At 34.9% G+C, this 144,179-nt stretch overlaps 1 protein-coding gene across 1 annotated transcript; it reads right to left on the bottom strand.

Moving 5' to 3' along the window:
* Positions 1-15,012: 15,012 nt before the first annotated feature.
* Positions 15,013-94,889, bottom strand: SCN3A (sodium voltage-gated channel alpha subunit 3). Its single transcript, XM_087861126.1, has 26 exons — positions 94,610-94,889; positions 89,023-89,141; positions 85,575-85,664; positions 81,270-81,398; positions 80,511-80,602; positions 79,404-79,676; positions 79,134-79,197; positions 74,327-74,468; positions 73,004-73,210; positions 64,933-65,223; positions 58,978-59,325; positions 57,829-57,961; positions 56,045-56,283; positions 48,549-48,722; positions 47,236-47,592; positions 45,303-45,773; positions 34,696-34,816; positions 33,164-33,318; positions 32,239-32,412; positions 26,168-26,290; positions 23,600-23,872; positions 22,681-22,734; positions 21,724-21,861; positions 20,343-20,447; positions 18,774-19,044; positions 15,013-18,260 (listed from the first exon to the last, which is right to left on the bottom strand). Exons 1-26 carry the CDS (start codon positions 94,871-94,873, stop codon positions 17,065-17,067), a joined length of 6,003 nt encoding a protein of 2,000 aa, XP_087717252.1. The 5' UTR covers positions 94,874-94,889; the 3' UTR covers positions 15,013-17,064.
* Positions 94,890-144,179: the final 49,290 nt, after the last annotated feature.

Below are 144,179 nucleotides of genomic sequence, written 5' to 3' on the forward strand. Positions count from 1 at the left end.
TTATAAACAAAAATGCCCGCATCACAAGGATTTTTCTAGCATTTGGTATGTAGTTCCACATTCCCCCACTCCTTTTGGGTTAACTTTAACTTTGTTTCTAGTTCTCCAATTCCCTGAAATGATTTAAATGTTAATGATCTTTGGAAAGCCAAACACTGCCTTAACCTGGGAATACTGTTGTTATACATTATGAATATTTGAAAGGGAAACAATGTTTTTTTCTTTTCCCTTGAACAGCCTTATCAGCATAATTGTAAATTGTAGCCCCCCACAGAAAACCTGTTTTCCCATTAGACAATATAGATGTATGCCCTATACATTATACACACCTAAATTTATCAAGTTAATTCATTAGAGGTGTGTATTTGGTTTACATTTGCTGCAAATTCTCAGCAACATTTTACATATATCCTTATTCCTTTAAATAAGGTCTGTTCCTAGAAAATAAGATTTTTGGTTTTTGTAGGTTGTTTTTTCCCCCTGCGGCTATAGCTGGTAATGGTAGTGGGCTGCTACCATAATCTTCCCTCTGCCCCCCGCCCCCGTTCTTTATACTTTGTCTCTAAAGGGTCTCTTATAGTTTCGTGGTTTCAAACCAGCGTCCTGAAATCAAATGAATTACAATTGTATCATAATTGTTCCGGACCCTTCCTTAGCTGGGCACGGCGGCTTTATGTAGAATGAATTTCGATAAGCTAGAACTACGTTTCCCAGAATGCCCTTTCCAGTAAGCCTTTGGCTCAGCGTTGCGCACGCGCAAAAGGAAGGCTGCCATGTTTTGCTCTGAGGGCGCTGTATGGCCTGGAGCAATGGGCCGAATTGTGTGTGTTGCTGCTCGTCTTGTGGGCGCAGAATATTCCTGGCGCCTGTGACACCTCCAGCCCCCGGCAGGTCTCCTTTTTCACCTTCTTTGGGTTGTGGACCAGGCTGATTATGCATCTCCGTGTCGAGGGTCTCGCTTTTCCCTCATCTCACCCACCATCTGGAGCCTCTCTTCTGGCTTTTCTGAATCCTGGGTCAGGTGCGTGTGACCAGATTTAAAAGAGAAATAGACAAATCCATAATTGCATAGGAATTTTTAACTTGTTTTTCTCTGTAACTAATAGAATAAGCAGACAAAAACAAAGTGAAAACAGCGATGATTAAATGCTAAATATGTGATCACTACCTCACCAGAACAGAGTACACAATAGCGGAAGAGACATTGTTTTCAAGTATATGTAGATCATTTGCTGAGAAAGACTACAGTTGACCCTTGAAGAGCTCTGGACTTAGAGTTCCGGACACCCCCCCCCCCGTCATGTCTGTGTGTAACTTTGACACCCCCAAAACTTAACTACTGATAACCTCCTGTTTACTGGAAGCCTTACTGATAACATAAAACCGCCCCTTATAGGTATTATATACTGTATTCTTAAAATAAGGTAAGCTAGAGAAAAGAAAATGGAATTAAGAAAGTCATAAGGAAGAGAAAATGCATTTTATATATAGTACTATACTGTATTTAACAAGAAAACAATGCATATAAGTGGACTCAACGCAGTTCAAACCTGTGTTGTTGAAGGGTCAACTGTGTATATCATAAAGTCTCAACAAGCTTTATTTATTTTTACATTTTTATTTTATTGTGGTAAGAGCACTTAACATGAGATTTGTGTGCTTAACGAATTTTGAAGTGTGTGATGCATTATTGTTAACTATAGGTACAGTGTTGTACAGCAGATTTCTAGAGCTTATTCGTCTTGTTTAAATGAAACTATGCCTGTTGATTAGTAACTCCCCATTTCCCCCCTCCCTCAGACCCTGGCAACCACCATTCCAATTTTTGAATCTATGAATTTGATTATTTTTAGATACCTCATATGAGTAGAATTATGCAGTGTTTGTCTTTCTGTGACTGCCTCTATTTCACTTAGCGTGATGTCCTCAGGGTTCATCCATGTTGTCTCATATTGCAGAACTTCATTCTTGAATAGTATTACATTGTATGTGTATACCACATTTTCTCTAGCCATTCATCTGTCATTGGACATTTGGGTTGTTTGTACATCTTGGCTATATTGAATAGTGCTTCAGTGAAAATGGGAGTGCTAATATCTTTAAGATCCTGATTTAAATTCTTTTGGGTAAATAGAAGTGGGACTGATGGATCATATGGTCGTTCTGTTTTTAATATTCTGAGGAATCTTCATACCGTTTTCCATAGCAGCTGCACCAGTTTGCATTCCCACCAGTATTGTGCAGGAGTTCCCATTTCTCTGTGTGCTCACCAGTACTTGTCTTCTTGGATGTGTAGATTAATGTTTTTCATCAGATTTGGGGAGTTTGCAGCCATCATTTCTTCAAATACTTTTTCTTTTTCTCTTCTCTCCTTTTGGCACTGCCATTACACATATGTTGGTGTGCTCACATTTCTCTGAGGCTGTTTATGTTTCTTCATCTCTCTCTCTCTCTCTCTCTCTCTCTCTGTTCTTCACTTTGTATAATTCCTATTCATCTTTAATCAACTTTGCTGACTTTTTTGTTCTACCAGCTCAGATTTACTCTTGAACCCCTTGAGTAAATTTTTCACTGTAGTTATTGTGCCTTTCAACTCTAGAATATCTGATCCCTCCTACCGTAGTCTGAGCTTGTTGTTATTATTTGTTTGGGTGCTTGTTTTTTAATTTTTAAAATTTGGCTGAACAAGTTTTGTAAAGTCTATTTCCTCTATGGTGTGCAGCCTCTGATTTTCCTGCTCAGATTGTTTTCCCTTATTTTTCTGTCTTAGTCTGGATACCTTGGTGTTGCCCTTGGGTCCACATTAACTACTTATTATTAGTCAAAGGTTGTAGTTAAGCCCCCTTATCCAGTTAGATTTTTACTCTTTGCTATTGGATGTATATGTGGCTTGGAGACTGTTGTCCCCGTTCAGGGAGTTTGGGGTTTTGGCTTCATGTTCAGACAGGGACTCGTAACTTGGAATTCTCCTCCGTGCTCCTGAGGGAGTACAACCTTAAACATGCACACAGTCTTAGACTGCCGGGCATGATTCTGAATTTATTTTTAGTGAATAAGAGTCACCCTTGGTTAGAATAGTTTATTGTTCAGTATTTGGTCAGAGATTGTATTTAAAACCCTTATGTAGGTGAGCAAACTGTCCTGTGTTAATGAGTTTGTGTGCAGTTTGGGGGCTTTAATGTGTGCTTGTTCTGATTTCTCCTGAACGGCTCAAGCCTAGTGCGTGCATATAGGCTTCTTGACCCACAGAATTGGCTGTGACCTCAAGAGGGTTTGTTTCAGCTTTCTGTTCCTTGGTTCACTCTATTAAATGTCTGGCTGTTCTACTGTTTTGCTTGTAACATTGTTGCAGGCACACGAAGAGTGGTGGGCAGCAAAGCAAAGTTTCTTGAGTGATAGTATAAAGCTCCTGGAAAGGGAGGGGGGCCGGAGAGGGTTGCTCTTGGAGTTTCTAAGTGTAGGGGTTTTTATGAGCTCTTTTGCAGAACTATCTTAAGCAATCAGGGTGTGCTGAGTCATGCTAACCAGGGTTTTGGTCACATATCTCTCTACCTATTAGGTTAATGTCAATGTGCTGATGGTCTTTTTGGCTGTCATCTGGGGGCTTATGTCCTAGCTGCCCCTTGCCCGTGATAGGGACAAATGCCTTGTGGTTAATTGTCATATTTTAGGATGTTTTGCATAAGTCATTTATGCAGAGGCTGCAAAACAGAACACTAGTGTGGTCCTGTTTTAGCTGCAAAACAGGATGTTAGTGCTGTTTTATCTCAGCTGTCCTGACTCCATATTTTCTTGCTGGGGACCCTAGCCCTGACTACCTAGTTGTCCAACTAACTCCAAATAACACAGAGCTACTAGCATTCTCTTAATAAATGTCCATCAAGATATCGATTGTTTTTTATAACACTCTTAGACATGGAATTCTGCACTTTATGTTCCAAATAGTCAGTCCTCTCAGGAATGTTCTGGAACTCTTTGTCTCCTGTGGCCTGCCTTCTCCTCTGGACAGAACTCCCATACCACTACAACTGAATTGGAGTCAGAGTCCTGCTTAAGGAGTGGGCACTCTATGGTGAGTGGCAGCCCCTTGTATAGATTTACCCCTCCTGGAGAGGAAACAGTGCCCTGTGAATAAGCTGTTGTGGGGCAGTTGGGATGCCAGTATTTTGGGCCGGCCAACCATGTAGTAGCACTTCTGCTCTGCAGATGGGACTGAGTTGGGGAAGAGTTATCCAGTTCTCTCAGTTATGCCTATTTGGAATAGAATTTCTGCAGTCTGTGGCTGGGGATGGGAATGGGGATGGGGATGAGAAATGAAGGCAGCTTGTTCCTCCTCTAACTGGGCACTGGAGCAGAGGGAGTCCTGCGTTCTTGGAGTGCCCAGGATAGAGCTTTCGTAACATGAAACTGGGAGCAGGGGAAGACAGTGAGTTATGGCTCAAATGCCACAGACGCTCACTGTTCTTAATGATATTTACTAGATTTTCTTGAAGAAATGTTTCTCTCTTCACTATACACTCTTAAGACGATTTCCAGAACTTAAATAATTGTTCTTAATACTTTTCACCACTTAAATAGTTGTTTTGCTAGTGAGAGAGCCCTCTGAGTCTCTTACTCTGCCATTCTAAAAGATGCATCTATTTTACATTTTTAATATATTGATGGATTTAGATTATATATATGTATATGTGTGTGTGTGTGTGTGTGTGTGTGTGTGTATTTATTTATTTATTTATTTATTTATTTATTTATTTATGTTAAGAGTAAAATTGGCCAGTAATTTTTCTTGCTGCTACTGTTCTTGTGTAGGTTTGGTATCAAGGTTTAGTTTAGCTTCTAAGATGGGTTTGGGCATGTTTTATTCTTTTTCTAATCTGTGGAAAGGTTTTTATATGATTATCTTTTACTTGAAATTTGCTTGCAATTTGAAACCATATGTGTCTAGTCTCTCCTTATATGTTGGAGGGGCAATGATTTTAACTATTAATTAGACTTCTTAAAAATTAAAAATTTTACAAAAATGTTTGTTACTATTTTACTTTCACTGTTGGTGTGCTAATTTTCTCAGAATGCATTTATTTTGCCTTTTTTCCAAAACTTTTGTGTAAAGCAGTCTATTGCATTCTATTCCATTATTATTATTATTTTTAATCTCAGCAATACCTATGATTTTGTGTTTTTTTAATTCCTCATATTGTTTACTTTTTTTGGTCAGTCTTATCAGAGGTTTAAAATATATTAATTTTATTTCCAAGAACCAACTTTATTTTTGTTCGTTTTGTCTTTGTTCATTCTAATACATATATGTTTTTTTGTATTTCATTAAGTTTCTATCTATCTGTCTATCTATCAGTCATCTTGCTTCTAAGTGCCTTGGAATTATTCTCTTGTTTTTAAATTATTCCTCAGTTCACTAAGTTTTAGCGATCTTTATTTTCTAACAAAAAGATTTCTGTTGATAAATTTATCTCTAAGTACCACTTTAGCTCCATTTCACAATTACTACAGTGTAGTGATTTTATATTGTCAAGCTCTATTTTCTAGTTTTCATTTTTAAAAATTTAAAAATTTTTTACTTAGATCTTTGTTTTCAGCAATGTTGTGTAAATTTTATTAACTAAGACTTGTGCTTTTTAAAAAAATTTCAGTATAATTAACGTATGGTGTTATGTAAGTTTCAGGTGTACAATATAGTGATTCAACAATTCTATACATTACCCAGTGCTCATCAAGATAATTGAACTCTTAATCCCTTTCACCTGTTTCACCCATCCTTTCACCCATTTCCCTTCTGGCAGCCATCAGTTTGTTCTCTATATTTAACAGTCTTTTGTTTGTCTCTTTTTCCCTTTCTTTGTTTGTTTTGTTTCTTAAATTCCACATACAAATGAAATCATATAGTATTCATCTTTCTTTGACTTATTTCACTTAGCTTATACCCTCTAGATCCATCCATATTGTTACAAATGACAAGATCTCTTTCTTTCTTATAGCTAAGTAATAGTCTATTGTATGCCACATCTTCTTTATCCATTTATTTATCAATGGACATTTGGGTTGCCTCCATATCTTGACTATTGTAAATAATGCTGCAGTAAATATAGGGGTCCATGTATGTCTTTGAATTTGTTTTTGGGTAAATACCCAGTAGTATAATTACTAAGCAGTTTTGAAAAAGAAGAACAAACTGGAGGTATCATAATCTTAGATTTCAAGATATACTACAAAGCTGTAGTACTCAAAACAGTCTGATACTGGCACAGAAATAGACACATAGATCAATAGAACAGAATAGAGAGCCCAGAAATAAACCCATGATTATATGGTCAATTAATATATGACAGTGGAGGCAAGAATATACAATGGGAAAAAGACAGTCTCTTCAACAAATGGTGTTGGGAAAATTGGACAGCTATATGCAAAAGACTGAAACTGGACCACCTTCTTACACCATACACAAAAATAAACTCAAAATGGATTAAAGACCTAAATATTATACCTGAAACCATAAAAATCCTAGAAGAGAACACAGGCAGTAATTTCTCTGACATTGGCCATAGCAAAATTTTTTTAGATATGTTTCCTAAGGCAAGGGAAACAAAAGCAAAAATGAACTATTGGGACAACATCAAAATAAAAAGCTTTTGCACAGCAAAGAAAACAACCAACAAAACTAAAAGACAATCTGCTGAATGAGAGAAGATATTTGTAAATGAAATATCCAATAAGGAGTTAATATCCAAAAGAACTTATACAACTCAACACCAAAAAAACAAATAATTCAATTAAAGATGGGCATAAGATATGAACAGATATTTCTGCAAAGAACATATATAGATGGCCAACAGACACATGGAAATGTGCTTAATATCACTAATCATTAGGGAGATGGAAATCAAAATTACAGTAAGATATCATCTCACACCTGTCAGAATGGCTAAAAACAATAACACAAGAAATAAGTACTGTCAAGGATGTGGAGAAAAAGAAACCTTCATTTTATTTTTTTTAATATTCTTAAGTTATAAAGAAGTGTATTTTCAGATTTGTTAATTTCTATTGATCTTTAAGTTCCTTATCTTCTAACATTTTTAATATTCTAGATTAGATTATATCAGATACTGTATTTTTCAATTCTCAAATTTTCTTTTGATTTATTTTATAGTTTGTATTTTTTCTTCTGATATTTCCATAATGTTCATTCATTACAAGCATATATTCCTTTACAATCCTTGATTATAATTGAAACACTTTGGAATTCCTGGCAGTTAAATCTAACATTTGGGCCTCCATTGTTTGCCTTTTCTTTTGAGTATTGTGAAAGAAATCTTGCAGATTTTCTGGCTTCTCTTCTTTACCTCCGAAGAATATTGGCCGAACTTAACTCTAGACTCTCTGTCTTCTTGTGGTGGACAACGACTGAAAACTCTGAATCTGTATGTCTTGGCAATGACTGCTTTAAATCTAGCCCACACATGCAAAGTTCAAGAATCAGCCAGAGAATTCAGTTAATATGCTGAATTTGGGGCTTCCCATCTGTGTTTCTGTAACTCTTCAGCTGCTGTGATTGTTTTAAACTCTGTCCTCTGAGTTCTCAATCAGTAAGACTGCAGATTTTTATCTGAATTTCAGCTCAGTACTGACTGGTCCTGAATTCAGACAAAAGCCATAATAAACAGGAAGCTCACCTAGTGCCATTTCCTCTGGCTTTTGGGGGTTACTCTCTAGTACCCACAGATAAGTGTATTTTGTTCAAGATTTATGGTTGTTATCAGAGCATTGGTCTGATATTAGCTCCCTCACCATTTCTAGGACTGGAAACTAGAAGTGCATTTTTCAGCCCCCAAATATTCCAAAAAGTTAGATTCCTAATTTAATTGCATTCCTTTTTGGTGGGGGGGGGCAGAGGCAGAGCGAGAGAGAATCTTAAGCAGACTCAATGCCCAGCATGGAGCCCCACTCAGGGCTTGATCTCACAACCCTGAGATCGTGACCTGAGCCGAAACCAAGAGTTGGGTGCTTACCAGCTGAGCCACCCAGGTGCTCCTATTGGATTCCAAATAGAGACCATAGTGTTCTCTGTTTGATATCAATTCTATGAAATTTTCTGACATTTGTATTTTGGTCTTTCATTTAATGCATTTTAATACATGTGACATGTACATTAAAAAAAATCCAGAGACTTTTTTGCAGAGTTGCAGATGTTGCAGAGTTCTTTGTATGTCTAATAGGTGAAACTATTAATTGTAACCATAATTTGCATATTCGTTTAGATTTTCTATCCGCTTGAGCCATCAGTTATTCAGGGAAGTTATCTTCTTTATGTGATAGATTTGTCTATTTCTCCTTGTAATTGAATAGATTTTTGTTTTGTGTATTTTAAAGATAAGCTTAATAGGTGCATCCAGTTTGAAATAGTTATATCTTGGAGTTTTAAACCTATTTTGACTCTAATAATAAAAATATGTAAGTATTTGTGTTTCCCTTATTTTTTAAAATTTAAATTCAATTAATTAACATATAATGTATTATTAGTTTCAGAGGTAGAGTTCACTGATTCATCAGTCTTTTATAACACCCAGTGCTCATTACATCCCATGCCGTCTTTAATGTCCATCGCCCAGTTACTCCATCTCCTCATCCCTCTTCCCCCCCGGAACCCTCAGTTTGTTTCCTATGATTAAGAGTCTCTTCTGGTTTGTCTCCCTCCCTGATTTCATCTTGTTTTATTTTTTCCTATCTTCCCCCATGATCCTCTATTTTCTTAAATTCCACATATGAGTGAAATCATATGATAATTGTCTTTCTCTCGTTGGAAACGGCAAGATTTCATTTTTTTTTTTTTTTGTTTTGATGGCTGAGTAGTATTGCATTGTGTATATATATATGCATCTTTATCCATTCATCTGTCAATGGACATTTGGGCTCTTTCCATAATTTGGCTATCGTGGACATTGCTGCTATAAACATTAGGGTGCAGGTGCCCCTTTGGATTACTGCATTTGTATCTTTGGGGTAAATACCCAGTAGTATAATTGCTGGGTCATAGGGTAGCTCTGTTTTCAACTTTTTGAGGAACCTCCATACTATTTTCCAGAGTGGCTGCAGCAGCTTGCATTCCCACCAAGAGTGTAAGAGGGTTTCCCTTTCTCTGCATCCTCGCCAACACCTGTCGTTTCCTGACTTGTTAATTTTAGCCATTCTGACTGGTGTGAGATGGTATCTCTTTGTGGTTTTGATTTGTATTTCCCTGATGCCGAGTGATGTTGAGCATTTTTTCATGTGTCTGTTGGCCATTTATATGTCCTCTTTGGAGAAATGTCTGTTTATGTCTTCTGCCCATTTCCTGAGTGGATTATTTGTTCTTTGGGTGTTGAGTTTGGTAAGTTCTTTACAGATTTTGGATACTAGCCCTTTATCTAATAAGACATTTGCAAATATCTTCTCCCATTCTGTCAGTTGTCTTTTGGTTTTGTTGACTGTTTCCTTTGCCGTGCGAAAGCTTTTCATCTTGATGAAGTCCCAGTAGTTCATTTTTGCCTTTGTTTTCCTTGCCTTTGGAGGTGTGTCTAGCAAGAAGTTGCTGTGGCCGAGGTCACAGACTTTACTACCTGTGTTCTTCTCTAGGATTTTGATGGATTCCTGTCTCAAATTCAGGTCTCTTGAGTCTATTTTTGTGTATAGTGTAAGAAAATGGATCTGTTTCATTCTTCTGCATGTGGCTGTCCAATTTTTCCAACATTGTTTGTTGAAGAGACTGTCTTTTTTCCATTGGATATTCTTTCCTGCTTTGTCGAAGATTAGTTGAACGGAGAGGTGAGGGTCCATTCTGGGTTCTCTATTCTGTTCCATTTATCTATGTGTCTGTTTTTGGGCCAGTACCATACTGTCTTGATGATTACAACTTTGTAATATAAGTCCAGAATTGTGATGCCACCAGCTTTTTCTTTTTCAGTATTCCTTTGGCTACATACAAATTTTAGGATTATTTGTTCCAGCTCTGTGAAAAATGTTGATGGTATTTTGATAGGGATTGCATTGAATGTATAGATTGCTCTAGGTAGCATAGACATTTTAACAATATTTGTTCTTCCAATCCATGAGCATGGAACATTTTTCCATTTCTTTGTGTCTTCCTCAATTTCTTTCATGAGTATTTATTTTTTTAGTATTTGTCTGATATTCTTCCAAAACTGTTACTTTTTCACTTTTCTGAATTTTTATGTTTTAGGTTCTTAAACTCCCAATAACAAATGTTTTCATTTCTTTTTTATTCTTAAAGATACTTTTTTCCTGGATATAAAATACTGGTTTTAACAGACATTTTCTATTTAGTTTTAAGATTTTCTCTTGTACTTTATTCTGAAATTTATTAAGAGTTGTCTGGTTATGGTTTTCATTTATTTTTATTAGGATTTTTGTGATTCCCGAATGTTAGAATTTGTGTCCATTATCAATAATAAAGAATTCTTAATCATTTTGTAATCAAATATTCACTAATTGTTAATATGTTAATTTTTCTTTTGGAATTCCAAGTGTTTTGTACCTTCTCACCTTTACCGAAATTCTCTTAAGAGTTTCATACATCTTAGCTTTTTGCCTCTGCTGTTTTTCTTGTAAGTTTTTCAGATTCTAATTCATGATTTCTCTCTTCAGTCCCATGTAACCCGATATTTAAGTCTTACAGATTGTTTTAATTTCAATTCATTTCTAGAAATGGCATAATATTCTTTTTCAAGTATGTCTCATAATGTTTATTTTTCACCATTATTCATACTTTTTAACCCCTCTTTTTAAAATGCTTTTAAATATGCTTATATCCTATATCTGAAGAATTTGTTGATATGTTCTCCGTTTCTCATCTGGCAGCTTTGTTTTCTCATTGTTTTGTTATTTTTCTTACTGTGATTTCATGTTTCTTGGACATTATTTGTGGGATATCTTTGAGGCCTGGGCTAAGATGTTTCAGGAAGGATTTCAGTTATTTTCTCACAGAAGCCTGGAACTACCAGCAACTTGAATTTTTGGCTTGTAGTATCTTGTACTAGGCGGATAGTATAAATTTGGGCCATAAATCCAGGTGAATTCTGGACCAATGGCTGTGAGTCTCAAGAGAGGCTTTTCCACATAAACTCAGAGCTAAGACAAGACAGAAAAAACTGCTTGCCTTGTTGCCTTCCTGTCTGCTTTTGCAATACTGCTTTTTGAAAATGCTTTTATTAAGTGTGTAGCTTTTGGGGAGGGGGGAAACAACTGTAGCTTTTTATGTGCCTTGAATTTATTCAGGGTCACTAACCCATACTGGAGCCAAATCTTTGTGTTCTATTTCTTGTACCTAAGCAATTTAAACCAAGCTATAGGTCACTGGGATCAATAGAAGCCCACCAAGTATCATCTGACTTCAGTGTTTGCTTGCCTTTCTCCATCAGCCCCAGGGAATTTCCCTTGCTTTCTTGTATGCCCAACTATACATTAGAAATGGTCTTTTAATAATAGTTTACCCTCCATTTTTAGATATTTTATGATGGGGGGAGGTTAGGATAGTTGTCCCATTATGTGGTAAAATATATGTTTATCCAGCAGATTCCTAAAGTTATTAGTATATTACCAGTGTACTCATGAATTATTAAAGTTAAGACTATCTACATCAAGATAGTGAGATTAAACCTGAGTCTGTTTTTATCTATGCAACATATTTCTACTGAAGACAACTCAATAAAGTTATTTCACTGCTAGAGTTTTTGTTTCAGTAGTTTTTGTTAGGTAAAAAAATTACTTGTTAACATAGTTACTAGGTGCACAGTATTTCCAAGATATTTGTATATATTTCAACTGATTATAAAGGTGTATTGTCTGAATTTACATGTTAATAAATTTGAGATGTGTCCTCTATAAGGACTGAAAAAGTTTATTAGTATTTCTTGTTTGGCACTTAAATATATTTGTGTGTTTCTGCAAGAATCAATTCTACTAACAATATATCTGAATATTGATAGTCACATATTCTGCTAGTCCTGAAGGAAAGAAGGGTGACGAAATTAATATGATGGGTCCCATACATTGGATGTGCTACAATCTATTAAAAAGTGATAAATGCAAAGGAGGTAATACAGCACAGTATGATCCACACCATCATAGATCACATTAGGAAGTCTCAGGAGAAATGATTTATTCTACTTGGCGAACTCTGAGTAAGCTTCCTAAATGATGATGATACTTGAGCCAGTTCTTGAAAGAGAAGCAATGATTTGCCAGGGGAAAAAAGAGAGGGTAGGACATTTCAGGCAAAGACAATAGACAGATGTCCAAGACAGGAGAGATGTCAAAACATTATGTACCTGGAGAGTGTGCAATTCTGAGGGGTAAGAGGCATGAGTTGTAGAGTGGTGGTCAGTGATGGATATTAGCAGCGGAATAGGTAAGGGGCAGATTACGCAGGGATTTGTTCTGTTTTTACTCCATAATGGAAGGGAAGATTGATATTCTGAGCAATGGGGTGCTGTCAGGTTTAGAAGGTTTCAGATATGTATTTCATTATGTCAACTGGCTGAATTAGGGAGAACAGAGAGATTCTGCAGAGGAGAAGAAGGGAGAAATAATGCTGGAAAAAGGATCCATAGGAGTTAATAACAACAACAGTTTTTGAAAAAAATAAAATGATTTAGATGCTATTATAAGAAAATGATGTGTGTCTTTTACTCTTTCGTAATAAAAACAGTGCTCTAGGGAATATAAGACTAAAGCCCAACTTGAGGTTTTGTGGGAAATGTTAATGACAAAGAAGAAGGAAGTACACTGGTGGTTGTAGACAATTTTACAAATAAAGTTGTAAATTATTAGTGACTTTGTTTTAGTATATATCTTTTTTTAATATCTTTATTTGAGAGAGAGAGATTGAGAGAACAGAAGCAGGGGAAGGGACAGGGAGAAGCAGACTCCCATCTAAGCAGGGAGCCCCATGAGGGGCCCTGGGATCATGATCTGAGCTGAAGGCAGAAGCTTGACCAGCTGAGCCACCCAGGCGCTCCTCACTTTTGTTATATATCAGGTGTTGTCTTTTAGAAATCTATAACACCATAAAGAAGAAATAATAGCCATCCTTTCATTTATTTAAAGCATCCTTCACCTTGTGTCATAAAATTTTTGAGGACAAGAAAACTTTTTTCTTAATGGGCTGAAGGCAAAGCCAAATGTGGTTCTGTCTATTTAAGCTTATCTGTGTAATGTCTTAAAAGGTTTATTGACAATTTGTATTTTTTCCTTAAGTATTACCCATATAGAGAAGATTAATCACTTTGAATAGACAAGTTGACTTTGAACATAGAATTTTAGAATTAAAGACCTACTAGAGGCAATAGCCTCATTCAAAAGAGGAGGAATCTGAGGGGCCAGAATTAGATTTGCCTGAATTACATTGCTAATTTGATGCCAGAACTGATATTGAGAGACAAGTGCTAGAATTCTTGGTCCAATCTTTTTGGTATTTTCCAACTCTGCAAAAATGGTCAGCAAGAACTTTCTTTGTGATTACTACTGAATGGTTTGAAATGCATAAGAATGATTTTCATGTTATTTTATTGTATTCTTGTTATTTGAAAATTAGTAAACACATAAATTTATATAGCCATTATCTTTTGGCTATAATATATAAAAACTGGAATATCCATTTTTTTCCTCCATACAAATGTTCTTCCCTTACTAACGGGCAGCCATTCAGTATCACTTATTGGTGAGTTTAAGTTTCCGTAATTTCATAGTATTGTTATTTCTAAGTTGATTATTTCTACTATTTTATTTTTAAAATTTTTTTCTAGTATGTTATTTTAAACAGAATTTTGTCATGAAGTTCAATAATAGTTTTTTCTTGTGGAATTGGTTATTTAAAAAATCTATTAAACTATATTAACAGCCCTATATTCTGAACAGCATTTTCAGATTATCCGTTAGCTAGATAAGTATATATATATATATATATATATATATATATATATATATATATTTAAAGATTTTATTTATTTATTTGACAGAGAGAGAGACAGCCAGCTAGAGAGGGAACACAAGCAGGGGGGTGGGAGAGGGAGAAGCAGGCTCCCAGCGGAGGAGCCTGATGTGGGGCTCAATCCCAGAACGCTGGGATCATGCCCTGGGCCGAAGGCAGATGCTTAACAACTGAGCCACCCAGGTGCCCCTAGATAAGTATATTTTTAAAAGTATTTTTTTTCAGCTGAAGGCTCTTGTGACTATTTTGGAAGATAATCATTTAGCTGTAATGCATATCAACTAATAGAATACTTGGCTAAAATTATATGATGGGATGCATAAAAAGGCTAAGCGTTTTGCAAAGTAATACTTCACTTCTCTGTGGTGTTGGTGAGATCTGAAAACTGGCTTTAGCAGAAAGAAGCCAATGAATTCTTCTGAAGCTAGTTTATATCATTTACATTGAGGAAATTATGAAATGCTTATTTAGATCTACTTTGCCTTACAACTGGGGTTTTCCACTGAGAATAAACATTTGCTTTTGAGATGACATAAATCCAATGGCCCTGGAAAAAAGTTAACATAAATTAATTATGTTAATTACTAATATTAATGATTAGTTATGTTAATTATTAATTATTAATACTTTATATGTAAATAGGAGTTCATAAAACACATTTAATAACAAAGTATATAACCTTTGCTACCTACTAAGAAATTTGGTGAAGGCATCAATAACACCGAGAGGAGTTGAGATTAAAATTCTTACAGCCAAGGGAAGTAATTAGTATTGACAACCACTGTCAATGGCTACTATTGTTGTTATTGAAGCTGCAAGTTGGAGCATGTGGATTTGATCCTTTGCACACAAAAAGTTCACAAAAACTGCTTTTCAGAGCTTTTATTCTGTGGTACTCCTTGGTGAATCATGTATTAGGTTGTTATAAAGTGCATGTGAACTTTTATGTATACAAATGTCAGACCAAGTACAGGTTTCATTAATTATGTATATTTTAAACATCCATCAATTAAAAAAAAAAACAGAGGCCAAGAAATTAAATATAATAAAAAATGAAATATTTATTCTTTTGGCTCAATAATGACGTAGCTCACCATTCTTTTTAGTAATAGCAATTCCCTGCATGCAGTTCATTAGTACACTACAAGTAAATAGTTTTGTAAAAGGTTAACATTAAACTTTTGGTCTGTGCAAAAAACAAAATTTATATTGTGTTAGGTAATTGCACAACTTTGCCACTTCGTTCATGGCTAAAAAGGACAGAGCCCATGTTATTTCTCTAATAGCTCTAGTGTAGCAAGAATTAAAAAAATAAGACTAGTCTGCATAAGCAAATACTACAAAAGTTTGAGTAAAAAAAAATTTCCATGAATAATGGGTAATATTGAGGCAACCATAGTTGGTAAAAAAATGATCTAAGTTTGAATGTTGACCAATGTATCTCCTATTGGAATGGTAGAAAATATATTATAACAAAGAAATCCACAAAACCCATTGTCTAACTTTTATTTTAGGAAATTATCCATTGAAAAGTCTTATGGATTCAAAAGTTTGGAGTTGTGATTAAAAATAAAAAGCAAAAGCATAAAGTAAAATAAATTGCCATGTCATCAACCTGAAAATAATTTTCTTATGTACAAAATGCAACAAATAAAATTGATCATATTTTTACATTATTTATATTTAAACAAGTTTTGGACATATTTTTAGCAAAATATGAAGTATAGGTTTTGACAATAGGCAGTACGCAGTGTGTTTTTTTGAAATATAGAGAGACACCATATGACACTCAAGTTGAATTAAAAATGCAAAAGTAAAGGTACTTCTAAGTAACTGCAAGCTATTCTGCTTGACATACTGGATAGAGCTGTTTGAATTCACTCTACCAACATGTGACTTCTTCTAACCAAGGCTTGTGAAGAATGGGTTGAGTAAAATAGAGCAGCATAGGCAATATTAACATGCATTAGTGATAGTCTTCAAACTATTTATGTTTAATGAATGGTACAGGATACATCCCTGTTGGAAGCTCGCAAAAGACACATACACTGTGGTACATATTTGATTTAATAGATGTTGTTTAGCAGAATATATATATATATATTCCTGCCCAAACATGCACCACAGGATAAAATAACTATTTACATAACAGGGGGTGTTGAATTGACATAAAATGTCAGCTTTGCTGAGAGTAGAAGATGGCAAAGCAATACCGCAGCAAAAACTGGGACAACTATTCTAAAGTGACACTTTAGATATACTTTTTCTAGATTTTTTTTCATTTTGTTTTTGGAAAGCATTTAACCAAATTAAATATAGAGCTCTGGAACTTAGAATAAAATTTGCACTTGCTGAAACAATATTTGCATAAAAATAATCCTTTAAAAATTAGAGGAGACTTTACAGGCACATAACTGTTCAGATATAAACAAATGTAACAGACTAAAACACTTTCAAAATTAAAGCCATCTAGAAAACGGAAGTACCTGAAATTATTGACATTAGAATATTTTTTTTCTGGTTTTGAGTGCGAATTTTCTCTCTCAAAACACTTTTGCTAATTATTTGAGAGACTTATGGAGTAGGATCACAGGGCTCTTATATGTTTTTTCTCAACTTAAACTGCATTTACAAAAATAGTGACGTAGTATTATGAATAAACTATGAATTAGGGAGCAAGGAAATCCGCTAGAACAAATTTTGTAAAAATATGGCAGATATGGAAGTTAAAAATAGAGTGGATGCAAGTACTGTACTAAAGGTGTTTGGTGTAGTTACAACGATCACTTTGCACAATTATCCCTACAGTCTAGATAGCCATTGAATTTCTCTTCAGCAGTGTCAGCTGGTAATGAAAACAGCAACCTCTTGTCAATCTTGTTGATACCCTGACTCACAGAGTTGTAGTGATGGAGAGGTCACTGTCTTGTTATAGGCACTGACCATGAGTATTTATTAAAACAGTCAGTTTGGCATAGACCTCCTCTGGGAGTCCAGTTGACACATAGACTTTACCATCGTAGGCTGTAAACAATTGATCACAAAGATAATTCTTTGTTTCTTTTTTACTTTTGATTTTCCCTGACCTCTTTCCCTTTGCTTTCTTTTTCTGGTTTGTCTTTCTCAAACTTTTCTTTGTCTGGCTTTGTTACACTGTCATAGGAAGGAGGAGAGGTGGTAGAGGAACTTCCATCTGTTTTTTCTGGGGTGGAGTTTCCATTTAATTTGTCAATAATCATGTCTTCTTTGATAGGTAAGTCAATCCTTCCTTTAATTGCCTCTTTGTTATATTCACTTGATACCCTTTTTAACCTTTGTCTTAAAAGATAACATCTGAAATTACGCTGAATGATAGCAGCAGACACCTCCTCTTGTTTGCGTTTCAGAGTGGTTGTGATGGGCTCATAGGAGACTTTGGAGGGATTTGACGCCATGAACCGGTCTTCCATCTGTATTCGAAGGGCATCCATCTCTCCACTCTCACCCAAAACCCGCTTCGTAAAGGCAAATAAAATGTCGAGGCAGTGGATCCGATCCCCACTGACCATGGGCAGGTCCATGGCAATGAGCTGGACTTTGTTTGGTTTGGCTATGAGAAGAGGAGGATCCAGGGCAGCTGCAAAATCAGAGAGCTTGGAGAACTCTATAAACTGGGTGGCATCGGGATCAAACTTCTCCCAGACCTCATAGAACATCTCAAAGTCATCCTCGCTCAGGGGCTCTGCACTTTCCTCAGTAGCAACACTGAAGTTCTCCAGGATGACAGCGATGTACATGTTCACCACGACCAGAAATGAGATGATGATGTAACTGACAAAAAAGAAAATCCCGACAGAGGGGTTCCCGCAGTCTCCCTTAACTGAGCTTCCAGGGTGAATTGTGTCGGGATCACAGTCAGGGGGCGCACTGTTGAGAATAGGTGCTAGCAGTCCGTCCCAGCCAGCAGAGGTGGTAATTTGAAACAGGCAGATCATGCTGTTGCCAAAGGTCTCAAAGTTGAACATGTCATCAATTCCAGCTTCCTTTTTAACATAGGCAAAGTTGGACATTCCAAAGATGGCATAGATGAACATGACCAGGAAGAGCAGGAGGCCGATGTTAAACAAGGCCGGAAGGGACATCATCAGAGCGAAGAGCAGCGTGCGGATCCCCTTGGCGCCTTTGATCAGACGCAAGATTCGGCCAATCCTGGCGAGCCGGATCACTCGGAACAGGGTAGGAGATACAAAGTACTTTTCTATCAGCTCAGCCAGAAACATGCCTATGGAAAAATATAGAAATCAACTAAACAGTGAATATTTTATGCTTATATGAATGCTTTATCTTTTCAAGGTTTATGAAAACAGCAAGATTGTTATGAGTATAAACTTTCACTAAATATTTGAGTCCCCTCCCTCATATTAGTAATTAAAGATTACAGAATTCTATTTAATGATGCTATAATGTTATAAAATTTGATTTTTGGAAAAACCAACAATTAAGTAATCTCAGAGTGTCATAGCAATTTAAGATTATATACACTCAGTTACTTTGAAGTTATCCCCACATGTGAAATATTCTGATTATAAACAAAGATTATTTCTGAAATTTCTAAATATATTGTTTTCTGTTTTTGAATACTGACATTCTTCAGTTAGAGGAAAATGAACGGTAGTGGTTAACTTTAGAATTATACATATTAACATTCTCAGATCTAATTTCCGTGTTGCACAGCTGTCAGGCTTTGGGGAGCTTTACCTACAATGGTACTTCTCTGTAATTAAACTATTCTTACCTACAATGGAGAGAATCACCACCACAAAATCAAAAATGTTCCAGCCTATGGTGAAGTAGTAGTATCTGAGAGAGATGAGCTTTAGCACAAATTCTCCAGTGAACAGGATAATGAACACAAGGTTGATCCGGGACAAAACTAGAGTCATATATTTGCTCTGGTCATCAGTTTCCACCATCATGGTGACCATATTGAGGCAGATAAGGATCATGATGCTGATATCAAAGACTTGTCTAGTTACAAAATCAAAGACCATTCCTTGGAATTTGTTCTAGAAAGAGAGGAGAGAGCAGGTTTATCTGCATATTTCATAAATAATGATCCAGTAAAATTGCAGGTGAAGTCCTTCCATATATGGCCATGAGCTTTACACCCTTCACATTAGTCTAAACAATTCTTTGTGTTCCATTTCTCTTCACATTAAAATACGAGAAGGAAATGAAAAAAGTCATAAAGTTGGTGGCAGTTGGCTGTTACTATGCATGGGCTTTGCTTGATTTAAAAAAACTATGATACTTTTTACAAAAAAACTATGAAAACATAATGAAGATTTACCAAGTAGGTTGATACAGACATTTATTTTTTTTATTTTTTATTTTTTTTAAAGATTTTATTTATTTATTCGACAGAGATAGAGACAGCCAGCGAGAGAGGGAACACAAGCAGGGGGAGTGGGAGAGGAAGAAGCAGGCTCATAGCAGAGGAGCCTGATGTGGGGCTCGATCCCAGAACGCCAGGATCACGCCCTGAGCCGAAGGCAGACGCTTAACCGCTGTGCCACCCAGGCGCCCCCAGACAGACTTTTAGATGGGTGAATACCCTAATTCATTTATCAATACTTCAGGAATTTTGGTTTATATATTATATATATCTTTCCCTCCTTCAAAATATGTCAGTCATTATCTGTTTTATTCTACCTCTTCTAATGGCTTTATGATTTTGGGTACGATTTTTTGGGGGCCTCAGTTTCCTTATGCATCTAAGATAGATAAGTTAGAGTACAGTTCTATGAACGTAACATTATTATGTCTTTTCATATATTGTGAAGCTCTGCAGAGTATGTGTTCTGATTCTTTTTCTTGTTTTGTGTATTTCGTGAAACAAACTATTTTGATGGTGCCCTTTTCCTTCCTAAGAAGGTTGAGTATTTTCTAGTCACACGAAATGGAGAGAACAAATAGTATGGACGGAAGTGATGGGGTGAGATGGGAGTTTTCCAGACTCCATCTATTTAAATGGCAAGAGAGTGCCATATAACAAGATTGGGTACATTCCTGGAAGCAGTAGATGGCAGCAGGAATACGAAGGCTGCTTTGGAAACAGTTATTGGGAACCTCAAGTGGGATGTTTTCAATTGACAAGCTGTAAAGAGCATTACCTCCTTTTTAAGAACTTAGTAATTCTTATTGAGTGTGGCAGTTGTAAACGGTGTTAAACAATATCAACTTTTACAATTAGGGCATATTATACATTGGTGATATCACTCAGTATGTTCTCATCCAGAGCACTGCCAATTTCATCACATGGAAATAAGGCTTTAGAATATTAAAGAAGATGAGTAATTCTTACTGCTGGCCGAGGTATGGGCTTCTGAGGTTTCTTGGATCCAAGTTTCTTCATTGCATTGTAGTATTTTTTCTGTTCCTCTGTCATAAAGATGTCTTGACCTCCAAAGTAAAGATATAGTATAAAACTGGTTACAATCTCAACATGTGTTAAATAGTATGTGTACAAAAATATTTCTGAGTCTTTAGTCTTTTCTCAATTTTTAAATGGAAATTATCCCATTTCATATATATATATATATGAATTATATAATGGATATTATCCCATTTCATATATATATATGATTTATATATAAATTATATATATAAATCATATATATGATATATATATGAATTATATAATGGATATTATATATATATGAATTATATAATGGATATTATCCCATTTCATATATATATGATTTATATATATAAATTATATATATATAAATCATATATATATATATATATATATTCTGCTTTCCTCATTTATGTGAAATTCTGAGTACTTTGTTATTATGTAAAACCTATAATCACATAGATCTCTGATTAGTACAGGATCCTAACTTGATTATATTATGTTTAGAAGGAGGCTCAGGGGTCTCAAATATATTTTTGTGAAAGAAAAAATGTTTTCTTAGTCCATTTCACTGTTTTCTTTCTTTTATTCAATAATTTTAAGTACTTCCCATATGCTAGAAAATGTAACTTATCAGAATTAAATAGATACATGAGACACAATATCTTGTTGTCACGTGGAGTAGGAAAATGAAAACAGTTGGAAAATGTATAAGAATATATAAAAAAGTATTGTAGAGATCAAAATAAACCCTAAAGACTCAGAAACAGGCTTTATATAGGAGGATACCCTTAAGCTAGGCCTTAACAGATGATTAGAGGTGTGCTAGGCAAAGCATTCCAGGAAGAGAAAATACCCTATATAAAGTCATGGAGGTACAAGAGCATGGCTTGTTCAGAAAGGGCAAAAAATCCATGTAGCTATGTGTGTAATGTGTTTTAGTCGTGATGGCAGATATAGACTTAGGAGTAGGGAAGTAGATAAAGAAATGTGGTGTGGGAGAAAATGAAGCTAGAAAACTGGGTGGAAATAATTCCTGAAATTCTCTGTAAGCAAGGGTAGAGCATTAGAGGAGTCCCACTGGATGCTTTGAAGCCGTGGTCCTATTTTTTTGTCGCAAAGACACTATAGCAGCTCTGCAGAGGACGAACCTAGAGAGGAGCAACCAACTAGAGGCTTAAACTCTGCAGCTGAACTGACCACACAGTGAACTGAAAAGAATATAAAAATGATCTAAGTCTGTGTTGACTATGCGTATCCTGATTATTCGGATGTACAGCAGACAGAACCTCAGAATGGGGAAAACTGAGAGCTGAGGAATACTTATCTTCTTTTTCTGTTGGTTGAAGTTATCTATGATTACACCAATGAATAGATTCAGAGTGAAGAATGACCCAAAGATGATAAAGATGACGAAGTATAAATACATATATAGATTTTCTTCATATACAGGCTGAAGTTTTACCTAAATAGTATTGAAAATATTAAATAATATTTAAAAACATAATAAATATTTCAACTAAGTTAACAATTTGGTGAGTGTTCTTACTTAATCTAGAGCTATTTTTGCTTTGCTCTGAGATACTGCAAAAAAAGTTCTTCTTTCAAAGTAGTATGATTTAAGATAATGAAAATTTGTAATTTTTATGCTTGTTCTTGAATCTGTTTTTCCATTGTGGCTTACCTGTACATTTTCTTTAGAGTAAATGATAGTGGTATAACAAGAAATATTTTGAACCTATTATTAGTCTTATAAATTTTTTTGCAGCATTTTAAGTTTGGGTCTGGAGATGTTGGTTCTTGAAGATATTACTTTAATAATAGAACATCAACTTCTAAGAGGAATGCAACATAAACAGATATGTTCTGAGGAATTTTTTTTTTAATTCGTATTTTCAAAATTGAGTTTCCCTGAAACTTGCTTGCTTTTTTCATGATATTTTTGGAAGTTGCTTCACAAAATCTGATTTATACTCTCCAGGGATAGGGAGAGGCAAGTTACTTTCTCATGAGCGATGTTCCTGATCTTGAGTCTCATTTATGGACCAGTTTGGTGTCTTCTGATCCATGCAGTTAGATATCCTTTCATAGTAGATATATGTATCAGACATATACGAACCAAAATATCATCTTATTGAAGTACATTAGCTTAAGAGGATCATTTCTGTAATTATTAATGTTCTGATTGCATCTAGTATAAAATTCTTGGTCATTCACTTAAATTATTACAAATGTTCACTACAGAAAATCTTTTAACTGTAAGTAGTATTTGAGTGATACTTACATCTCGTGAATCAACAGCTGCATACATAATATCCATCCAGCCTTTAAATGTGGCCTGTGAAAAATACATATTTGAATTCTACATAAAAAATTAATCCAAGAATATGGCATTTTACCGTACTACAAGTAAGTTTTTGTATGATATCATAAAATTCTGTGTCAAGAGATTGAAATTAATTGAATGAAAAATTGAATTGAAGTAGAATATGATTGTATTTTGAGTCTGGAATTCATTTTCTTTGTTTCTCTTGGAAGATATTAATTTTTTTCTACACAAAAATTTAACTGGAGGCTTGATTCATAAAATACCCATCTTAGTCTCAAATTCTTTCTATATCAAAATATAAGTTCTGTGATTCAAACCTATGGTGTGTTTAAACACAACTCAGTTGTTTTCATTAGTGAATTACTGATTACTTAATATGTGGTCAATTAAGTCAAAATTATTAAACATTATGCATTTTGAAATCTACTCCATAAGATTTGTATTTCTGCAATAGTAGAAGCATACTCCTTAGATGTTGGCACAATAAATTTCCCGGCTAATAATTTATACATTTAATTCATCACTAAAATATGTATATTGTTATTTTAACATATAAAATTCCTCCTTTGGCAAGGATTGCTAAGGAAAGCTAAAAACAGTAATAGTGCAATAGCACTCAATAATATAATAAGAAAAAACCAGGAAGCAGGAATATATGGCCATATTAAAACATACTAAAAGCTCAATACTGAGAAAATACATATTAAAATAACTGTAAAACATCTTGAAGTCAAGTTAAGCTAATAGTATAGGTGTTATCATCAACTACTTTTGTACTGTCAGGTATTAGTTATTCAAACGAAGGACATCACAGAAATGATCTTTTGTGAAACATTTTGAAAACATTTCCAGAACTCATACAGTGGCAACCTACCACTTGAAGCAATGCAAGATAGCCAGCACCAACATTATCAAAATTTACTTTGACATTTTTCCATCGAGCTTGCTTGCCAAGAGCCTGACAGTCGCTCAAATTGTTGACTTCACTGACTTCAAACATGTTACCCGTTGTCGTGTTAACACAGTGGTAGAACTTGCCAGCAAACAAATTCACACCCATAATGCTAAAGATCAGCCAGAAGATGAGACACACCAAGAGTACATTCATGATAGAGGGAATTGCTCCAACAAGAGCATTCACAACAACCTAGAAGAGAAATGAGGATAAGGCTGCTTACAAATCACTAAAATGAAAACCATTTCTTTCATTTATTTATTTAATACTAAAATGGGTGTGAAAAGAGTTAAATAAAAATCTAGGTGGATACGTTGTTTTTTGTTATATTTTCTAGGACATATTTGATAAGGGAAAACAAACAGTGACACAACTAAAGAGCTAAAGGATTTAAGGAAAGCAAAATATGCCAAAGTGTGAAAAGAAATAAAAACCTGATATAGTAAGATGGAGTCAGAAAATGTTTGTATGCTGGGGAGAAAAGAAAAAAAATGCATTAAATACCAACAGAAGAAATAATCATCATTCAGCAATACATTTTAATTTTCAAGAGTGTTAATGAATGGTTGATGATTTGAAAACATGGTTAAACAAACCCTTTGCAAATAAAGTATTAATAATGCCTTAAATCTGCCTCCTTAGATCAAGTCAACTTTTTATGACTATGAAGAATAGGGTTAAGAATTTACAAGGTTCTTTTTTTCTCTATTGGTAAATCCCAGTTTAAGAAAGTTTATTAAATGAGATGTAATTTATCTCTGGACATAAAAATACCCAATACATCCTCATTATTACTCTAAATCTCTCAGATGTTCACTTTGGGGTACATGTTACTTCATCAACCTAAGCTGATCTGTTTCTTGAAGGAGAAATTAAGTTACCTATCCTCTCACTAAATTCAAAAGCTTAAGCTGTATTTTGAAATCCCTAGGGAGGTTGACAGTATTTTTTCTTATCTAATTTAATCTGATTCATATTGGACCGTTTGTTAAGCATTTAACATGAATGAAACTATTAAATGAAACTACTGTTTTATTTTAAAATAATGTAAATTTTATGTTAGAAATCAACACCAAAATTTTTTAAATTGACATCAAAACCTGAAATCCAAAATCATAAAAATTTCATATGCTACTTGAATTGTATTTCTTTTAGAAATTAAGTTATATATATTATACTTGCCATGTTTCTTTGCTACTAAAATTTGTGTAAAATGACCTCCACAAATTTTCTTATTAAATAACTGCATGATACATTTTACCATATTTCATAGCTGGAACATTAATTCTGTCATATGATTGAATTAAAAATGCAAAACTGAATATGTTTTCAGATTAGAGCAAATATATAAGTTTCTTATTTTGTTCATTACTATCTTCCCTCAGAAAGGAATTGTTAATGTGAAACCATGCAAGCAAATGAGAGCTTAAGTAGTGTCAGTAATGGCAAAGATTGGTTTGAAATTGTATAATAATTTTTATGAATTTTGTCTTGTGACTTTTTTTTATCAAGTAGCACTGAAATGAAATTAGAATGTAAAACCAAATATTTCTTTGCTTATAGTGCTTCTGGGAAGCCTGGAGAATGGTTTCATTCTCCCTGATGAGTGAATCTCGAAGTCAAGGCTGAAGTGTTTTTATTGCTCTAAACAAACCTCCTAACATAAAAGCCTTACGGCCAGGGAAACATTCAATATCCATGTGCATTTGCATGCTGGATTAAACAAACCTGGCCTTTGCTAAATAGTACTTTGAGGGATGCGACAAGAGGTTGTGTATCTAAATAAGTGTGTACTTTATGTGTAGATGCATAAAATACACACTAAAGAAGAGAGCTGAAAAGGAAAATACACATGCTGTGGAAAAAGTGAACCTCATTCAGAATGCTCACTTAAAAGGGTGATCTTTAAAACAATCCCCAGGGGTTGCCTGAAATGCCTAGTTAATTTTTCTAACCCCTTATTTTGGTCGCTTAGGATGTATAGATTTTATCAGAGGCTACAGTTTAGAGTTGTTTTCTTGTACAATGAGTATTTTTGTTACTGATATTAATTGAAGAAGTAAAGCACACAAAACCATTTACCTTTCATTCATTACCAGTGATTTTTGAGGAATCAAACTGCCTCTTGGGAGGAAGAAAAACCCCTACTAGGTTGAATGTCATAGTAAAAAAATCATCTAAATATGTATAAGTGATGAAAAGAAATAAATGGCAGCACATGTTTTTTTGGATGTTGTGGAAACATCCTTGAACTATCATCAGAAGACTTGGATTCCAGTCCTAGTTCTGCCACAAACAATTTCTGAGGACCCATTGAAATAAACATCAGTTTCAGGCAGCTGGCCTTAGTGATAGCTAAGATTCCTGCTCTGAAATTCTGTAATTCTATGAAGTAAATATAAGAGGAGTGTGGTACCCCTCTGTATCTAAGTCATTACCTACATTTAATTCTGATATGAATTGTCAGAGAGCTTTTATTCTTCTTACCCTCATGCCTTCAAACCGGGACAAAGCTCTTAGAGGTCTTAAAGCTCTCAGTGTCCGTAGAGATTTAATGGCACCAAGTTCTGAATAGCCGAGAGCATTGGCTACCAAGCTAACCAAAGAAACCTACAAAAAGAAAAGATATTAATAGTTCACCTGGAAATAAACTGCTAACTAAAAGCATAGGATGTGGTGTCTATTCTTTAGTACCAACTAAATAAAATTCAGACATATCTTGGCAGCCATCATCTTCCACATAGTGGGTTCATCTTATATTGCCAGCCTCATGTCATGTTGTTGCTTTTCTTACCAATGAAAACAATCTTTGCCCATTTCTATAAACATGTAAACCCTTCCAGTTAGATATTTAACCCCCTGGGACCCCTTTCAACCTGTGCATATATCACTGATGATTCAGGATTTGGTTCAAAAGCCAGATCATCCATGGATCTGTGCTTAATGTCATTGATTGGAAATCATGTTTCTCTCCTGAACTTATGTAGTATCTTGGTTATGTGTACTGGAGGCATTTCCCATTTAATAGAATCAATTGATTAGATATCTTCTTTCCCCGTTCCAGGTCACATAAACTCTTAATGGGCTGTGATGAAACATTCTTCTCTTACTGTGCCTAATACTGCCTGGTTAAAATGCTTTAGTCAATATGTGTTGGATAAATAAATAATGGAATAATTTTTTTATCAGACCATGTAGTTTCATAATAACGAAGAAATGTTTATCCAAACTTCTGGACTTATAATTCATAGTGAGAATACATCTTCTGATATTTACACATATACTAAATTTTACTTAAATATATGAAAGGTTAAAGAAGACATGCCCTTTTTTGAGAGAAAGAGACTTTATTTGCTTAGATTTTCTTTCAATATAACAAGATTTATTGAACATTTACTATATGCAAGGTTCTAAGTGCCTTATGCATATAAATCTTAAGAAGTAGGTACTATTACTATTGCCTTTTCACTGGTGAGGGAGTTGAGCCCCACTCCCACTCCCTCTCCCCACCCCAAGAAAAGGGATGCATAGTAATAAGAGGTGGAGTTGGGTGGGTCTTGAACCCAAGTGATCTGACTTCAAAACCATATCTTAACCTTTTGCATACATTATCAAAATTTTATTCCTCATCTGATCCATGAAACACAGAAAATGGTTTGAGTGACTATCTTTTCAGTTCTCGCAAGGACTGTACAAAGGTAGTACTTTCCTTGCTGCATAGGGAGGAGTTAATTCATTATATCTACTGGATGGTTTAAAGGCATTGGAGCTTAATTTCTTTCAAGAAGGGCTGTTGAAAATGGATCTAAATGAATCCTTCCAAGAGTCTTATGAGGTAGGATGGAAACTGATCTGCCCAAGAACACATGGTTTAAAGGGTGACACAAAAACTAGAACTGAAGCTGTAAAGGCAAAGGGAGCCACTCTTCCCTCGTTGTTTAATTTAGCATACATCTCAGAGAATTTAACAGAAAAATAAGTGACTAGTGGCAGGATAATTTACTGAGTTATTCATTTCTGTCTACCATTCGCTGCTACAGAAGACTGGAAAGACGGGAAAGGTTATTAGAGAACATGCGGGCTTCTATGTTCTGGGCTCCTTTGCCTCGGAAGCATTAACAGCTTCTTTAGGCTTCTGGAGCTCCTGTCTGAAGACTTCCCTCATGCTCTCCTAGTCCTTTATTTGAGAACTGGGCATTTAAAGGGAAGTGCTGCAAATTCCTCACAACCTAAAGTAAGGAAGCTTATGGTTTGAAAAGAAAAGACAGGCAATGGCCAGAATCAGAGAGTACTGGATGGATAGGAAATTTGGGATTCAAAGGCTGGGAGACACCACTTGCATATAACCACCCCACAGTGGGGTGACTCTGTGAATTCCTAGAGAAGTGGGGCATTAGTGAACTGAGCTTCTTATTTTAATAGACCTCATTCTAATTTGTGTAGGACAAAAACTAATTTATTGAATTAACTAATGCAAAAAACTTAATATGGCTTAAAGGCAATTTTGAAATAAATAATTTTAAAGATTTGCAATGTACTTAAAATTTGAAGATACCAACACATATTGGTAGTGTGCTTTTTTACTTATTTTCTCTGTCTGAGAGTGGTCAAATGACTAGTCTAAAAAAGGTAGCAACGGACATAACTAGAATTTATGTCTTCTGTTTTCTAGTCCAGTGTGTTTTCCACCTCAGCAAACATGTCCCCAACCTTTCAACATCTAGTATTTTTATCCTCATTTCTTATGTGTTCAACATAAGAGGCTCTCTTGCTAATGTGTGCAAAGTGTAACAGAAATGCTTTAACAAAAACTGATTTTTTAGTATAAATTTATATGAGTCTAGGTGCCTCACAGTACAGCATATATAGAAAACTGTCCCTGTTAGAAGTTTCAGGAGGCTGGTTTGGTTGTCATCCAGACCTTTCTGCATTCCTATGGCAGCAAGACTGAGAAAGAGAAATAGTGCAGGAGGGATTTGATGGTTCTGAAGAAGACCTTAGGAGTTCTGTGATTGCTTAACAAACCACATAATACGAATGTATTTCTCTTTAAAATGGCTAAACATAATTTTTTTAAGCTCAGTATGAGCAAGTTGAGATAAAAACCATATAATCACTTCCATGCATTCCAATGATACATTTCAGTCCAAACACTTGCATAATTTTTGATGGCAAAATCTAGAAGCATTCTCATTGAAATGGGCTAAAAGAATATGCCCACTACCAACGTTATTTTTTTTTAACATTTTCTGGAAAAAGAAATAAGAGCTGTATGAATTTGAAAAGTAGAATTCATTATTTGCAGATATGTTTTTGTTGACCTCAAAAAAAAAAAAAAACCCAAGAGAATAAAGTGAAAAACTATTATAAGCAATACTATAATTATTTTAGGTGCTAGCTGATATATTTTTTCATATATTTTTTAAAAAGTTATATAGGAGTCTTTTGGAACTACATAAACTTTAAAATATTAGCATGAAAAAGTGTAACTTAAAATATTATTTTAAGAAGAATGGAGAGGACTGATCCCATCAGATATTAAAACCAATTATAAATCTGCAATAATTAAAGCTGTCATATTAGTAGACAAAGAAATGAATGAAACAAAATAAAGTCCAAATTAGACCTAAGACATGCTGAGATTTAGCATGTAGATAAGGGTAGCATTTCAAATGAGAGGTGAAAAAAATAAATGAGAAACAATTTTGAGGAAATTAATATTGGGTCCTAACCTCACACCTTACACCAACATAAATTTCAGACTGATAAAAAATTAAAATATAAAAATAAAGAAACACAAAACTTAAACTATAAAACTGGGGAAAAACATAGAAAAATGTTTTAATAATCTTGATATGAAAGGGTTTTCAGAAGCATGAACAAACCAAGAAGGGGAAAAAAATAGGACTGGTAAGTTTGACCAAATCAATGTGAAACATTTCTTCATGACAAAAAAACAAAGCCAAGAAACAAAAACCCAAATAGGAAAAACAATCATATCACATGTGACAAAATAGCTTATTTTAAAATTTTATTTGTTTACCTCTTTACTGTTTGTTCCTGCCTCCCACAAGGTGCAAGCTCTAACAGGGCTTGGTCTGTTCATGTTCATACCTCTTTTGTTTAAAATGGCATATGGCCCTTTTTAGGTGCTCAACACATTTACTGAATAAATGAATGAATGTTAGGAGGTTGGATAGATAGCCCACTGCAGTCTACTTTTACTTTTAGGTAAGGAATTGAAGAGATTACATTTTTTACACAGACAAATTTTTCAAGGTTTGAAAGCATATTCTTTCTGGTTTGAAGTACTTTACTTACACCTCAGATTTTTTTTTTTTTGTAAGCTTTCTATAGCTTTTTAGTTTCTTTACATCAATATACCTGATGAACTGGTGAAGCTCTTTTAAGTATGTTTTACTTGTACTTTCAAAAACAGTTTTATCTCTACATTTACCGAGGTTATATTAATCCACATATTTCCATCCTGGCTTAGTAAAGAATAGATCCATTTAAGAGACCATAACTTGTCCCAAAGTAGAAGGTTTTAATTACCCAGTTTCAGCCTACTAATTGAGACTAAGAGGGAAGTAATTTTTTTTTTGGCACATTCTTTGAAATTAAATTTATTCATTTAGACATTATTCAATGGATACTTAAGTATCTATAGTAGATGTCTCTAAGGATATAAACAGGATACAAAACCCCTGCTCTTGAGAGATTTTTGCATCTTACTCATATTTTATATATATATATATACACACATATATATATAAAATACTTGAAGTACAAGGTAGTATTTCAGTAAATGTAAAATTTTTAGTAAGTGTAAATATTTCAGTAAATTTCAGAATTCTCTGGAGAAGTTCTATCACATTTGTAAATGATCTTCATGCATGACAAAATCTTTCTGAACCAGAGAGGATTCTTCAATGTATTCAGTGTTCCATCATTTCAGTGAAAAGCTGGAGATTATAAATGCTAAATCCCAAAGCCAGTATGAAAATATAGTATTACATTTATAACAGTTAGGAAACCCCTGGAGTTAAGAAGAACTGAATTGAGAATTAGGAAATTTGGACACTAATCTCAGCTTTGTTACTAAGTAGTTGTATTATCTTAGGAAAATAATTTAAACTGAGGCTTCAGTTTCCTAATGTCTAGAATAAAGCGTAGATGCTCTTTGAAGCTCGTTCCAGCTGCAGATTATAAGAATATTAAGTGTCCCTTTATGGATAGCTTTTCAGGATAACATTAAAATTCACCTCTATTATCCATTAAAAGCTAACCATGGAAATTGGAAATCATTTCTGGTCTATGAAAGTGACTTGGTAGAAGATTTCTTATCAACTCAAAGGGTTAAACACATTTTGGTTATAGACTCTAAGTATGTATGTGTGTGAGAAAGGGGAGTAGAATTTAGATAGGCCCTTACTTATCAAAATGATAAAAAGAATGAATGTACACATACAGCAATTATTGATTCTTATTGGCAAGTGTTAGAGCTAAAAATAAAGTGCTTTATGATTGCTAGGGAACAGCTAGAGATAGTGCTTAAAGTACCTTGTTTTGTTGGGAGGCTGTGAAGCCTTGTGCAATGGAATATCACAGACTACAAAGAACCAGATGACTGTCATTTTGCCCCAGTGCTTCTTCATTGCTTGGAATAAGAAAATAAGCTGCAAGTCAGACAGATCCTATAATTGGTAATGTTTTTATGACTACTTACCCCAGGGTAATCAGATTCAGAGCAGGGCTCCTACACCTAACTCTGCATGGTAAATTTCTGCATAGCTACTGGGATATATCTAACTACTGATTTAAGAATGGAAATATATTTTATTGTCTCTGGGGGTATGTGGCCAAATGAATACAGTAAGTGGGTTATTTTTACATTTTTTAGTAACAGGTAATCTAGTAAGGGATTAAAACACAATCTCACAATTCCTGGCCGAAAGTCTGTCTTTTTTTTTTTTTTTTTTAGATTTTATTTATTTATTTATTTGAGAGATAGCAACAGAGGTACAAGAGAGAGCACAAGCTGGGAGAGGGAGAAGCAGGCTTCCCACTGAGCAGGGAGCCTGATGCAGAACTTGATCTTAGGACCCCAGGGTCACGACCTGAGCCAAAGGCAGATGCTTAGCCAACCGAGCCATCCAGGAGCCCCAAATCTGTCTTGATTTTTATCTCCTGTAGTTGTTTTTTTAAATGTAAATGTTAATAAGCTAAGTGCTTAGATCTGTCAACAGATTTTTAGTTATTCCCTACCTTGAGGTCCTTAACTTTCAGAAAAAGAACTGTCTGCTTGTGGTATAGAACACTCTCTGTGTTTTCCTTCCTTACCACTGTCCACATTTTTGGGACCTCTTCTACTGTTTCCCATGAAACTTTCCTAATTTTTACATTTATTGTAGGCTTTTTTTTTTTTTAACTGCATAGTTGTGTCAGCATTAGTGAAACTAGGTTCTCAAAATCAAGGTTTTAATCACAGGAGTATATGAAATGTCAAATGTGCCTCTTTAAAAAATAGTTTCATAAAAATCACTCAGGATACTTACATCGACAATCAAGAAATCTAGCCAGCACCAGGCATTGGTGAAATATGTTTGAAATCCATAAGCTACCCATTTGAGGAGCATTTCCAGAATGAATATGTAAGTGAAGACCTTGTCAGCATATTCTAGCATGGTTTTGATAGTCTTTCGCTGTTCGATGTATATATCTTCAAAAGCCTGTGAATCAAGAATGCTTTTATTTTACCTGAATGGCTTGCCTCCCCCAAATACTTGATAAAATTGCTTAGTATAATATTGGTCACAAAGCAGTAATTTGATAAATAGTGGCTAATATCTCACAAACATCAGACAAAAGCTAAAGACTAAAACTAACAGAAAATGTTGGCAAGGAAATGTCAATATCTTTACTGATTTAGTATGTTTGTTCTTTCCTGCCTCTCACCCCAAAATCTCTATCTCAATTACTGCTATAAAGACATGCTTTTAGAGAAGTAATACGAACTCAGGAAATAACTAGAAGTTCTGTTAATGAGGGATAGGCTTGGCCTAGTCCAACATTACTTTCAGTGATTCCCTGACTGATCTGGCTTATTTTGAAAGAATAAATTGATTATACATAAAGAAAACAAAATACACTTTTAGTTCATAAATGTTAATATAATTATTAGGGTGAACTGGATGGTAGTTGACATGGAAGTTAACATAGTTACAGAATGTCTCTGTAAATGGTTGTCTCAGTGAGGAAAACATCTATTAGATAAACACCAGATGAGAAATTCCATCTGGCTGTTCATAGTTCTGATTTATTATGTACTGATTTTGCACAGTTAAACCCTGGGTGCCACGTTCTGCCAGGCATAGATATGCCTCCTCTTTTGCTTCTTAAACTCAATGTGTGTTTGTGGTATTTTCAGAAAAAAAGCTATTTCACTAGAACCTGCCTCTTACCATTTTGCGTTTCACTTACCAAAGCACCACTGCTGAGAAGAATCATGAAGACAATGAAAGTCTCAAACCAGTTGTGTTCAACAATGCTATAGCAGGTTTTCCGAAGATTCCACCAGACCTTTCCTTTGCCTTCTTCTATACTTACTTGACAGAATGGAAACTTTTTAATACATCCTAAAATATAGCATTAAATATAAGAAATTAGAGAAAAATGTATTTTGTACAGCATATGGATTCAACAGTCGCTCACCACAGTAAGTGTAGTCACCATCTGTCACAAAGTTATTGCAGTATTACTGACTGTATTCTCTTTCATCTCTATGACTGACATCTTATAACTGGAAGTTTGTACCTGTTAATTCCCTTTATCTATTTTGCCCATCACCCTACCCACCTTCTTTGCTTTCCCACCCACCTCCCCCCTTCCTAGAAAATATATCTTAATCTTTAATCTAGGAAAAAATAAACTTTGTTGCTTTCTCCCCATGCCAATCTCAGATCATCATTTACGGGGTAACTGACTACTTCATTCCTTAGTTATCTTCAGCATCCCTTCTATACAATGAGTCATTCTCAGAGGCATATATTTATCTAGGAACCTAAAATTCAAGGAATTACTTTATCTAGAGTTGTATGAGTATAAATAGTTTCATTTTTAACACTAGTTAGAATGCGTCTTTGCCTCAAGGCCATTGAAATAGGGTCCAAGAACACCTCTCAGGTTTGGGGAAAAGCTCATGTTCAAATAATTTAATTTTTTGACGTGATCCTGAATTTTTCTACTTCCTTCTTTTCACGCACAGGAAAGCTCCGTCTTCCTAGGTATCAGCAACTGTCAGTTTTCCCAAGCTAATTTATTTTCAGCCTCAGTGCTTTTCTTAGTTACACCTATGACTCATCTTGTTAGTCAGTATCGCTGTTCCTTTGTCCTCCCCCTCCTAGTTTTCATATTATTTCTCATTTCCATCCATTCTTTGCTCTAACTCTCTGAGCTACTACTATTGGATTAAATCCAATCACATTGAATCAGCAAATCTTTATTGATTTGTGTGCAAGACACTGTACTGATCGTTGTGAGAACAACTACTGTTTTGCCTGTCAAGGCTCTACAATACATCAGCATCCCCAAACAGCTCTAATCACAGCACAAATTAACCACATTTGAAACTGTGAGGGATGGGGTGTAATTACTGCAGCATCTATAAATCAAATCACAACATTGCCAATGAGGTCTGAAGGGATTGCAGTCAGTATCAATGAGATGACATTCCAGAATGCCATTTATCTCATAGGGTTAGCTTCTCCACATTCTGGAGGATAAAGAAAACAACAACAAAAAAGACATGTCAGATCATCTTAATTGTCCAGGCACAGTCACTGCTATAATATAATTTGGAAATATAGATAAATTAACTTTTCAGAAGAAAAGAGAAAAACGGAGATAAACATGCCTTTACCATTTCTTTGAAATAGTTCTTTCAAGTGAGGTATTTTCAGTCACTGTAAGAAAACAGGGTAGATTGCATTTTAAGCATGCTAGAGCTTGTTTACCTTCAGTAAAGCAAGCTTCCGGTTTAAGGTCTTCCTCGGGTTCAATTTCAGCTTGTTCACCTTCTCGGGGTGGAGCAACATCAACTGTGCTTCCTTCAGATGAGCTGGTTGCATTTAATTTCTAGAAAGAAAACCCCATTGCAAATTGTGATTTTTCTCCCCTTTTATTTAGCTAATTTGTCATAGTGTGAAAAAATGATAGTGATCACATTTGACTCTATTAACATTGCTGATAAATTATGTACTAATAATTTAACATAATTAATGTCCTAATATTTAAAACAATGAAACTACTGACCTGATTCAGACAGAAAAAGTTTAGACAGCATTCAATATGGGTGATTTGGGAAGGATGAATTGTACTGGTTAATTTGTTTTATGATCTCTATTTGTATATGGATGTCATATGAAATAGTTTAATAAATTAATTCTCAGGCCAAATAAAAAATAGTTTGATAAAAGTTTGGTATGCTGACATTCACTACTGATTATATTAATTAAAATGCATCAAATTAAATTGTAATTTCCACCTCTTACGATGGAATTTTTCAGAGCAAAGTCCATTACCAGTTGTGTCTAACTACTGTCCATGTTTCTATAATTTTAGAAAGGAAGAGCAGCACATTAACATTAGTCACAGTCATTATATTTCAACTTTGAGCTATATTTTTCCTCTGGCTTACATAATCTTCTTACTTTACTAGCAGAAAAATGATAGATCTCTCTCTATCTCTTTGAACTGCTTAAATGAGTTCAATACTTGCCAAAGAATTCTAAATGAAATGGAAATTTCTTCATAAATGGCATTGGGTAGAATCTGTATAGACTTTTATTAGGAGCACATTCTGAATTCATCATGTTATCAGGCTGTGAATTTTTCCTTTAAATAAATCATTGTGACATGGTTAGGAAGAGCCACTTTAATGTTACAAGAATAAATATATAAGTACTTTGAGATCACTTGGGAAAACATTTGCAGTGTTTTATGAAAACAGATGCAAAGACATGACATACAACACAACCTGGCCAATGTAAAGCTTTTAGGATGAAAAAACAGCACATGGACTTGGTAATGGTTTCTAAGCCCCCATTAACTTTAGTAGCTAAGTGGTAGGGGTCACTCTGCCCTAGCGTTCTGAAAGAGTTAATGTGTTACTGAAAAATCCCCAAATGACTCCCTAAACATTGGTCATATTGGAGAAAATTTAGCTCATGATTCCTGATTTACTGAAATCATAACACAAATGTAGTTTAATATTTTATAATGTGAACTAGTTGTAAAGTACTATCCAGATGGTATTTTCTCTGATGTTACTCTGAAGGTGAGGTTAATCATGTCCAACTAAATATATTATGAAAATTAAATATATTATGAAAAATAATTTAAATCAAAACATAATTCTATTTAATAAAATACTCCTAGTCTGGAGTATGCTAACGAGAGAAGCTAGGCCATTGTTTTTGGCTGATGGTTCTTAGGATCATTATAGTGCAAGAGTTTTTACCATTAAATTCCTCTATTTTTTGGAGAGGTGAGAAAGGCCAAGACATATTTTCTTCCCCCAGGATTTTTCTGCTTCTTATAACCAGAATACCTTTATTCTTTTAAGAAAATCCCAGGAAAGCTATTGCTGATTAGAACTGTAACAGCTTCTGATATAACGAATTAAAAACCGAATAGCTGTTTGAACTCAACAACTAACTCTTCCCTTCCAATTTCACTGGTGGTTGATGGGTTGGACACTATGACATTGGATGAGTGGCAGCAATAATATCCACAGCGTAAATAAATCCAGTAAGAAACCAAATTATTTTGAGGTTAGTTATAAAAAGCTTCATGTTTCTTCGCCTGTTGGTCAAACCAAGTTGGATAATTTCTTCTGAGCCTAGTCATGGTCCACTCCTCCATGAAGCCTTTCTTTCTTGCATGATTTCTCCATGCTAAATTTTATAGAATGTTAGCCATTATACTTGTTTTGCTTGATCTGATAGTCTCATTAATATATATAAATTATATATGTACGTAAAATTATACATAGGTACAAATTATTTATGTACATAAACAAAAACATATATACCAAAAATACACGCACACATACATATACCAAAAGACCGAAGCATAGAATAGACACTAAATAGTTATATCAAATTTATAGAGAGCCAATAAATGATTGATTGCATTTTGAATTACTTTTATAGAGAGGATTATAATGTTTCATCTCTCTACTTTGTTATATAATTCAATAATGACCTTGACAGAAGTTTATTTAGTTGTATTAGAAAATACATTTTTAATGAATAGGAATTATTTAGTTAATAATATTTTAGCTGTAGAAACACATGGTATTACAAAATGTTTTTCTAAAATATTGGCAGACACTCAATAAAGAAATATGAGTGAAGAAAGTAATCAGTATATGTGTATATACACACAAATACACGTATATTTTTCCATTTGAAAACTCTAGAAAACACACTGTTCTCATTTTACCACTATTAATATAATGTGAAATGTTCAATTTTTTGTATTATAAATTTCTGCCATATACTCTACAGGTGTCTTATATTTAAATACAAATACTTACTTAAAACAAACCCAAATGGCACAAGTAATGGTAGCCACTAATCTGGATGACAAGTGAATCTACTCTTTACCAAGTACTGACCCCTGGATGTATTTTTGTTATTAGTACTCTCTTCAGATATAAATATTTTTGTGAATGTGGTTAACATGTTTGGATGTAAATACTTTCAATTTTCTAAATAGCTGTGGAGGTTATGCTTTTATATATTGTAAAGATTGTAAAGTAGAGGGACAGTAGTGAGTTCGTTTGCCTCTGTCTGCATGGTATTATGAGCCATAACATGTATTGTAAAAACAGACACCCCGACCCCCTGCCAAAACCCCGCATGTATTCTGCTCTTTCAAATGAGCAGAACCCATTTTACATGGAGAATTGCTTCACTGTTATTCAGGAGTTTTTCTGATTATAAGGATAAGCTTTTTAAACTTATACTCTGGAAAGCTTCTTAAGGAATGTTCAGAGTCTCTTAGACCTCCATGCACCAAAGCTTAAAAGATAGTTGGTAGGCTAGGGTTTATTTCACTAAGAAGTGTTTTGTGGGAGCCTCCTTTCCCTGTGGAGGTTGACATAAAGTTAATTCTTCTTAACTTGGAGAATCAGGCTTATTCATTTTGTAACCTTCATAGGCCACATTTTTTTTTTTTGTCGTAGGAAAGCATATACGTTTTTTCTATAAAGTTTAAAAATCCTGTGTCAACCACATAAAATTTCAAAAGTTGTGAATTTATTTACATTTTTATAAAGTAAAGCTTAGAGTGTGTTTTTATTAATGTAGAACAATTTACCAATTATGATACAGTGCCTGATATGCTTTAGTCATTGTATACGTAAAGAATTTTACTACTGTCTTTTTAAGTAATTAATTTCTGCCCTAGAAACTACTTAAGCATTTAAAATCCTATATGTTGATATAATACCATCCATGTAATGTAAACATTTCCTAATTAATTTCAATACTTTGGCAGTCATACTCTAGTAGAGTGTACTCTGTGATGCATTTTATCATAGCCATACCAAAATGACTTCCAAATTTATTAAAAGCATGTAACTGATTTAAAAGCAAGTGACTGACAATAAATACAAAGAATAACTTACTTTCTGTATATTGCCATAGTTGTGATACTACAATGGTATAAAAAAAAAAAAAGCAAAGAAACCTGAAATGAAATTTTCCATATTAAGGAACTCAGTGCTATACTGAATAACTAAATCAATACTTGTTCAGAAGTAGTTAGAAAAATATAATTAGTTATATAGGCATAACTATAGGAAGCTTCCATATAAAACCATATAGTACAAGTTCAAACTTGTGTTCTTGTACTATTTTCTCCTTACCCCTCCAATATTTTATGGCACTTAAGGTTTGATTCTTCCATCCCTTGTAGAAAGTACTGAGTCTACAGAGGGATGATGGCTTATGCTCTACAAATGCACACTGGAAAGCAGGTTTTAAGATGCAACATTCTCCAGGCCTGATTCAGCCACAGAAAACATGCCTGGCTATAGCAGAAGCCTGGCGCAATACTGTGGAAGCTGCACGCCGATCCAAGAACCATGTTCTCAAAGACATGGTACCTGAATATGAAGTTTTCAAGAAGATTAACTGCAAATACCATTCGTAAGAAATGACAGAATCAGCACCCATAAAGGCCATGAGACCATTTTCCCCTCTAATAACATGAACTTACATAGAAATTCCCCCTCATGATGCATATTGCTCTTGATTTTTATCCAATTAAATAATGAAATTTAACTTTCAGAGATAGAAGAGAATGTTAGCAACTGGCCTACTTCCACTGAAATGCGCTTACATTTCATTTATTTTCAATCAGCTATCAAATGTTTGACTCTCACAAACTGCTGTATGATTCAAGAGGCAAAAAAAAAAAAAGATTCAGCCATTACAGATTGCCTTTAAAATCTAGCCATTTCTCTCACAACTTCTGAGTTTTGTCTTACAAGTAGATGAGGAAAATCTTTTGGTCACACATACTATCAGGGCCTTAGTCTGGTCTTTTGGATATGCATATCCATATCTTGACTTATAATATTTCACTGAAAGAATAGGTATACACACCAGGAGGCCATTGGGCTGCTTGTTCAGGGCAGGAAGAGCAAGATTAAAACCAGTAGCTCTCTTTTCTAGACCACTTATTGAATGGTTAAAAGTATGAACCACCTGTATGTGTTTTGCCTCAACATATTTTAAATGTGCAACAGCCCTGGTGCTTCTTTAATTTGAAAATGGCCTTAGTAACAACATGATATTTGAAAGTGAAAATAATTGTGTGGTAGTTGAAGAGTAAGGTACAGGGCACCAAGAAGCCAAAAGAAAAAGCTGGTTTATCTTGTGAAGATAGATAAAAATTTCCATCTAAACTAGCCTTAATTAGGTTTTATTTCAACAGAAGTACATGAAAGCACCAAAACAGTTCTCTGAAGGTCAAGATGGGTTTAATATGGTATTCACATACTCATCTGTGCCTCTGGAAGAGTTGCCTCACATTCAGTTTCACAGAGAGTGTTTTTGGAAGACACTGAGAGCAAGGTAGAGAAAGCCTAGAGGTACTTCCATTGCTCTCCAGATTCTGAAAACAGAACACAGTGCCTTTTCCAGAAGGGCACGTGCTTGGGATCTTAATCAAGTATCTATTTTCAGTTTCCATGAAGGCTTTGAAAAGGAGGGAGTACTCTTATAAACATGATGTAAAAGATAATTTTCCAATACCATTTAATTCTGTTCTGCTTGTGAAGAAAGAATAAATTAGATTTTTTTTCCACTGGCCAATGTTGGTTTACACCCAAATTAAAAGTAATTGCTAAGTAAAAATTGCATAAATCAGGGACCTATATATTTTTTTCTACATTTTGTTAATAGTTTTATTTCTGAATTTGTTGCATTCTTCAGCTAATTCTCAGTTATCCCTAAGGAAGAAGAGAGCAGGTATGAATTGAACCTAGAAATAACCTTAAACTCTAATTAGGTATTCTTTTTCACCAAAAGTATTGAAATTGCCAATACTCAGGAACTTTCTTCTACTTTTGTTTTGTAATTTCCCTCCCAGAACCCCCACCCTGGCTGAGATTCCAGTAAGCACTGATATCAACAAGAGAAGGTTGAGTCAAGAGAATAAACTAAAGGTTTAGTTAATCCACAAACCTATAGTAATCTTGGGAGATGCCCTTTACTCCTCATAAAACTATAATTAACATAAAAAAACAGGACATTTTCTATGTATCTTTTTTACCTGCTTAGTTTTGGGTAGAAAATTTAGGGAAGATTAATGTAGATTAGGGAAATTTAAAAAAATGGGTACGCTGGACCATTACTTAATGATGAAGATGCAGTGAACTATCCCATATCATGATGCTTTCCTTCTTTTGATTACTTTGCACTGAACACTTATGGTTTTACAGACATATGACTTAAAAACTTTCCTAAACTACATGAAAATCCAAGATATGTGGTGCCCAAATACATACAGACTATGGCCCTTCATATCCAAAAACTTACGATCACCCTGCTTTTATTTTTTATAGAGCCTTTCAAAAAAAAAAACAAAACCATGAAAGCACACATTTCCATCTGGAACAAATGAATTATAAGGGTTGAAATTATATTCATGAATCTGAATATAATGATCTGAAAATGGCACTATCAAAAAAATCCCATGAGGCTCATTTTGGTAATACAATTTACTTATAAGGGCTGAATCAACAACAACAAAAAGTTGTGGTCTCATTTTAATGAAATAAAAGCAGAGAAATAAAAAAAATGCATGCTCTCTTAAATTCTTGACTATATTGAACTTTAAACATTCCTATCATGTTTTAAAATAGATATAAATCCTATAGAGCATGCAATTATTGCTTTTCAAAGTTTAAAAGACTAAACTGGAAAACTCATTAGCAGAATCAAATATGATGTGGGACTGCCCATCTCGCCTGACCATGCTATGATGTGTCACACAATTCAGCAGAGAGCGGCTGGGCACATCTAGCACTTCCTTGCCATGGCAGGGGAAGGAACAGCTGAGTAGCATGCAGGCCAGTCAAAATTCTCTTCGAAAGTGATTGTACATATACAACTTGCTTGGGTAACCTGGGTAAAAGTGGTGGCACGAGCCTCTGGCTGGTTAAAAAACACCAGAGCTGCACTCTTGATGGCTCCAGCTTGATTTTACCCCTGTGAGAAGTAAGAACGGTAAGCAGTGAAGGTCACAATATGATATTGCTAGATTGTGCTTTGGAATTCAACTTCAGATACGATTCTTAAGAACATTTAGTCCATATCCTCACCTAGGAAGACAATGAAACCTTTTAAAAAACTAAACTGTAAAAATTCATAGTTCTATAAGTATTCGAAGAAATCATGGTTACGTGAACGTTAAAAATATAAAAACAAACAAAATTCTACTTTATATCGTGTCACAAGATTTGTATAATTCCAAGTTTTCCCAGGATAAAAAGATCACTATTTTGCAATTCATATCTTTAATTCTTACATTTCTTCATGCAAAGCTTTGTATTTGTTTTCATTCCAGCCTGTTTATGTTAGCGATCCATATATATGGATATGATGAATATAGATATATAAACACATATAAAAATAATAACAGCAATTCATATCTTTAACAGCTTTTAGGGATCATTTCTCCCCAGTTGCGCTATAGCTAGATATACAGTATTATGAAAATGAATGTAAGGAGTAGAGTGACTAGAGTTTTCAAATACCACCTAAGTTAATGATTAACTTACTGCCTCTTCTTAAAGCAGAATGTATTGCAAGTTTTTTAAAGTACTTATTAATTTTTTAGTGAGAAATGTATCACCCTGTTGGTTTAGTTTTTATGATTTCTTACTTTGTCAGCAAAAAGAAAGGATATTCTGTGCTCTTCAAAACATAGCTCAATGTTCTTTGTCTACTTATGGTCAAAAAACTAAGAAGCATGAACCAAAATTTTACTTTATGGATATGTTATTTTTCATTTGTGTGTGTATGTGTGTGTGTGCAATGGTTATTAAAAAAGAATAACACAGCCAGCATCTGAAACGTGACCTATGTTCAGTGCCAGCAGTTTTCAGAAATTTCAGGTTAAAATGGAACTTTCCTGGAATTTATCTAAGCCTACTGTATGTTAGAAAATGCTGATTTTTTGCTTTTTATTTTTAAAAACATCGTACTTTTAATCTTTGAGCATATACGAGAATTTCCCTGTTACTTTTTCAGGGTTTTTTTTGGAGGGGGTACTAATTTTAAAAATCATCCATATAAAATTTATTGTTGAATTTTAGGATATTTAATAATTTAATAATTATTTCTACCATGTGAAATAATTTGAAATTTTATCCTAGCTTTATAAAAGTATTTAATTTTATATTTAGTTTGATAAATTTTCACACTAATATATCTGTACATTTTAAACAATTTCATTACACTCTATAGTTGGTTTCCATGTATCCAAAATTTAGCTTGGAAGAGGGTAGAATGGTTATAAAAAGAGTCACCCAAAATGGAATTTTTGTTCAGATCATAGAATGTTTCCCAGACATTGTGTCTCCCTATACCAAATTTATGATTTTCTAGCCATTAAAAAGACATCACAATGAGGTGGTATTTTTCTAAGCGGTCATTTGAAATATTTGTAGGCATTATAGAGTTTTTGAAATATTCTGGAAACCAACTTTTTGGTAGAAAGTAATTAAGACATTTAATTTCCATAAATCCAACGTGATAAAACCTATGCTATTAATGTAACAAAATTTCTCTACCTCTTTGGTTTTTCTACCTCTTCTTGACACCAGGCTAGTCTTGTCCCTAGTCTTCCCTTATTTTCTCTTTATAATTACTTCTTTGGTAAGCTCCTCTATTTTCAAGGAATCAGATAATTATCATATCTATTTTTAAACCCTGATTTCTCACCCAGCCTCTCACCCCCAACGCTGTCACTTCTAATTCAGTATATTCCAATTGAATTCTCCCCTCTTCCCAACTTAAACCTGGTAACCTCCCTAAAAAGGCCCTTTCAGAGAGTGGAATTACCTTTTTCCAATTTCCTAGTCTTCACTAGTTTGTCAGATTGCCAGAAGGTCTCAGTGCCCATACATATTACCTTACCTGAGCCCAGAATTTCATCACCTCATTGCTATCAAATGATTGTTACCACATTCCTCAAGATAAACCCCTTCATCCCTCACTCTAAACTGTTTTACTCATTGATATCAAATAAACTTTCCTAAAACATCACTTTCTGTTTTGCCTTTCCCCTGCTTCAGAACAAATAGCTCTGTATTGACTATGCAGGCAATTCTAAATTTTTCTACTTACTTCAAAGACTTTACAATCTGAAAATACCTGACTCACCCAAACAAATTTTCCACTATCTTCTCAACCAGTACTTTGTTCATGCTGATTGTTCCATGCTACTCCTTGATACCAAGCTTATTCTCAACTGTGGCTTTCCTTCGGTACGGTTTTGCTTTGACTTTTTGATCATACATTTGACCCAAATTGGAGGCCTATTTCAATTTTATCTCTTCCATTTAGCAACTGGCTATGTTCTTAGTACCTATAATTTTTATATTCAGTCCTGCAGGATAAAACTTTTTAATAGGCCTTTAATGATTTTGAGAATTAGTGTTGGCTTCCTCAAAGATGTTGAGATTTCCCAAAGGGAGTTATTTTATAGAGCTCTCCTTTAACTCTTTCTTACTCTTAGTATCCAGCAGAGTGCTGAGTTCACAAAAACTGCTCAGGAATTTCTCATTAATTAATTGATGTTTTTTCTTAAATCTGTTAGGTGATGAAAAATAAAATTAGATTGAATTTTTATTTTATCAGAATGAGCAATATATAAATTAGAATTGAGCCCAGTAAGTGGAGTTTGGGTGGAATTCCAAGAATATTATATATATTATATATATATTTTGTATATGTTTTTACCTTTAAAAATATTTTCAAATTTACTATTATAATCTATCTCAGCAGCGCTGAAATGCTGGAAAGAAAGGATCAGGAACTATGAGTTATGACATTGTCAGCTACTTATTACTTATACAAATTCTGTGGATACTTTTCTTAAAAAGAGAAGTTTTTAAAATATGCTTATAAAAGCAGACATCATTGGTCTGATTCCTGTGGTGCTAATATCGTACCCTCAAGCTAAAATCTGTCTTTTATAACTCTGTGCTAGACTTACTTCCCACTGGTATATTAGAAGTCCAAAACTAAGTAATAGTAAAAAATTTTAATCCTGTTCTCCATAACACAGAATTGCAGAATTAATACCCTTCAGCTGCTATTAGGGGATTCTGTGAATTCTAATCATACAGTAAGAACAATTCCCTTTCTTCTTTGTTTTATTTTGAGCAACTAGTGATATAAGTAAGAGCAGCTTTTCAACTTTTACCTCTTAACTGTAATCCTCAAGTGGAGCTTTTTAAAGTAGGTCTTAGCATTTTCAAGTCAATGTGGAACACTTTGTGGATTTGCTCATCCTTGGGCAAAATGTAATCAGTTCTACTTGCACTTTCCAAATATGTGTAACACTTTCATGAATGTATAACACTCTGTCATAGTCAGTAAAACTTTCAGAGGTGAACAAAAACTACATGGAAGTTTCACATTAAAAAAATCAGAGCAAAACCTAAAATAGATAATAAGGAGATGACACTTTCACACGATCAAGAAAATATGGTTGGTTGATTTGTCTAAAGAGCATAATGAAATGTATAGAATAGAATGTATTAAATATGGTTTATTTTTTGGCAGGCCACATTTTTGGCCAGATTTTCAAACTATCAAGAAGATAAATAAATTATTCAGAATGATGATTTCCTTTGGAAAGTTGGAATTTCTATGAATGGATTTCCCAATAAAAAATATCTCATTTTTTCCAACACTGCCATATATAACTTTCAATATACTTTTTAATAGTGCATATAAACGCAATAAAAATACTAAATAGCCATAATGCATGGTTATTATAGGAAATGCAACAAAAACTTTAAAAGCATTCTTACCTCTTTGCTTTCTTCTAGTTCTGACTCACTGCTAAACTCTTCAGTATTTAAGTTTTCAAAGTCAGACTCTCCAACAGCAATTGGCACTGTTACAGTGAGGCTGGGGTTGTTTATGAATGACATATAATCATTTTCATCGATTACATATTTTTCAACACTGCTTCCGGTACCTACACCACTGGTGGTTCCGTTCCCATCTTTAAGATAATTAAGTTCTTTGCTTATTTCTATTCCCGTATTATTGGATATGCAGCTGTCTATTTTGTTGCCTTCATGGATCTCTATAACTTTTGGCTTTCTAAAAAAAGTTTTTCTGAAACACTCCCGTATCTTATTTTTCACATAATCAATTCCCTTTTGCATCCTTCCTACTGCAATCTGGAGATTGTTCATTTCATTATCATCATCTGTAGCAGCAAGATTGTCTGAGCTAAATGAACTCAACAATAAGGCCAGAAAGAGGTTCAGAACCTAAACAAAAAAAAGAAAATTTGCTACATTAATATGAAATATGCATAAAATAATAAACAGGGAACTCATAGATCTTTGCTAAAATTAATTCAACAAATGCTTCTATAGTGCTTACTGTATTTTAGACACGTGTCCTAACCACACACTATTTAAAGGACCTGACACCTTCTACTTGCTGTAAGGGCAATATGATAAAACAAGTGCCTTTTCTTTCATACCAAGAAGGACAACAGGAAACCAGACTTCTAAGGCTGAACTTGTCTACTCAGGGTTGCCAGTGAAGAGAGAAAAATCCCATTTTGATGGTTTTGGCCAATGAGAAAAAAAGATCATTTTAGTCACTTTACTTCATGTTATGTTTGTCTAGAGAATGTCTAGCTTCATGTGTATAAACAATGAATTTATTTATTTGATAGCCTGGTGATATGTGTTAAAACAGTATACTTTTAATATAAATTCCTTTGTCCAGTGGCCACAGATTTATAATAGCCAAAATGTCTAAAGCATATTATGTAAGGTTAACACATTTCCCATCAAAGCCAGAACCATAGTTTGTTTCCTTATTTCTGTATCAGATTTTCTGCAGAATCTAGATTTTCCTAATTTACTATTCTGAAAAAATTGCATGTCTACAGTTATCCCACAAACATTTTTCCAAGCAGTCTTACTTGAAATGTACCTCAAAGGAAAGGTTAAGTATGACGGCATAAAGAACACTATGTACACACATAATTGAGATATGTAAGCATTAAAACACATAAATACGCAAATTGTGCTTTTACATTAGCGCTTTTAAGTCAGAACTAAAAGTAGGCTTCTTTAGGTCAGTGTCCATACACGTGAATAACTTAAACTGCAATGATTTATTTTCTTTTAATAAAGCAAATTCAGGGAAGGAATTTGTCCCCTTCCAAGTCATTTAAATAATTATAGTACATAGCTACAATATAATATGCTATTTTATTGAAATTTATCTTCAAAATTTGGTTAAATGCAACTTATGCTTCTTAGTAAGCCAACAGTATGACCTATGAAGGTGTAAAGAGCAATTTCAATATAGAATAGACAGTTATATTTTTAGATTTAGTGGAGATAATTTTCTTATCAAAGTAGTAATAGGATAAAAAATAATTGAGGCCATAATGGTAATACGGAAAAAATTAGTCTTCATAAAAACATTTCCTCGAAAAACAAAGAAAAAAACTTTTGCTCCCCAACTTTCACAGATACACTTCATTTAATCCTCACACCAACCATAAGATTTCAGCTTTGTTATTCAGCTTTCATAGTTGGGAAGCTTCAGGCTCAGAGAAGTTAAGTAACTTGCCCAAGCTCAGAGTGCTAGTCCTGGGATTTGAGTCTAGGTTATTGATGATAAAACCAGAGCTATCTATTGTATCAGGCCACCTTCTTAGCTACTGTCTGATCTTCTTAATTATAAGCATTTGTAATATATACGTACCACAAGGTTTCCAATGACCATGACCAACATGAAAACAATAAGGCACATGGTTTGGCCGGCGACCTCCATACAGTCCCACATGGTTTCTATCCACTCTCCACACAGCACACGGAACACAATCAGGAAGGAGTGGAAGAAGTCATTCATGTGCCAGCGTGGGAGTTGGCAGTCACTGGAGATCTTGCAGACACATTCTTTGTAGCTCTTACCAAACAGCTGCATGCCGACCACAGCAAAAATGAAGACAATGATGGCCAACACCAAGGTGAGATTACCTAAAGCCCCCACAGAATTGCCAATGATCTTTATCAGCATATTCAGCGTGGGCCAGGATTTTGCCAACTTGAAAACTCGAAGCTGTAATTAAGTGAAAAGATATTCTCAGAAGAAGTCACAATATAATTTTGAAAGTTAGTTAGACATCGTTTTATTAATATACCATATTGTAGACCTACCTCTGAGGGATATAAGATCTGAAACCATACTAAAATTCAAATCCAGAAAAAATAGTTAATAATACACGAATTGTAAATCAAATCATTAAATGAAAAAATAAAAAGATAAAATATGTCAGGATAACTAAAACATTTCTGATTCATCAACAGATATATCCCTGAAAAATTAATATTTTGATTAGAGACATTTAAATTGAATTGATTTTAGCAAACTAATGTCACCCTCAGACTATATTTTAGAGTAAAAAGAAATATTAAAAGTATAAGTTACATATTTTAATGGATATTTATAAAATAAAATTACTTTGATAAAAAATAACTTACGTAAAGGCTTTCTTTCAATTTGAAAAAATACACATTTTACTTAATTCAACAAAATTTTATATATTTTTAAATAAATTTTTTTTGCCAAATTAAAAAAAGTTTGTTAGACTGTTGTTTAAAATGCTAACGATATCAAATATTTTCCTACATGTTCCTTTAAAGTAGTTCCCACTAATATAAGTAAGGTTGATAAAAAGCTAAGGTTAATTGAGGCCTAAAATTGTCATTTGCATTTCTTTAAGAGTTGAAGCAAAAAAATTTTTGAGTGAATTTAAAACATAATTTGAGGCACATGTGTGTTTTTAAATGTGCGATATATAGCTAATCATTATGAAGTGTTTCAGCCATTTTTATCATTCTTGGAAAATAGCCACTCTTAGCTTTAAAGAGAATGTTTATATATCTTCTTAGAGTATCACGTGTACTGGTGTAGATTTAAAATATTGTTAATAGTAAGTGTAAGATACACATTGATTCATTTTCAAAATAAACTTTATGCCACTGATAGAATATAAACATAGTCTAAGTAGATACCAGTCTGAATGATCTCAGTACAGACAATCCCTCCACATTTGCCAGGCCAAGTTCCATCAAACTAAGGCTGACAATAATTCCATCAAATATATTCCAGCCTTCTTGGAAATAATAATATGGATCCATGGCAATGATCTTGAGAACCATTTCTGCTGTGAAGATCCCAGTGAAGACCTAAAGTAAAATAGAGATCACAAACACTGAAGAACTTTTGACACTGCAAGAATCTGTAAAGAATATTAAATAGTCCTGAGTAAAAATATTTAACATTTAAAATGGAAAAATGTGACAAACCGATACAAGTTTAGCATTTTTTTCCAGGGGAGTATTTTAAGTGGATTTGTTTTATTTAACAAATCTGCTAGATAGCCAAGAAAATGCTGATTTTAAAACATTTCCTCATTCACATTTTAAATCTGATACTGAGTAGTAACTACTGAATTACTGCCCTTTTTGGTACACCAGACTTCTCCCATAATCACAGTGAATTTTGTTTTTAATATTATTGCATTAGGAACGAATCTATATATTAATTGAAGTTACTCTAAATTTATTTTAAATTTGGTAAAAACCACATTTTATTCTTGATTTTTGTGGGTTTTTAAAGGGACACCGTCTTATTTCTGTAATTTTATAAATATTCCTGAAGTAAGAGTTAGTTTGCCACAAATGTTTTATAATAATATTCTCTGGATGCATGCCTCAGAATTAAGGTTAATGGATTAATAGAGTAAGGAGCTGCAGATTTAATTGAAAGCAGCAGGAGAACATTCTCAGTATGCATACACCCATAATTAAAATTAATAAATTATTTGAGTGGTTGGATGAATGTCTGTTTGACAATAGAAACAAAATGTAACAAATTCAAAATTTGTTTTTTAACTTAGCACCACAGGCTAAGAGACCCAACGGCATGAAGAGTTATGAAATTACTCTTGCAAAAAATCTTTTAAGGCAATTACCCTAATTAACAAGTAAAAGCTCATTTTATGACTGTAAAGTCATAAAGCTTACCATTTACAAGGTAAGTCAGCCTTTACCTTGAAGGAACTCTGTCAAAATAACAGTATCAAAATTATTTAAATTTCCTAAAATATCATGTTAATTAAAAGAAATCATTATCCACTCTTAAAAACGTATAAATGCAGCTAATATAGGGGCACCTGGGTCGTTCCATCACGTTCCACCTGACTCTTGATTTCAGCTTATGTCATGATCTTAGGGTCCTGGGAGAGCCAGAACTCCCCTTCTGGCTCCGAGCTCAGCAGGGAGCCTGCTTGAGGATTTCTCTCCCTCTGCCCCTTCGCCCACTCGAGCTCTCTCTCTGTCTTTCTCTCTCTGTCAAATACATAAATCTTAAAAAAGAAATAAATGCAATAACATATTATTTTCCTAAACATAGAAAGACCTTAGGGAAATACCCATCCCAGAAAAAATAGCTTAACTTCAGTTCATCATGCATTCACTTAAGTAGAAATATAATGTTTTTCAAGTAATCCTGGTGCATGAAAATCCGGATATATGGTGGAATGCACACTGAATATTATTTCTTTTTTATTTTATGCAATGACTCACCATAGGATTTTTTCCCCTGGTGAATTTAAAATAAATTCCGATTTAAAGAAATTTTATTTCTTATACTAAGTCTCAGAAACAGCTATTTGAGTTAGCAACCTGATCATAGAGATACATTAAACCGAGGTAGAAACTATCCAGGTAAATCATCTGTAAATATTCCTTTCTACAGAAATATCATAGGATGATCTTTTCAGCTCTTCTGAAATGACCAGATCTCCTGCATTATAAAAAGCTATACCTTAAATGTACATTCTTTCATCTAAAATGTAATCCCAACATGAAACTCCTTTTTAAAAATAATATTTTAATTATAATTTGCATTTAAAATTATATTTATTTATATCCTTAAATATATTCAATTTAGGCCCTAAAAAATCATTGGTATTGTTTTTTTGGTACATTTTAGTCTAAACTGCATTGTCAGTGATTACGATTTTTTAAAAATTCCTTCTCGTTCTAGCAAAAGTCAATCCAGCATGCTGATTTAATGCCTATGTTTACATGATTTTAAAATTCCATAAAAAATTCTAAGAAGAAAAAGAACTGGCAACCTCTGGATATGTATCAGATTATGTAAATAATTCCCATGTGTGGTTTATAAAAAATGCTAATGTGTGGTTTAGAAACATACATTCAGCAGCCTTTGATTTTTCTATACCATAAAGAATTTTTAAGACTCAAGACAATTAATAAAAAACATACCAAATGTTTATTGTTTGGGCTTAGCCTAATTCTGTCTTATTTTCTTGAAGAAGCTTTTTGTCTTTTGAAATTTTGGGTTATATGCTTCTGTAGCCACTCATTCATTCAGAAAAAATTGCTGAACACCTAAATGGAAGACATTTTGCTGGTCTTTGAAAATATAGTAGTAATTAAGATATACAGACCCAAGACTGCATAAACCTAGTTCATTTAGGCTGATAAATTTCTTATGGACAATGAATTTATAGGCTTCCTAAGCCAGCTTCTTTAGTGAGGAGGTAAGTTCGGTGGACAGTTCCTAATCTGTTGTACATTATGACACATGATAAATAGCAAAAGTGTAAGTGCTAAGGGTGGAGATGAGAATCAGCCTGGGAGTCTGGACCAAGAATAAAGAAATTTGCAGCAGTTTGAGTTGTTTTGGGGGGCACAACACTTAGGATGATCAAATGTTGGGGAATAAGGTCTTATTTCAGGAATGGGAAGGTTTTCCTATTAAGTATTTCCTATTGAGTACTTGGAGAGGAAAGTTCTGCTGATGTACAGTAAAGGAGAAATATTCATTCTAAAGGCTGAGTACTGGTCAGTTTGCTCTACGGAACCTCTACTTGCCCAGACCGATGTTCCATTTTTTTTTTTTTTGTAGTGAATTTGATGTAACTATAGTCTATTTTTGCTGTATTATTATTGGCGTCTTGTTTTAATGGTTTTAGTTTTATTATTCCCATGCCTTTTGGATACACATCTTTAAATATTTTTTGTTGTTGTTGATTGGGTGGAAAAGGTGAAGTTGAAATATACTTAAAGAAAAATGATGGGAAATCATTTAACATTTATGATGTTCTTTTCTCTCATCTGTCAAATGAGGATATTCATTGAGATGACTAATAAGATCTGCATCTGAAATTCTTGGGTTTTTGTCAGCATTGTATTGCCTACCAAATTTTATTTGGAAATCGGTGTACACACAATTATTACATAAGACCCTCATTATAAATTGTTAGTTTGGAGACAAGATAGCTTTGTATTATAGTAGGAAAGAAGTTAGATGGCTAGATAGCACTCTTTCATTGATGCAAGATGCCTCCAGGTGAATTTTAGGATTCGGCTCCTAAGTGTTTTATCTTTCAAAAAACGAGTTATTTTATTTTTTTTCCCTTCAAGGGGTTATCGTGTCCCTTTCCTGAGATGTTAAATTCATACCCTATACCACACCACTTAACTGAAATAATTTTCTTAATTGTGTTTCTTTAGGCTTTTATTTGCAAATGACCAGAAAGATCCTTAGTACAGGTACCATGTTCTGAGTTCCCTTCAGGGTCCAGCAGAATAAAGGGATGTCATGGGCTCTTAATCATTGGTTACAGTGAGAGTTATAGTAAGAAAAGTAATCAGTGTAGGAGCTACAAACCTCTATCTGTATTCCCTGAACAAAGAGTTACCAGTTAGTTGGGAATGTTTGTATGATAAAGAGGTTGTCTAACCTACTATAACTGTTGGAAGATTTCTTGCTTATAAAATCTGTAAGGTGGGTGCATGGGTTTTATAATGGTTGAAACAAAAACAAAATAGAGCGTCTTAGAGAAACTCAACAGATATTTGAGGTCTCCTGATACTCAAATTTGATCAATCAATCCAATTAGTAGAGAAGTGGTGTAATTTTTATATGCTCCAGAAACAGGATACAAATGGGGCACACTGATCTAAGTAAACCTGAAAGTTCCACAAGTCTTTTACAGGATGTTCCTTTGTTAATAACTCAACCCAAACCTAGATGTCCTTATTTATAAGGTAAAGGTAATCGTTTGAGTAGTAATAACTACTCCATATCAACTAAATTTATTTAAATGAGCAAACTATAAGTTCCACAAAATATGCAATGCAACCATCCATGGTGTATAATATAATCCAAAGTCAGCTAAGTACCCATGATATAAGTAATATAGTCTCTCCCTCTCCCCCATTCCCTCTTCCTCTTTTCTTTTTCTCTTTCTCTCTCTCTGTCTCTCTGTTTGTCTATGTATTGATTTTTTTACATGTTCTTTACATACAATTAATTATATATAATTTTTTTAAAAGATTTTATTTATTTGACAGAGAGAGAGACAGCCAGCGAGAGAGGGAACACAAGCAGGGGGAGTGGGAGAGGAAGAAGCAGGCTCCCAGTGGAGAAGCCTGATGTGGGGCTCGATCCCAGAACGCCAGGATCACGCCCTGAGCCAAAGGCAGACACTTAACGACTAAGCCACCCAGGCGCCCCAAATGTATATAATTTTCTATACATAAATATTTATTATAAAGCTTGTTATGGGTATAAAATAAGATATATGGGAAACTATAAAATACCTTATACATATGATATTATTAATAATAACAGGAGCTTTCAGCTCATAGAAACAGTTTACACATTTTCCTACTCTTACGGCTAGAAATAGTTAGCTGAGGTCTGTTTCCTATCATGTGTACTCTCTATCTTGATGAGCCTTGTATCCCCATTGCTAACCTTAGCTTATCAGTGGTTTTACCACAATCTCTCAGTCATCAGTGTTCCACCCTACTTCTGTACCTCATTATCTCCATTGCTACACATTAAGTTACCAAATTTGGAACTGGAAGGGACATGAAAAATCATCTAGTCCAATACATTCTACTCATTAGAAAACAGACCCAAATATCTAAATGGCTTTTTCAAGAGCACCTAGTTATTTAGCATGGATTATTGGACTTGAACCCAGCTTTGGTGCTTTAGTCTAGTGCTTTTCCATTTGATCATCCTGTAATCCAACCTCCCTTATCCTGTGCTTCCAAATTCTAGTGCTTCAACATTGGAATTCTATAAAACCTCAGTTTCCTGCTCCACTCTGGCAAATTTCCAAAATTTCTTTCTAACTGTCCAACTTCCTAACTGTTGAGTATCTTGGGAAAAATACAGAAGCTAGAGCAGAACTGTTTTCCATCAGTATTTCAGAGAAAGGTTAATAGCATATATTAGAGGAAGGAAATTGTTTATTGAGCACATGCTAGATGCCGGGCTCAGTATTGTTTTCATATTACCTCATTCGGCCTTCACAACAACTCTGCGAGATGGGTATCATTATATCCATTTCAAAATAGAAAACAAGGACTCAGATTTTTTATCAGACTTGTCCAGATGCTACATTATTAGTAAGCATTGGCAATGAGGCCAAACCCAGTTCCGCCGACTCCAAAGCCCACATTCTTTCATGAAAGCATGCTACTTTAAACAACCCGTTTGGGTAGGAAACAACCAGTTGGTTCTTTATTGAGCTACAACCATGTAATCACGGTGTAGGAGATACAAAGGAAAAATGGGACGTAACCTTGAAGAATATGAAGAATTGAGATGAGGTGATTTGAGTCAGAACACTCTAGATGTGAATATAGAAAACAGTGAAATATTTTCCCATACATAAATATATAAACGTGGTGTTTGTGTGGTCTGGTGACATGGTTGTTCTGATGGGCCAATAGTGACTGATTAGGAAGCAATGGACAATAAGATGTTATAGAAAGGATAGGATCAGATGAGGAGTCTTGAAAATCAGATAAGACCTTTGAACCATAAATACAGATAATAGTGCAAATATACTGAGTGCAGAGTGTTAAAAATGTTATTTTAATCATAGTTATAGGATTAAAAAAGAGGTACCTTGAAAGAAATAATGGGTCTTCTTATCAACTTGTATATAAAAAATAAAGGAAAAGTACGTCAAAATGGCTATCAGATTTCTATCTTTGAAGTTGGAAGGCTCTTTGAAGCTGGGAGGCTACTACTAGAGGTAACAGAAGACTGAACTGAGATACTTAGGACTTTCAGTAAGCTGTGAGAAAGATGATCTTTCAGCTGTCACATATTGTGTTAAAGATATCCTTAAACAGTGTTCTGTAACAGATGGAAATATAGGCAGGGTACAGCTTATACCACGAGAGTAGATAATTCCTACAGTTGTTGAGTACATAGAAACATTGAGTGGAAAACATAGTCGTAGTAGACATAAGAAGTCCAGAAAAGAAGGCAGACATGGAGTGATTGGAAAGATCAAGGAACAATCATTTAAAAAAAAAATCCATTCACAGATGCCAAAGATGAAGAAAATCTCAAGAATCTGGTAGGTGTTTTACTAAGTCAAATAATGGAGTAAAGATGAGGTCACTTACTGGGTAGACATTTATGTAATTGTCTGCCCAGTATTCCCTTTTCAACTTCTGTTGGGAATTGCTCCTCTACCTGTATGATTCCACAGGTCTGTCATGTTTTCACATGCTCCACCTTCTTCCTCTGATTAAACCAGAGGTGAGCGTCCGACCTAAGCTATGCCAAACAAGAGTCCTATCATGAGTCTTTGAACTAGAACTGAAAAAGAGATACAGGTTTTTTTCCAGTGCAGTGGTTACAAGATATAAAACCAGTGAGCTATGGCTGAGCATGTTTCCTGACCGAGACAAAAGATGAAGCAAACATTTGGGCTATATCCAAGCTCTTGGTTAAAGCATTTCCTGAAGCCCAACTGCAAAATTACCCTTTATATGGTTTGGTAGTTCAGCTTTTTCTTTCCATTCTAGGAGTCGGGTTTTTTTTCCCCCCCTTAATCTAGTTTGAGTTTGTTTCTGTCTTGTGCCAAAAAGGAAGCTCTCTCGATTAACCCTTTTCTTACTTGTTTATCCATTTCAGTTTTCTCATATAAATGAGGAAATGTACATGTCAGCATACACATACACAGATGCCTGATCAAATAATTTGAACCAAAAGTATGGCTAAATTACAAATGCATTTTCATCAACTATTTCTTCTCTTGTGTGAATACTACTGAAGCATTTTATTAGGTAATTCAATTTGAAACAACGATGTCCTCTTTTGTACAGAAATCAGTGTTTATATATTTCCTTCAATGGACATGATTTCTTCAGAGGCTGTGTATATTAAAACTGTATTTTTGTGGAGCCAGAATTAGATATTATGGTTTTTCTGCACCTATATTTCAGCAAGAATGACAGTAAAAATTTAAATGAGCTTACAACTGGTAAGACACCATGGTCAATTAGTATGGATATTGGTCTGAGCAGTCAGCATTCATACCAGTTGAATTTTAGATCTTATTGCTGAGATTTCCTGCACAGGACAAGTGGATTTTTTTCTTTGGTCTACAATCTCCCACCCCTGCCAAAGGATATAAGTAAACTACAGATGAACTTACCAAGTTTCCTACGGTCAATACACTACTGAATTGACCAGTCATTGGGTAGTGCTCCATGGCCATAAAGAGGGTATTTAAGACAATGCAAATAGTGATGGCAAGATCAACAAATGGATCCATAACAATCAAATTCACAAGATGCTTTACTTTTAACCATGCATCACAGCAGTCCCAGATCAAAAACACATTGGCAAATCTGTACCAGCATGGTGGACATTTCTGTCTAGATTCTTCAAGTTCTAGGGGAATAATAAAGAGGAAGAGTAGTAAATAACAATAAAATTGAATTATTGTTGCTATAGAATATACATTATTTTATAAAATCAATGCTTCTACCTGGGGATGGAAGTTCATATTGCTTAGCTTAACAAGCTTGAGAGGGCAATCCCATTAAATATTTTCACAAAATACTCATTAAAAATTTCATAAAAGCATGTAAACATCTTTCTCCTTTAAATACAGAAAATAAACACCTTCAATCTAATATTTTGCTTCAAATTAACTAATTTTATTATCTAACAACTAGGTAATTATTGGTTGTATTGCCATATTTTTTATCAAAATAATTTTTATTTTATTTTTAAATTTTTTTAAGATTTTATTTGTTTGAGAGAGACAGGGAGACAGCATGAGCGGAGAGAGGGAGAAGCAGACTCCCTGCTGAGCAGAAAGCTAAATGTTGGGTTCGATCCCAGGATCCCGAGATCGTGACCTGAGCTGAAGGCAGATGCTTAACCTACTGAGCCATCCAGGTGCCCCAAAACAATTTTTAAATAAGCTTTACAGAAATATTAAATATATCAAACACTTATTATTTCTTTTGGAAATGTCTGTTTTAGAACACTGTCTAAAGCTGTGATCCTTATTAATGTGTGCAACAATTCAACATTAATCTTGCACACAATGAGAATGTAGTATGTTCTTTTTAGTATAGATTCAAACCCATATCTACTTATGTTATTCATATTTATTCGTATCTTTCAGAATTTTAACATAAAATATTTTAAAACGTTTTTTATAATTTTAATGGGTGAAACCTGTTATAATTATTATGTGACTATTTAGATATCATACACACCAATAGGACAAGATACAAAATGTAACTGCTATTTTCTAAAGAACACATGTTAAATACTACTTATATAAAAGGCTTGTAAAATTGCAGAACTAATGTAATAACCCTCCAAACTTCATGAAGTGGAGAATTATTTAATGAATGAACAGGGGGGTACTAGTTGCTGCCTGTTCACATGTGTCAAAATCGGCAAGCGTTTGTGTAAGCTCTCCTTTGGAGGAATGTAATGGTTTCTGTGTATGTGGAAGATGGAGAAGAGATCTTTTCTTAGAGTCAGTGTTGAACACAGGTTTTCATTTGTTCAGTTCTTTCACATGCCTTCCCCATCCCCATCACTACCTCCCTGCCCGGAGAACAGACTAAAGCTTAAAAGAGATGTTTCCTAGTGCTTTTGCATACCAAGACTTAAAAAGGGAGGTGTATATTCTAATTTGTTAAGGATGATGTAATGTAATGATAAAAACTCACTGACATTATATGGAGTGGGGAAATACCACTCTGCAGACAAAATAATGAGTTAAAAAGAAAAACAAACAGTATTAGTTTTTGTAACCAGTGTGATAATACTGTATTTTATATATCATCTGCTTAGTTCTGTTATGCAGTTCTGATCTTGGGTAATTGACTTTGGTAATTCTATGAGAAAAAGAAATAGCTCCAAAAAGCATATAATCATGTAAAGCTGACTGTCTCATGTCCTGCTTCTTACCCTCCATTGTGTTGGTCAGGATGCTAGCTATGCTCATGGCTCTTTGCCTTCCAGAGGAATCCTCCATCATCTCCATTGAAATCTGGTAAGAACTTAGCCTTCTCTTTCTGACTTCCGTTTCAGTGGTGGTGCCCTGCAAACCAAATACTGATGGTTCAGACCACCCTTTCAATGAATAATACAACACCACATAGCATTTCTTTGGAAAATCATGCTACATGCAGTTTTTCCAGGTAATAACTTTCAAGTTATGATAAAATACTGAGTCTATTGTTAAGTTATAAACACTTTTTAAAAATTATCACAGGTGATAGTGTTTAGCAAGAATTTACCAGTTAGATGCATTTGTATAGGGCAATTTTGTTGCAGGAATGTTTTAATTAACCTGTTGGAATTTTCAGAGAATTTTTCATAAGCATGCTAAAGTCATATGTTGTTTTATTTCATTCAAATACAGATTATTTTCGGCTTATCTCAATAATTAATAATCAGATCAGTCTTCTCCCCCCAAAATAGTAAGGTTATAATGTTGCAAGGCTGAATTGTTTTCTTTAAAGCTATATTGACAGTATTGACATATATGGGCCAATTTTTTTCCATGCACAAACACAGATGTACAATGAAATGTGTGTGCTTTCCTGAGATTTCTTTGATTATTTCTATATGCCATCCTATAAGAAATCAAAACATTTTAGAGTCATTTTAATACACATCAAAACATTTTAGGATCTGTGTAATATTGATATTTGTATGGAAACTGCCTATTGTCAATGTATTGGTCATGATAATACTTAATTTTAAGTATATTAAATTTCCAGAATATGAATAATTATATAATTGTGTGTGAGCATACATTTATAATAACAATTTAGTTTTCACAGTGCCCATTATTTTGTGTTGGTAGGTCTACTTAATTTGCAGATATGTTTTCTCTCAGACTCTAAAAACTCTGAGGCATTTGAAAGCTAATGGTCCCATGCAATCCAATTGGTTCTAAAGATTCATTGTTTTTCGTTTAATAGATCATATATTATTTTTGAGGCATTTCATCTTGGGGAGACAGGATAGCATAACAGGCTAAACCGGCCAGGCTTTGATTATTTCAAATTGGTGTATAATGTCAGTAGTAGCTAACTTATCTATTATCACCTCTGGCGGAAGTTGTCCAGTAGGTGAGGTTAGAGCTGATGGTCCACCCACCAAGGAAACCACACCATTGCAATCCACAGTGCTGTGCATCTTCCCATTTGCTGGAAGCCCTGGCACCATCCTGGATGACATACTGGCCTGACTAACGTTACTGTTGCGTCGCTCTCCATGTCTGTGCGGCACAAACAGTGAGTCTCTCCGGCTCTCGCTGTCTTCAAATGTACTGTGCTCATCATCAGCAAAGTCGTTTTCAGAACCGACATCCTTTGCTCGACCTCTGAAGCTGAAAATGCTTGTTTTGCTATTGCGTCGTGGGGAAAACAGGGAGCCACGGATACTTAACAGAGACTGAGGAGAGAGCAAGGAAGAAAGGAATTGGGGGGGGGCGGGGAAACACAGTTACTTAACAGGTCTTAATATTGCAGAATCTATTTTCATTTGGATTAGAATAGTCTTGCTCTTAAACACAGGTAATCAAGTTTATTGAGAACACATACATTTTGATATTTTTATTAAAGACCACAATGCAAATTTTTAAGTATAAGGAGTGTTTTTTCTGATTGAAGACTCCTAATTTGCAATTCGCTAAGTGCATAACCATTTCATTTGATCTTAACTCTAATACTATGAGGTGGATTTTGTTATCATAATGTTATAGGTGTGGAATGTGATGCTGGAAAGGACAAATCTTTCTGGAGGAAGTGGTGGTTAAACAAATAGTAGATGGCTTTTACTCTGAAATGCTATGATCTGAAGGGCATGCAACTTGGAAAGTAAATTATGACTCAAGATAGATTGTTGGCTCAAATTTAAAATATCTGTACCAAATATGTTACTTGTAGATAATGTTTTAAAAACAAAAATGTTATCTCTCTGTTCTCTTCTTTTGAATTCTAAAAGGAAATTAGTTTACTCTTTTTCTGGATCTGTTTGTCTCTGTCCACGTGGGAATAAAAGTCACGAAACTTACCTATGATGCTGTCTTCCAAATTTGCTAATAGTTTCCCAAATAGCTACTAGTGAGTGATTCACCTTAAGAAAATATATGTCGTAACAAACACAACAGAGAGAATTCCTAAAGTGCCATATAAATAGTTATTATTACATAAATTCAACACTAGATTAAAAAAGCAAGACATACATACATGACTTTACCAAAGAGAGTGATGTGTAAAAGACAGCTTCTCCTTCTGATCTCACTTTAATTTTATTAAAAGCAACTGGATGATTCAAAACCTTTTTATTACATATGTTCACAAATAAATTGAGTAAATGGTTTCTGGTACTAGAAAATGACGATTTAACATGAAATCCATTCTTTCACCTTTTGAATGAATTTTCAACTAGCAGCACCAAATATCTCTATTCTAACTTTGGTCATAGTTTTCAAAAGCATCTCTATTCAGTCTGTGGAATCTTTGTTTACTCTCCTTATCATTAACAATGACATTCCCCATTGTTCCCCCTGCTTGGACTCTTGTGACCTCTCCTACCTGTCTTCATAGCCAGGGTGTATATATATATATATATATATAAATCTGTGTGTGTGTATATATACGCACACACACGTATATATGTATGTATGTGTTTATATATTTGTATGTATATGTATATATATATATATATATATGTACACACACATATGCATACATATCCATATGGCCGCAGCAAACATTCCTGGACCTTCCCATTCTTCCTCCAAACTTCAGTATAAAGCCAAATAAAATAATTTTAGTGGGAAAAAACATAGGAAAGGCAGACTCCATCAAATTTATTTTTGGATCCTCTGCCTAATTAGGTCATGCTGATTTTCTTAGGCCCCATTTTTAGCTTTATTTTTATGGCTTTTCCCAGACTGCAAAGCACCAGAATAATCATTGTTGCCCTCTGTCATAGTGATGTTCTGGAAAGATATTATTCATTAAGAACTGTGCTGTTGCTTTGGACTTAAAATATCTACAGGAGCTATTATTGGCTATCCAGCTTGTCCAACCCAAGACCGTGTCTTTGTGACACTCAGTTTGTATACAGTTGGCTACCAAATGTCAGACAGTAGTTAGACTGATTTTCTAGTTAATCAAAGTGATCAAGAAATCAGTTATTATGAAGACTTAAATTCAACCCCCAGTATTGAAGAATGTTAATGTTTTTATCTCCTTAGACTCAATTTTAATTATCAATATAATATTGGTTATTATTAGACTTACGTTTCAAAACTTTAATATGTATTTTTAAGTCCCAGTTTTGTTTTGTTTTGTTTTGTTTTTTTGACTTGGGATTCAGTAAGTAGGGGATAGGAACTCTGGAATCTGAATATTCAACACACATTCCAGGTGATTCTAATGTAGGTATTAGAAGAACACTAACTTTGTCTTACATTAATTCCTAGGGTGGTTCAATGTTATCATCTTAGTATACCTGTGTTCGGTGACTGTCTTTGGAAACTGAAAGTCAGTCTGTACGATATTGGAAACTGAAAATCAGGATGTACAATATATGGTATGTATGCATGTTTATAATGTATCTGGTACATGCCTTTAATTTGGATGTTTTTATGTTGGGGTGTTTTCAAAGGCATTCCAGAATTTTGAGTTTATTTGAAACTTCTATTCACTCTTTGGAAAGTATAATAATGGGTGTGAGCACAGCTTTCAAGGCAACAGAGACTGAAAAAGAAGATAACAAAAATAGTATTCAGAGAAAATAAACCAAAAATAACACACTAGAAGATGCAGCAAAGTAGAGGGAATACCCACAGCTGTGGCAGCCCTTTCTCTAAGGAAAATAAGCTTTTATACTTTAAAGACCAAAAGGCCATTTTTCTTAGCCTCAGGCATGGCAAAACACAAATCCCAGGTATCTTTATTTTTTTGCTTGTTCCAAGAAGGTAAATAGGAACTCTCTCTCTTATAATTTTCATTAACAAAAGGGAAAATAGAAGAAATTAGGTCTGTAAAACATAATCCTGAATGTAGGGATTGAACTTGAAGTGAGTTGGGAAAAGTCAAGGTGCAAGATGATGCAGAGAATGTAAAGATATTCTAGTGGAAACATGTAAAGTGAGTATTGGAAATACTTAATAGCATTTCAGGTTAACTGTATGTACCTATCAATATTTTCAATAAATCAACAACTATACTTGGTTAGAGCAACAAACCTTCTGGTTTAAAATAAATTGTCTTGGTGTGTCCAAACAACATAGCTAAAATCTTTGGAGGGGATTCACTTTTCATTGTACACTCTTAAGTACCTTTTCATGTTGTACTATGAACATGATTTGTTTATTTGAAGATAAAATAATGTAATAAATGTAAAATAACATTTAAAAATTTATCTAAGTAGAGGGTAGGACACCCATAATTTGTGACTTCTCTGCCTTGACATTTTCAGAAGATAAATTTGTTTTGAACGCATGCCATGTCCATCTTACGCTTCCTATTCCTACTACCTTCACCGATTCTCTGTAGTATCACAGAGCCCTTTTTCATTTATACAACCGGAAATTGTAAACTGCTTCTGGCATATTTTTGCTTGTGAGTTGTGTTAATGCTCCCTGCCTGTCTTTGCTGGGGTTTGTAAATATCAATGTTAATAGCATCTTTCTTTTACTTTTGAAATATCTCCCATCTGTCTATCTGTCCTTTATCTATCTACCTATCTATTTATCTAACTACCTACTATTTATCTACCAATACTACAAAATGAACTACATATGACATATGCATATACTGATTCTATTTTTAGTATTAAAACTCTGGCTGCCACCTAATTTCTCTCTGCCCCTAACCTCTCTGTGGTTCACTCAACACAGGCCTCCCAGCTGTTCCTTGAGCATTCCAGGCGTACTGCCATGGCAGGGCCTTACATTTGGCTCTTTCATGGGTCTGGGATGCTCTTCAATAAGATAGTCTCTTCCCTTGCCTCCTTAAAAATCTCTTTGCTTAAATGTCTCCTTTGCAGTGAGGACTTCCCAAACCACCGTATTTAAAATTTTTACATCTACTTAGTGCTCCTGATCCCCTTCTCGTGATTTGCTTATTTTTTCCCATAGCACTTATGCCTTCTAACATAGTCTGTAGCTTATTTATCTTATTTATTGTCTGTTTTCTTCTTTAGTATAAATTTCCATGAGATCAGTGAATTGTATCTTTCTTTGGTTCACAAAGTATTTTCATTTTCTAGAACTATTTCTGCTACATAGTAGGTGGTCAATAAATATTCGTTGATTGGCTGAGTGAAGTAATCCAGTTTCTATTTGAGCACAGTGATGAAACAATGATGGAAACAATACTGTTTTCAAAAACATATAAATATGCTTATGTAAATATTGCTACTGTGCATACACATTTGTGATCATTGCAACTACTCAAAAGTTTTTAGTTTCCCTCATTTGGAATCACTCATCAATTTTAACCTAATAAGAGCTTTACTGCTTGTCACATAAGGTTTCTATATATTGTGTAATCTCTCACAACTCTTTAAGGTGGACATTATTACCCCCTTTTACAGAAATCTTACAAAAATACAAGTCACTTGAGTAGGGTCACAGAACTCACTTGGGGGTTGAGATATGAACACAAGCTTATGTGGTGTCAGTCATTATAGTATAGTGTCAAATACTCCTAATGACTCCTAAAACAGTCCTAATAATGCTAAAATATCAAGGCGACAGTTTAAGACAAAAGAATCTGGTCAAAGAAACTAACTTCCCCAATAGAGCTTCCAGTTAATCCCAAATGTGATGTACTTATTTAAACCATACTTTATATTTGTTTTGGGCCAAGATAGTAATTGGATCTCTTGATATTGGCATTATCTGGAGGAAAATGGTTTTTATCCTTTAACTTCTCGTGTGTACATCTATTTTGTCCTACTATGAGAATTCAAGTTATTAATAGGGAGTTTATTTTTTAAAATTTTATTTACATATTTGATACAATTGATAAACACCCATTGATAACTTGCGTATGCTCTTTCCTCCCAACCAAGAGCTAAACACTATGCTGAATTTGTGCTTATCACTTCAATTTTTTAAAAAGTTTTTTTTCTTTATAAGAAGGATATCATACCTCTTGGTTGATGTATAGTTTTTTGCTTTATCTTAATTACATAGTGTCCCTCAAAGCATTATTTTTAGGGTATAATGCTGAGCCAGATTAATATGATTAGAAAAGTTAATAATTCATCGCACATGAAATTCTAGTGGAACCAAATAGTGTTCAAAGTCATAACTATACTTATCAGAGATTTCACAATTATTTACTCTTTACATTATGCAACCCATAAAATGTATTAACAAACAATTAAAACCACTTTCCCTCTTTGACTTGAAAATATGTTGAAGAACTGTGTAGTTGGCATTAAGTCAGAGCAAAAATAGACTGTCTTCAATTTAGATCTCTTCCAAGAGCATTTAGGTCATCATTTCATTCTAATGTCTCATAGCGTGACACCATGTCAGCATATATAATGGAGACTTATGACAGCATGGTTCACATATCAAAAGATCAAGGCAAAATCCAGAGACATTTCTTTTCAAAATTCATGCATATGTGGCAATCACAACCTCAGATAATAAAGGCAGACACCCATATGCAAAGATAATAAGTTCATTTGAGGTCTCAAAATGAAAAAGGTAAACAAGAGATTGCAAAACTCTCACTGAAGAGAGAAGTCTGACAAGTTTTACCCCTACACCCCCCAAAAACAGAAAATTAAGAAACATGGTCTCAAAATAGTGTATGCTTAAAGCTGATTGCCTTTAAAGTTATTAATGGTTTAGTAAAAGTCTCTTTTAAAGGCAGCTTATGATACAAATTAAATAATCATGTTAAATGTTAGTTCCCTGTCCCTCATTTATATCAGATATTACAAAAATATACCAAAACAAAATACAGTAATTACAAAGCAATAGCAATGACAGAACAAACTGGAGCACTTCGTAGAAAACCATACCTGATGAGGGGAGTAGAATTTCTTGTCACTAGTCAGTCGGTTTCCATCCATGGAGAAAAGGAAACTTCTTCTTTTGACACTGTCCTCAGATTCAGATTTGGGAAACCTGTCTCCTTCTCCTTTGTTGTTTCCTTCAAGATGTTCCCTTTGTCTTCTTTTCTTCCTTCGGTTCCTCCACTCCTTAGCACTTTTAGAACTTAATTTTGATGCTTCTGATGAACTTTCCAGGAGCTCTCCTAACCCACCTATTCCACTGAAATCTCTTGAAGCAGCTGATGCTGCTGCAACTGCCTGTTTAAGACAAAGCCAGGCACTGTTTACAACAAGTAATTTTGGAAACCGTTGACTATGGTACAGATATTGCCATTAAGACTACTAACTGTAGGTTAACATTGTGTCTTCTGGTCATTTCATTGTGTCTTAAGAGAGTTTACCTAATAATGACAATTTAAGACAGTATAAAGCAATATGCTAACCTATGCATTAAGGCAAGAAAAGTCTGGTTTGGCACATCTCTTGGAAAGCCTTTAAAAAAAATCTAACTCTTTTGAGATTAGCTTCATTTTCAAGGAAAATTGCTCTCTTAAAAATATCTTCTACATTTTAAAAGCAAATGTTCTCTTAGTGGTGCTTGCTGGTCTGATTACTATTCCAATTCCATCCACAGGCTTGTTCTTCCCACATGTGATTGTGAACAACCGAGTGGTATTTTTTCCTTCTAAATCTAGGTCTAAGACTTTTTCTTTTCCCTTTCTGTGAACTCAAAGCATTTAAAGTGTCTACTATTTTACCACTAGTTAGAAGTACTGGGAATATATTGGCTAGTTTGACCTCTTCCTCCATCTGAATTACACTTAGTACCATAGTTCACATCCTTGGGCTTATGTTAGATCCAGAGATTAACATGATTAATTTATTACATAGCACTTTGTTTTAAATTTTTAAATGTTTATAAATTATCTATTATTATTATAAATAATAGCAAATGATTAACATATCAATCAACAGGTACCTGAAATAATCATTTAAGGGATTATGAGATCTTCTTTAAATATTTTCTTTTTATGGTTCAGCGCTAAATATATGTAATCATTTTGAATTTCCAAATATACTAAAGAAACAACCAACTCTAAGATGAAGCATGGCAAATTATTTTGTAATGAATATTTTTAGTATTTTTAGACTGGAAGTGATCTAACCATGACTAGAGGAGATGAAACTGTGATATAGTTCCTAACAAGGCTAAGTTCTCATTAAGTATATTCCTGCTTTTAAATATAATCATGAAAGTAGAAATGATTAGATTATGAGAATACTGGTTCAACTCTTTACATATACAACTCTTTACTAAATATAAACAACTCTAATTTATCTACCCATTTTGTTTTATTTTCTCGACTAGATATATGCTACATAGGAATTTTGTCAAATGAGTTTGTACACATTGCCTAGTATGTCACCTGACATAAAAAGTGTCCTGTAAATGTTTGGTGAATACAGATGAAAAAGGCATTATGCTGTCAATTGTATCAGACACTGGGGTGGGGGTGGGGGAAGAATAAGAAATATATAGACTTGAATTTTCAAGATATTGTAAAAAACTGTTTCAGAATGGTCTGTATAACAGAAACATTTTAGGAAAGAAGATAAAACTATTTATAAGGAGTTTGACAACATGTACGTTTTGTTTTTTTCTTCCTGAGGAGATGCAAACCCCCCACAGTAGCTTCCATTTCTGAATCTCATCTCAACTACAATTACAAAGAAAAAAAAAGGTTTAAAACCAAAGGTGCTATAAATACAAATTCTCTAGGATTGTCATGATCTCAGCAATGGGAACCATAGTACTACATATAGTATTAAATATGTGTGTTGGGCTAAGCAATGTAAAATGTACATAAAATGTAAAACAGGTATTTGTTTATATTGAATACTGTATTCAGTTTAAGACTCAGTATAAGACAATGCCCAGCAATTAAATGGAACAGTAATTTAGAATTTGGGAATTTTTGGAATTACATAGTCATATAACCAGATTTTTTTATTCAATTTTTGATTGTTAGTATCACTTTTAATGTCAGTAATGGAAGATGAGAAATATTAAAGGCCTTTTGTAAATATGAATGAGGCTAATGTACATATATATAAAATAAAACGAATAAATGAGGCACTTATTTGTAGCAAGTTAAATATAGTTGCTTGGTAACTGATACATAGAAGATACATAATATATAGCACTTGTTGAAAGAATGAATATATATATTTATTTTTATCCAAATAAAGTCCTTAATTCTTCTTTCCACATTGTATACATAGTAACACAGCGCAACACATAGTGTTAATCATTTATTGACTTGTTTGTGGTTAGAAACAAAGGAAGTGGTGGTAATATTCCTTTGCCATAATCCTGAAACTCATGTTCATTTAAATCACTTCCGGAATTTGTTTTGCATAAAACATGATTTCCCTACCTATTCTGGATAACAGTTCAAATAACTCAAAACTAAAGCATCTCTAAGGCAACAATGGTAACCTCCCGACACAACACATTTTCTGTGTCACTCATCAACTCAATCTGTCACTTGTTCCACTGCCAGTGATTTGCCAATTCCCTCAAAGGCAGATGTTTCCTGTCACCTCGTATGTCTGTGTACCTGTTTCTATCCATCTCTGTGACAAGACCAATGTCCTGCTTACTTAGACTAAGAGTACTGCTTTCACTGGCTTGATGAATTCCTCTCTAAATTAAAAAAAATTATGTGACAGAGAGAGTGAGAGAGAGAGAGAGCACAAGCAGGGGAAGCAGCAGAGGGAGAGGGAGAAGCTGACTCCCTGCTGAGCAGGGAGCCCAATGTGGAGCTTGATCTCAGGACCCTGAGACCATGACGTAAGCCGAAGGCAGACCCTTAACCAACTGAGCCACCCAGGTGCCCCTTGATGAATTCCTCTTTTAACAAATAACAAATATATGCTTAGTATTTACTCAAGGAGTAACGTTTAGGTCTTCTGATAACATTTCTGTGTGATTCAACATAAGCTGTATAACTCACTGTATTTGTGTGTCCTTAGGAAATAAAGCCATGTGACTGCTTGTAATTACACTTCACTTTAAACGTAAATCCAGTTTTAAAAACCCATTCAAAATTACAAGACATTAACTATAATACCTTTTCCATTTTACCTCTAATTATATTGGGTCTCTTAAATGCCAATATTTCTAATTTTGTCCCAAAACTTACTATTAAATTTTTCCTATCAGACCTATATACACAACATATGGGATATGTTGTGTTGGGCACCATTAGGCATTTATTTTTTTTATAATGTTTTTTTATTATATTATGTTAGTCACCATATAGTACATCACTGGTTTTTGATGTAAAGTTCAATGATTCATTAGTTGCGTATAACACCCAGTGCACCATGTACTACGTGCCCTCCTTACTACCCATCACCATCCTATCCCATTCCCCCACCCCCCTCCCCTCTGAAGCCCTCAGTTTGTTTCTCAGAGTCCATAGTCTCTCATGCTTCATTCCCCCTTCTGATTACCCCCCCTTTCTTTATCCCTTTAAGTGAAATAAGTCAAGCAGAGAAAGACAATTATCATATGATTTCTCTCATCTATGGAACATAAGAACTAGGAAGATTGGTAGGGGAAGAAAGGGAACCATTAGGCATTTAAAGATCACAAATTAAATGCCAGACACAATGATGATTCAGTATAAAACCTTTTTTTTTGTTGTTGGGTTTTGTCTTTAATCATCCTTTAAAGTTACACTTGATTTGTGAGCTCACAGAGCTAACTGTTACTTTTTCATGTCTAAACAATGACTAGCTTCAGGAGGTCCTTCAACAGATATTAAATGAAAGTGGAAGTGATGGTAGGCTTTATGAAGTCATTGGTTAGATGGTACATTTGAAGAGTGACAGGTGGTTAGCAAGACATAAGTTACAGTGGAGCACCAGTGATCTCATGGGTAGACTACATCTCCCTCTCTGTCTTGCTTCCAACACCTTCCTCTGTTTCAATATTGGCCATTTACTGGGCATCGTTACCTATGTTTTCAATAAGGAGGTAAAATTGGATTGGTACTGTGTCATCCCAGTCCAAATTAAAACACTAGAATCAGTTACCCTAGGATCAGTTTAAATTTTTGTACCTATGAAGTTAAAGCTGAGCCAAATCATGATTTGATCACTGGAATCCAATAACTGACTTTTAAATGAAAAGAATGCACATTTTTTAGTTGACCTAATTAGGATGTGGATAATTAGAATCTTTAAACTTCTCATAGATATTGTGCACTTTTACTTCTAAATTTAAATGATTCTACTCTTTTAATTGATGCTATATTTTACCCTAAAGTGGCTGAATTTCAGGATGTATTCTTACTCCTGTACTATGTATCTATGTAGTATTTTCAAGCACATTGCTTTGTCTGTTTTTATAAATGATAATAGAATAATCCAATGCTTTCAAGTACATTTATATACAATCTACAAATATTATTTCCCATGTTTTTTTAAAACTTTGAAATAATTTGCCCTGTAAATAACTAACGTATTTCATTATCTTACAAATGTGTTTTATTTATAGTGTTCTGAAATAAACTCTTAAGTACTTAAAATGTAGTAGAACTTTCTGCCAAGCATGAGGTATATTTTATAAGATTTTTAAGTATCACCAAACTTATTTAAAGCTTTCCTTATAAAATCACTAAAATATAGCCATGATACTACTCTGTACATAGTGGTAAGGTGAAAATAGCAAAGCCAGCATGTTTAACAAATGCTAAGAATATGATTGGGCTGGGTTACCAGCTAAACAATCCATTGTCAAATCCGTCTCTCACCAAAAAAAAAAAAAAAAAAGAACTTAATGCTATATGTTGTGCATCTTCAAGTAAACTCAGAATTATTAAAAGCTTAAATTTTGACTTTACCCATTGAATCTATAAATCTGCTGTCATTCAAATAATGCTTTAAATATCCGGACTGTCCAGCTGAAAAAAATTGCTACATATCAAAATGTCACTATGTACAAAAGTTATTTGGACTACTTCCGGTTAAGCTATAGTAACAGTGATTTTCTCTCCCTCCTGAAACAACCACTAAAACAGACAAAATACATGTAACACTGGTTTTGAAGACACGGCATTAATGGGGCATTGGGTAGGGTGGCCAAAAGATCTTCCCTCAGTGGTAGGGAATAGTTAGCCTTGGACTAGATTCTCTGCTAGTTCTACCTAACAAATCTCAAAGGTTTCAAGAGGGAAAAGGATCAAGCTGTTTATAAGTAATGTAACTAATGTGCCCAAATAAGGATCAAGAATTTTTATAGGAATACAAATATATCCAGCACCCCAAAAAGGTAAAATTAACAGTATCTGGAATTCAATTGAAAATTGTCAGGAATACAAAAAAAAAATCAGTAATGTATGACCAGTAATGAAGAAAAAAATTAATTAAAACTGATCAAGATCTGACATAGACATTAGAATTAGAAGAAAAGGACTTTAAGGACTTTAAATAGTTACTATAACAATATTGTTATGTTCAAAATGTTAGAGACATGGGAAATATAAAAGAGGTGCAGATCAAGGTTTTAGAGATGAAAACTATAAAAACTGAGATGAAAAATGCACTGGATAGGATTAATGGTATAGCAGACATTACAGAAGAAAAGATAAACTTGAAGACATAGCAACAGAAACTAATGGAACTGAAATTGACGATTTCAGTCTGATCCTGAAAGTCCTGTGAAGCTGCAAAGGACTTAGAATAGTTAAAACAGGTTTGGAAAAAAAAAATTGGAGAGCTATAACTATCTGATTCCAAGATTTATTAAACAGCTACAGTAATAAAGAGAATGTGTATTGCTGTCAAGAAAAACAAATCAATTGAACAGAATAGAATCTAGAAATAGATCCATTCACATCTGGACAACTGATTTTTGACAAGGTTCAAATGCAATTTAGTGGAGAAAGAATATTTTGTTCAACAAATGGTGCTGCCGCAGTCAGAATGGCTAAAATTAACAAGTCAGGAAACGACAGATGTTGGCAAGGATGCAGAGAAAGGGAAACCCTCTTACACTCTTGGTGGGAATGCAAGCTGGTGCAGCCACTCTGGAAAACAGTATGGAGGTTCTTCAAAAAGTTGAAAATAGAGCTACCCTACAACCCAGCAATTGCACTACTAGGTATTTACCCCAAAGATACAAATGTAGTGATCTCGAGGGGCACCTGCACCGCAGTGTTTATAGCAGCAATGTCCACAGTAACCAAACTATGGAAAGAACCCAGATGTCCATCAACAGATGAATGGGTAAAGAAGATGTGGTATATATATATACAATGCAATTCTAGTCAGGCATAAAAAAAAATGAAATCTTGCATTTGATAGTGGGTGGAACTAAAGGGTATTATGCTAAGCGGAAAAAAATCAGAAAAAGACAGTCACCATATGATCTCATTGATATGTGGAATTTAAGAAACAAAACAGGGTCATAGGGGAAGAGAGGAAAAAATAAAACAAGACGAAATCAGAGAGGGGGACAAACCGTAAGAGACTCTTAATCATAGGAAATAAACTGAAGGTTGCTGGGGGGTGGGATGAGGGGATGGAGTAACTGGGTGGTAGACATTAAGGAGGGCATGTGATATAATGAGCACTGGGTATTATCTAAGGCAATGAATCATTGACCTGTACCTCTGAAACTAATACATTATATGTTAATTAATTGAATTAAATTTTAAAAAGAGAAAAACAACAAAAACAAATGATGCTGTAGTAATTAGATACCCACATGCAAAAGAAAAAAACTCAACATAAAACTACACCTTAAACAAAAATTAACCTAAGATGGGTCATTGACCTAAATATAAAACATGAAACTATAAAGCTTCTAGGAATAAAAATAGGAAATATTTATGATGTTGGTTTGGCAAAAATATCTTAGATACAACACCAAAAGCACGACTAAACAAACAAAAAAACTTGATAAAGTATACTTAATCCAAATTTAATTTTTATCCAGAAATACTAATAGGAGTATTGAAACTTGAAAAGACAAGTTACAGATTAGGAGAAAATATCTGCAAAGCATATATATCATCAAGGACTAAAGGACTTATTCCCAGGATATATAAAGACAATTCAAAACTCAAGAAAACGAAAAGCCCAGTTTAAAAAACGAATGGGCAAAAGATTTAAACATCCATTTCACAATAGAAGCTACACAGATAGAAAATAAGAATGTGAAAATATGCTGAGTATCATTAGTCATTAAGAAAATGCAGAATAAAACAATGAGGTACTTAGTAGAATGGCTAATAAGACTGACCATACCAAGTACTGGTAAAAATGTAGAGGAACTTTTACTGCCATGAATCAGATTTTACTTCCTTCCCATGATTTTCACTTTTCAATTTATGTTTTTTTTTTCCTTTTAAGCAAATACTGTTCTGTCTCTTCCCTCAAGACATGAGTGCCCCATTCACCATGCCCTAAGCTCAAATAGCCTTTCAATATTAATGAGAATTTAAAGTTGTCATCTAATGCAGATGCTTTCCTGATATCCTGATAGGGGCTGTAGCAAACACCTTTTATGCTACAGAAACCCCAAAGAATGGTTAAGAGTACGTATACATAAAGTTTTCTTGTTAACGTTTGAGATCAATTAACTTCAGAATAAAACCTGAAATGTTATAATTAGGGATGAAACATGAGTGGTTGGAAATATCAGTTATGTATCTTTTCACATTAAACTGATTGCCAGATTCTCCCGTCAGGTTTCATGAGACACTTTCGTAGTTTACCTTATCCTGAATGCGTTTTTTACTCCAAAGTAATTTCTTTATATATAATGTCAAAAAGTTCCTTTGATTTCAACTTCAGAAACAATTTTAGGTTTAAATAGCTTTCTCTCATTTCTAATGGCAGTGCTTGTATACCAAATGAAAACTGGTTCCAGTTTGACCTCTATGCTACAACAATATTCCTACTTAAAACTTAAAATAATAATAACAATAACAGTAATAAAACTTTGCTTATTATCACTCAGTACCTGAGCTTCTTCTTGTTGCTTTTTAAGCTGTTCGAGCATTTGCTGAAATTCAGCCTCTTTCTGTTCTGCCTCTTCCAAGGTGGCCTGATTCTGTTCCTCATAGGCCATGGCCACCACAGCCAGGATCAAATTCACCAAATAGAAAGATCCCAAGAAAATCACCAGGACAAAAAATATCATGTATGTTTTCCCAGCAGCACGTAATGTCTAGGGGAAACGAAGGATAATTTCATCAGTTTTTGCTGTAGTGTCCCCCAATAAAGATTTGATTTCCATAATTAGATAGTGAGGAGATGAATACTTTTTAGCATCCAGTGTATTTTGACCAAGATTTGTTTGGTGTTAAAATGAACACATGTAAGTGCCTGCATGCGTGCACGCACACATACACAAATAATATTTAAATTGAGACTTGACTGTAGTGTCATTTGACACAAACACACACATTTCAAATTAGTATATATTGGATATATACGCAAAACCCCACTAAAATCTTACAGTCCATAATGGGGTCCACTATTAACATATAAGAACTCTATCTTTAATTCCTTTCAATGGAGTTCTGCTTCCATGGCAGCCTACTCTCTACACTATCTAGAGATAACATCTTTCTTTCCTCCTTTTCTAGCCCCAATTAACCATGGGTTTAACTTGAAAATTTTTTATATAATTGATTTTTAAAATATTGTCACATGTTCTTTTTATATCTACAACTAGATTATGAACTCAAAGCCGTGAACATCCTTTTCATCTTCCATAGTTCCTAGAAGAATGTCCTTCATATAAAAAGTTTTTATTGTACATGTACTGACTGAATGAACAATTGGGATTCTAGGGGTACTTGCTTTGTACTGGACCCCCCTCTGTATTCAAGAGTGTTATTAACAAGTATTGATACTTATCAGATCATGTATGTTCATGAAATTAAATCTCACACATGTTAATTTGAACCTTACTGCTGTGTTCTGAATGCTTGTGTCTCCCCAAAATTCCTAAGTTGAAATCCTAACGCCCAATGTGATAGTATCAGAAGGTGGGGCCTTTGGGAGGTGATTAGATGGTGAAGGTGGAGCTGTCAGGAATGGGATTAGTATCTTATAAAAAGTACCCCCAGAGAGATCCCTAGCATCTTCTACGCAGGTGATGACACAGCAAGAAGATGTCAGTTTATGAACCAAAAAGGGGCCTTTGCCAAAATGAAGCCATGCTGGCATCTTGATCTTTAAACTTCCCAGTCTCCAGAACTGTAAACAATACACTTCTGTTATTTATGTGGTATGGCTGTGGTATGTGGTAGCAGCCCTAATGGACTAAGACACTTACCAACTGGTAAAGGTTCTCCCAGTAGTCTTGAGTCATGAGTCGAAATAGCGACAAGAAAGCCCAACTAAAGGTATCAAAGCTTGTGTATCCATAGTTGGGGTTTCGACCAGCCTTCACACAGATGTATCCTTCTGGACACTGGCTATAAGAGAGAGAAATGGTGCTAGCATCAGGTTGGCAATTATAGCTATTTCAATCGATGTTGATTTATAGGAATTGTCAAAACCCAGAGTTGCTGTCTATGATGGATTTTCTTGCCTTCATTTCCAGAGCACTTTAGGTAATTGCTTACAGTGATACTGTTATTAGATGAAATTTATTAGGAAAACCAATAGAAAACCGGGATGCAAGGAGTCAGATTTGTGGACATTTGGAATGGCAAAGAGGCAGCAACCACACACTTTAGCCTCTGACATCATCAATGTCCTGCTCTTTACAAAGTGGCAAGAATCAATAATTAAAAATGCAAGGCCAGAAAACAAAGGGTAGGGAACCACTTAATGAGCTACTTCAGCAGGCACTTCTGCAGAACTTTATAAAGTAAAGCTTATATTTTAGAATAATTCGAGATTTACAGAAAAATTACAAAGAAGGCCCAGAATAAATGCCCTGTTTCCATGCCCAGTTTCCTCTATTGTTGATCTGTTAGTGTGGTATGCTTCAAACAATATGATACATTATTATTAACCAAAGTCCATACTTCATTCAGATTTCCTCAGTTTTTCCCTAATATCCTTTTTATGTTTCAAGGTCCCATTCAGGATACTACATTACATTTAGTCACCATGTCACTTTAGGATCCTCCTGATAACGTTTCTCAGACTTTCCTTGTTTTTGATTATCTTGTTAGTTTTGAGGAATACTTTCAGGTATTTTGAAGAATGTCTTTCAATTGGGATTTGTTTGACGTTTTTCTCATAATTAGATTGGGGATGGATTTTGAAGGAGGTAAAGTATCATTATCGTCACATCATATCAGGGTACATGTGATCAGTAGGACTTATCACTGTTGATACTAACTTTTGCCACCTGATTGGACGTAATGTTTGTCAGGTTTCTCCAGTGTACATTTACTCTTTCTTTTTTTTTTTTCCATACTGCATTCTTTGGAATAAAGTCACTATGTGCAGCCCCCACATTATGTTCCACCTTTCTAAGAGTACAGCATGTACACAAATTACTTGGAATTCTTTTGCATGGGGGATTTGTCTGTTATCTCTCATTTATTTATTTATCTATTTACTTACTCAATCATTTATTTCTGAGTAGGTACTCATGATATTCATTTCATGCTTCGAATTTTAATTTAATTGTTTTATTTATTTTGTTGCTTAAATTATTCCAGTTTTGGCCATTGAGAGCTTTTCCATTAATTCCTGTATCTCTTTGATGTAACCCCATGGTTCTGTGTGTTTTGTTTTTGTTTGTTTTTTAGCACTTTCTTACTTTGTGGCACTACAACGTGCTTCAGACTCATCTTTTATATTTCCTGCTCTAGTGTCAGCAATTTCCCCAAGAAGTCCTTGTTCTTTTACTGGAGAACAGTATTAGAACCCAGGACAAGTGTCGGTGTGTGTGTGTGTGTGTGTGTGTGTACACATATATCTCCTCGCTTTGTCAACTGAGGGCCTAGAAGCAGTGACACTGCCTTAGCAATAACCATACCACCCAGATCTGGTTTCTGATAACGTGTATATGTATATGTATATGTAAACATCTGTGCCTCTGTTAAGCTAAATAGGACATCATACTCTCTTCAACCCTATTTCATTACCACATGATATCATTCTAGACTCCTACTTTTGCTTATCTATAACTTCTCACTCCAAAAGTGGCTGGCTTCTGTCATCTACTATCTATATACTTAATTGTTCAGTACTAGTATACATGCATAGTAATTTCAGGATTGTTAATCCATACTAGCATGGGAAACAACTTTACCAACTAGAGTACAGTTTTTTTTTTTTTTTGCCTTTGCCTTACAGACTCCACCCATTTCCAAAGTTGTTTAGATCAACACTTATTCTCCTACTCCTTCAGTGAGGTTATTTCATACATTATAAATATATCTGTATCCCTTTGTTACAGTCTGTATTTCAACCATACAAGTGCTTTTTTAAAATTTGCATATACTGTTAACTCTTTGTGCTGTTAAGTTCAATGAGCTTTGACAAATGCTTAATGTTCACCATTACAGAATCATACAGAAGTTTCTTCACCCTAAAGAATCCCCCACACATCACCCAATCAACCCCTTACTCTGAACCCTTGAAAAACACTGATTTTTGTAAATCATTTCTGTTGTTTATCTTTTTCAGAATGTTATGTAATTTGAATCAGAAAAATATAGGTTTTTCAGATGGGCCTCCTTCTTTTCATGTATTAATATGTATTTAAGGTTCATCAGTGTCTTTGTATGGCTTGATAGCTCATCTTCTTTTTATCACTGAATAATATTTCACTGGATGAGTACATCATATTTATCCATTCACCTGTTGTGGGACATCTTGATTGTTTCCAGTTTCTTGTGATTATTAATACAACTGTTATAAATACTCACATGCATGTTCAAGTTAATTGGCTAAATATCTAGTAGGGAAATTGCTGGATCATATGGTTAGACTGTGTTTATTTTGTAATAAACTGCCAAATTGTTTTCCAAAATGGTTGCACTATTTTGCATTCCCATCAGCAATGAATGAGAATTCCTGTTGTTCTGTATCCTCACCAGCAGTTGGTATTACCAGTTTTTTTTGGTTTTTAGCCATTCTAATAGGTATATAGTAGTAATCTATTGTTGTTTTAACTTTCAATTCCCTAATGACAAATGATGTTTAGCATCTTTATATATCCTTATTAACCATTTGTATATATTCTTTTGTAGGGCGTCCAGATTTTTGCCAATTTTTAAATCGTGTTATTTGTTTTCTTTTTGTCGAGTTTTAAAAATGTTTTGTATAGTTTGGATACAAGTCTTTTTTCAGATAAATGTTTTGCAAACATTTTCTCCCAATTATGGCTTGTTTTTTCTTTCCCTTTATAGTGTCTCTGCAGAGCAGAAGTTTTTAATTTTAATTAAGTCCAACTTATCAATTTTTTCTTTCATGGATTGGGTTCTTGGTGTTTAAAACTTACCACCAAATCTGAAATCGTACAGATTTTATTTTATGCTTTCTTAAAGAAGTTATGGTTTTGTATTTTACATTTAGGTCTATGGTTGATTTTGAGTTAGTTCTTGTGTAAAGTGTGAGATCTGTATCTAGGTTCATTTCTTTGCATATGGATTTCCAATTGCTCCAGCACAATTTGTTTGAAAAACTTTACTGTCTCCATTGAATTGAATTTTCCTCTGTCAAAAATTAGTCGATTATATTTGTGTAGGTCTATTATTTTGGGGGGGGTGTCTATTCCGTTTCGTTCATCTATTTATCTCTTCCTTCCCCAGTACCATACTGTCTTGATTACTGTATCCTTATAGGAAGTCTTGAAATTGGGTAGATTTCTTTAGAATTTTATTTGATATTTAACAAGAGTGGCTATCAATTTTACCATGTAAATCACCTAACCCATACTAAGTACTCAACAAAGAGTAGTGATTCTTATGGTTTAATAGTGATAAAGTATGTATCATCCAACCTTATCCAAAATTTTATCTCGGGTTTTACATTAACCATGATAATAAAAATAATACCTAAAATGCAATAAACACTTATGATGGACTAGGTGCTAAACCAAGGGCTTTATGTGTATTAAGTAATTAATCATCAAAACAACCCTAAGAGACAATATTACTCTCCACATTTTAGAAATAAATAAACTCAGATACAGAGAGCTTAGAACACCTTTCCAAAGTCAGAGTTTGTAAATGGTGGAGTGAGGGTTTGAATCCAGATATATATGAACTCTAGAATTCATGCTCTTATTCACTACATTCTCCTAACAAAGGTTAGGAAAAATATCAGAAAAACAATTCCTACACCTCCCCCTCCCCCAAACACCATCTCCAGGACTGATACACATTTTTAATAATACTTCTAGATCTTTACGGCCACCTGAGTTTCCCATTTTCTAGGGTGACTCAAAATACCTCTGTGTAAATTCTGTGGTTTAAGAGTCACTAACTGTTGCTATCCTTGGCTTCTAAAAAAATTACTCTACACCCTGATCTAAAATCAATTTATAATACTCTTGGGAAAATATGTTAAGTATGAGTGACCAGCAGGATGGCTAAGACATTAAAGTGTCTCTTACATAAAGTGTCTCTTACACACACAGAATGTGACCAAAAAGAACTATTAGGCATGCAGACTCAGACCTAGACATGCCTTTGACATATATCTGTCCCTTGGCTTTTTTGCACATGGGGTTTTCATGCTATTTCAAGAATACCTAACTCTCTTGAGGCAGTTTCCCAACTGCTGAAGATCATGTTACATTCTGGATCTTTTCCAGCCAGAGCAAAACTTATCACATCAACACATACCTACAACAATCAAAATGTTCCCTGTATTTATTAAACAGCTCTGATGGGTTTACAGAAAAAGACAGACTAGGGGTATTCACACTTTGGGGTAATAATCAGGTATAATAATCAGGCTTAACTATGGAATTCTGGAGAAAAGTTCTTCACCCAGAGGGGTGATTTTAATGACCATAAGTTTGGAACTGATAACAGTCCTCTAACACAGAGAAGGTACTTCCTAGGTAGGTAGCATCACTATTATATAAATGTAAGTATACCCTTGTATTTTTTTCCTATCTGCTTTTTCTCAAAGTGTTCTACATTTTTTTTAATTGTGTTTCTTACCCTGCATCTGAGCCATTTCCACAGAGTAGAGGGTCCTTTTGTCCGTCCAAAACATAAAAGTGACCTGTTAATATAAAGAATAAATTATTTCATTTCATATCTATCCTACTGACATTGGGAAAAAATGAGAGTTTGACTATCTCAGTTATTTCCAAAGTGGACACAATGAAGTATATTTACAAAGATGGTTTCAAGCCCATAGCCTCAACTATTTATAGTTGAAAATTCATTCAGCAACCCTAAGGTTAACAATGTAGCAATATTTCTTACTGTCATCTTCAATATAATCCTTCCAGTTAAATGTACTCATTGTTACATTAACAAATATCCCATTTGAATCCATTGTGCCATTAAAGTAGGATGTGGTGTTGGTATCAAAAGCAGAATCGCTTGGGGGCCATTGTAAGCATTTATTCCGCAGGTTGCCCATGAACAGCTGCAGCCCAATTAGCGCAAACACGCTCAGACAGAACACAGTCAAGATCATGACGTCAGAAAGCTTCTTCACGGACTGGATTAGGGCCCCTACAATGGTCTTTAAACCTGAGGAGAGACAGCAGTAGGTCATCCAAGGAAGAGAGTCATAATCCGCAGTGTCTTCTTAGTCACACACATTCTCTTTTCCCATAAATGGTTGCTTGGCTATTTAGACACCAAAGCTTTATGGATAGCCAGATGGTTTGGAAAATGGATGAAAAGCAGATTTTATTTATGAATAGTATGCTTCTGGAGGTTTAAAATGAAAGTGTAAATATCTAGGCAGGAAGCTTTTTTGTGTGTGGTTTTATGTGTTGTCATGAACATCTAAAGAAGAACTTGCAGTTATTTTTCATTTCAGATTGTGTTTCATGAGGCATCTCTCTCCAACCCATTCTTTACACCAGCCTACAAGTAGCAATAATTCAGAGGAGAAAAGAATTGTAAAGTATTAAATATTCTATGCCATGCTGTTCAAGAATAATCTTTTCTCCTTTATAAAAGATCTATTTTCAGAATAGATCTGCAGTGAATGGTAAAACCCAAGTAAGTTAGTAAAGGCATGGTAGCAAAGCTTTTTCCAGATTGTAGAAGAGAAAACTTTACATCATAAATGCAGAAGGAGAGAGAAAGCATGAGAGAGAGTGCACACACGTGCACAAAACTAGTATTTTTATAGACAACTCATGCAATTCTCTGTTAAACTCAAAGGCTGACTTTATAAATAAGCATGTAATATCTAAAATTTTAGGAACTGAACTGTTTTGAAACATTGTTTGGCATTCTTGAAGTTGACAAACAAGAATAATAAACAACAAGTCTAATGATCTAGTGTGATTTCAACCTGAATATTATTACAGTATATTTAAAGTCAGCCCCAGTGTTTAACCTAGCTCTCACCTGGAATGACTGAAATTGTTTTCAGTGCTCGGAGAACTCTGAATGTTCTCAGCGCTGAGACATTGCCCAGGTCCACAAACTCTGTCACGTATCTGTAATAGGGAGTTCACACACAACACAATAATACACAAGAAAAGTTGGAGATACAAGGAGCCTGTCATCTTACACCAGTTTCTTACCTGGAATTACAGAAATAGTTTTCAGAGCTCTCAAGACTCTGAAAGTTCGAAGGGCTGAAACATTGCCTAGGCTTACAAATTCTGTTACATACCTGTAGAATTAAATCAAAGTTACTGATAGTTTTGGCAAAGTTTATACTAAATAAAGAATGAAAGCTGGGTTTGGTGTATAGAGCCCCTTGAGTTTAACAAATGGAATTGCTACAGACCTCAGGGTGCCATATGCTGAAAGCTGCTTTTAGGGAATTAAATTTTGCTGCCTTATTTCAATGTAATTTTCACTAATATGAACAAGTTTGTAAGAAATGAAAGTACAATTGGAGGTATTCCGCTCAATGAATAACTTCATTTTGATGAAGTGGAAGACTATATGACATCAAAGTAATTGTTTATTGCTCATTTACCAGCAAGTAAGATTTACCTTACTATATGTAGTCTAATGTCTGTTCTCAAAATATATGAGGCATATAGTTAATTTAACTAATAAGCAAACTCTGCATTTAAAATATGTCACAACCACCTGGTTTGTGCTACAACTATTTTCATTCCTTTGAGCTTAACAACTTTCAAAAATACTCACGCCATCACAATGACACTGAAATCCAGCCAGTTCCATGGATCACGAAGGAATGTAAAATCTTCTAAGCAAAACCCTCTTGCTAAGATTTTTATGAGTGACTCAAAGGTGTAGATTCCAGTGAATGTGTACCTAGGAAAAGCATCCAAATAAAAATTAACAATTTTGTTTGAGCTGCTAATATACATGGTTTCAAATGTGGCAAATCTTATCCTTTTGTGGTTTTTTAATTTGCTAAAATCTTATTTCATATTTCCATTTACAAAGACTTGACTAGTCTAATTAATCTTATAAACCTGAGTAAAGGGTTGAACTGAAGAGATAGTATCTTCCCCAAAGAATCTGATCTTGCTTAACTATTTAGACTTTAGGATAAGAGTTTCACGAGTTCTATGGATAATGATCAAGCTTGACCCTCTAGAGCAACACTGTTTGATTAAAATATAATACAAGCTAAATATGTAGTTTTCAAATTTTCAGTAGCCAAATAACAAAAGTAAGGAAAAACAAGTGAATTTAATTTTCATATTATATTTTATTTAAACCAACATATCTAAAATATTATTTCAACAACTAAGACTAGACAAATTTCAGGTTTCACATGTGGCTAGTGTCTCCCTCATTAGACAACACAGCTCTTGAGGTAAAATTTCTTGGATTTATTTATTTATAATAAAATATTTCATTCAAATTTATTAATGATTAGAAATTTTTAAGCGTATTTCCCATGTCTAATCTAGAAAATATGCTTCCCATTTTTATCTTTAAGAGTCAGGCATAGAGTTTTAAAACTGCTTCTCTCATACATATCTACACAAGAAAAATTAAATTTATTAATATTTTATGTGTGCGCACTGACATAATTACCAAAACTCAGAGCGAAACCAAATTTCTGATTCTTACCTTCATCAGCTACCATTTCTGTACTGTTGAGCCAAATAATTTAAATGTGCTCACATTCAAATTTCAGCCTCCAAAATGGTGAAAGCCTTTTCTATGTATTGTTTGATATTTAGTGCATTTTTAGCCCTCTCTCCTTTGAGTGTTGACAATATTATTTCTGTTTCTTCCAAAAATAGTTGAGAAAGAGTACTTGTTTTTCAATATTGTGTTCTTTTAAAAAGTGCAATTTAAGATTATCCTTGAGATTATTTCACCCAAGCCACAAATATTAGATTTACTCATATTAAAATTAATTATATTTCCCATCTAGTAGTATTTTGTATGTGAGTAAAGTTAAGAGAGTTATTTCTGCATTGTTTTCTGCAGAAATTTCTATCAGATGAGGGAACAAAGAAATAAGAGGAAAATCTGTGCAGAAATCTTCACATTAAGTTTTCCTAAGAACATTCCTCTTCCTTTTTAAAATAATTCAGTTGATTTTTTGAGGAATAAATATAATTGCTATCTTTACTTATCATGAAATAGCTGACCTCTTTAGGAAAAGATATAATTTACAGTGCCAAGCTTACATTTACTTTTGTTTTAGTTTGGACCTTTGCACATTACACATAATCACTCTGACATTTTTGTTCAGAGCTAGCTACCTTGTGAAAAGCTGTAAGAGACAGGTCAATGTACGTTTTATTTATCACATTAATGGTTAATGTCCTATGGTCTTTGCTTAAGCAATTCTAAATTATCTAAGATTAAAGTCCCTATTCCTATCCCTGTTTTTGTTGATAGCTATCCAAGGAAGAGTGTCCTGGAGCTTAACATGTGAGGCAGAGCTTTGCCCAGAACAGGTGTTCAGAAGTGCCTATTAGCAAGCTCGACTGAACAGGTAAGTGAGAATCAAGGGGACCTTGATCCTTCTTAGCTCTGCCCCACTAGGCTCCTAATCATATTATTGATTCTGTCCATGTCACCCAGGTTTTTTTTCCTGTAATTACGATGTCTATAGATCTGCCTGCCTTTCATAACATGACCCTCACTATACCATATGGTCCTCAGCCTATGCTGTGCATATCATCTCTTTGTATTTGGACTGTTTATGCTACCAGTGACTTGTTTTCATATCAGAACTGAGTTCTTTCTTTGCCCTCTCGTTTATTTGGTTTGGCTTGTTGGCTGTAACCACTAATTTTGCTTGTTTTCCTTCTACTTTGCTGTCAAGTAATGAATGATCCTGTTAAACGATCAGGAAACCTGTGCAAAGTTTTCCCACTGAATGAAGTTAAAACCTTTTGTAGGGGTAAGACCATTTTCATAATGGACATAGTAATCTATAAAAATGACTTTAAAAAGAGAGACCTGCTGGGGGGGCCTGGGTGCCTCAGTCAGTTAAGCATCCGACTCTTCATTTTGACTCAGGTCATGATCTCAGGATCGTGAGATTAAGCCCCACATTGGGCTCTGTGCTGGATGTGGAGCCTGCTTAAGATTCTCTCCTCTTCCCTTGGCCCCTTCCATTTACCCCCCCTCCCTCTAAGAAAAGAAAGAGACCTGCATATTCAAGTAATAATATTCAAATGTGATCTTTACCTATCTTTTCATAATGTTATACAAATAAATGACATTTGTACATGTTTAAATGCTTCAGTAATTTCTTCTAGGAAGAGTACATACAGAATGGATTTTATAGGTATGTCCATTTGTTAATGCACAAATCATAAATAATAACTAAAAATTCTGTTAAATTGCTTGCCTCAACGTAAGAACTGGATTCTCTAGTAAAATGATTTCTAAGGAGCATTTCCAAGCTACTATTAAAAAAATCTTTAATGTGTTAAACTGACAAATGATGACTTAGAATAGTGCATTAAATCCTCGTAGAAACCTATAAAAACAGAAATAGAAGTGGCAATATTTGTCATAATAACTTATCTCCTAGTAGATATTACTTTTAAAAAATACAACAATAACAAGAACATACTAGAAAATTTTTTTCACTAAACCTTATCATTGTATTATACAATGCATAAATAGCCTACATAACCTAAACACCTTCTGTTTCACTAAATAATGTTTCTTTGTCATGAATAGCCTCATATGTGACTGATAACGTAGGGAATAATGTTATAATGCAGAAATTATGTTAGTTAATGCAAAAATTTCCCCCAGCACATTGATGTTTTGAATCAATTAGTGGCATCTTTTTCTTCACACTTAAATAAAACGTCCTTAGCATTAAAGGAAGACCTTTGTACTAATGCAGAAAATTGACATATAAGAGTCTTCTTTAGTGGAAGCAGGGGCTAGTTTAACATGTCCAAGAACTATTGTGCTTAGACCTTTTCCTTTGTATTAAAATAATAAATCAAATGTTTTATTTTGATGATATGCTAGAAATGTCCCCAGGTCTTCATCTTAAGGGAGGAAGGACAAGGCCTCGAGTCTGAGACTGCAAAGGAGTCTCTGGCTGTGATTTTAGGTACAAATGTCTATAGAGCTTTAACTAGGCCAATATGTTTTTATTGGGATTGTTATGGTTTTTATTAGTGTTCTAATTACAAAGTTTCATAAGTTTTGAGTGATCTGCTCTTAATCATGTTTTCCCTTTAAGCCCTGTTATTTTTTGAGCTATGATTTTGTAGAGACCTTTTATTTCTTTTATGGAACACATCTATGGTGTTTTAGCACACATGCTGTGTCTAAATAAACTACATATCTAAAGATAACTAAATATCTAAGTTACTTAAACACCTAAATGTATTTTCCCAAATATAATGATGTAACATATAACCAAAATACATAATATAATAATATTGTGCTAAACACCTTATCTGTTTTATGAGAATATAACAATAGTAATATACTAGAATAAAATAATTTTATTCATCATATTACTCAAATAGTCATTTTTTTTAAAGGTTTGTTAATTTACTTGAAAGAGAGAATTCTCAAGCAGACTCCCGGCTGAGCGCAGAGCTTGATGCAGGGCACCACATAGGCTCCCTGAGATCATGACCTGAGCCGAAATCAGGAGCCAGGTGCTTAACCAATTAAGCCACCCAGGTGCCCAAAATAGTCATTGTTTTTTTTTTTTAATCTAAAACGCATAACTATGATTGAATCTTAACTTTTATGCTAAATGATTCGTTTAGTTTACCAGCTAGTGTATATACTATTTATAACCTTTCTTAAACAGATACTATCATGAATTTGTTGGAAAGAATACTTACCTCATAGAAGAGAAACTCCCCCAAAGAACTTCCCTTATCTTCTTTCATGTTATGGAAATAATTTTTTCTTAGAAGTTTTTAGCCTGACTCCACAAAGCCTAAAACTTCTCAGAACATAACCATAATGCGATTGCTAGAGAATTTGAGTGTGCATTTCTCATTCGAAGAAGTCATTCTTACTTACTCTACATTCTTCGTCCAGTCTGGAGGGTTACTCAAGGTCATAAATACGCAGTTGGTCAAAATAGTGCACATGATAAGCATGCTGAATAAAGTAGATTATAGTTAAGGAATAAATGCTAGTATTTTATCATGGCCATTTACAAACAATCCAATACCAAAAAAAATCATCAAAGTTACCTGTGAAATTTGTCTTATTTGTTTTAAAACAATGGCAAAAGTAATAAGAAACCTCAAAGCCTCTCATACATTCTTAGTCTGCTCTTTTTCATTTTACATGAAATGTAAAATTTCACAGAACTGTATTTAATGGAAAGAGGTCTCTATTTTAAGCAATGAGAATTCTGCATTCCAATCAGTTATGTGAAATAGCACTGCAAGGGGAAATGACCATTCTTAAGTAAGTTCACAATATAAGTGTAAAAGTGTAAAAAATATAAATGTAATTATATCTAAAGTTGTACTTCAGATATATTTAAAATCACCACTGACTGACAAAATGTTAATGAATGCAATATAAAAACCCTGAGAATGTATACCCCAGTATATTCAAGGATTGCATTGACTGAGAATTCTACTGTAATTAGGTACTCTTAATAGTCTTATTGTGCTGTGACTCATTCTTTTACTGTTTATTAAAGAAGAGGAAAGGGAGAGAATTTTTTTCCTGATAAGTTAATATTGTTTTCTAACTTTTTATTTTCACTATAGACTGTGGGGGAACTTAATGGGCCATCTAGCTATCCTTCTGTATCCATACCTAACCTAAACCTAAAGTCCACACCATACCTAAACAGATAAATGCTATTTTGAAAACTTCCTGAGAATTAGCTGTAATTAATTTCTATTAGGATCTCAATCAGACTTCACTGTAAGGAAGATTATGATTATTTTGGGGTAAATCTTTTATTTAAAAATATAAATCCTTGCCAATATCAAACAATAGAATGAAAAGAATTCAAATGAACCTCAAAAAGTTCAGTCCTATTTGCCTATCTCTAGTCTTTTGTCTTTTAGTTTTTATAAGGCTATTTTGAATCTGTCTATATAAAATTCTCATTCTTGATTAAAGACCTAAATGTGAGACATGAAACCATTAAAATCTAGAGGAGAACACAGGTCATAATCTCCTTGACATCGGCCATAGCAGCTTCTTACTAGATATGTCTCCTGAGGCAAGGGAAACAAAAGCAGTAATAAACTATTGGGACGTCATCAAAATAAAAATCTTCTGCACAGCAAAGGAAATAATCAACAAAGCTGAAAGGCAACTTACAGAATGGGAGATTATTTGCAAATGACATATCTGATAAAGGATTAGTATCCAAAATATATGAAGAACTTACAAAGCTCAACACCCCAAAACCAAATAATCCAATTAAAAAATGGGCAGAAGATATGAATAGACAATTTTTCCAAAGAAGACATACAGATGGCCAACAGACACATGAAAAGATGTTTGACATCACTCATCACCAAGGAAATACAAATCAAAACTACAATGAGATATCACCTCACCCCTGTCAGAATGGCTAAAATTAACAACACAGGAAACAACAGTTGGTGAGGATGTGGAGAAAGGGGAACCCTCTTACACTCTTAATGAGAATGCAAACTGGTGCAGCCACTCTGGAAAACAGTATGGAAGTTTCTCCAAAAGTTACAAATAGAACTACCCTGTGACCCAGCAATTGCACTACTAGGTATTTACCCAAAGGATAAAAAAAATACTGATTCAAAGGGGCACATGCACCCTGATGTTTATAGCAGCATTATAAACAATAACCAAATTATGGAAAGAGCCCAAATGTCCATCAACTGATGAATGGATAAAAAAGATGTGGTATGTGTACACACACACACACACACACACACACACACACACACACACACAGTGGAATATTACTCAGCCATCAAAAAGAAAGAAATCTTGCCATTTGCAATGATGTGGATGGAGCTAGAGTGTATTATGCTAACTGAAATAAGTCAGTCAGAGAAAGACAAATACTATATGATTTCATTCATATGTGGAACTTAAGAAATAAGACAGATGAACATAGGGGAAGGGGGAAAAAAAAGGGAAAGAAACCATAAGAGACTCTTAACTATAGGATTAATGGAGGGGAGGTGGGTGGGGAATGGGCTACATGAGTGATGGGTATTAAGGAGGGCACTTGTGTCGAGCATTGGGTGTTATATCTAAGTGATGGATCACTAAATTCTACTCCTGAAACCAGTATTACACTATATGTTAACTAACTAGAATTTAAATAAAAATTTGAAAAAGAAAAAAAATGATAACATTTCACAAGAAACAAATGGTGTTGGCAAGGTTGCTGAGAAAGGGGAACCTTTTACACTGTTAGCGGGAATGCAAACTGGTACAGCTACTCTGAAAGACAATATGGAGTCTCCTCAAAAGGTTAAAAATAGAACTACCCTACAATCCAGCAGTTGTACTACTAGGTATCTATCCAAAGAATACAAAAATACTAATTCAAAGGGATACATGCAATGTTTACAACAGCATTACCTACAATAGTCAAATTATGGAAAGACCCCAATGTCCATCAACTAATGAATAAATAAAGAAGATGTGGTGTACACACACACACACACACACACACACACACACTGGAATATTATTCAGCTATAAAAAAGATTGAAATCTTGCTATTTGCAACAACATGGATGGAACTAGAGGATATAATGCTAAGTGATACAAGTCAGTCAGTGAACAAATACCATATGATTTCACTTGTATGTGGAATTTAAGAAACAAAACAAATGATCATAGGAGGAAAAAGAGGCAAACCAAGAAATAGACTCTTACCTATAGAGAACAAACTGATGGTTACCAGAGGGTAGGGGAATGGGGAATGGGTTAAATAGGTGGTAGGGATTACGGAGTGCACTTGTGATGAGCACTGGGTATTGTATGAAAGTGTTGAATCACTAAATTGTATACTCAATACCAATATTAACACTGTATGTTAAACTAACAGGAATTTAAATAAAGACAAAAAAATAAAAATTAAAAAAATGCCCACTCTTAAACACAGCCTCTGAATACCTTTCTATTTTATCATTGCCTGTTGGAGAATTTTCTTGAAACCCATACCTATTCTGTCCTTGTTTGTATGGTTTTTGACTATCATTGTAATAAAAGTGTGAAGTAGATTTGCTGTTGTTCCTTCTACACAGTATGTTTCACTTACACGTTCACTAACATACTTCATTTTTACTTCTAGAATCATAACATTCATACTAATCTTTTTATAAATGGCAGGAAATCAATGAGAACAGATTAAATAACAATGTCACCATTAATCTCAAAGAAATAATATATAATATATAAAACATATGTAAAATATAAGTATTTAAAAATAATATAAAAGAATGACATTTTCTATAAAATCAAGCGATTGCATTTAGTCACATGAAAAGGATATGAATGTACCAAAATCTTAATAGCAATTTTCCTAACAGGGTTTAGCGGAGTTAAAATATACAAGGCAGAGGTGGCACTGAATCGGAAAATTGCCTTCCCTTTGTTCAATACTATAAAAGTCTGAAAAAAAATATGAAAAAAAATTACTAGATTAGACATGTAGCTTACTCGAAAAGCTTAAACACATGAAGAACTTTTTACCTGATTTGTTTGTTCAAACGTGTTTATTTAAACAATTTGGTATATTGTAACTATAAATATGTTAGATGTTTCTCCCCTAAATTAACATATAGCTACAAATAAACATGTGATTTACTATTATCTAATTTGTCTCTAGAGTTCCAACTTTCTGATACAAACTGATGATCATACACAAAATTTTGTATCAAACTGTTAACTTTACAGACTCCAATTTTATTTAAAGCTTACCATCTGTCTCCAGCTTTGGTAACTTTTTCAGATTATTCTGTACATATTGCTACTAAAATAATCTTTTTTAATTTAATTATTTCAAGTCTTTGAACTCTAAAGTTTATGAAGCCTCTCTATTTTCCCTATGGTAGTTGTCCTACTTTAAAGTGTTCGAACAGGCTGAATAACCTGGTTTTGCTGACTCTGTGGATCTGCTGGTAATACTGAGAAGGAAGAGCTGCATTGAGAATTAGGCTTAAATACATCATTTCAAAGGGCATTCTGTAGCTAAAATTTTATGACCTGAAACCTATAATCATCAATTTAGCATTTAAGCCATGCTACCCAGTGATTACCCGCTACCTCTCTAGGATCATCTTTCAGTTTTTCCCACTAAAGCACCTCTGCTCCAAACAGGTCAGTCCACTTGTCAGTTCCACTCACAACCTGTCAGCTTCCCCCTCTGATTCTGAAAACGTGTCATAAAATCCTAGAGGAAGGAGGTCCCTGAGAGGTCATCTAATATGAACTCCCCCCATTTCAGGTCCATAACAGGCCTGACAGTGAGGTCCCACCAACTATCATATCAAAGGTTCTTAGTCCTCTCTGTGTATTAGAATCTCTCTCTCTCTCTCTTTAAGATTTTATTCATTTATTTGACAGAGAGAGAGAGAGAGAGAGAGAGAGCACACAAGCAGTGGGAGGCAGGGAGAGAGGGAGAAGCAGGCTCCCTGCTGAGCAGAGAGCCTGATGTGAGGCTCGATCCCAGGACCCTGGGACCACAACCTGAGCCGAAGGCAGACACTTAAATGACTGAGCCACCCAGGCGCCCCTGCATATTAGAATCTTCTGAGGTGATTTTAAAATCGCCAGTATTTGGGTCCTACTCAGAACCAATTGAATCAGAATTTCTGGAGGATGGGCAAGACGTGGGTATTATTTTAAAAATTTCCTCAGGTAATTCTAATATGCAGGCAGGGTTGAAAAGCCCTACTCTCAGAAAATGTCCTCAGTTATCAAAATCACCTCCTCCATCATGTCTTTCCAGATAAATCACTGCCTTCTAATCACTCCCTAATTGTTTTCCTTTACCAGTAAGTCTTAGTATATTAATTTGCACACATTGGCATGTTGCTTGTAATTACAGTCAAGTAGCAATTTACATGTAGGGTTCATTCCACTGAGGACTAGGTTAGAAGTTGTTATAAACCATTAAGCATAAAAGCCTGTAATCTACTTTTTCTCCGTTTTTTTCACAGTATTTAATAGTGTGGTTTGAACATAAATAGTTGTTTTAATTAGGTGCAGGCTTACCTTTAAGATGCCATTTACCTTTAAGACATCAATATATCCATTTGCTTAATAATATGTTTTTACTGTTAAACTAAGGGCTATATCCCATACAATCATGTTCATTGACAACATGGTAGTGTTCGAATAGGTAGACAGAAATATTTATATTTTGAGTATAAAGGACACAGAAAACGATTTCTCCATACATTGCCCTTTTGTATTCAAGACCATGGAGCCAAGCATTACCTAACCAACCATTTTCCATGACTGTAATCTATAAATTTGAACAATTCTATAAGGAGGGCAAGTAAACTTTTTTACTAGCATTGAGATCGTCCATAAGGGGCAGTGGTATTGGGAAAACTGGCCTCGAAGCACAAATGCATTAAAGGATTTTCTTGAATTCACAGGATTAGATCATTTACTATTGCAAACAATCTAGATCTGTTTAGGCATTCAATGACGTAAAGTTCACAATAATTCAAAGTGCATTTACTCGTGCTTTTGTGAGGCAATTTCCCTGAAAAAGCAGTCACCACTTGTAACATTAAGAAGGAATTTATTTTGAAAAATCTCCAAAAACAGAGTGACAGGAATGAACTGTCCCTTTCAACATGGAATCCTCCGCTCTCCTGAAAGATTAGCCTTTGTGGAAATAATGGGATTAAAAATGACATGCCAAGGGCATCTTCATTGAATTTTCAGGTTCTGGAACAGAGCAGGCCCAATTTCAGTTTATTTCTGGGGAACACCACCTAACACAAAACTTTGAGTTCTGAGAAATGTGGAATAAAATACTAATATCCTGTATAGTGAAAACTTACAAGGAAGATACTTGAAATTTGGGACTCTGTAGTTATTGAGAGAGGTACCTAAACAAAATTATTGGAGTGACAGAAATTGGAGGAGGGATAAATAGCTCCAAAATCTGGTCTCCAAGTAATGATAAATAAGGATGTGACTTAAAAAAATCACTACATATTGGTACTAAGGTGATGAATGTTATAGTTGAAAGCATGTCAAACTAATTGATCACTCTGGAATGCTGCTTGCTTTTTCCCAAATAAATATACATCTTATAGGTTCACTAAAATTTTTACTACTTGAGGCAAGAGTAAGCTTTACATCTCTGATTAGGACCATATCAAGCATAGAATTCAAAAAAGTATACAACCAATTTTTTAATGTTTTCTTTCATTTTATTAATAAATGTCGTGTAGAGTGTTGCTTAGTGCTTAAGAGCTCTGACTGCCTGGGTTTAATCCCTGAATTCACCACTTATGGAGTATGACTTGGGCAACTTACTTAACCTCTCTGGGCTTAGACATCCCTATGTGTAAAATGAGGCTAACATAGTACTTGCTTGACTGGTTCTTGGAATATTTAATGAATTATGCCACTTAAAGCACTGAAACGGTGCCTGACAAAGTAGGAACACAACAAACGTAGGCTGCCATGATTATCACTGTAACTATTTTTCAGCTATTACCTGGTCAACTTAAACACCATTGAAATACATTGTGATGTGGCTCATCTGATTATCTGATTAAATTAAGTATGTAAAATATATCATAATGGCAGCAAACTGTTACATAATGCTTCACAGTTTTGAAGTGCCTTTCACCTGCATTATTCATATACTTAACATAAACTTCATACCATATTTTCAAATTCCAGAACTTTTCCATTAGCTTCTTACATTAGCTCCTTCAATCCTAACAATCACAGACTACCTTTTTCTTCAGTATCACCTCAGTCTTCCTTTTTGTAGATACTTCATAAAGAAAGGCAGTGCACCAACAGTAAAAAGTAAATAGTCTAGATGTCTCCCAAGATGGAGCATGGCCACCAGGAATAAATCAAGGTCCAAGTCTGGTTCTCAGACAGGGAGGCAATAAAAACTGACTTTGTTAGCACACAGAGAACAATTCTGTTTCTTAGCAGCAGACTCACATTAACCAAGCCTGAAAGCCTGACATACAAAATCAGAATGCCAAACTACTTATTTACAAGGAGATGTATTACTGTCACATGGACTGAAATAATTGCAGTGGCATAACCAGCATATTCTTTCCTTTAAAGCAGATCTGTAGGAAGACAAATTATAATAAGAAGGTTCTTTGCTGAGGGTGGGGTCCAAACAAGCTGACTTAATCAAAGCTGCACAATACTTAATGACACCTCTGTTAGGTAGCTCCGTGTAGCCCCTCTACAATGAAATGCTCTTGATTTGGGGAGGAAAATGCTTTCAGGGCTGCTACTTAAGATCTGTTTCCCTTGGAAAATGCTGGTGTTTGTCTCTCTTATTCTCCCCACCCCTTAATCTTACCAATTTCCTTACTTAAGGATACTTCCTTTCTTTAAGTAGCTAATACTTTTAAGCATGTCAGAGTAAGCATACGCCTGTCTCTTAAAGACATCTTTGCAAATATATACTTTGAATCAGTAATTTTAAGGAGAATTTTATTCTAGTTTCTTGGGGGATGTCTCACTGTCATCATCATGTGTAATAATACAGTAACTAAATTTCAAAATTTTCCTTATCACTTCTATAGTGGAGTTCTGGAATAATTTACTTTTAAAAATATGTGAATCTATATTAAGTGCCACCTTCATGAATCTAGTTTCAAAGGAAAAAGAAAAGCCTGTTTAACTATTTAAATTGATTTTATGACCTATAGAAAGCACGTTAAAGCTTGCTATTCCAAGTGTGGCCCGTGTATTAGAGCAGCAGGAGTCTCTCGAGGACTTGTTAAGAGATGCAGGATCTCTAGCCCCACCCAGACTTCTGGAATCTGAATCTGTATCCTAGCAAGATCCTCATTGTATACACATGCAAGTTTGAGAAGCCTTTCTGTAGGGCAATAGGGCTAGTCCCGCCTCTGGATGGGTAACGGTCAGGTTCTTCACCCATCACTGACCTCATAGGATAAAATTGCATACTGCTTAAAGAATGCAGTTTCCTTAGCCATTCTTTTTAAAAGGACTGGCTCTGATTAATAAAGGTATTCAGTATCTTCTTTAAACCACAAACCATCAATTCATGGTGATATTTATTTATCTTTAGTTTCTACATAGACCTGTTTTTATGCTTATGAATGTGAAATATAAATTGCGGTTATAAAATTCCAAAATACCCAATTAAATGAAGCACAATGTATCCATTAAAAAAAGTATTTACTATAAAACTCTGCACAGCTGGTTTAACATAAAAAACTAGTTAATTCTTACAGAATTATGTGGTTATTATAGCATTAGGAAGGCATAGTCATAACTTGATTCAAATCATATGTGGATAAAGAAAACTTGAGGGTTTGTTGTCTTTTGTTCTTGACATTTTTTTTCACAGAGTGATGTTTTAACAATAAGTAGGTGTGACTGTGCTTGTCAATGTATTATCTTCTTATAGGAGGATGCTGAGTAAGATTATTACCCACTAGAATATAAATCTATTGTGAGGAAACCTTAAGCCAATTAAGAACTAAAAAATAATAAGTACATATGCCCATAACTCTTCTTTTTACATGGCTGTTTTCCTGTTGTCTACCATGTGCTTAAATATGTTGGTGATAATGGATATTTTGCTTTGTAGGTGTCAATTTTAATTTTGACTCTCTCAGTTACTGTGAAATTGTAGAAATGGTTCATCTCTCATATCTCTTCACTGTAGCCAAACCTTGACTTCAGTTTCTTATAAATGTTTCTGCTTATTGTACTGTGCTTAAAAGTAAGTGGAAATAAAAAGTATAAAATCTTTAACAGTAGAAAACTTACGATGCAGTATGTCTATGAGCCAGAGAAAAGTATATTAAAGTTAGTGTTTAATTAAAAACTTAAATTTGGAACTGTAACTTAACTTTTGAAAGTATAAAATCAACACTCACTTTCTTGTTGATATAGTACGGGTCCAAATCCTCCAAGGGCTCTGACACCATCTCTGGAGGAATGTCTCCATAAATAAATGGAAGGTTCTTCCCAGCTTCCAAGTCACTGTTTGGCTTTGGTTTGTTCTCGTCATCATTGTCTTGTTCTCTCTTGGGCTTTTTGGCTTTCTCTTCTGCAGCACGTTTTTCGATAGCAGCAAGAGATTCTCTAGTAAAAAGGCGGAAGCTTTCAGGCCCCGGGGGTACCAGCAGTGCCTGTGCCATCTTTTCATCCTGCACATTTAATTACGTTTAGCTTCTTGCATAAGAATTGCCTACCAAGGAAAAAAAAAATGCATGAGAGTTAGGAAAACAACTGAGTGAGAGGGATTAAGAAAATCAACCAAGATGTCATTTAATGTTTCTTCTAGTAATTTCTTTGCTAGTATATTAATAAATGAATATTACTTTATTTTTGGCAAAAAAATATTTTCTTCTTCAATGCATAGACTTCTTTTCTTTCTCAGTGCACAGTATAAACATTTTACAATGTTCCTTTGGGGATTCTTTTGGTAAATTTTTAAAAGTATAAACATTTTTGTGCTGCACTACAAATTTTAACCTGGAAGCATCATTATCCAATCTAATTTACAATAAACCAACTTTATAAGTCTATCAAAGTCTGGTCTGAGACCTTTGAGCCAAAACATATCATAGTATACTTTGGTAAAAAGAGTAATGCCAGTAATGCTTGTCAGTGAAATTACTTAAGGACCCATCATTCCCCCCCCCCTCCTTTTATCACATCTTACTAGCTCTCCAAATAAAGAAATGCACTGGTATGTGCCTGACTCATAAAATCTCAGAATAGGAAAGGAAGTTTTGCCTAATCCAACCACTGTTCTGGTCATCAGCATTAGCATCGTTGACCATTGGTTCTCCAAACAAAGTCAGACCATCAGCAGCGACAGAGGAGTCAAAACTATTTTCACTTTTTTTCCCAAAGATTTTTATTTGTTTATTTGACTGAGAGAGAGAGAGAGAGAGCACAAGCAGAGGGGAGGGGCAGAAGGAGCCGGAGCAGCCGACTCTTGCTGAGCAGGGAGCCTGACGTGGGGCTCGATCCCAGGATCCTAAGATCATGACCTGAGCTGAAGGCAGACACTTAAACGACTGAGCCACCCAGGTGCCCCCAAAACTATTTTCTTTCAGCTTTTCACCCTGGATCCTTCTGAAGCATTTTCTGAGGCAATGCAGAATGTATTTCCTTTTCCAGTCTGCTGTTATTCAACTATTCCAAGACACTTTTCATATTCTTTCTTAATCTTCCATTTGGTGTAATGGTTAGAAGCATGGACTGTGGAGCTAGGCTCTCTCTGTTCTTCACCCTGGCTCTGTCATTTATGAGCTGTATGACTTTGCAAAATGTAACCCTCAGTGCTTCAGTCTCCATTTATAAAATGGGGATGCTATGAGAACTAACCTCCCAGATTATCATAAGGAATAAATGAATTAATTTACATTAAGTGTCTAGCATAGTTTTGGAATGAGTAAGCATAGTGTTGGTGTCAACTATCATAATCTAATTATCTTTCATTCCCTAAGGTGTTTCCTCTGTTGTGGTTTCAAGCATCCTCACAATTCAAGCCATTCTCCTGTAAGTAAGGCCCTGACTTGGTGGAACCACAGCTGACCATGGAGCTCCAGGAGTGGACTAGGAAGTACAGAGTACAGGGGTATATTCACACATGCCAAGCAACGGTCTTCGATTAGAAAGGAAAGAAGTCAGACACCTGCTCAGTTCTCCAGGAAAGGTAAAGAAAATTCTGCTAGAAATGTGACAGAACTGTCAAAAATACAAGAAACCAGCAGGTTTCTTGTATTTTCTTGTTTTTTGAAACATAAGTTAATGGTTATTTTATTTTGCATTGTGCCAGAAATCACACTTGAAAAATCAGGGTAGAAAATAGAAACGGTAACAACAAGATACAGTGAGTACATCAGTCTCTTATAGAACAATCTACAACCATGACATCAGGGTAATCAGCAAAGTCATCTGTGATATTTTCCCTATCCCAACCACCCACCCCATCTCTGCCCCCATATTTACTCTGGTCTCCATAGTAGTTTATCCCTAAATGGCCTTTTAATTCTTAGCTGTTTATTGCATGGATATACTAAGCTTACAGACAATGAGAAACTCTAGATCTTACAGCAAGATAAGAAAAATGATATCGACTAAAATGATTATGGATCATTATATGTGTTTTTTGAGTTTATATCTGAATTATTAGTTCCCTGGTCTATTCAATAACTAAAGTATTTTTAATAGCTGTGTCTTTTCATTGACTTAGTATTTATAATATGACATTGCTATATTTTCTGCTGCTATGAAGGTATATTCTAAGTAAGTTATTAAATATCAGATGCCAAGGGCCATGCCATTTTTGGCACTAGCTCTGAAAAAGAACTCTGATTTATGGTGGGATGGGGCTTTTTTGTTTTGCTTTGGTTTTTTTGTACTCCATCAAGTGAATTTAGAAGACACCAAATAAATAGTTGGTTCATTTTTTATTAAAATAGAAAAACTATTCTCAAATCTTCTAATTCAGCTATGTATTTTGTGCTTTCTAATTTCATGGCAAATGGCACAAACTAGAACTAAAGTTTTTAGCCATTTTATGTCCATTTTGGTGTCCACATAGCCCAGCATTAGGCTGTATGGAATAATCACATTTATACTTTTGAATGTGGAAGGAGTTCGCACATTAACTGCAAGCCTTAAATACCAAGACATGTAATCCACCTATCTCTCATCACCTTTCATGAACTGACTGGATAAGGTTCTTACCAAGTGCTAAATGAAAATGAAACAGCATGACAAAGCTATCTTAAGACATTTCTATGAAACATGGTTGCTTTCTTAGAGGAGAAGAAAGGTTACTTTTGTATTTGAGCATTTAGTTAAACTAATTTTTGTTTCTTTACTAACAATGGAAGGAAAACATGCAGCAATCAGAATCTGAGTTCTGGGTTCATACTGAGCTTGTCACTAACAGTTTGCTTATGACATTTACCTTTCCTCAACCTCAGTGTCATTGAAATACCTTACCATATATGGGGCAACACTTTGCCATAAGGAAATAACCAATTATACTCATTTAACTGGAGTTTCCTGATTTCCTAAGTTTTAAAATGAAATTAGGTTAAAAATATCTAATGTGGAGAAATTTTAATCTGTATAGATTACTTTCATTTCTCTGAGATGACATGGAACAAGGTATCACAAAATTGTAGAACCATATTTAAACAGAAATAATTTTTTACCTTCCTGTTCACTTATCAAGGATTAGAACAAAGAATTTGAGTCTTGGTCAAAAAGAAGTAAAGAAGCTCTTTGAAACTGCCACACTATTGTCTCTAAATCCTGAGAAGATAGGCCAGTTCCAGACCCGTGGCTTTTCCTCCAAGGAGAACTAAAGTTTGCCCAATATTTGGATAGATTGAGACATTAAAAATCACAGTGAGGGGAGCTTCTCATGGCTTCTTCTGCAGCTTTGCTGTTTAGAAACATCTCATAGTTCCATGGCAGTTCTATTTTAATTTTTTTCCCTCTTCCTTCTTATTCTTTGTGAGCCTATTATATAGACCTCTTACATAATTTTATATTCCTATTAGAGCAGACTTTTAAAAATTAATTCCTACTGATGCCTTGGTGTGGGATATATATTATTAATGAATATATGTGCATTATAATGTATTAAAATACATCAAATTTAATATGCCAGATTTTCTCCAGAACTGTCCTTGCAAGGACAAAAAAAATAAAAGAAGACCTAAGGAGATGATCTCTTTGATTAAAAACCAAAATGTGTGTGTGAATAAAGGAAATGCATCCCTCTATTAATGAATAAAGAAAACTGCAGTTCAAAAAATCCTATTATAGGATGGACCACAGAATTTTAAACCTGGAAGGATTAGGATCACTTATTCAAGAAATATTTATTGAGGGACTATTATGTATCAACACTGTGTTTGGATTAACACCCATGGTCCCTGCTCTTAAGGAGCTGACAGTCCAGTATGAGAGATGTTGACACAAATAATTATAATACAATTATGTACAGTTGGTTATTGTCTGATCTCCATAAATGGGAGTAATTTGTTCTGCCCAGGTAAGGATGGGGAGGGGAAGTTCAGGGAAATTTCCCTGAGGAAGTTTTATTAGGCTATTGGGATTTGACCAACTGGTGTGGTGGTAGTAGTTGGGATGAAGTTGGTAGGAAGACACATCAGTCGAGACATGTTAGACTGGGAGACAGTATATGCATGGGAAAAAGCAGGGAGGGCCTGGGAAGAACTAAGAAGTTCATTATGGGTAGAGACCAACCTGCTCAAAAGGGAGTGGTGAGAGCAAGGACTGAAACACTGGCAGGATATAATCACCAAAAGTCTTGTACAGCATGCTTAATAAGCCATGGATGGGGAGTGATGGGATCAATTTGAAGATGAGAAAAATGGTGGCAGTATGAAGGGTAGACAGGTGGGCTGATCCTAGAGCAATGGTTTTCAAACATTTTAGTTTTAGGATCCTTTTATACTCAAAATTACTGACAATGTCAGAGAGCTTTTGTTTATAGGGAATTTATCTATTCATATTTACCATATTAAAAATTAGAAGATTTTTATAACTTTTATTAACGTAATAATAATAAGCCCTTGTATGTCTACATATAAAATGTATTTTTGATAAAAATAACTAATATTATCACAAACGAAAAAAAATGGTGTGAGAAGGAATTTATTTTAAATTTGGGCAAATTTCTCTACTGTCTGGCATAATGGAATACAGCCAGAGTCTTTTATCTGCTTCCAAGTTCAATCTGTTCAGATATGTTGTTTTGATTGAAGTACATGAAGAAAATCCACATATTATATATAAAGAAAAAAATATATATATTATATATATATATATGTAGCTGGAAAAGGAAGGGGTATTTTACTTGTCTTTTCAGGCACTTGTGAATGTTCTTTGATACACATCAAAACTCTACAAATGATAATTTCTTGAATTAGTTTCAATGTGGAATCTGAAACTGCATCAGGAACTTTTTACTGCTTTTGCCTTTTGGATGGATTTTGTACCTTTATGCATGGATCATTTGGAAAATATTGGCACAGTTTTTTGCAGATTTCCCGAAATTTGACAAATTTCATTAACATTCAAAATCACATTTGTTAATATCACCGTTGATCTCATGAGAAAAGTCATAATATATCGGGAGGCTGTCTAGTTCCCAGTGGCAGGTAAAAGTTTTCCAAAACTCCAATTTCCACTTGAAAGCTCCAGTTTTAACATTGACAACGAATGCTGTCATTTGCTTTTCCTGAAGTGACAAGCTTTTCCTTTGTTCATTTTTTAGAAAATATCTGCTAAATATCTGAGTCTGAATAACTGTAGTTTGTCAGGTCTTCTTTCAAGTAAAAATGGTGTTCCATGAAAAAAAGAAAAAATGGCTTATTCAACTCCTGACTCACGCAGTCACACAAATGCTTTTCCCTGAGACAGCCGTGGCACTGCAATATGCAGCAGGAATGTATTTTTCCAGTTTCATTATATAGAATATTAAAACACATGTTCTTTAGGTCAAGATTTAATAAAATGAATAATATTTACTACTTCATCAAAGACATTCTTTTTTTTTTTTTTTTAAAGATTTTTTATTTATTTATTCAACAGAGATAGAGACAGCCAGCGAGAGAGGGAACACAAGCAGGGGGAGTGGGAGAGGAAGAAGCAGGCTCATAGTGGAGGAGCCCGATGTGGGGCTCGATCCCACAACGCCGGGATCACGCCCTGAGCCGAAGGCAGACGCTTAACCGCTGTGCCACCCAGGCGCCCCCATCAAAGACATTCTTATGTGAACTGGCCCTTTTTTCTTACTGTAAGTGCGTGGTGGTGAAGAAAACAAGGATTCGTCCTATAGTTTGATGCTGCTGCCTTGCTTCCTACTAAGGCATGAGCTGTTTCACTCCATGACTTTTGCTCTCTCAGTGAAAAAGGCAAAGGTCATCTTGGTATTAGTATTAGGAAAATAGTTTAGACCTCACTGCCCCCCTAAAGGACTCAGGAACCTCCAGTTGTCCACAAACCACCTTTTGAGAATTGCCCTAGAAAGAAATGGATGGACAGCAGGAGTCTAAAGGAGAGGGCAAGGAGATGTGACTGTAGGTGTACTGTTTAAGGGCCTAGACATGGCCGTCAGAACTGTATTCAAGCTCTGGCTCTGCTACGCTCTAGCAGTGTGACCTTGGGCAATTTTTTTTATCCTTCATAATCTTCAATTTCCCTAATGCATATAATGGTAATGATAGCAATGATAACACATACTTCATAGAGTTAATGTGACATTAAATGAGAAAATCCTCCTAGAAGGTGAGCAACAGTGCCTGGAAGAGAGTAGGCCATCAATAAGTTAGAGAGAAAACAAACCATAGCCAGAGGACTGTATTCAATGCAAAATTAGAAGAGAGAAAATCAATGAGATTTTATGATGTCTTGATATGTGGCTTGATGAAGACATATGAGGTCAAGCTCAATCCCGGATTGGTTTAAGCCACAAGTTGTCATTAACCCAACAGAAAAGTGGAGAGGATTTGTAGGGCATGATAATAAATTCTGTTTGGCATTTATTTAGTTTGAGATGCCTGTGAGACAGCTGGGTATGTAATTAAAATATGGGTCTGAGAATCGGAAAGCCGTCTGGGCTGGGAAAATGTTGATTAAAGAGCCACTGGTTGAAACTGAAGATAAGAATAAGCATTACACTGTCTAGGAAAAAACTGGAAAGTTTAAAAGGCAGGACTCCTGTGACTACCAGTTTTTAAGGAGAGGAAAATTAGACAATGAAGTCAGAACAGTTACATAGATGCCAAAAGAGGAATTTTGAAGATGCTAATTAAAAGGCATATATTGGATTTGACAATTAGTCAACTCCCTGCATTTAAAATAAATGAAGAACAGGCACAGAGAAGCTAAGTAACCTTCACCGAAACGTCTACTGACAACACAAATTGTTGCTCTGAGGCAAAACATTTTCCACACATTCTCTTCTCGACTGACTTTTCCTATTATAGTTGACATTTTTATCTTGAATCTTACTATTGTGTGATTTGATTTTAAAGATCTAAGCTGTACATAAATAACTACAGAAAAATAGATTTATATAGTTTAATTTGGTTTTCCAGGCACACATAATCTGTATGCTATGATATTAACATAAGCTTATAAAACTATACGAAAAACCACAAATACAAATACAAAGCTAATATTTGTTAATGAATCATAATCTGAAAAAAAAGGGCATGGTAAACATTTGGGATATGCCATGGCATTACATAGCAAGGACAAAAGTATTGTTTTTCCCATTACTCATACAGCCTGTGAGTTTTCATCCTGCCTAATTTCCGGGATAGCAGACAGTTTGGAAAATTGCATTGGTCTATAACCTGTTAATATCAATAGTTTCTCTCTCCCTTTGTAGGGGTCTTTATGATTATGTTACAGACAAAAATCAATTAGTTCTGGTCTGTTCCCATGGAGACAAAATTATGTCAGAGGCTGTAAATTTGCCATCTTCAAGGATGGAAAGCTGCTCTGTGTCATTCAACTTGAGAAATCAGAAAAAAAAATCCACAATGTATTTTTATGTCCTCGATGATGAGAGAGCAAATTGTTGGGGAAGGATTGGGTCCACTGCTGAGGAAAGGATGCTGTGTTTTCTTGGTATCAGTGAGGACTATTATAGGAAGGGCATAATCTAAAAGACAAAATGGACTGACTAACTACCCTTCCTTTTAATAAAGTTATTAATATTTTCTAAAAGGGTTTTCATCTGGGGTTAGTGATTATCTGGTATTTACTTTATTTTCAGGTAGCATATGTGACAAAGAGAATAATAATTTATTAAAGGCATATACAGAGCATTTGGCATATTATAGTGATAACCACTGGACGCCCTCCAAGGCAGAAATAAACATTATTTTCCATATTTCAGAAGATTTTTGAAGTAACATCTGGTTGGTGTGCTTACCTAACTAGGTGGCTTTGAGAATTAAACAATAGTAATAGATAAAACTCTGTTACATTGTTGCTATGTCTCAGATACTCTGTCATGTAATTTATATACATTAACTCACTTAATCTTATGAGGTTTAATCATTTAATCTTATTTAACCTTATTATTCCTATTTTAGAGATCAAAAAACCAAGGTATATATAGGTTGGATAATCTCCAGTTACAAAAGTAGTAAGTCAAGAAGACAGGATTTAAACCCATATAGTTCAGGAAATAGCCTGGGCTCCAAGCCTATGAAATGAGATTTTTAGTTCATGTGTTCTGAAATGGAATTAGGATAAGTCCACTACCTCACTGGGAAGTTACTATGTATACAGTCCTATGTTCAGAATGGAGTGGCGTAATCTAAGAAACAGAGCAATGTAGTCATCACCTTTGTTTTTAATGTAGAAGATAAAACAGGAATGGATTAATAACAGACATAAAACCCACATCTAATGGATACACATTGACATACATATATTTTAAGTACTTGAGAGTTATTTGAAGATAAATTAAAAGCCTCGGCTAGCTTCTTATATATCCTTACCTCTTGCTCTCATTGTGGTGTCAAAGAATTATGCAATACTATTGGTCTGAATAAACCTGTCAAGAAAGTAACTGTATAGCAAGGATATCACTATGACATGGCCAAATACTAATGAAATTTCTACTTTCTCTGTCATTGTTCTCTTCCTGTTAGCTAAACTCATGATTGTCCACACATAAATGTTATTTATTGATTTGCTAACTTTTTAATAAGACAATCTATTTCTGCCTTTCTCTACCTGGACTCAGTGGCATACCTCTGAAAAAAAAAAAAACAGCTGAGTAGAAAAGCATGAGCTCATTTCTGTGATCAGAACAATCTTTATCTTGGAAATAATAATTAGTTTCTAGGAGTTGATGTTCCCAGTGACTTTGTCCTTATCAGACAGCTGTAAGCGCAGAGAGACAACTGCTAAGTAATAACAATTAAGCCAACATTGTAATAGACAAATTGTTGGTTTTATTAGCTCCTCAATTTTTCTACTGTATGTTTTCAAACTGAAGACAATTGTGTGTTTAACTCCCCAACATCCGTTCTACTCCAGATACCTTGTCCAAGCCCCTTGCCAATCATTGGCTCAGGAATAAGCTTGTGGTCCAGTTCTGGCCAACAAAAGGTGAGGGGAAGCCTGCTAAGTGAGTGTCTATAAAAGGTTTCTTCACTCCTAACAAAGAGACTAAGGAGGAGACAGAATTCTCTGTCCCCTGGACCTTGGTGCATTGAGGTATGATACATGGCATTACTTCAGTCAGCTTGCAACCAGAAGGGATGCCATTCTGAGGGCAAAGCAGATCTGACACACTGAGGGTGGCAGATCACAGAGACAGATCTACCCCTGGGCTCTTGATGGATCACTCAGCTCTTGGACCCGAACAACCTCTGCACTGCTTGTTATATTCAATAAACATCTTTCTTGACTAAGATAGTTTTAGACAGTTTTTCTAGTTAGTTGCAGATGATACACCAGACAAGTAAATACTCCTTGGTCAGTTCAAAAACTTGGCCAGTTCAGAAGCCAGCTTACAACCAAATACTAACCACATGTTTGGATGTCCTTTACCCATGCAAACAGGTGAGCTATGCATCCACTTACTAAATAAATATAATAAAATGCAAGTAAATACAATCTGGTTAGTTTACTAAACACACAGAATGAATGTCTCTTTTAAAAGAAAAAGAGAAAAAGCTGGGTTAGTTTTTCTTTCTTACATCAATAGCCTTTGGCATTGTTCCACTCCTGGAGGTCATCTCTTCCATGTTTCTAAGTGTTTGCCTCTTGGGAGGAACAAACTAGCAACGAGGGAGGTAATCACTCTTTTGCCTTCTCTCCCCACCCCCCATACAGCTGACCTTGTTAGCTAATAGAGATTTTAGTTTACCTTCCACAAACACAGATTTATACCCACTGGTAGTTTAGATACCTTAGGTAGTTACAGCACCTTTTTCTGGAAAAGCTTCAGGCCACTTCTGGGAATTATCTCATTTGTTCTTAGACTATCCCTAGAAGAGTTCTTGTATTTTTATTCCTGTAAGCCACTCTGCCACAAATCCTTGACAGATATCTCATCCCTGATGAACTCTGATGTGGCTTGGTGTCAGCTTTCTTGCTCCATAATCTGTGTAGAGAGAGAAACAGGTGAAGTTAGTCCAGCATCTTTGGCATTTGGATTGAAATGGGTGCTCTGGGTCTGGGTCTGGGTGCCCTGATGTGCTTAAGGAACGATGGGGCCAGGAACCCCTGCCAGGGTCCTGGGGTGGGGGGGGGCTCTTCTTTCTTTGGCAGCCTTGGTTTAATTACTCTTTCTGAAGACATGCCAGAGCTCCAGAGCATCTTCCTGTTCTTGACTTCCTACCTCCTTTTTTTCGTCTCCCCTTTTTGCTCCCCCTTTCTTTCTTCTCTTCAAAAGACCAAAGAAGTAGACCAGTGGAGTGTGTGGTCCACACTGGTGTTGTGGATCATTATTCTAGTTTGTTTTTAGCTCCTTTTCCTCTCCACCTAAAACCCCATCTGATTGGCTGACTAAGATAAGACCAAAAAGCCTTATTCAGTGGCTTCTAAGAGTAAATTTTAGACAAGCAGAGATGAAAAACTAGCATGCTAAACCAAGACATAATGGTAACCCAAGTATTGCAATCTGATGTCATATTCCTTTCAGCTTTAACCATTAGCAATAACTCAGCCCAGTTAAACCAGTCATTATTTCAAAGGACAAGATATGTAATTTTAAAATCAGCAATTGATATTTAAAACAGTGTTTACATCAGTTCACTTATTCAGTGCCCATAAACCAAACTGGCAATGGATTCTCACCAATAAATCTCCCTTTACAATTTACTATGACAAACAAACAAAACCATTAAATCTCACCTTTTTCTTTTGTACATGGTCTTTTAAAATCTTCGTCTCCAGATGAGAACTCACTCCTAAGCCACCAGTCTTTTCTTTACTGTCATCAAAGTGATCTTTCTAAAACACATATCCTACCCTTATTAGAAATTGTCAGTGGCCTTCAGTAACTTACAGTCACTTTAGCAAAGTGTGCAGGCACCTTTATGACCTTCCCTGTGCCTCTCCTCTCTTACCTTTCATTTGGTAATAGCACAGATCTAGCTCTGCCATTCACTAGCCACATCCCAGAACATGTTACCTAACCAATCCAATTTTTAGTTTCCCATCAGACAGCAGGGATTACAATACCTAGTGAAAACAGGGCTGTTGGTAGAACTAAATGAGATAGATATTTCATACACACACACAGATACGCACATGCTGGTAAGTAACTCATACAAGAGCTGGCATAAAGTAAGTTTTCCATAAAAGCTGGAGGTTTTAGTAGTATTAGAAGTAGCAATAATAATACTAATAGTCTTAGAGTTATTATTATACGACTAATAATACCCATCAGACAGACCCATGCATCAGAGCTTGAAATATTGATTTGTTAAATAAATGTATAGCCCTTCAATAAATGTTCCCTCTACTTTATAGCCACAAGCTTGATGAATGCTGTGCTTCTCCTCCCCAGAACACAAGTAACTGGGTTTATATACCTTAATCTCCTGCCTGACATATAATGAGCATGATGTTGAAAAACCAAAATGTCAATTTAGATATATTTCCAAAATATTTTCCATCTTTAGTCTGGGAACAGGGAGGGGTATAAAAGTAGGGAGGATGAATATCCAAGGAAACTAAGACATTAAGGAGGAGCAGGAAAGTAGTTTGAGAAAGCATCCCAAAAGTTCTGATTTGCTTGAGTTCTCTATCCTCTCCCTATTGTGAAAATCACTGATTCATGGATCAGAAAAATATATCCTATGGCCTGGGCTCCAAATGGGAAGGATTTGCCAACCCCAAATATACGTGGGAAATAGTAGTGATTTCTGTAGATGGCCGCGTGCTCCACTTTAGGCTTCATACTTCAAGTTGCATTGTGTCTTATTAAGATCTCTGCCTCAGTCATCTTTAAAAGCAGACCATGGCTTACAGATTAACTAATATAAAATTGGCCTAATCGAGTTATTTAGAGAATGAGGATTCTTTCAAGTAGTTCTGAACTTCAGTGAGCATAGGAATCATTTGGGCTACTTGTCAAAGATGCATTTTTCTAGGTTCAGTCTCTTGAAATTCTGAAAAAGTTGGTTTGGGTCATGGCCTAGAGATCTGCATTTTAAACAAGCTCCTTGAAATGAATTTAGTGCAGGTGGCACATGGATTACAATTTAAGAAGGCTCCTCTGAAGGGCATGAATAGAGGTTATTAGAAATTTGAGATGGGTACTTTACACAATCAAGGCTAGAATTCAGCTCTGATGTTCCCAATAGGTAAGAAAAAGTAGAAGCACATGGGATTTAGAAAAAAACAAAAACAATTCCTAAAAGCTATGTATAAAAAGACAAACTTTCTCTGAGAACTAAACAGAGAAAGGACGTTTTGCTTAGGACATAGCATAAGGGACACTAGGTAACATGGTTAGCAGAAGTCCTGAATATAATTGCACAAAAGATCCAAACAAGGTTAAATCAAGTAAGTCTTCTACTAATGGCTAAAATTAGTTGAACTCAGTGAATTCCATTAAGAAGGTGATAAAATAAGATGGTTCAGAAACTTTATTTTCAGATTATCTAATACAAGTATTGAATCAGGACATCCCCCACCCCCAAATTTTGAAATTATCTTCATAGAATTTCAGCATTTTGGAAATTAAGGGGACGTTCTTCTTGCCACAAATGAGGAAGTGATAGCTCAAAGAACATAAGGCTTTACCCTGAAAAGGGTAGGTGTCACCAGCTGAGGAACTTTGGACAAAGTTGCTTTGATTTCAATTTTCTTAATCCATTTATATTAATGTTATTAAATGTAATGCTAATGTCGACAATTGAATTTTGTAGAGGTGAGTTTAATTGTTTATATTCCTTTTTGTGGTATTTTAGTTTATCCTACTTATTCTTTAAGACCTAGACCCAGTGTTTTTAAAAAATTTTTGTCTTACTCCAGGTTCATTGTTTTTAACCATCAGTTTTCCTCTTTAGTCTATCTTTTCACTGTTTTTGGCCATTTATGCTATTCTTTTCCTTCAGTACATCTGTCTTCTTTTATACTCAAAATATGATGTACCTGCTTTAGAATTTTCCAGATCAAAACCATTTCTGTCATGCATTAGCTGTAAAACTCTGGGGACTTAGTTAGCTCTTTATGCAAAAGTTGAAGCAGATCCAAAGCCTCTTATTGAGGAACTCACAGACTTTGCCAGCCGGTCTCTGGCAGCATTTCCCCACAGGGAAGGGGCAACCTTCCATCTGGGCGGGAATGTTGGTTGGTTCTCCAATGTCTGTAATCATCCTACCCTACCAGCTGCTCATTTGGTTTTAAGACTTGAGGCCCTTATCAAGGGGACCATTCCAAATGGCCAAATCACCAAGATACTATGAAATGAAACACAGAAAGTTTGTCTAGAAGGTAAACCGTACATCCACTCCTCTGGGTGTTCCAGAGATTCTCCTGGATCAGATTTGACCATCAGAAGGCTGCATGGTGATTCACGTTAACCTAAAATCTGGTATTTGTTTTTCTGAGTTCTATAAAATTCATTCCTGCCTTCACTCTAACAATGCTGAGTCCAGGAGGCCCAGAGCTAAATGTACATTCCAGAAGAGTAACTCCATTAATCCACAGTCTTGACAAGTTATCACCTCCATTGTGTCCATTGGCCCTGTCTTCAACTTCGTGTTGCACATGGATTTAAAAAAATAATATACCACTTTTGATCATATTTTTATAAAGAGATGGGGTATAATAAATGTTAAAATTTTCTACATGATTTAAAAAATTTGTTGTAAGCATGAGTCTATGCTTCTTACAAATGAATTATTTTTCTCGAGGAATATACCTAATTTTATTATGAAAATAAATGTGAAAAATTGAACTTGGAAACCCGGTATCCTAAAATTGAAAAGGATCTGTCAGTCCATCTATTTTCACCATTTAAGTTTAGAGTAGTGGTTCTTCGTTGTTAGCGTCAGAGACACCTAGAAGGCTTTTTGTTAAAACACAGTTTGCCAGGCCTCACCCCAGAGTAGCCGATTCTATAGATAGGAGTGAGGCATCCAGTTTTGCATTTCTAGCAAGCACACAGATGATGCTGGTGTTTTTGCCCCAGGAATCATACTTTGACAATGGCTGGCTTACAGAAACCATAATTTTATTTATTTATTTTTTGAAGTTAGAAATATATGTGCCATTAATATTGCTCTCATTTTTAGGATCTCTCAAAGATGACAATCATAACTTCTTCAGTCTCATTTGTTCCTTCATTTAACGTCTTGTGGTATAATTCCTCTGAACCCAGAACCTTGGAATGATTTATGGCAGTATTTCACAAAAGCCTGCGAAAGCTTCCTGTCTCCCTGGTCCCAGCCTATTTTCACCAGCAGTCAGAGCAATTTGGGAAAAATGGAAATCAAATCATGTCATTCCTCTGACAGAAGCCTTCAGGAGTTACCCAGAGAAAAGACTAAACTCTTCACAGTTGCCTATCAGGCCTTTTGATATGGGCTTCCAGTTACCTAGCTGAACTCATCTCTTCCTGCTCTCCCACTCCCTCACTGCTTTTTAGCCAGCTTGGCTTCTGTCTGTCCTCTGCATCCACCAGGCACAAATATACTGTTCCCTCTCTCAGGCGTGTTCTTTCTCTGGGTAGCTGAATGCCTAACTGCCTCAGCTCTTTCAGGTTTTGGCCAAATATTTACCTACTCAAAGAGACCTACTATGCTTTCCCTCCAGCTTCTTACCCCATTCCATTGGTTTCTAAAGCACTATCTATCACCTTATTATGTGCTACATAATTTACTTATTTGTAATGTTCATTATTCATGTTCTGTCTCCCCTGGGTAGAGCATAAGCCTTGCAGGGGCCACAATATTTGCCTTTTTTGGTCTGTTTTGTTCACCAATCAATCCCAAGTGCTTAGAACAGTGTATGACACATAGTAGGTGCTCAGCAGACATTTTTTGAATAAATGGATTTTTAATTTTGGTTTTCCCCCCAAATTTAGTAATTTTTATTTCAACCTACAGTACTCTTTAGAAAGGCTTGTATTCTACTTATGGCAGCACATTTTGTAATAACAAAGCCTAGAAAAAACTGAAATGTCGACTGATAGGGGATTGGTCAAGTAAATAAAGTAACTTAGTTTTGTATCACACAACCATTAACATGATAAAACAAAACACAGCAATGAAAGCCAAATTCTGTATGGATTTCCTAATACTGTATTTCCTAATTATGTAGTCCTGTTTGATCTAGATCAAAATACATGCACTGAGATCTTGTTTACCTCAAAGGTAATTGTTTAAGTAGGCTAAGTTTACTAGACTTTCTTTAAAACAAAGCAAAATGAAGACGGAATGCTTTACTCAAAGAATTCCCCACTCCAAAATATCTTGAAGAAATAATAATGACAATACAGGAAATTAAGCACTTACTGTGCAATAGGCACTGATTAGCTCATTTCATCTTCACAGTAACCCTATGAGATAAATGTGATTATTGCCCTCGTTTTTCAGATAAAGGAGCTATAAGGTCCAGAGAGGATAAGTAACTTGTCCAAGATTACATGGCTAGTAAATGGTACTACCAAATCCAGTGTTGTTTTTCTTTAGAAAAAGTAATCAAAGTCTCTCTCTCTCTAAAAATATTTTACCATCTGTTTCTGCAGTTTCATCTTATATACTTTCCTATATATATGCTCTTCTCTAGTCAAACTGATCTATTTGCCATTCCCTGAAAGTTCCCAGTCTCTGGCCTCGGGCCTTCAAAAACATTCCTTCTGCCTGAAATATCATTCACCACCAGGCATTGCCTGTTAAAATCTTACCTTCACTCCAAAGTCAGAAGTGATTTTGCATTCCTCTAAACTCCCAGAGCACACAATATTGTCTTTAAAATTCATATAATAATTACAGTATTCTATCTTCTGTTGTTCTGAAGGATGTGCCTAATTGCTTCTACATGTACTGTTAAATTCCTTGAGGAATAAGGATTACTACATTTCTACTTTACTGTTAAATTGCTTGAGTCAATAAGGATTTTATTGACTAGCTACTACTGTAAGCAGGAAGTTACAAATTTTACAAATGCCCTGTCCAATGTAGTAGCCACTGGCCAGATGCAGGAGTTGAGCACTTGAAGTGTAGCTAGTGCCAAATCTTGAAATGAGAATATTTGGGGCATGTTGGCTTAAATAAAACCTAGCATTGATAACATTAATTTCACTTGTTTATTTTGCCTTATTTTTTAGCACCTAGAAAATTTCCAAATACGTTCTGGGTCTCATTATATTTCTGTTGAATAGTGTTGGTCTGATATATCCCTTTGTCCTACCCCCCCATCCTCCTCCAAGTGATCAAACCCATCAACAAACACATGAGTTAACAAGGGAGGCAATCTCCTGATGCTCAAAAAGGGTGGGGGGCTGTCTCTGGATGGATAATTTTTCTGTTTTACTTGGTCAGATTATTGTTTTTGTCCTTAAGTCGTAGGATTTGAGACCAAGAAACACTATAGTGAAAAGTTACTTTGTCCATAAGCAAATATTTTGTGTGGTGTGTCCTGAAGCACATGTGTTTCTGGAGAGGAAACCACGTTTCAATCTGAATATAGCAGAATTATGGAAAGCTTTCTATTTTGAAATAAATTGGAATGATGACAAAGAGAAAGCAAACAGCATTCTCAGACCAGTAATAAATCCTTGATCCATAACACCAGCGTAGCATCGGTGCCGCTTCAGCCGTAACAGAGAGCCCTCTGAGTTGCCCTCAGCCCCGTTTCTCCTCCTGCTTGTTGGTGCCGTGTGCTTTAGGCAGCTTCTTTCCAGGCAACCACAGACTGTTTACTGACTGTAATCAAAATGACAGCACACTGTTTTCACAACCGAGTGTTAAGAGTTGATTGCCTTTTTCACTTGGCAACCTGAGGGAACTGAAGAACTAGGATCTTGAGGTACAGCTTGCGTTCATTCAAGATGGTGGTGCTTACTTTCCACATATTACCTGCATTCCTTTGTGGTTTGCAGAGGTTTGAGATTTATCTAGCCAGGAGCTGAGAGGTTGTAATCACTGCTTTCAGATCACTTCTACTGGTAAACTCCACTGGAGCACAGGTTGATTTAAGTGGGCCTGAGTGTTGGCTGTCATGTGATTCTCCATCCGTCAGAACCCAGCCATGTGAGGGACCTTCTCTATTAAGCGTGCCCCCTGAATAGATGATTATTATGCCATACGCTCTGACCCTGAGATGGTGCCACAGAAGACGGTGAGACATAATGGAAAAGTTTGCTGCATTCAGTCTTTCTAGAAACAAGATTTAATGAAAAGGTAACGGAGAGAGGGAGGAGAACAGGAGGGGAATGGAAGCTGCAATTCAGGTAACCCGTATTCTAGACTTGTGTTTGCCGTCACTTGCTGTGAAATATTGAACGCTCAACATTTTAGGTGTTCATTGTCCACATCTACAAAAGAGAGGGGAGGAGGAAAATTGACTAGCTCATTTGTAGTGCCTCTTTTGTTTCTAAAACTCTAGTTCCAGTGTCCAGACTCTGGGACTGTACCAGATGCACTCCAACGTCCGTCCCTCTGGGAGAGAATGATGGGTACAAAAATAGTCCTGTACTCTGAACAAGGATTATTGAGTACTGGACTAATCATGTATCTGAGCTAGGCTGTGCTATACCTATTAGAGGCTATCTTCATTTCAGAATACTTTCATGAACTATGGGCTTGCTCAAATTTAAGCCATGTTTTTTGATGAACAGATATTATGAATGCCTTGAGTATAGCATAGCTGGGAGGTTGGTTGCTGAAAAGAACTACCCCTCACATCCTTTCTAACTCTAGATATTCCATTCTGTATGCATGAGTTCTTCATGTAATTTCTTCATGTAATTCTTATACATGTAATTTCTTCCTAGATGAGAAATTTATACAAATAGCAGTTAAAAAAACTCACAAAACTTTGTCTAGTTTTCAGTGAATATGACAAATCACTTGGTTAAATTCCACACACACACATCCCCCCCGCCCCACCAAAATAGGGGCTTTTGAAGTAAAGAGAAGCTGAAAATATTTTTCTAGGATCTGATCTCAGGTCCCAAAAAGTCAGTTTTTTTGTTTTTGTTTTTCCCCAACCACAGAGCACATCATTGGCACCAAAATTAGAGCAAGGGCCTGTGTGCACTGCTCTGATTTAGGTGTCAATGATGCCACTTACTGCAGCAGGAACACACAGTGGAATGTCTCTGCATGTAAAGGCAGGAAGGATGCTGTTCAATGCTCAATTCTGTTGAGGCTAAAGACAACCAGAATGCCACAGGTAAGAAAAAATTACATGTGATGCAAACTTGTATTTCAGGCAAGGATTTGCAGCAACCAAACTGCTAATGAGAGCCAAGATGGGTGTAGCTTGCCCAGCCTGGTGGAATATCTAGCAAGTAAGACCCTGGCTAGAGAGGGCAACAAACAAGGAGAAATGTAAAAGCTCAAGGGAGAAGATGCTAGAAAGGACATCACTGGAATCTGTGATCTTCCTGCAGTGTTCTAGGTGTTCCCCCTGAATTATCTCCTCAAAGACATGGGTCATTCAGGATTATGACAAAATTGCTTCTGCAATGTTGAGCATTGAATTCACTAATTCTTCAAGTGACCCCCTTTTTTAAAAAAAATTAATAGACTCTCTTTTTTTAGAGCAGTTCTAGGTTTACAAAAAAACTGGTTGTGAAGGTACAAAGAGTCCCCATATTAAATGTGCCTTTTAATGCTTTAAATATTTAGCCCTGAAACTTTTGATTCAGGAAGAATTTAAGAGAATAAATAGAAAGTATTTTCTCACGCATAAAATTCTCTAAATTTAGCTTTCTGAGGGATATGGATTGTTGAAAAATGTGTATTATTTTATGATTAAATTGATCTCATAAAGTGTTGTCTGAGACGTATCATCGCTGTTGTGCATTTAACGGATGTTTAAAAGAAACGTGCCTTACAGTGACTCTGAATAATTTTAAGACACCTAGTAAACAACATGTCTAACAAAGGTATAAGGGAGAGCTCACTTTTGTGGCTTTGGTGGTGTAGCTTAACTCCTTTGTGTTGATTTGCATAAAGATCTGCATCTGATTTGGATGTGCTCTGCCACTTTTTATTTACTCCAAAGCATTCCCTTTTCCCTTTTCAATTGTACTAAATGCTTTTGAATGACAAGTTGAAATGCTTTTCCCCAAAGAATCAGGTTAGTTATCACAGTTGTCACCATGTTGGTGGAGGGAATGTTTATATCAACAATAAATTTTTTACTGTCTATATTCACTGAAAAATTTAAGGTGACCCTTCTTCGAAAAACATTTCTTCTCTGGTTCAGGCTTCAATTCTTATTAACATTTCACTTGTTTGTTTTTTATATTTTCATTGTTTACTACCCAAGTACTTTGCATATAAAGATAGGACATCAATTATTTTTAAGTAAATGATCTGATCCCAGTTTACGAACCCAGGGACTGTTTCGCAGACATCCATTATAAATCTAGCCTCAAACATAACATTGTATTTCTTCTGTTTACTATGGAAGCACCAGCCTCCTGCCTTAAAATATGGATATTCTCATCTTGAGATTTAACAGATCTTTTCTCTATGGGGTAATTTTACTGACCAGGTTGACAGAATGGTAGCGGTTATGAAGAAAGCAGAGTCAAGTAGTAAATATTAAATGGTGTTTATCTAGAGGAAAGACTTTAGGATATAATTTGCCCTGGAGGACATAGAAAATTGTTTTATTAAAGGCTACCGCAGTCTCCTCCCAGCTGTGGAAAGGACTGCGCCTCCACGAGAAGCCGACATAAAAAAACAACTGAGGTGTTAACCCTGCAAATGTCTTCTTAAAGAGCTGAAAAAGCTGACTCACCTTGGTAATGGAATCCTTTTAAGAAATGCAATTCATTATTAATTCCACTTAGCTATTAGGTTAATTCATTTCTTCCTTATAAATATCACTTTCTGAAAACACACTTTTAAATGCGTTTTGGCTTTAAGAAATTTGTTGGTTTACAGATCTGCCTTTCCTCTCAATCTGCCACAGTTCAGTTTCAGAAATGAGAAATCAATGTTTTGTTTCCAGTTGGATGACCTGGACATTCAAAGAGTATCTTTCAATAGAAACTCTTATTTGATTATTTAAGACTTAATTTTCAAGGGAGCAATTTATGAGGTACAGAATAAATAGAGAGCAAATCTCCGGTTTTTACAAATTGCAGTTCACGGATGCTTATTTCTGAGTATGCACAATTGTTTGTATTGTTAGTTTGCAAAATATACCATAGCCAGCAGCTGGGTCAACTTTCAAATAGAGGTAAGGGTAGGAAATTAGCAATTTGAAATATAAAACTGCTTAAACATATAGAATAAATACCAGCCTTTCTAACCAAGGAAGAAATGGACACGAGTATATTTTTTGTTATTTTCCTAAGTATTTGCATAGTCTCTTTGCTTAACACACGCCCACTTACTAGAATTTTGAAATTATTTGGGAAGGCATTTCTAGCTATCTTTTACTTCTGAACTGAACTAGCCAACCTTTCATTAGCTTCTCTTATTTTTCTCTGCCTTCCTTCAGTCAGCTGGTTTTCAAACCTGGCCACATGTTTGAACTACTAGCAGAGCTTTTAAACAAACACTGATACCCAGGCTCAGCCCCAGAGAATATAATTGAATTGGTCTAATGTATTGCCAGCATTGCTCTTTTTAAGCTTCCCAGGTGAATCCAGTGTGCAGCCAAACCTTATCATATTGTACCTTTTTCTGTTTTCTCTCAGAATGTTTGCATATCGATTTCCCTTCAACTGTTCTTTTCTTCTGTCATTTTTATTAGTGAGGTTTTAAAAATCTAATTTTTGTCATTTCTCATTTTGCTTTTTTTTTTTCTTTCTGATTTTCCATTTACTGGCCAAGAAGTTCTCATTCCAGGCCCCTGTATTTGTTTTGTATTCTTATCTAATACTACCAGATTTTTATGTCAATGAAAGAGAATGCAGTATGATAGTGAATTATACTTTTATCTGTTCTTCCAATGCTGATATAATAATATACTTTAATTTTCGGTATAAATATATAAGATTGATAGTGGAGCCCACCACAATGGTTGAAAACTAACATTCAGAATGGATTACTTGAACTGTAATCATTGTTGGCTACGATTAAAGATAATTTAATATGATATTTTAGAACTTTGAGGTTATATGGGACTCAGGAACATGTAAATATCCTATTAGAGGATTGATTTTTGAATTTTAATTTAAAGACATATTTCAGTAGTTTCAGAACAGGGCAGAAGTGGGAATATTACATACTATATCAACTATCATATCAGTAACATGATAATGACAGCAAGGGAAGCACTAATAGCAACCAAAATGGGGTAAAAAGGATCTATGATGATAATTAAAATTTGGTGACTTAAATATCAGCAGGAAAAACAGAAATGGGAGGTAATGCATAGAATATTCAAGAGTTTGAAATGAATGTAATAGGAAAATCGCAGGCAGTTGGTTGAGGCCTGGAGTAGTAGATAAGAAATATGAGTGTTATTGTGACTGTGCCTCGAAATGCAGTCAAGCCATTTCCTCTCCATCAGGTTTATTTTTCCTCACTGGTAAAAATACTGGTTGGATTGGCAAAAGGAAAAAAAAAAAAAACCTGGCCAAACTCCCTTGGCCGTATCCTGCCTGTAGGTATGTTTTGTTGGATTTATCCAGTATTGTTAATAATTTGAAATAGATGACAATATTTAATAAGAGGGAGTTTTCTAATAAAAATCTGGATTTTTAGCTTCTTTGGAGAAATTGTTTGATTCATCAGTCTCCTAGCCCTAAAATGGAACTTCCCCTCCTTGGAAAGGATATGGTTGTTTATGGCTGTCCAGTTCCGCAGTCTCAAGCTGGCTGGCTTCACTCTTTTTCTTACCCTTCTGCCCATGTAGAAATTTGGGGGTGTTTCCTTAAGAATTTATTTGCAAGGTTATTTCCAACCGTGATATAAGTTTCACGAAAAGAAAGTGCTCAACACTTCATTAGGTAGAATAAAAATAATTTACAAAGAGAAAAATAAATGTCACAAGCAAAAACACCAAGGAGACAGAGAAACTAACAGATAACTGGTTCTTAACTAGAGGCGTATGGCCCTTAAAATGTGTCCTGTTAAGCCCTATGCAAGAATATTTTGGGTTCTAGATCAGAAGCACAATGTCACTTAGCAGTAATAACTGGGATTTAGTGAATTATTCCAGTCAGAGCTCTTGGGAAAGGAAAAGGACACAATGTTCTGTACAACCCCGAGTAAGAATATTCTGAATATTAGGAGATTAAAATTCCCCAAAGTGAGCTTCTTGGCACAAAGTGGCCAAAGTTATTTAAAGAGTGACTTCCCATCTTTGAATTCACCCATTGAATAAAACAATATTCAGCCACCTTTTAATAATTTAAGGACCATCACTTCTTTCACTTTGCTCCAGCACAGAGCTTAATCACATGAAGGGCTCCCTATATGCAGTCTCCAAAAGGATGAAAGCCTAATTCAATTATTACAGAAATAACTCCAGACTTTTAAAAGGTTTCTCTGAACTGAAACAACCCCTGAGAATTCCCTTATCCAAACCACCACCTAGCATATGTTTATATGCACTGTGTTTGTTCAGAATATATATATATATATATATATATATATATATATATATATATATATATATATATATATATATATATATTTAACATTGTAAACCTGCTTATAAGTTACTTTGCAGTTGTTCTCTATTCATATGTCTTGGGACAAAACATCTTTAAAATTCTTTCTATAAGTTCCTTCAGCACTTCAAATCCTGAAGAAAAGAGGTAGGGTATAAAAAAAATCAATAAATAGGGCACATTAAAACTTGTAGTATCCAGTAGGCATTCATATATATTTTAAAGAATTCTTCTACTGTGGCTAATTATATGTCTGGGTGTAGATTCAAATTTTAGATACCCAAAGAGTTGATGCTTGTCAGGCAGTTCATAGAACAAAGCATGTCCTTGAATAATAGGAGAGCCAGATTTTCTTTATTACCATATTATCAAATAAAAGAAAATTAAGACTATTCTGCTCTGAAATAGCTATCTACACTTGTTAATACACCACTAAAATGTATCCGAAGAATGTGTTAACTTTACTTCAGGGTGAGAAATATCATCAGGTAAAACTGAACTAAAAAGTAGCTTCCTAATCAAAGATAAATATATGACCTTGCAACACAAAAAAATAATCCAATTGGCTTTTGTCCTTCCCAAATTTTATAACTACCTCAAACAACAATCTACCTCAAGAAGTAATAGTTCAGATACCAGGTTCTATGTTGAATTGCCATTAAAGTTGTTTCTGGGGTAAAATTCAAGTGGAAGCAAAGATAATTTAGAATTGAAATTAATCAAAATTTAAAAATAGATCCTGAAAGTGCAGAAGTGTACTGTTAATATCTTCAATTATACTTCAGGGGCTGGTAGGTAATTCATCTTCATAGCTTTGGAAAACAACCATCAATATTAAGGTAGAATGAAGAATATATTTTTAGATGACAAACAAAACACTAATTCCCAACCTTCAGTGAGTTCATAATGTTCCTATGCATGAATGATAATGAGAAAAAGTAATGTGTAGAGCCACTCAAGCAAAGAAATTTCACTATCTAGTCACTTGTTCATTCTTCAGTGGGGAAAAAGTGCATTTGTCTTCATATCCTTATATTTATGCTTGCTTTCAGTTAATTTCAACCCTAAAAATAAGGAATCACAAAAGCTGGAGTTACCTAGAATCAAGGAAGAGGGACTAACCAACAAATTCCAGGCAGAACACGGCGTAATTGAGAAATCTTCCCCTCTTATCGTTAAGCCTCCCAAACTCTCAGCCTTCTCATATCTGTCTACTCGTGAGCCCATTAAGTCGTCTTGGCTGCCATGAAGATGAAAATGACAGTGCATTTACTTGAGTCTGTGTAAAGAGGCCCAGGGTGGTTGAAGGGCGGGATTAGGAGGCCTGGGGTGCTGAATGGTCATCCCAGCTTTAGCTCCCAAAGATCCCAGGAGCACAGAGCTGTCAAGAGCACAAAACTGCACGTGGAGAAAACCTTTGGAGGGAAGTAGGGATTTCGCAGTTGTCCACAATTTCATCAGGCACAATTTGTCTTTCCACCTTTTATTGTACCGTAAATAGGACTTAAGCAGGAGAGAGTTTGTGAGTTGATCGCATAGCCAACGCGTGTGGTCATTTCTGGGATTTAGGCTCTGTAATTTGATGGCTGTAGTAGAAATTTGGGAATATTTAAATGTTCTTGGTGAAACCTAGATTTTCTTTGTGAATCTTCGAAGAGGTCTTTTGTCTGATGAGTCTATCTGTTAAGTAACAAATGAGATAAAGCTCCTTGACCCTAATTTGTTAAAAAGAAGGAAGCCTTTGAAGTGGAATCTCTGATAATATATCATTGGGCCAAAGAATGGTTTTCTAGAAGGTATTACGAGAGTTCTTTAAACTCCCAAGAAATGCCCAGGATGTTAGCACTAATTGATATTATTATAGGGAGCACATTTGTTGTTGTTGTTTCAGCAAGGGCATTCTTCCAGGATGAGAATTATCATTTTTCAGCTACAGAGTTTCTTGGCAGTTTCATTCTGTCCTTCCTGGTGTGGTGGAAGATATTATGTCACCATCACTAATAATGGGGGGCAGTGGGTGAGGGGAGGGTGGGCATTCAGTCATCACCCAGGATGTATAATAAACACTGAACAGACATTATTTATTTACACAATCCTGCAGCATTAAGCGCTATCATTCCTATTTTATAGATGATGTAATAGAGGCTTAGAAAGTTTAAATACTTTGTCATTTAATAGTGAAGCTAAGATTCAGTCTGTCAGCCCTACTCTTCTTCACTTCTCCATATTGCTTCCTGGTCATTTCCACCTTCAGAAGGAACTGACCAAGGACCTTTAAAACATCTCTAGTCCTCTATTTTTCTATCTCCAGGTTTAGTGCACCATTAGTGGTAATATACAACTCAGTAAGAGTTAAAGTTGTATCATATTACAGTTAAGCCGAGAAATCAATTGGTGAAAATCCAGGTAAATTAGAATCATAAAATTTTAAAAATGAGAAATGTCCTTATATATTTTTGCTTCTTTTTTTTTTAAGATTTTATTTATTTATTTGACAGAGAGAGAGAGACAGCCAACGAGAGAGGGAACATAAGCAGGGGGAGTGGGAGAGGAAGAGGAAGAAGCAGGCTCCCAGCGGAGTAGGGAGTCCGACACGGGGGTCGATCCCAGGACTCTGGGGTCACGCCCCGAGCCGAAGGCAGACACTTAATGACTGAGCCACCCAGGTGCCCCTATTTTTGCTTCTAATAACCATACAGGCAAGGAAAATGTACTCGGTAATACATGGTATCTTTTCTGAGGTGATAAAGCTCATTAGTAACAGAACTTGAATCAGAAACTGAGACTTCCAGCTCAGTGCTCAACATATTTATCTCTACTACACCATTAAATTAAAGTATTATTTGGGGCACCTGGGTGGCTCAGTTGGTTAAGAGTCCAACTCTTGGGTTTTGGCGCAGGTCGTGATCTCAGGGTCGTGAGATCGAGCCCCACATTGGGCTTCCTGCTCAGTACAGAGTCTGCTTGAACTTCTCTCTCCTTTTCCCTCTGCCCCTCCTGTTTGCTCTCTCTCTAAAATAGATAAATAAACCTTTAGAAAAATTACAGTATTTTTCTTGACCTTACAAATGAAGTCACTGTTAGATTCTTCTAAAGAGTAAGATACTCACTTGATACATCACTAATCAGAACAGGTTTGATTTTCAAAAATTTTCAAAGAGTCAGTTTTGTGAAGAACTCTGTGTACATATGTTCTTCACATCATGACTACCTATATAGACAAATAAGGGATTATTACAAATACACTGAAAAATTTCTCATATTGAGGGCTGAAACATAAGCATCCATTCATAAATCTAAAACAGTTCAATCAAGAGCAGCTCTTGTGTTTACATAGAACAAAGTTACTCAAATTCAGTCCCCTGTAGAGAAGCACAGAGTACACAATACACTGAAGCCAATTAACATCCATTTCTGGAAACCCTTTTTAAAGAAACCGTTTTCTTCATATCCTATGGTAAGAGTTCTTCTGAAATACACAAGACTCAGGGCTTTTCTCTGAGGCAACCACTGTTTTGTGTTTTTAGGGGGAGTATTATTGATATTTATTGTAAAAATATTGAGAAATCAGTATTTTGCTATATCATTAGAAAGTACAGTTGCTTTTTAAGTACTCAAGTTCTGTCCTTAGGCCATTTTGACCAGTACTGACTGGAAACCCAGGTTAAAATCAGAGGTCTGTATTTCACATAGAATACACACTACTTGGAGTGGTTGTGTTGAAATTTTTCCATGCAAATTCCTACAAGCACGTATGCCTTTATCTTTGTCCTCATATGCTACATTACACCACCTGTTGTATTAAAAAAATAACAACTTTATGATATTTAAAACCCTTCTTTCAATTAATACCTACAGATTTTCTGCCAATGATTTCTTATTCTAAGTATGTGATTGCTAACTGAATGCAGCATTTGTAGTTATGCTATAAAATATTTTAAAGAAAACTACAAAAAATACATATTATAGATAAAGTAAGTAATTGTTTTTTGGCTCAAGTGGCTCTCCCTGGTAATTAATAGTAATAATAACTAGTTGTTAAATCTACACAGAAAAAAATAAATATATCAAGCTTCTGAAATAATTAATCAAGAAAATAGAATACCCTTTAAGTCAATAAATTTAAAGATAAATATTTAATATAAAAATGAACATATTAAAATATAAAAGAAATAACACATTATGGAGCATATAGGGATCATTTTATTATTAAAAGGTTAAACCTCTTTTTAATGGTTAGCATTGGTTATCTTCTTCCCTCCATGAAAATAGATTATTACACCTCTATATTGTTATCACTCCCTATACACACGGCCCCTCCAAAGCTGTTAAATAAAAGACTAAAGCACAAGAATGATAGTTCCAATTTCACTATACATTTATGTTTAAAAAATACTGGGCACACTGGACATTCAAATAGATGATGTATAGCCACGAAATCCATTAGATCAGCTTTGTGCAATAAATATATTTTCCTTAAATACAATGAATCATAACAATCTGCATGTCTCAAAAACATGAGATCAGTAATGCCTAGTCTCTACCATAAGTCACCATTTCTAGACAGAGGCTCTATTTCCTTTGAGAGATAAAGGAATAGTAAGCAGTTTACACATCAAATGATGACTTTGGTTCCTGTAATTTACATTAAAACAGCATTAGGTTAAAAATAATAGCATGAAGATGATTTTAAAATAAGAAAAATGATCTGGTGGCTAGATTCTATGGTGCAGATAATTAAATGTTTTGCCAGCTTACCTGATAAAACAGAGCTTCACAGATCACAGCATAACAAAGCCCCGTATCCAAGATGGTTAGAGTATAAGGTGCCTTCCTCTGCAGTTCTTCAGATTTTTGGCCACAGAGATTTACAAATTAATTACCATGTTTTTGTCTTTGCTTTCTCTGTGGACAAGAAAACAAAGAGACCTTTCCAGAATCCTCTCTGCTTATGCCTCCGCTTCCTGTTCTGAGATTCACTCTATGGTACCCAACATATATCAGAAAACAGCTTTGAGGGGGGGGAGAAAAGGCTGACAGCACTCAACATGGTACCGCCATCTACTGGCAGACACACAAAATTGAACAAAAGGAAAAACATCCTCATTATTCTTTATCATAAGGTAAAATGTAACATCTCCCTGCATATGAATATGTACAAAGAGACTCTTTCCCATACTCACTTATTTGGGCCTCACCAATATTTTTTCTAAATTTTATAAATTTATGAAGGTTATTCACTCAGAAACTACTACAATGAACATACAACCTACAAATATCTGTTTGAAAATTACGTTTTTAGATTACCTTACACCCTGCATGTAGAGTTTTGCAAAAATCTCTCTTGTGGTCTGTGCTGGTCATCTGAAAATTTCTTCTCACAGGATGGATTATTTTCCAAGTGAGTAATCTGACTCCTTAAAGAACAGTGTAGTACACATTAACTGATAGTCTTTTGTGTTGCTTTTGGTAAAACATTTACAAGAAACAATATCTGAATGTAGAAAAGTATTCTAAACTTTAGTGAGGTCTAGCTAATTTAGATCTGTGGATTATTTTGGTGTGTGTATATGACATGAAGAACAGTTAAATTCACCTTACATGAGATAATTCAAATCAGTTATACCTAGGTCTTTAAAATACCTGAGAACACATTGTTTATAAGAACATTGAAGCACACTATACAAAGCAAAATGAAAATGACTTTTATCAATTTATTAAAAGAGATTTGTCAACTAATGAAACTGCTATTCATTTTATTTGACTTTTTATATTTACTTTATAGCAAACAACTATAATTTTATTAGCTTATCATTAATTAATTAAAATATATTCATATTGATGGAACACCTTAATATATGTTAAGTGCTATATTAGCTTTGAAAAGACAAAGATAAAAACATACACTGCCTGTCATCAAGGAGCTTATGTATAATGAAGAGAGACAAATATAGCAGGTACCATATTTTCAAGCTATGTGCTCAAGGAGTATTATTTACTTAGTTTTTAATTCCAGCCATATTTTGTCTAATGGCAAATAATAAATCTAGTCAGTTAGAGGTAGACTGAGTCACTTGAGGCTTTTCCCAGTGATTTCAAGTTTATACTAAACCAATGTACAGTTTTCCTCTTCCGTATTCTTACACAGGGATTGATTTAAGTCCAGGAATGCTTATATATGTGGAGAAAGCACAGTATGGTTCCCAGCCTCCTGCTTTTCTGTGTGGGCATCCAATGAGGTGTAGAATCCTGTATGATTTTTGGGTACCAAAATCCCTCCACACGGACATCTACCAACGTGCCCGCATTCCCCTTTGGTCCCAGAAACACCATCCTCCAATTTTGCATGGCAGCATCCCCTCTTCATAAGCATTAGTTACCTCAGGTTTGTCAACTCTTCCTCTCAGGTAGCTTTTGTTCTTGTCCTTGGGGAAGGAAGGAAGAAACACGATTAGCAGGCTTCCAGAGTCACTTGGGGCTGTAAGTAACTGATGCAAGTCCCACATCTGAGGTATCCCAAGCCGCCATCTCTGTATTACTTTTTCCATCTCAGTGGAGCATAGGTGCTCTATGGGCTTCAGACAAGGGAAGCACAATCTCCGCTACATTGGAATATTCCAACTTCTCATCTCTCTACCTTTTAGCTAATCCTGGTTGAGCAAGCTATGTAGGGGACCCCATCAGAGACCCTCTTTGGTTGAGTTCCCTTGCTTCTTCCCAAACTTCCTTTCCAGCCCCCCAAAAAAGTTATGCTTGGATCTCTCTTCCTTCTGTGCCAGTAGTAAACTGGATCCACAAGTTTTCCTCTCAAATCTTTCTGTCTTATACCTAATATATTAGTCTTCTAGGGCTGCTGTAACAAAATACCACAGAGTGGCTCCCACCAACAGAAATTTATTGTCTCACAGTTCTGGAAGTTAGAAGTCCTAAAGCAAGGTGTCAGCAGGGCCATGCTCCTTCTGAAACCTGTGGGGGACGGCTGCTTTCTTACCTCTTCTGGCTTCTGGTAGCCCAGACATTCCTGGCTTGTGGTAGCATAACTGCAGTCTCTGTTTCCATATTTCCATGCTGTTTGCCCTACATCTCTTGGCATAGTCTTTCAGAGGAAAGACTGCATGTCTGCATGTCTGCCTCTGTGTCCGAATTTCCCCTTTTTATAAGGACACCAGTCATTTTGGATTAGAGCCCACCGTAATGATTTTATGTTAACTTGATTTTCTCTGTAAAACCCTATTTCCAAATAAGGGTATTTTCTGAGGCACTGGGGATCAGGACTTCAATATGCCCTTTTTTTTGGAGGACGGTAGACACAATTTAACTTAAAACACTTAAGATCAAAAACTTTTAAATTTAAAATGCAAGAATTTGATGATTCTTTTATCTGTTTCCCATGATAATTCCACTTAGGAAATAATAGCTTTGGTATCTGGCCAGAATTGGGTGGAGGGAAAATCTTCAGGTAATAGTGAAGAAATTCATTAATAATAACAACAGTAACAAAAAAAATTTATTCAGTATTATGTGTCAGATACTTTTCTAAGCACTCTGAATATATTCAGTTAACCCGTACCTATGGGAAGAATTATACACATTTTACAGTTGAAACAAATATGGGGGGAGGTAAAAACACATGACCTAGTACTTCATATATCATATCACCACACGTATGACACCAATATGCACTGAGTCCTGGAGAAGCATAAAGAAAATGAGATTTTATTAATTTAGACCACTGTTACTCACACATTTAATGCAAATTCATGACATTTTACTATTTCATTATGTAAGTTTTCTGTCATGAAACATTTCTATTTTCTAGAAACGTTGATGTTTTTTCTGTAATCACTGCCAAATTATCCTTGCTCACCATTGCTTTACTAAATGTTCATTAACTCTGCCAGTCTCTAGCACCCCATGGTTATTTCTCCACCAGTAATAATACTTAGAAGTATATTCATTCCGATGCCCAATTTTGGTAATATATTCAAAAGAACATATCCGTACACTCAAAAGATTTTCTTAATAGTGTGTTCTGGGGAACTGATTTTTGTATGGGTATGTATGTGTGTGTGTGTATTTTAGACTGTTCTAAGGACAATAAGATGGAATTATCATAGGATGAAATTTTGAGGAAGAAAAAGAAAAACAATGCAGTTCTATAACAAATAGAGTTATACAAATTTAATAGAATTATTACAAATTTAATAGAATTATATGGCTATAATAAACATCAATATAAGTTGAAAATATAAATAATGCCAAATTTAATAGAATTTGCAGGTAATATTAGTCTCATCTGATTTACATATTCATTGCTAATATTTTTAATTGCTTCACTAGATCTGCCAATGAGTAACAATTATTATTCCAATGTCCAAACCTAATTTAGAATTCCCTTTAAAGTTTTTCTAGATATCTCCACTCATTTCCATCCCTACCTTAAAATTTGGAACGGTGGTCCCCTAGGTCTAGTCCAAATGCAAAAATAGTATAAGTGTAAATATGAAGAATCAAGACAATATATGGAGCTAAGGCAAATACATAAATACTATAATCAGTATCCTGGAGAAATAAAAATATATTGCATCTATGAAGTGGGAATGGGAAATCTTGGGGGAAAAATAAAATATAATAAAGAGTGCTCATAAATTGTATATACCATACATAAAGCGGAGAAAATAAATAGTCTGAAAGGAAAAATTAAAGACATCTTTTAGAAAGTTGAACTAAACACAAGGATATGAAAATATGATAAGAAAAAAAAAAGAGAGAGAGCATCAATCCCCAAAGTAAATAAATAAATAAATAAATAAATAAATAAATAAATAAATTACAAGAAAATTTTCCAGAAATGAAGAGACTCACTAAGGATTCACTTGATGTAAAGGAACACACATTTAGATGCATTATAAAATTCAAAACATAAAAGATAAGAAAACAAAAAAGAATCAGATCACCATCAGACTTACTAACAATAAATGATAGTAGGTACAAGGAAGGAAGGATATTAAAAGGTGTAGAGAACATTGTTTTATCGTTTTGTTCCCAGCCAAGCTGGAAAATCAAACCTTGTGTGAGAACCAAATAAAGGTATTTCAGATAATCTAACCAATAAAATTTTAGCTTCTCTATGTCCTTTTTTGAAAAGTCATTTGAGCATATACTCCAGCTCCCCCCCAAAAAAAAGAGGAAAGGAAGGAAAAGAAAACCAAGGAAGACAAAGGCATAATATCCAGAAAACATTCAAATTCATCTGTGAATCTGCCTAGTAAGGAGTAACATTCCTATCCCAGAATCAAATTTTTGTGGAGGCTGAAAATACAGTCAGTCCACATTATAAGGTGGAAACAAAGGATATCCACAAAGGAAATTTGATGTAAGTTTTAAACACAAATGGGATGATTAATTCCTTTTTGTTGCCTATTGATGTGATGGATTACATTAATTCATTTTTGTTTTTTGTTTTTGTTTTTTTAAAGATTTATTTATTTATTTTAGAGAGAGAGGGAGAGAGGGGGCAGGAAAGAGAGTACATGAGCAGGAGGTGCAGAGGGAGAGGGAGAGAATCTCAAGCTGACTCTGCCCTGAGCGTGGAGCCCAGTGTAGGGCTTGATCTTACGACCCTGAAATCATGACCTGAGCCAAAACCAAGAGTCAGACGCTTAACCAACTGTGCCAGCCAGGCACCCCGCATTAATTCATTTTTGAAAGTTGAACTGATCTAGGCCACATTTTAATAACTGGTTTGAATAAGACAAGAAAAACAAATGATAATGATTGGGCCAATATACCTTATAGTAAAAAGAAAAATAAATGTCAGTAAAGAGATCTTTACTCTTTTTTTGCTAAAGAAGTTCATTTTATTTGAGCAGGATTTATCATTTTAAATACAAAGAAGAAGAGGGAGAAATGACCAGAAGGGTGATATAATTTGCTATGATTCTAGCTTCATTGTGGCTTGTATGCTTTCCTTCTGCAGATGGAATGACAGGTGATTTTCAGGTCTTCAGTAAGTGGTCCTGAGGTTTAGGTAAAATAGTTGTTGGTTACAAGTATAGGGCTTCTGGAACCTTAGTGGTATTTGACAACACTTTGTAAACATATCTTGCATAAATCATAGAAATTCATAATAGAATAGAGCTAATAACCTTCAGTTAGGACTTTTGAGTTGGTCTTTTTCTTCCTTCAGCCTCTGGTTTCTCAGGATCTTCAAAACCTTTGTGGGTAGAGCTCTAACTCGAGTGGCTCTGTTTCAATTTTATAAGCTTTCATAGCCAAATAATGCTTTTTCATAACATCTATAAACTTTATGATAAAATTCCCAGACCCAGGCCACATTTTCTTATTCCCTGGACTGTTATTTCCAAGACAGTGTTTAAAGGAACACTATTATCCTGTTGGATCAGTGAAGTACCACTATATACCTACCAGAATGGCTAAAATTATAAAGGCTAATACTACTAAAGGTGAGGATCTGGAGCTACAGAAACTCTCATATACTGCTCATAGGAATATAAATTAGTACAATCACTTTGAAAAATCACTTTGGTATTATCAACTAAAGCTGAACCTAAATGTAGCCTGTGAGCCAATGAGTTGTACTCTTAGGTGTATACATGACAGAAATGTGTGCATATATATAAGAATGTGTAATACAAGAATACAGCATTATTGAAGACTGTTCAAAGGAGTAGAACCACAACATCCATCAACAGGAGCATGGTAAAAGAGTTATGATATATTCTTAATCCATAATAGTGTGCACAGATGAAAATGAAGAAACTAAAACTGCCTGAAACATGATGACTTTCACAAATATAACACTGAGCAGAAAGAAGGCAGACACACATAAATAAGACATTGTGATTACTCTTATTAAATTTAAAAACAGGTAAAATGAATTCTAATATTAGAAGTTAGAATAGTGAATCGCCTCGAGATAAGGTAGTCTTCGGCAAGAATTGGTTGAGATTGGGGCTGATCTGGGATCTGGTATAGTCTTATTTCTTCACCTGGGTGGAGGTAACACAGGGATTCACTTCATGATCATTAATTGAGTCCAACATTTATGTTTGAGGCACTTGTTTTGTATGTGGATTATATTGAATTTTTTAAAAAGGGACATTAAGGGTTTAACAGTTGTTACTTCTCGAAGGAGGAAGGGAATGAAGGATGAAATGTATGGAAATTTCAGGATTTGCTCTGTTTATATTTCTGTTCTGTTAAACCTTGTGCAATTACATGTGCGTGCATGATTAGTGTAATTTTAAGCATTTAAGATATTAAAAAGACATTAAATATATACCTTCATGCCATTTACATTTATTTATCGCTCAGTTGTTCCCTTTTGAGTCTAGAATGGATCCTTTCTGCTGTTTGAAGAGATCCTGGAAACTGCCTTCTTCTAGAAGGCCTAATTCATGCTTATATTCAGCTTCCTGTGTTTCTATCTTTAGTCAGCTTCATAGCAAATGTACCTACCACTATGCTTGCATTTATTTTTATTATTATTAAAGTAAACATAAACATAATTCAGATTCATACAGAGAACATATGTTCTTTGTGCCTTTACACCTCTGTAGTTCATTTTAGATCTTAATCTTCTGCTGATAAATACTGGCACTAACTCATGTTTGCCAGTGTTTCATATATAAGGTGTTATAAATTATAAAAAGGAATAATGGTCTTCTTCTGATAAAAGATAATGCAATACTTTTACATTCGTTGTCTTTTTTTTTCTTTATAACATCTCTAAAGTTGACAAGTATAGATACTTTTCACATTTTTAAGGTGGTAAAAATTGGTACAGAAAAGCAAAATTGGTAAATTTTGATGGTAAAAATCAATCTAAAAAACAAGATAATTGTCAATTTAAAGTCTACTCAGTAGACAGAGTGATTTTATATTAAGGACTCACATTTCTCAGATACAGTAACTGTCAAAATTATTACCTATAAGGTGTGCTTTGATTCAGTAATATTAAAATACTTTTACCCTTATTATAAAAGAGTAAAAAATATTCCATTTTCAAATGGTATCCAATATAGATTTCCCTCCATGTTGTTGCTATACTATGTAATTGCAATTTTCAGAAGGTATGTTGGCCACTATGCCTTTCTAGTTTCTACTAGTTTCTAGTTTCCACTATTTCCTCAGTTTGAAATTTCTGTCGTTGCCCTTCTCAACCACATTTCACTTCAGCATGTGGCCAACTGCTATTTATTCTTAAAGACTCAGAAAAGATAATGAACTTGGTATCCTGTCATGCTCTCTCCATAAACGATTTACAAATCCTCATCTGTGTTCTTCAGAATATATGGGTAGCATTATGTTATTTGGTTATATTTTGTCATGTAGTAGTATTTTTCATACTGCATTGTAAATGTTGGCTTATCTGCTTCCAATCATCTTCTTCAACACTCTCATACAAGACTATGAGGTCCTTGAGAGCAAGCAGTATACCTTTTTATATCCTTTTCTTTATTAATACAATGCCTGACACATAGCTCGTGCTTCATAAATATCTGTTGTGCAGAGGATGGTGTGTGACTATGCATACCTTCGTGTACTACCTCTTCAGAAAGCCAGTATTGAGAAAAGCCTTGTCATCTAATACCAGAGTTAGAATAAGATTTTACTCTGTTTTTATAAAAGGTAGGCAAATTTATTCCACTTCACTAATAGTGTAACAGCTGTGGTAACCTGTACCTGAGTGCAAAGTATCAACTTAACTACAAGTGTTCAATAATATCTTTCATACTGTTGAACAAATTATTGGAAGTGAGAATGTGTCATCCATTCAAATGACTAAATACTCTTAGATGCTTGCAAATGCCCATTGTTTACCATGGGGTTTCATTAGGAAAAGACAAATGTGAAGTAGATAAGGCCAGGTATTGAAGATAGACTTTTCTGCTTCTCTCAGGAAAGATCACCGGATAATTACCTGTATGCACACACACTCTCCACTCTAGGGCTTGTGACTAAGCAACAGGCTTTTTTTTTTTTCCTACACAAACTTTGTTAGTGTGACATTGTCAGACTATCAGATCAGCTAAGCTAAAGGGAAAAATGCAGTGTTGTTTTTTTCCATGAGCTCTTAGCATCTAGTACTAATTATAAGCAAGCACTTAGAAAATTCACTTATGCAGTCTCTCATTCTGTCTTCTAAAATTTGGTGCATGCAAGTAACTATGTTCAAATCTACACATGATTAAGTCAATATGGGAAGAATTGAAATTTTAATTTGATAGGCTCTCATTTTTGAAAATATTTACTTGACCTTACATTAAATTTTTACAACATTTTTAATGTTACCTCAATAAGATAGAACACTAAAAATAGGAAACTGTGCTTAGACAATATATCTTCTAAGTCTAGAGAGTGTAACTCTTTGAAAAACTTTATTTTATGGAAGCCTATAAAAACTTTATTTTATGAAAACTTTTATTTAGATTATCAATTTTATAAGAGGAATTTAGCCAAAATAAATCCCTCACAGTTTGTATATTCATTTTATTAGTGGAGGAAAGAAATCTAAGTAATTATTTTTAATCCATTTAATCACATTTGAAATTATATATTCATATTTCAGAAAATTATTCTAAGTTTACAAAGGTAAATAGGCTAATGCAACTTTCCAATGTGCTGTAGGCAGGAAGAGTGGTTGTTAAGAAAATTATGAAGATGGGGGATGGGTGGGAGGGATTGGGAGATGCTAATGAAGAAAAACCTAGAAAAGAAGCGAGACACTCCATCTAATAGATGGAGGCCAAGAGGAAAGGCAGAGAGAAAAATAGAATGTTGCTGTTGTAGACCTGAGAAAGATGATGGATGGATAATGCATGCACAAGCTGACAAAAGTGGAGATAGACAAGAGAATTTGGATTTGAAAGATATTACAGAGTTTATGTTGTATATATGAATTTCAATCTATGTTCAGGTGTGTGAAAAATAATATTGATAATAATTTCAACTTCAGTGATTACCAGGGCACCTCTACCCATCATATCAAAGTTCCAGAGTCTTGCATGGGACTAAGGCATGAAGGTAGAGGTGAGGGGTTCAATCTTTGGTCATATATTTGCATAGGTTGCAATAATTCAGTTATTCAGTAAATATTATTGAGTGTCCGCTGTTTGCTAGGAACTGCTTTTGGTACATGTCTGTGAACAAAACAAAGATCTCTGCCTTCATGAAGCTTGTTTTTAGGGGTGAAGAAGATATAGACAATAAATGATAATCATAATTAATTAATTGTATAATATGTTAGAAGATTAGTATTGAGTAAAGAAATAAAAATTTGGGGCGCCTGGGTGGCACAATCGTTAAGCGTCTGCCTTCGGCTCAGGGTGTGATCCCAGCGTTCTGGGATCAAGCCCCACATAAGGCTCCTCTGCTAGGAGCCTGCTTCTTCCTCTCCCACTCCCCCTGCTTGTGTTCCCTCTCTTGCTGGCTGTCTCTTTCTGTCAAATAAATAAATAAATAATCTTAAAAAAAAAAAGAAAGAAAAATTAAAATGTAGTGAAAAGGATTAGAATAGTTGATGGGGTAGGAGGTTGTAATTTTAAGTTGGATGATCATACAGAAGGGTTTATTAAGATGATGACATTTAAGCAATGGCTCGTGTCTTTGGCAAATTTTGTCAAAATATTTTATGAAGCTGAGAATCTAGGTGCCTGGGTTACATCTTTTAGATGTAAAAGTCAGCCATTCCTCTCTATAGTCTTGGGCCCTCTCTGGGCTGATTCTAGAGAAGAGGGCCCAAATTCCTGTTTCTCAAATACCTACTGCTCTCAATCCACACATCATTTCAAGGGATCTCTGTTGAAACCTCTCATTTTCAACTGCTTCTCTAAATTTGTCTTCATTCTTTCAAATACTAACGTCCTTCTTGTTCCTTCACACTGTGCTTTTATAGCGTACTGTATTCTATTTAGTTTTCCAGCTTCAGTAGTTGTGACAAGTTTTGGGGTGCATTTACTGTAAACCTTGTGTGCTTTCTCCGAGTCCCTTGCAACTCTCTTTCCTCTTACTTGATATCTAACTACACCAGGTTTCCCTCCTTTGGACTTGAAACAAACACCACAATATTCAAGTTTGGGGAATCTACTTTCCTGAGTGGCTGCTGAGTGACTAGATGATGCAGCCCAGAAATGCAGGTAGTTAGCTTTCCATGGCATCAACCTGGACCAAAAGTAGTAAGTCCAATTGAGTGTCCATAACCTGGGCATGCAAGAAATACCACATTTCCTTACATTCTATGAACATGTTTTATTTTGACTTTGGTGCCCCATCCCACTGTAGTGATAGGAAATTCAAACTGTTATTTTTAGGATTTATTGTCTGCCTCCCCCATCACACACAAATGAATTCTCCAAGGTTTTACCCAATGCCATTAGTCTTCTATTTAATCAGCTTGCTTCTTAGGTTTTCATTGATTTGTCTATCTGAACTTTAACCTCTCTGATACTTTGGTATAAAAATATATGACAATAAATATTAAATTGCTCATATTTAGTGGGCACAGTGACTGGCACTGTGTTATGTGCTTCACATGTATTATTTCACTTAATCCTCATAATTTTATGTGGTAAGTGTTGGTGTTGCCTTCATTTTAATTTTAAAGATGTAGAAATTAAGGCTCTAGGAGGTCAAGTAACTTGACCAAGATTACACAGCTGGAGAATTTGGAATAGAATGTCAAAGATACAGCTTTGACTTTTTTTGGGGGGGGGGAGTGTGCAGGGAGGGGAGGGCGAGAGGGAGAGGGAGAGAATCCTAAGCAGGCTCCACGCCCAGCACAGAGCCCCAAGCAGGGCTTGATCTCATTATCCTGAGATCATGACCTCAGGCAAAATCACGAGTCAGATGCTTAACCACCCGAGCCACCCAGATTCTTACATTAAGGATTTGAAAGAAGAACTGGTTTACTCTCTTTTTGCATTTATTATGTATAAACATGTATTATAATTGTTAAATATCTAAATCACCTAGTAGATTGTAAGTTTCATGGAAGCATAAATATCATACTTATCCTTGTAATCTCTAAATTTTCTAATGTGGTCCCCTGTACACAACAGTTTATGTTTTAAACAATTATGGAAATGAGTGGGACAAAATCATAAAATAAATTACAATCAGATATCTCTGAAGAAATGATTACTTCTTTGACAACGAAATAGGTAATGCATTTTGTAAAGCTGCATCATTTCTAATCTGAGACCTAATTAAGGAACTTGGAAAAAAAGTGGTAAATTAAAAACTACAGACAGCAGGAGTGCTCATATCAGAAAGTTTTAATTGCTAAGTGTAGAGACAAATAATTCTAAAAATGAAGGCTAAAGAATTTATGGATAATGATTCTCAAGATTGACCTAAATGAAAAGGGAGCACACACCACTGTTTAACAGAGCACAAATCCTGTAGGGAAATGTTAATTACGTTAATAGTGTTTAAGCCTGGAGAACAGAAAGACAAAGAAGTAACTTTAAGCATACAGAGTTTGGTTCCATGGAGAGAAACTATAATTTACTACAGATCTACTCAGTTGTATGGATAGATTCAAACAATTCTTATCTCCCCTTTGATAGCCAATACTAAGTATCTTTTAAAATTTTTTGGAGGACAGCTGCATATTTATTTTTCTTACAATGTTATCTCTAGCAACACTAGTTGGTTTTTTTTTTTAATCTCTATCTGGAAAATAATACTACCTTTACTTCCCTTGCAAAGTGTTCCTCCAGGTAGAGACATTAATTTTACCCAAATTGGCAATGTGTAGTCTTCTAGAAAAATCTTTCCTTCTGTTAACCAGCAAGACAGGTGGCACTGGCTTTGGTCCCTGTTGCTATGGGTCACTGCACACCTGGACCCAATTGTTCAGCCTCCAGTAGAGCAGGTGGGATGAGGGTGGGCTGTCCTGCGGGACATAAATGGACTTAGCACAGTGCTTTGCTCCTGTGCCAGGCAGCCTTGCTGAGTGGGTGGGCGGGCATGGCTCTGGGAGGCTCAGGAGGGAGCCAAATAGAAGGACTGATAATGCAAACACAGACTTTAGATTCTAAAATAATTCCTGGCAGTAAGTAGGGCTTGGCAGCCACTTACACAGTAGTTAAATGCTGGTTAACACCAAGACAGGTGCTCTGCCTAGGCTGGACAATTGTAAGCACTTGGATAAATATTAGTTGTTGATTTATTCTCACTGTTTTAAGAGTGTCAGTTTCCCAGCCTTCAGGTAGATACTACTAATTTACTCCATCTAGCCTATTTATTTATTTATTTATTTATTTATTTATTTATACAGAATTAAGAACACAGCAGAGGAAGTAGCAGCATGTTAAAGCAAGGCTGTGATTCACTTGATCTGGCTAGGTTTGTAAACATAAATAATAGTTTAGAGCCAGATTATCTCTTAGGGCTGGGGACATCAAGATAAGAATCATGTCATTCATCTATGCTATTTGATTATTAAAATAGATCAGAGACATGCTCAAGGTGTCATGTGAAGAATATAATATGTAATATCACTGTTAAAGAGTACCTTGAGAGAGGGAACCGCACCTTCGGAGCTTACAGAATTATTTGCAACAGTAATTTTGATGTTTAAAAATACTGAAGCTTACTTAACAAGCATTTATTGAAAGCGTAAGATATGCCACTCATTCTGCTTGATGGTGGAACACGAGTAAGAATAAAACCTGGCCTTGACCTCAAGGAGCTTTCAGACAAGGGAGGGAAACTGACAGCACAGCAGTTTTAACATGATACACGTCTGAAGATGGAGGTATGCACAGGTGCTAGGGGACGGGACATCTGGCTGGAATTGCTCTTCAGAGAACAATCATTCCTTCTTCTTTATGTTAAATAGGAATGCCTGAAAAAATGGGATAGCAGGCTTTAAAATGTGTAAATGTACTGAAGTCAGTCACCTTACACAGAATGATCTCTGTGAAGTGTATTAATGGGTGCTTCTAGAAAACTTTGTCAAAGAAAATCATGTGGCTGTATTGCCAGCATGTGCATTTTAGAGCTCTGTGGATTGTAAGTGACAGAACCCCTGTTTAAAAGAACTCAAGACAAAAGGGGCAATAACAAAGTCATGAACTAAAAATTGTAAGAGTTAAAGGTGCTCTGGGCACATCTAGGTCCTGTGTCCTGAAATGAGGGCATCTGGAATCTGTCCCTCCATCTTTGGATCAGTTTCTTCTTTGCTGCCTTCCTTCTTAGACAGGTTGTCTGCACATGGTGTACTCATGCAGGTCTTAGCTTATAACCAACCAGATTCACGAACAGCGAGAATGAATTACCAGGAGCACTAGCGATAATCTCAGCATCAGCCCTGGGATCACCTGTAAGTGTAGTAATTTTTCTGTTCTTACCTCTTTCACAGGATTGTTGGCAGGACAAATAGAAGGACAGTATGGTTTTTAAACTGTCAACTACCATATTTCTTCACAAACTTTATTTTTCAAACACATATTTTTACTTAACTTTGTGTAAAGATTTCTTTCCACTGTATTATTTCTTTCTCTTAATATACATACAGAAAACATTAGAAAAATCAATATCTAATGTGATAATTCAGCTTCCTATACTATCAAGAAAACTAAGATTTGGATTTTTCTTACTCCTCTAGATTCCTCTAGACTTTTTCAATGGCTTTTTATTGCTTATTTGTTAATTACTTATAAGTTAGTCATACTTATTCCATTGTTTGGAAGCCTTCAAAATAAGATAAGCATTTTGTTGGTAGCTAGGTGGCTACTAAAAGGCCTGAACAAATTATAGGCAACGACTCCCATTCAGGAGTTCTCGGAATAAGTATGTTTATATACATAGTGACACTGTGAATACTAGGCCATCAATATGTTTACAGAATACTCATAGCCAAAAAATACATTGAACAGCTAGGGTTCACAACATACGATATCAAAGACAACTGCATTTTTATCTTCAATTTTTTAAAAGATTTTATTTCTTTATTTTGAGAGAGTTTGCAAGCAAGAGAGCAAAAGCAGGGGGAACAGCAGAGGGAGAGGGAGAAACAGACTCCCTACTGAGCAGGGAGCCTGATGGGAGGTTCCATCTCAGGACCCTGAGATCATGACCTGAGCTGAAGGCAGACAGACGCTTAACCGGCTGAGCCACCCAGGTGCTCCATCTTCAATGTTTTTAAAAAAGATATAGAGTGGAAGAATTTCTTCATCTGTTCATGGTTCAAATCTTGGGCATGCTCAATAATATTTCTGGTCACTTTTAAGTAATTTAAAATCTTGTAGTCTCGTTTTGTAATGAACATATTCTCAATTCACTAACTATATGTATCTAGACCCACTTAGAAAATAAAACTTTGAACTTGATTTAAACTTAAAACTTTCTCCTTCTCTGATGGAAACAGGAATGCAGTCCTCTTTCCCCTCCTTATGATTCTACCTCTCCTCTCCAGCATGCCACTCTTGGATTAAAGATGAGAGAGATGGAAAGTAGAAGGAAAGTTCTTACTTGGCTGATAAGGTTGTAAGACAGCTTCAACATCTCATCATCCCAGGAATTGCCAAATTGTTAGAGGTAATCACCTTCTTTCAAGAGTGATTCTTTAAAGGGAATATTTGAGAATATTTGACTACCCTTCCCTTCATAAGGACAAAGCATGTTTTCCCCCCTGGAAAATGCTGCTTCCTCAGCTCCTGTTTATTTGGTGACCCACTTCATGCAGATTATTTGTCTATATCTCATCAGCCTTTTCAGGTGGACAATTGAAAAGGTTTAAAACTGATTCCGCATTAACTGTCTCTACCATGTGGAAACTCTTACTTTTTTTTCCCCCCGGACAATTTCTGTGGATAAGTTCCAATTCCAGTGCAGAAACCACTTCTCATGCTTTGCAAGAGCAACATTTGCAAAGCAGCATTTTAGATTTTTCTGTGCACAATGCTGATTAAATGCTGGGGACTTGGATCAAGCTCCTTGATAGCTTCTGTTGAAATGCCTGTAACTATGCTTGAGGTGAAGATGGGGTTACCTCCACCTTTCTCTCTTGCTGGAGGGTGTTTTAGAAACTAATCGGTAGGAGTTTCAAAGATAATTTTCTTCAGAAATCCCCTGTAATTTCCACGGACCAAATTTTGTTTCCTTGAGGCATAAGGTTGTAAGAGTCATGAAACTTCATTCAGATATGGATGTCTGGAACCTTCCTTGTAATATAGCATTGCATTTATTTCATCAGTTGAAATTTCCAATTTAAACATTTTGATTCACCTACTCTGTTTAATCCACACCTATTTCATCTCCAAATCCTTTGTAGTGAGCTGTTGCATCTGTGTAAAGCCTCAGTGTTTCACTCATTTTCCAATATCTTCATAATCCACCAAACTTTTCACCAGCAAAATTGATTAAACACTCCAATAATTCTGTCCTTGTTGTGTTCCTCCATTTGCAGAGTGTTCTTATACATTATTTGTCCTAGCATTGTTTATATCATCACTGACAAGCAGCATGACATATAAAGGATAACTGCCAGTAATGCAGTTCATTTTTTTTAAGATGAAGTAGCATGAGCAATTTTTCTTCACTGATTAGAAATTTGTCCTACAAATTCCTGAACTTCTAGCAATAACTTTAAGAACAAATAAAGATTAAGGAAGTGTATTTTACTTCTTAAACTACTTGATAGTTTTTAGTAATTGAGTGGTAAAGAGTATTAAAGTAGACAAACTGACCAGCAAAAGACAGCCATATTCGTAAACCAGAGTTCTCATCTCCAGAAGTCCCACCTCCAAACCCAAGTTTGACAGAACTAAAAGCACATAGTCAGTTAAATCAATTAAGTTCTTGATCACCCCTGATGAGCTAGACAGGAAAGATCTGCCAGAAAAAAAAGGTTATTCTGATTATGATGGATTGGTGACATGGAGAAAGACTAATGACTCAAGTTGTAGACAAACTCCGATTATATACACACAAATGCACACACACAATTTTAACTAAAGAGATATATTAAATAACTTCTAGAAACCTAAGTCCTAAAATTCTATGTGTTACTACACAATAGCAGGCTAGCTGCTAATAAACAAAGCATTGAAAGACTTCATTTTATAAGTCATAAACTTGGGGGAAGTAAATGAGGTGACGAAGCGAGGTCTGGCATGTCTCTTTCACAAGTTGAAGGCATTGCGTTTAGGTAACACATTCTGTCTAATGGATAGTCTTCTTTCCATTTTGAATATGGAAGTTGATTGAAGGAAGCATAGAGAACATTTTCCTTAAAGCTTAATTCACAGGGTGTGTCCTAAGCATTAGCAAAAGCAAAGCCCAGTGCATGGTAAAAGCAAATAAAATGAGATTGCCATTTAATAAACCAAATTTGTAATTGAGTACAAGAATTTCAAGTGCTAGAACTGAAACTACTTTCAGAGAGCTATCACATATCTGATAATGTTTTCCCAGAGCACTTGCAAATAAAAAGGTTTCTTTAATATTGTGCTATTCCATTTATGTGTTTTACATAGAGTTAAGTCAATCACATTAATAATCAATATCATTTGGAAAGAAAAGATGTTTGGTAAGCCAGCCTGAATTTATGACTTATTTTTACATAGGGTCCTTCGCTGGCTATAAAAAAGACTGTCCAGTTTTCTTTTGCCTGCCAAGAAGCCGGCATTTTAGAATCAGTGATATAAAAATCAGTCAGGATTATTTGGCTTCAAGTGATAGAACACTCGTAATTGGCTTAAGCACAAAGACTTTATGGCTTAGAGAAGTGGAAAGTCCAGAAGGTGCTATGATCTGAGGCAAGTCCGTACCCAGGGGATCAAATGAAATTGCCTGGACCCAATCTCTATAACAGCTTCCTCCTTTTCTTTCTCCACTCTTGGCTTTATTCATAGATTATAGTCTCCTCTTTTATGCCAAGGTGGCCTCCAGGAGCTCCAGCTTTACATCCTCACAACTCTAGTCCAGTTAAAAAGGAAGTGTCCCTCTCTTCAAATAGTTCCAAAACTTTGATATTTCAATCCACTGGCTCTGATTGAGTTTCATGTCCAATTTTGAGCCAGGCTTGGTGTCCAGAAGAATACAGGATCTTGACAAAGTCTAAGTACCAAAAATTTGGGCAGGAAAAATCTCTACAGAAAAATTGGAATGCAGGCATAAAAAGATGGGGTGATATGTGTAGAGTGGCAAGTACAGCAAGTATCCCTCACAGAGTTTTCTCCTGTTGGTCGATCTAGGAAGAGGATGTGAAACAGAGTGTCTTTGTGGGGACATCTAAAAACCACCAAAATTACATTCCCTGGAAATAATTATATGAAAGATTATGTCTTGTAGGGAATATGTTTGTGGAAGCTGAACACCCAAATAAGTGACAGTCCCTCTCCCTAACCCAAATTCAGGTAAATTTTTAGCCAAACTCTATTACAGTCAGGCAGTATCTTCCTATGTCTTGCTATACCTCTGATTAAAAACAATAAAAACATACTTGTATGTAGAAATTTCAATTCTTAGGGTGTTTCCCCATTTGTCTTCATCTGAAATATTCCCGTAGGAGTTTTTCACTTTAATAGTTAAATTAAATTTGCTTTGCATTAATACCAAAGTCATATATAGAGAGCCAGAGAGAATGATCACTGTAATGTTTTAGTTTGAAGATTTGTTCTAAGCAGCCAGATGCTACATTTTTCTTTTTCAGATACAATTTTATTAAAACCAACCCACCTCATCCTAAAGTTAAAGTTAGACTTTATTATATCCAAGACCAAAACTGTATGTTTAACTGTATTAACCATTCCATTTTCTTTTGTTTTTATAAGGTTTAACTTATTTTCCAGCATATGGAGATATTTTGAGGTCTAGTTTGTCATGTAGTAACTCATAATCTCTGCATTCTCCTCTCCCTACCCTCTAACATCTTATCTTCTATGACTTGGATTAAAATGAAGCTTCAGTGATTTGTTCATCTAATGTCACAGTCATCTCTGCTCAGGGCTTCTACCTGTCCCCAGTGCCAGACGTGGGTGGCATGCACACTAGAATTCTTGGAGCCAGGATTTACGATCAGGTTCTAAGTTGAAGATTGTGTGTGAATGCATTTTGGGAAAGGGTATAGAAAGAAAGTCCCCTAAATTCTTGACATCTGGGTGCAATGTGGCAGAGGAAGAGGAGCAAAGATATTAAGTTTAGGTGAGAAGGAAAGAAGATTAAGTGTCATTTAGATGTTATATTTGGTTTGTGTGTTCTCTCAGTGTAGAAGAGATAGCAAAATGGCCGGTCAAGTCCTTATTTAATCTTAACTTGACTTATTGAAATTTGATTTCACCCCTACCACTCCTCAGAAACCAGTTTCCTTGCAGTCACCATTGTCTTATTATTACCAAATGTAAGGACATATTCCTGTTCTTAGGTTACTTGATATTTCTGTTATTTTGCACTCTTGACTTCTTTTTCCATAGAATTCTACTCCCTGTTGTCTTTGGTGAAAACATTTATCCCAATGACTTTTCTCCTACCTTGGTAGTTTTAAGTGTCAGGTCTCTAGTCATCTAAGCCAGAAACAGAGGCAGCCTAAACTTACTCCTTATACATATTCTTTCCCCAACACATTTGATTTGATTTTTAAACAGCTTTATTGAGAAATAATTTGCATGTCATACAATTCACTCACTTAAAATATACAATGTAATGGTTTTTAGTATATTCAAAGAGTTGTGCAACTATCATCACTATCAATTTTAGAACATCTTTATTACACCAACAAGAAACCCCATATTCAGCAGCAGTCACTTTCCATTTTCCCCAGTCCTCCATCCCTGCATCTCCAGCCGTATGCAACCGCTAACCTACTTTCTGTCTTTATCAATTTACCTATTCTGGATCATTCATATAAATGGAATCACACATTAAATGGTCTTTTGTGACTGGCTTCTTTCAATTAGCTTAATGATTTCAAGATTCATCCATCATATAGCATGTATTAGTATTTCATTTATTTTAATTGTCATATAATAGTCTATTATAGAGATTTACCACATTTTAACTATCCACTCATCAGTTCATGGACTTTTGAATTGTTTCCACTTTTTGGCTACCGTGACTAATTCTGTGATTGGCATGCATGTACAAGATTTTGTATGGTATACAAAATTTTCTTTAGTATATTTAGGAATGGAATGTCTGTATTACATGGTACATCTTGAAGTTTTTGAGGAACTGCCAAACTGTTTTCCAAAACCATTTGAAATTACCATCAGCACGTGGAAGTTTTCAATTTCTCCATATCTTCACCAACACTTGTCTATTTTTTTAAATTGTTATTGTACCTATCCTAGTGAGTGTGAAGTCATATTTCATTGTGGTTTTGATCTTCATTTCCCTAATAATCAATGATGTTGAACATCTTTTCCTGTACGTATTGACCATATATATTTTCATTGGAGAAATATCTGTAAAAATCCTTTGCCCATTGCCTATTTTGGAAGTGGAAGTTTTTTATTGTGGTTTTTTGTTTTAATTGTCAAGTTGTTAAAGTTATTTATATATTCTGGATACAAGTTCCATATCAGACGAAGGTTTTTTATTTTGAATTAAGTCAAATTTTTAAATTTTCCTTTTGTACATATGCCTTTTGTGTTGTAGTGAAGAAATCATTGCTTAACCCAAGGTAAAGAAAATTTACTTCTGTGTTTTCTTCTAAGGGTTTTATAATTTTAGCTCTTAAATTTAGGTTAATGATATATTTTGAGTTAATTTTTCTTCATGATGTAAGGAAGTGGTCCAACTTCATTCTTCTGTATGTGTATAGTCAATAGACCCAGCACCATTTGTTGAAAAGAATGATCAAGTAAATGAATCTGTTAATATTTCAGAAGGGCCGTTTGGGAATATTTAATATATAGTCTTGCTGGAAGACTCAGGGAATTGAATAGATTTTTGAATTATACCTAAAAATGTGTTTCTTTCTGTAATCAAGAATATAATTAACATGGGGTAAGGGACTAGGTTAAATAGGTGATGGGGATTAAGGAGTGCACTTCTTGTAATGTGCTGTTGTATGGACAGTGTTGAGTCACTATATTGTACACCTGAAACTAATATTAAACTGTATGTTAACTTACTGAAATTGAAAGAAGAACTTATATATATAATTAACATGAATAAATCTTCTCTATCATAGTCTATGACATCATTTGTATAGAAGTTATAATGGCATTTATGGAACATCTATTATGTTCTAGGTATGCTACATTTTTTTTTTTTTTTACTTACTCACAACCTTGTAAGATAGTTACAGGTGAGTATCACAGAGGAGTTAACTGATACTAGAAATGTTAGGTGAAGTGTCCAGGGTCACAGAGCTAATAAATATTTGAACTGAAATTTCATCCAAGCACTATCTTGCTCCAAAGCCCACGTTCTTTTTAGCCTTAGCACACATCAACGTGTTGACCATATACTCATCCTATTGTTGTCAGAATCAATGCAAAAAATTCATTGTTTAAAGAAGGAAGCCAGTGTGGGCCAAGGTAGTCAGGACAGGTTCAGAAAGAGGTGACTCTGAAGCCAACCCTAATGAGGGAATAAAGAGGGATGGTGGAGGTGTTCTACCACAAAGAATATCATGGTATAAGAAAACAGTCTCTTAGAACGTGCAGTCTGGGCCTTATAAGAGATTACTTTTTTGATTCATCACTTTGGGACAAATGTTCTTGCCTGATTGAATAGAAATGGTATTTTTTCTGCAGATACCTTTGAGCCATACTCTGAATGCAGAGATATTTCTTGTTGGAACCAGCTCTGCCAGCATGCTTGAATAAGCAGAATTATTCCTTTAAGCTATCTGAAATGGAGCTGAGTTACCAATAAGCAAATCATAACACACAAGAATGGAAAAGACAAACATTTATCCCATCCAAATAGGGCTTACATTAATCTGATTAATTAAAGCATGAATGAAAACTATTTACTTGTGAAAGAGCAGCATTAAATTAGCTCTTCATTCTAGGAGACACACTGTGATTGTTGGCTCTCATTCTGTTTTTAGCCTCATAGCTTTCTTCTTTAAAAGCAGTGCCTTATACTACATTTTCTCGTATCTCCTACCAGTTGAAGCTGGGCCAGTGCATTGCCAGAGAAGAAGTTTTCTTTGTTTCACTGATGACCAGATTCAAACAAAAGCAGGGTTTTTATATTGAAATTAGTCATGAAATTTGTCATCAGATAAGTGTATGTGCACAACAAGGCAGCTACCAAATGGAATCAACAATATAAGGGTCATCTTAAACCTTTTTGAAGATTTTTCCAGGGAGCTTTCGTTCCCACTTGGATTCTGTACAATCACTTTTTTCTAAAAATTTTTATAAGCAGCAGGTTTATTTCCATTGCATTTACTAGGGGGTTTCAGTGGAGATAAACTGTTTTTATTGACTCTGTTCTGAAGGATACTTCAAGATTCCTTGAAATAGATAAGAAGCTTAAAAATCTAGTCAAAATTGCTTTCTACTCATTAGCCTTTTACTCAAATGATACTGGTTTAGCTCTGGTTTTGACCTTGTAATATTTGTCTGGAATGGCCTTATTGAATATGTTAATGGGACTTACTATGATCCTCTGTGTTTATAACTGGGTCCCCAATCTGTTCAAAAACTAGAAAG

Source organism: Ursus americanus, chromosome 1, assembly GCF_024610735.1.
Source record: "Ursus americanus isolate L20-20 chromosome 1, mUrsAme1.1.p, whole genome shotgun sequence".
Taxonomy (NCBI): domain Eukaryota; kingdom Metazoa; phylum Chordata; class Mammalia; order Carnivora; family Ursidae; genus Ursus; species Ursus americanus.

What these genes read in the sequence shown, in the direction of transcription:
- SCN3A (XM_087861126.1), bottom strand. Translation starts at nt 94,873, where the DNA reads ATGGCACAGGCACTGCTGGTACCCCCGGGGCCTGAAAGCTTCCGCCTT. An exon ending in GGGAGAACCTTTACCAGTTG is followed by an intron (nt 73,211 to 74,326) that starts GTAAGTGTCTTA and finishes CGTTTCCCCTAG; the next exon opens with ACATTACGTGCTGCTGGGAA. An exon ending in AGCCCATACCTCGGCCAGCA is followed by an intron (nt 19,045 to 20,342) that starts GTAAGAATTACT and finishes CTCTCTTTCTAG; the next exon opens with AACAAATTCCAAGGAATGGT.